Raw genomic sequence first — 136,581 nt, 5'->3', positions numbered from 1 at the left:
ATTGTCATTGTACAGGGGTACAACGAGATTGGGAATGCGCCTCCCATACGATGCAATAATTTAATTAGCTAGTCAGTATTAATTTAAACAACCCCACCCTGACTAGTTCCACTGTTCACAGGCATATATCCCATCATTATCACCTCTTCCACAACCGACAATGGACCATTGTGGGCTCCATCTTTCCTTGGTTATCGGTGCTGGCTCTGATTTGTTCTGAACCTTTTCATACATCTAGTTTTCCCCTCCCCGACTCCCAGTCTCAAGAAAGGTTTCAACCCAAAACGTCACCTATTCCTTTTCTCCAGAGATGCTGCTTGACCCGCTGAGTTACTCCAGCATTTTGTGTCTATCTTCAGTGGAAACCAGCATCTGTAGATCCTTCCTATACCTAACTATGATTGGATGACATTTATTGTAAACATGCTCTGATCATTTATCCCTATAAATTATTTAGTTGAGGTGCTGTTAAGTATTTTAGGTCCATATGGAACAAATTTTATTTAATACTGCACTCAAAAAAAGTAACATAGATTTAAATAGAATGTGTGGTTATATAAATAATACACGTTATTACCAGATATCCTCCAGAATCCCTGTTCGTACAAAGCAGCTGCATTTATTTACCTATTCATGCAATATATTTATCAGAGAAAAACACCTTCATCTTATTACTACTGTGATGCTTCAAAGCATAATATGTTCATTTATGTGAAAACAATTTTACTACATTACACCTATGTTCCATAATAGTTGCACACATCTTGTCTCAGCAGCATTCTGTGAATCAATTATGCTATTATCTACCGGTTTTTCTTGTAACCACCTTAGTTTTGTTCTATCTTGGTGTACACAAGCTGATGCGCTATTGAGCTATTTATAGCTTCTTTTTCTATATTCAGCTACTGCTTTGCAAGATCTGCAGCCAATCTGAAGTCAGTTGCAGGAATGAATAGCAATGAATGTGTGACAAAAAAATAGACAGAATAGTGATCAATTAGTTCAGACTGTACATTTTATTCCCTGTATTTAAATGCACAGTGAGAGAGATTTCTTGTGGATTTTATTTTTTACAAAACAATGAAGTGAAAGGGTGCTCGGTTATAAATCAGATTTGATTTATAGGGCATCCATAACATACTGTGATGTTTAAGATGTTGTGCAAATATTTACAACTATTTTGACAATTTAGTCTAATAAGAAGACATTTTAAGACCAAATTGAAGAGGATGGGATTTCAGTTCACTTTTCATTCACTATCATTGCAACAAGTGAGTATTGGTTTTTACTGTAAGATAATCTGTTATTGAGTTAGAAATAGAACAGAAAAATAATACTGTGAATTGCTAAATGTTTATCATGTTAAAAACCCATACTATGAGTAAATATAACCTGTCATTTTCTTAAATGTTATTCACTTCTATTTAATTTGCCAATTATTCATTATATTTTGCAATGAATATTTTGCTCATTTGAGGACATTTGGCAGCTTTAGGAATAAAAATAAGTTTTCTTCTCTGTAATAGGGTCACTCAACCACAATGGAAGTATTCTATGATGTTTCTATGGTCTAATTTTCATCAGAGCCACTCCTTTCTTTAATTTATTAACTTCCTTGCTAGCATACATCTCAATAGGTAGGAATCCTACTTATTCATCTTTCATGAGTTGTGTAGCCCAAAGGGGAAGTTAATTACAAGCAACATCATTGATTTATCTAACTTCAAGTAACCCTTGCTTTCCCCCTCTCTCTCCGTCCTTCCCCCATCCTAGTTCTCCGACTAGTTTCACTCCTCCTGATTAAATGTTATGATTATATGCCTCCTTGTCACCTTCCCCTCAGCTAACAATGAACCATTCTACATTTCCTGATCAACTTCGGCTTTCATCTGTGTTTTTTCACACACACCCTTCCATATCTCTATATCTCCCTCTCCCCTGACTGTCAGTGTGAAGAAGGGTCTCGGCCCGAAATGTCACCCATTCCTTATCTCCAGATATGCTGCCTGTCCTGCTGAGTTACTCCAGCATTCTGTGTCTAACATTATGGATGAGTCTGACATTGACATTGACACCCATTGAAAACATGCAGGGCAGTAGTCACATGGTAGCGAGAGGCATATTTTCCCATTCCTACAGATCAGGGACGTTGCAATTAATTTTTGACACCACTGCTGCCAGGTTGAGGAAAATTCAATCAGGGATTAGATCCTTTTTTAGGTTTATTTGTCTAATTTCCTACCATTTCGCGAACTGAGGGAAACACTTCGAAAAACACAGTAGTGCGAATATTACAAGCTAATATAACAACCAGCATTCATGTTTCAATCATGTAGAAAATTGTCACAAAAGCCTTCATAAAAAAAGCCAAAGCATTGGCTAGGAGTGAAGACAAAAGTATGCACTTGATTTTAAAAGCAGCAAATGCCACTCCAAAATGGGATATGCAGCAAATTTCCTGTTCTGACCATGTGGCATGAAAATATAAAACTAACTTCTGTACAGAGAAGTAACATTGAAGAAGGAGGCGAATCTTACTGTGTAAGAAGGAACTGCAGATGCTGGTTTATACCGAAGATAGACACAAAATGGTGGGGTAACTCAGTGGGTCAGGCAGCATCTCAGGTCAAAAGAAATTTGGAACTAAAGAAGAAGGGTTCCGAACTCTGAAGAAGGTCTAAGGAAGGGTTATGACCTGAAACGTCACTATTCCTTTTCTCCAGAGATGCTGCCTGACCCACTGAGTTACCCCAGCATTTTGTGTCTATCTCCAGCGTATCTCACTGTTGACTCTGTATGACACTGAAAGAACCAATATAGAGGGCAATATATCACGCTTCATTACATGTTGCTGTAAGTACAGCAAACAGCATAGATCTACCAGATACCTAGACCTCACAGGTTAAATTATGAAATGAAAGAAATCAGGCTTGTAATCTTTGCATGATAGGTTACATGATAAAAAAGACTAACGTTTTCAATAGATTAAGGAAACAGGTTAAAAAGTGAAATTATTACTGCTGTTTTGAAAGTCAAGGACAGGCAATGGTCTAACAAATAGAGGCAGGCCTTTTTACAGTGAGGTTAGGTGACACATCTATATGTAGACACCAGTTTAGTTTAGAGATACAGCATGGACCACAGGCCATTCAGCCCACTGAGTCCTCACAGACCATCGATCAAGCATTCACACTAGTTCTATGTTATCCCACTTTCACATCCACTACCTACACCGAAAGGCAATTTACAGAAGCCAATTAACCTACGAATGCATGTATATGGGATGTGGGAGGAACCTGGAGTTCCCAGAGGAAACCCGTGCGGCCACAGTGCGTATGTTCAAACTCCACACAGACAGCACCCGAGGTCAGGATCGAACCCTGGTCTCTGGCGTTGTGAGGCAGCAGCTCTACCAGCTGTGCCACTGTGCCATAATAGAAGTTGAAAGTAATTTGGAACTCTGTTCCACAAATGGCAAATAATGCTACATTAATTGCAAATTTTTAATTAAAGATTCATAGATTGTTGATAAGTAATGGTCCTAAGGGAAATGGAAAACTCGCAGGTTGATCTTGCAGGTAGAGGCTGGGATGGGCTGATGTGGTGAGTGTACAAAAATGGCCCCCTGTGCATGCAGCATAAATGCTCTATTCGAGCTTTGGGTCTTATATGTACCAATAAAGAAATATCATATGGCTAGGAAGGAACTGCGGATGCTGGTTTACTACGAAGATAGACACAAAATGCTGGAGTAACTCAGCGGGACAGGCAACATCTCTGGAGAGAAAGAATGGGTGACGTTTCAGATTGAGAACCTCGACCCGTAACGTCACCCACTCCTTCTCTTCAGAGATGCTGCCTGTCCTGCTGAGTTACTCCACCACTTTGTGTCTGTTCTCCCATATCTCTAAATGGCTGGCTTCACTGCATCAAGCAAAGACGATACTGGCAAAGATGGGTCTTATTTAGAGGGAGTAAACAACACAGGGAAACAAAAGAGGAGGCAGGAAATAATTTCATTAACATTTGGGAGCAAAACATTGAAAATTTTATTTCCCTTTTTATTTGATGATCAATGAATAGTGATTGCTAAACAAAAAAAAAACCTGGGGGGGGTTGAGTTACAAACTTGGTGAGGTAACATCCAAATAATTGGTGATTCCATTAGATGGAACAAGCAATTAGGACAATTGCTAATTGTCCATTAGGACAAGCAATGTCCAAATTTAAAGCAAAACGCATTTACTCGTTAAAACATTATGAAGTTTTCATTGGATTTAAATCTGTAGAAAAATCTGCACCAAACACATTGTGAAACTCCACTGACCTTAGCATCAACTGAATCCGTGCTTTGGAGTGTACTAATGCTTTGGTGAGAATACAATATGTTCTATATGCAAATACTGTTATGGTTCTGCTTTGCACATTAAAAAAGCTTGTGTCCTTGAATGAATTGGTTAAAGACACAACACATAGGTTGTGTAACTAGTCTAATTTACTTTTTTAATTCCTTCTAAGAAAATCATAACTATGAAGTTTCTCGTCTCATTTAAGGTGAGGACAACTCGCACATGAGATTCCTAAATGGATCTTGTGACTTAGCTACAAAGTTCAGATTCAATGTAAATTGTCTTAAATCATCTCTGGCATCACAGATATACAAGGTTGCAGGAACGTTAGTATCATGTGAGGTATATGGTTATGTTTCAGACATAACAGTTTCATGCATGTGAGAAGCACTGTAAGGAACAAGTTTAACACCTGCCCCTGTACCTCTTCCCTCATCACCATCCAGGGACATAAACAACATTTCCAGTTGAGGCAGAGATTGATTTGCTTCACCTCCAATGTTGTCCATTGCTTTGGGTGCTCTCAAAGTGGCCGCCTCTACATTGGTGAGACCAACCATGGACCAGACGACTACCTTCAGCGTGGCTATCTGAAGTTCTCAGTTGAAAGACATCTATATACTAAAACTCTCGTTTGTTTGTTTGTTTGTTCCTGAACTACAGCCAAAATGGTATACGATAGCGCAACAATTTTAGGCCCACCTTACTCACCGTCATCCCTTTGGTGCTAATGGAAGAAGTTTCATTGAAATCGGTGTTATATTTTTTAAGTTATTCACATTTTAAAGTTTAAAAATATCTCATAGAGAGGGAGGGGGAGGGAGGGAGGGTGGAGGGAGGGAGGGGGGGGAGGTGGGAGGATAAGGGGGGTTGAGAGGGATGGAGTGGGGGGAGGGGAAGGGGGAGGGGAGGGGAGGGGGGGAGGGGGAGGGGAGGAGGAAGGGGGAGGGAAGGGGAGGAGAGAGGGAGGGGGGAGGAGGGGGGGGAGGAAGGGTGTTGCAGCAATGCAGGAGAGGTTTGGGCCCAATGGGTCCACTTAAACTAATTTTCCCATCCCCACGCTGGCCTATCTGTCCTTGGCCTCTTCCACTACCAGAGTGAGACCAAACGTCAACTAGGGGAACAGCAGCTCATATTCTCATGGTTAGTCTACAACCCAACTGTATGGGCACTGAATTCTCCAATTTCAGGTAACCTGCTCCCTCACTGTCCATTTCTCTCATTTCCACACTGTTCTTTTCAGCCCCCTCCCCCAGCCGCCTATCATCCAGTCTCTTTCCCCCACCCACCCACGCCACCTGACAGCATAGTGGTGCAGCTGGTAGAGCTGCTGCCTCAGAGTGTCTGAGACCTGGGTTTCATCCTGACCTTTGGTGCTATCTGTGGAGAGTGGATAAGAAACTAGGATAACATAAAATTAGTGTGAATGAGTGTTCAATGGTCAGTTTGGGCTCGGCAGGCCAAAATATATGTTCATAAGTGATTGGAGCAGAATTAGGCCATTTGGTCCATCAAGCCTACTCCGCCATTCAATCATGGCTGATCTACCTTCCCCTCTCAACCCCATTATCCTGCCTTCACCCCATAACCTCTGACACTCATAATAATCAAGAATCTATCAATATTTCCCTTAAAAATATCCATAAACCTGGCCTCCACAGCTGTCTGTGGCAATGAATTCCACAGATTCATCACCCTCTGACTAAAGAAATGCCTTCTCATCTTTTTAATGGTATGTCCTTTTATTCTGAGGCTATGGCCTCTGGTCCTAGACTCTCCCAAGAGTGGAAACATCCTCTCCACATCTACTCTATCCAGGCCTTTCACTATTCGGTAAGTTTCAATGAGGTCCCCCCTCATCCTTCTAAACTGCAGTAAGTGCAGGCCCAGTACCTTCAAATGCTTATATATTAACCCAATTATTCCGGGGATCATTCTCGTAAACCTCCTCCCCAATGCCAGCACATCTTTCCTCAGATATGGGGCCCAAAACTGCTGATGATAGGCTGGTTAGTGGGCCAGCAGCTGGCATGTGGAGTATAGTGTGGGAATATGTGGGGGTATCCAATTTGGAAGGAAAAGTATAAGAGCAAATAATTATTTAAAAGGAGTGAGAGTACAAAATGTTGCAATACTAAGGGAGCTGAGATTTTAACAAGTGAATTAGGAAGGCTAATAAAAAATGGAGTAAGAAAAAAAGCAGAGATGTTTTCATGTAGTTATATTTAGTACAGGTGAAAGTATTGCATACAGATTAGGTCTCTCAATGAGTTGATATCTGGGATGAAGATACTGACATATAAAGGAAGGTTGGGTGTACCTGGCCGATTCTCATTGGAGTATTGAAGAATGAGAGGTGATCTAATTGAAGCATTTAAGATTCAAGGGGAGTTAAGAGAGTGGATACTGAGAGGATGCTGGGGGCATCTAAAACAGGCGGCACTGTGGCGCAGCGATAGAGTTGCTGCTTTACAGCACCAGAGACCCGTGTTCGATCCTGACTATGGGTGCTGTCTGTATGGAGTTTGTACGTTCTCCCTGTGATCGCATGGGTTTTCTCAGGATGCTCCGGTTGCTTCAAAAGGCCTGCAGCTTTGTAGGTTAATTGGCTTCTGTAAATAGCCCCTGGTGTGTAGGATACAAAACTGAGATAAGATAGAGTTCTGGTTGATTGGTGGTTGGCGTGGTCTCGGTGGGCCAAAGGGACTGTTTCCACGCTGTATCTCTAAACTAAACTGAAACTATGGGGTTGTCATTTCAGAACAAAAAATGTATATTCATGAGAGAAATGAGGAAGAATTTCTCATCTCAGGGGGGTCATAAATATCTGGGATTCTGTATACCAGAGAGCTGTGGATATTGAGTTGATGAATAGATTCAAGGCTGAGACTGACTGACTTTTAAACTACAAGAGAGTTGGTAGTATGGTGAGATCACAGGAAAGTGGTGTTGAATCCAAGACTGCATCAGCCATGATCGTATGGAATGGTTGGGCAGACTCAAGAGGCTGACAGGACGGTCCATGGTTTACGGCCACTGTCACGGAGACTACCTGTGCTTTACTATTCTACTTCCAGATAGTGTAAATAACCTTAACTGAAATTCCCAGCTGCCCATATGGGATTAGATGGGGTATTGTGGGATTGTTTATCCAGGCCTTTGAATTATCATGGAAAAATAATCAATGATTAAGGTTAGGGCAACATTAGCAAATGCTGGGGAGATTTAGGAAAAAAGGTTTCACTGCATTGGAATGAAATGAAGCAGCGGACGATATGAGGGGGAGGGAGGTGATGGGGACTTTGTGTATAGGGGTCATGTGACGATGTCTAAATTAAACCACCCATCACAATACAATCTATATTAAGGCTTGTTGTAAAATTGATTCCGAACATCGTGTGGTAATGATGGCTTCAGGTGACACAAAGAGGGAAAGTAGAGCGTTTTACAATCTTTTTTTCACAATCCACTGGATGACTGTTAAAAAAATACATTGAATTATGTTGTTTTTTTCCAGCGCTATATATATTACGCTTTCCCTCTTTTTATGTGGTTATTTCGGTTCCCCGTTTTGCAGAGGTAGGGAGCACTAAGCCACCTGAGACAAAGATTATGATCAGCTTTATATTACTGCATAAGGTTTGGACGTTGAGAACTTTACGGTATAATGGATCACGTGAGCGCAGCTACAAGGTTATGGGATTATTTTTAGAAGCAGATTGCAAGAAATTCACCATTTTAGAATGATATTAGTTCGGCCCACCAAACCACCCCCCCCCCCCCCCCTCCACCACTCCCCTCCCCTCCCCCTCCACCACTCCCCCCCTACCACTCCCCCCCTCCACTCCCCCTCCACCACTCCCCCCCTACCACTCCCCCTCCACTCCCCCTCCACCACTCCCCTCCCCTCCACCACCCTCCACCACTCCCCCCCCCCCTCCACCACTCCCCCCCTTCCCCACCACTGCCCCCCACCCCCCCCCCCCCCCCCTCCACCTCAAAATAAACACAAAATGGGCATTAAAGCTAACTTCGAGGAGAAAACCTTTTTTATTTTAGTGGGGTAACACACTAATTCCACTGCTCTTTGCAAATTGCCTGCCGCGCTTTCGGATTATTGCTTCGGACTATTTTGATCAGGTCGCACTGATGAGACAGAGAGAGCCGGGCTCTGCAGTGCCGCCATGGAGCGGCTATTTCACCTTCTTTTCACATCCCTTCTTCTCTCTCTCTGTTCGCGGGAAACCGCGGGGTGACTACAGGTCAGCGGCTCCTGGGAGCCCGGGAATGGCTACACCATTCACGCCGCTGGAGTCACTGTGGTTTCTTCTTAGACTGGGGCTATTGATAAAATTCCGGCGGAGGGAGGGTGGGTGGGTGGGTGGGTAGATGGAACTCCATTTCTCCAATGTATGTATGTCTGCGCAAATCATTAATGGGCGGCTGCACGGGGTTTCTGTGAATGAGTCGGATCTGCTGCCAGATACACACGTGAGGCACGTGTCCAGCATTTTCACAAAAAAAAATCCTTATAATTGCCATTGATATTTTTTTCAATATTTATAAAATATAAATATTTATAAGAATACTGCAAAATAGCAGTTGCAAAACAACCCTGAATAATTGACCCCCTTTCCCTATTCCCCCCCCCCCCCCCCCCCCCGTCACGTTTATGGTCTTTTTTCAGCTATTCATTCATATTCTTCGTGCAGCACTGTATCCTAAAGGGCGAGGAATGCCAGTGATGTATAAAGCTGCCGCATGCAATCACTGTGCACGGGGACTATTTTTAGACAGGGAGAGAAAACTTTTTTTTTGGGGGGGTGGTGGGGGGATTGGAGGGAGGTGGGGGGGGGGAATTAAAATAAATAATTGTATGTGTGGCTCGTGTGTGTGTTCAGTTGTGGCAGGCTGATTTTTGACACTGGGTAGGGAGGGCGAGAGATTCCAGTGGTTGCTACCCGGTGCCAGCTGAAGGTCCGTGCAGTCTTTCTTTTCTGTTGAATTAATTTGATTCTATTTTTGAAACTCACAGTGTTTCTAAGGGAGACCTAGTGACGCAATGACGTCAATGCAGGCCAACAAGACACTGGAGGATCGGAGCAGCACCGCCAGGGTCTGGCTTACTGTCAGATACTAAACTCCCCACACATCCAAACCATCACACCCGGCTGCTACCCCCAACATGTTTGCCGCCCCACAAAATAGAAAGTATAAGCTAGCAACGGACGGGAAAGAGAGAGGGGAAAAAAAATGCGCCTAAACAGACACACGGGAAAGAGGTGAAATGCCCGCTTTGCAGTTGCGCGAACATTTGAACAACGAGATAGCAATGCCCGTGTTATTTGCTGGTTGTTTTTCTGTTTCGTCTCGGTCGAATCTGGCACCGGACACGAAATGGGTCTGTCAACCTCTAAGCATGCAGACTGTCCCGTGAATTGCAGGCATTTGCTGCTGTGCACTTAAACTATTGCATTGTCTGCATTTCAAAGGTTGTGGGGAAACTCGCGTCGCCCGGATAGGAGAAATTCTCCGAAAGGTAGGCGTATAAAATATCGTGCATGAGTGTGTGTGTGTGTGTGTGCGCTTATTTTTTTCTCAATAAAAAACGTGCTCCGGAGGGGGGGGGGGGGGGGGGGGCGACGTTTAATGGTGATGTGCTTGATGCGTGCATTTCATTGTTTTGGTATTTACAAAACAGCTTTGTGGGTTTGATAAGATTTAAAACGACATTTGATCGCATCCACAGATACATAGTGTACTCTGTCATTATCGCATCGCTGTGTCGTGTACCTGGCGAAATTGTGCAGGTATGTATTAGTTAGTGTTCTTTGCAAAATATTCATTTAATAACAGGAGGAGACGAGATCCGAACCGACGAAATGAGGGGACTTGATGGAACAGCAAAAGTACCGTCCACTGCTACATTATAAAATGTGTTGTTATTACTCTTCACCTACAGGTACTGTTTGAATCAGTATTTTGGGTTTTTTTCTTGTTCTTTACAGCTTTAACAAAAAAATGTATGCTGACTGAGCTCAATGTGGGTAGTGAACCACACACTCCTAGTGACTCACTGATGGGTGAGATTTCTTGACACCTCCTTGTGTTTTTAAGGATATCCACGCAGGCATCCATACCGACGCCACTGCTATAAATACAGTCCCAATGTTATCAGAATGTTCACGTATTGGCAACTTTTGAAAATCACACGTACAAAGATGTGTGCAGAAGCATTTACTCACGCAATGCAGTAAATGTTATGGGTTAGGAAGTCAGAACTAAATACTTTTTTTCATTACAGTCACAATCACAAAATTGAAATCACAAATGTGTTGCAGAACAGTAGGAGGTCGTTTACATCATCGAGTACATATAGGCTCTTTGAAGGAGTAATAGACAATAGACAATAGGTGCAGGAGGAGGCCATTCGGCCTTTCGAGCCAGCACCGCCATTCAATGTGATCATGGTTGATCATTCTCAATCAGTACCCCGTTCCTGCCTTCTCCCCATACCCCCTCACTCCGTTATCCTTAAGAGCTCTATCCAGCTCTCTCTTGAATGCATTCAGAGAATTGGCCTCCACTGCCTTCTGAGGCAGAGAATTCCACAGATTCACAACTCTCGGACTGAAAAGGTTTTTCCTCATCTCAGTTCTAAATGGCCTACCCCTTATTCTTAAACTGTGGCCCCTTGTTCTGGACTCCCCCAACATTGGGAACATGTTTCCTGCCTCTAACGTGTCCAACCCCTTAATAATCTTATACATTTTGATAAGATCTCCTCTCATCCTTCTAAATTCCAGTGTATACAAGCCTAGTCGCTCCAGTCTTTCAACATATGATAGTCCCGCCATTCCGGGAATTAACCTAGTAAACCTACGCTGCACGCCCTCAATAGCAGGAATATCCTTCCTCAAATTTGGAGTCCAAAACTGCACACAGTACTCCAGGTGCGGTCTCACTAGGGCCCTGTACAACTGCAGAAGGACCTCTTTGCTCCTATACTCAACTCCTCTTATTATGAAGGCCAAAATTCCATTGGCTTTCTTCACTGCCTGCTGTACCTGCATGCTTCCTTTCAGTGACTGATGCACTAGGACACCCAGATCTCGTTGTACGTCCCCTCTTCCTAACTTGACACTATTCAGATAATACTCTGCCTTCCTATTCTTACCACCTCACACTTATCCACATTAAACTGCATCTGCCATGCATCCGCCCACTCACACAACCTGTCCAAGTCACCCTGTAACCTCATAGCATCTTCCTCACAGTTCACACTACCACCCAGCTTTGTATCATCTGCAAATTTGCTAATGGTACTTTTAATCCCTTCATCCAAGTCATTAATGTATATTGTAAATAGCTGCGGTCCCAGCACCGAGCCTTGCGGTACCCCACTAGTTACTGCCTGCCATTCTGAAAGGGACCCATTTATCCCCACTCTTTGCTTTCTGTCTGTCAACCAATTTTCTATCCATGTCAGTACCCTACCTCCAAATACCATGTGCTCTAATTTTGCCCACTAATCTCCTATGTGGAACCTTGTCAAAGGCTTTCCGGAAGTCAAGGTACACCACATCCACCGGCTCTCCCCTATCAATTTTCCTGGTTACATCCTCAAAGAATTCCAGAAGATTAGTCAAGCATGATTTCCCCTTCGTAAATCCATGCTGACTCGGAACAATCCTGTTACTGCTATCCAAATGCTCCGCAATTTCGTCTTTTATAATTGATTCCAGCATCTTCCCCACCACTGATGTCAGACTAACTGGTCTATAATTTCCCGTTTTCTCTCTCCCTCCTTTCTTAAAAAGTGGGACAACATTTGCTACCCTCCAATCCACAGGAACTGATCCTGAATCTATAGAACATTGGAAAATGATCACCAATGCGTCCACAATTTCTAGCGCCACCTCCTTAAGTACTCTGGGATGCAGACCATCAGCCAATCAAAGTCCCTTCCCTCTCCCCACAGCACTGCAAGTGATTTCCTTTCAGATATTTATCCTGGTCTCTCATAGTCAAAGAGTAAACAGGCCCTTCAGCCCAATTTGCTCACATCGGCCAACATATCCCAACTACGCTAGTCCCTGCGTTTGTCCATAGCCCTACAAACCTGTCCTATCCATGTACCTGTCTAACTGTTTCTTAAACGCCAGGATAGTCCTAGCCTCAACTACTTCCTCTGGCAGCTTGTTCCAGCCACTTTGTGTGGAAAAGTTATCCCTCAGATTCCTATTAAATCTTTCCCCCTTCACCTTAAACCAATGTCCTCTGGTTCTCAATTCACTTACTCTGGGCAAGAGACTCAGGGAATCTACCCAAACTATTCCTCTCATGATTTTATACACCTCTATAAGATCATGACTGAATTTCTTTCTAGGTACTCCAGCAGTGCACTCTAGACCTTAATGATACATTGTGTGAAAGGATTTTTTCTCGCATCACCTTTTGTTCCTTAGTGAATCAATCCCAATTATACCCCAATTTTCTGCCGTCTCTACCCTTTGGACAGTTTTTCCCTGTTTGCCCTGTATATACCCCTTATCTACACCTACCAGATACTCTTGCAACTACAGTTTCTGCAGCAGCACACAGCTAATGTGAACTGCAGTTTAACTTTGCCCATGTAATGGATCTATTTATAAAAAGAAACAGCTTGTTCCACCAATTAATATGCATTCAATTGGGTGCATCTTGTACTCCAGTTTTAGAATCAAGATGTTCTGCCCCCTTTCCTCTTGTTCAGAGTTACTGGGGGGAAAAAAGCTGCAGGCTCATTTTTTTATTGGTCTGGTAGAATCACAGGGATTGTTTCTTCTGCATGCCAACATCAGTAGCCAAAGACGAATTGATAGATGTGCATTTGGGTTTTTGTGGTATCATTCAATTTTATTTTGATCAAAAAGCATTGATACCCACAAGGAAAGGAGAGAACCCTTAAAATAGGAGCAGGAATGGGATGCCAGGCCCCTCAAATGTGTTCTGCCATTCAGTTTGATCATGGCTTGTCTCTGCCTGCTTCAACTCCTGCAGCAATTTTGCACATCCCTCAACTCCTCAGTCATGAGAAAATATAAGATCAGTAAATACAAGTTTATCCTGAACAGCATTTAGTATGTAGGCAGTCTACTCTCTCGGAGAGTCTCTCCATGGTGTATGAAATCATGCTCTATACTTATAATATGTATCTCTTCTTCCTTTCAGTCCAGAGATAGCTCTACCCAAGAAGATCTCAACAGATATGCATTACTTGTAAGGTGGATGTGACTAAAGGATTCTGAGAATCCGTACTAACTACAACAGAAAGAGACACAAAAGGATTTAGATTTTAAAGTATGGTGCCATTTATTAAAAGGGCATTCAAACTTATTTGAGACAATAAGAAAAACTTACAAATCGCATAGTCATCTTCTGACAAACGGTAAGATTGTGGCTTATTCTATGATGCACTCAAGCAAAAATGCCAATATCATGCAAATACCAACAACAGGTGCATTTAGCTGGAATAACTCAGTGGGTTAGGCAGCATCTCTAGAGAAAAGGAATAGGTGACATTTCGGGTCGAGACCCTTCAGACAGCAGTCTGAAGAAGGATCTTGACCCGGAACATCACCTATTGCTTTTCTCCAGAGATGCTGCCTGACCTGCTGCATTACTCCAGCTTTTTGTGTCTGTCTTTGGTTTAAACCAGCATCTGCACTTCCTCCCTACACAGCAGGTCCAGTTAGATTGTGCCTTTAACATATTCAACTTTACAATCTTATAACATTGGCATTATCAACAAAAATGACATCAAGTTGCAAAAGAACTTCTCCCAGACAGATTATCAAAAGCTTTGCAAGAGAGACAAGTTTTAAAAAGCACATTAAAGAATAAGAAGGTGGCATGTATTAGATAAGAAATTCCAGAGCCTAGGGCTAAGGCAGTGAAATACACCACTGATAATATACTTAAAATAGAGATAGGGAAGATCTCAGAATTCCCAGAGTAGAATGATTTTGAATTCTTTATGGATTGGAGATTACAGAGTGGTAGAGTTGAGGTTATGGAGGGATTTAAGTACAAAGATGACAATTGTAAAACAGATGCATTGTTGGACCAGGAACATGTGTAGATTAATAAACAGATGGAAGAAGGACTCTTTGTGAATTTCAGACGAAGAGTGGGAAAGAAAAGGCCTTTTAGGAGAGCTTTGAAATTATTAATTCCAGAGACAATAAGACCACGTAATGGGCATCTCAGCTGAGGAAAAGGTGAAGCAAGATGGACAATGCTATCTAGAGGAAGTTGGCAGACTTGGTGTCAGTAGAAGCTCGTCATAATCAGCTGTAGTGATGAAATTGTGATCAATTGGCCTTTCATTGAACACAAATAGCTCTGGATAATAATCTGATTCTCATAAAAACAATCTGCAGAAAATTGCTTTAAAATACCACTTGAATTTTGTAGGAAGAAAAGATAAAGATAAATAAGATGAATAGTACAATTTTAAAGAGTGTACAGGAGAGTAGATACTTGAACAACATGTAGTCATCTTTGACAGTGGCCGGTGACGTTATGATGACTATCTGATTCATAGAAATAGTTGAAGAAATTTTAAAGTACAGTTGGAGGACAATGTGCTTGGGGGTGGAGGGGGGGGGGGCGGGGGGGGGGGGAGTCTACCCAATAGATCACAATTCTAGCCTTAATTTCATAGCCATGCAAGTCTTTTCAAGTACATCTCCAGACACCATGTAAATGAGGATTTCTGCCTCTGCGCTTCCCATACTTTCAGACTAAGTTCCTTCCAAATGCACTAATATCCCTAATTTCCACATTCTGAAAGAGTCAAAATGCACCAAGGGAGATTTTAGCAGAAACGGGAGACTTAATTAAGATGGAGAGAGGAAAGATTATGGGACTGTTTTCCTTTGAGGATAATCCCTTCTTCCTTTGAGAGCAAGTTGCCAGGATATTTTATTGTTCAAAGTGACAAGGGGTCCTAACAGAGTAAATAAGAAGAGGGTACCTTCAACGTGGAGAGGGCCAGAAATAAGAGATGTTAGATATTTGCTGTCCTGGCTTGAATTGAGAAGATTGAGATCAACGATGTGGTTGTAACATTCAGAAGGGGAATGGACACATATTTGGAGAAAACTGTCCAGAATAGGCATAGGGGCAACATCAGAGGATTGGAATAGTTAGTTAGTTGAAACATCCAACACTTGGCAGGATGTGCTATATGGTCTTCGCTGCTTCACGGTTCTGATGGAGGCACTTTGGAACTATATGGAGCGATATTTATTGTATCCTTGGTACGATAAATGTGCTTCCAAAAACAAATAGTGCGACCAACAAATTAAACTAATAGTTCCACATTTAACGATCTCTGGTATGTTTATGATTTGGCGAGTTCATCTCCCAGAGATGCTGGGTTTCAGCACCACGATCAGCTACCACGGTTGTCTGAAGCACCCAGCGTAGACTACGAGATCCCATCTTTCGTGTTTCCAATGTGCGAGTAAACTGTTCAAAATATAGATATTTCACTGTTTTTGGAAACTCTCAGAAATGTAATAGTTCGCAGTGGGTCACATTGTCACATCAATGGTAATAACACTGCTGAGTGCGCGTACTTCTATTCCCGAGTTACAACCGTTTACTGGCGACAAGGTTTGAAACAAATAAGCGCAGCATAATAGTTTTGATGACCATCACATAATAGACAAAAATAATATACTAGTATTTTGACCATTTCCTCTCCAGTAAAATTATGTGTTTTGATGTGCTCCGGGCTTCCTTCGCTGCAACGTCCAATAATCCATCCTTTACATAAGCATTAGAATCGCCTCCACTCCTTCGTACTTGCCTTATCTGTGTACTGCAAAGTTCGTAATTATAATACAGAATCGAAGAACCAAAGACATCGTAAAGCTGCGATAGTCTGTCTCAATAGAGAAAGCACTTTGGATTTTCCACACGTTGAAACAGGAAGATTGCTGTATATGTGTTGTACACCTGTGCACAGTGAGCTTTCTAAACCACACACTCGCAACATAATAAATCTTAATATACATGCTCCTGCTCATCGTTGGTTTTCAGTGTTTCAGGGGGAAAACCACTTTAACTACATTGATTTGCAGGGTACATGTTCGCTGTTCGTACAGTAGTGTTTGGACGACAGCGTCCGTGAGGAACTTTATTTAATGTTGTTAAATGTGATTTTGCAACTGCTGTGGATGCAAGCGAAGGATCATTTACTCATTAAAGGTGTTTTGTGTATTTTCCATTTTCTTTCTGTGTACCACTAAAGCATTTTGAAAAATGAACATCAGAAATACACTGCGTGGATGTTTCTAAATTCATATGTCGGGGCCATTTAGTAAACCTCTGCAGTCGACAGCGTCTCATTTCAGTGCATGGACCTAACATTGGTTTAAAGAGTCTCAGCGTTCAATCAGGTTATTCTGGACTGTTCATTGACGGTTTTATATCATACAAGTGCTCTGAAGGTGGACGCAATAATGTATCTAACATTATAGAGGTGGTAAATACTTTTGTTGGACTGCCTGTTGTCATGTTGAAGGGGAATGTGTTCAGTGTTGAGAAAACACTTCATTGTGTTTTATATTTATGGCTTGCATTTGCTTCTTCGGTGAATATAGAGGTAAAGGGCTTGAAAAATAACATGTTACTTGATGAAACTTGTCTTTTACCTTCATAAAAACATATAAGAATGAACCTGAGCCCATAAACTCCAAAATATAGAAGGTGGCTGACGTGAACAAGAACACTAGTTTTTCACATTAATGTCGCCTGTCTGACAGTGAAGAACAGTACTCTTTCCTTTATTTTTTTGATTTTTTAATTGGCAACTAGGAGGGGGGTTTATTTTATTTCCAATGCAATTTTAATTCAGGGTTTTCTCTCTGCAAAGCTCTGTGAGCTGATTCCGTGGGAGACTAAGCGAAGTGCGTGGGCGCAGAGAATAGGGAGGCAAAGGCAGAGCTTCGGTTATTTGCGTCACTACAGGAGACGGTGCTGTTTGCCTGACAAACAGAGAGAATTAATCCCCACTTTATCAATATCTGTCTCCAGTTCGATGCCCAAATTCAAGAGGAAAGGTGCAGCTGGTGGTGGGGTGTTTATATGGGCAGGTATCTGTTCCGAGAAAAGAAATTGCAAGTTAAACCATTCCCACTGGCGACACACAATCAATCAAAGCGCTCCCCTCTTTCCACCCAGCGAAGTTACTGTGACCATTTTTGTCTTAAGTGTGAGCTTAACGCAAATGTTTTGGCGCTGGGAATCTGTATTCTCCAAAAGAATAGTCGTTTTTCTGATCATTTCCAGCCTCTGAAGAGACTATAAACGTGACGTCAATGGAAGAAGACTGACGCGGCCAAAAGAGAGGAAAAACTCAACTATCTGAGCACAAGCCACATACAGCAGGTTTAATCACTCCCGTTCTTGACATTTCTAGCTTCAAATGGACGCTATAAAGGGCAATTCTATCTCCCTTTTATCCCGATACCTCTATAGCAATAAATAAAGGTATTATAAAAACACGCACAACATTGGCTGGCGTGTTATAAAGCTCTGGTGTGTGTGTGTGTGTGTGTGTTGTTTTTAATGTTGTTTTCCCACTAGTACTTCCAAGGAACATGCATTGCAGTGCGCTTGCAGTGTTGCACGTATAATACAAGGAACTTGCTGCAAGCGGGTTGATAAATATATATATTTTAAACTACTTGCAGGGAGGACCTCGTATGTACGCAGAAACACAGCTCGGGAGAGATGTGTAATAAGAACGGGAGTGTAAAAAAAAAGGCGTTGGGTTTAAAATCTCTGCAATGATGTAACTAAAGCGGTCAGATGCAAGTGGTGCAGAGACGGTAGGGAAAAAAATCTCAATGTTCACTTAATGGTTTGTACGTCACGTTCCAGCAAAATGCCTCTGTGAGTAGTTTTTTTTGAGACCACATGCTAAAAATAGCAGCGGGGTTTGATCGCACTCCAGAAATAGACGGAGGGATTCACTTGTATAAAAAGAGAGCGCGGTGGAGGAGTGCCTGAATGCGGCTGCTATAAATGCAACTCAATGAAGAAATTAATTATTGGAACCCCTTTTTCCCCCCCTCAGCAGAACAACCTTAAGCGACGGTAAGTAAGAGTTGCATGCATCGTTATTTCAAGCTTTTATCCTGCATTTTAAAAAAAATATATGTTTTCTTTACCTGACGAGAAACATTGTACCCAAGCGTGTCCAGAAGTAGGCTGCATGCATACCTTTTAGCGTCTGCACATCCTACATGGTAGGTAGACGGAGAATCTCCCATACGTTATATTTGTGAATCAATCGCGGTCGGGTCGCCTTCTCCGTCGGCGCTGTTGAGTCTCGTTTATTTTCAGCAGCTGAACGGAACAGACCAGATCTGTTTCAAAGACAAGCTACAATGGATGTGACAGTCTGTTATCACTCCTGGTTGCAAGCATTTTCCGAGAAAGGTGGATGTAGGGAGCAATGAGAGCAGCAAAAAGGTCTCCTGTATAATAAATAATGTTATGGAAGGTTAGAAGTGGCAGAATTATAACGCACAGTCTAGAAATGCCTTGTGTGTTCATTACAGTTAATATTTCCTCGCGGCTCGCACGTTTTAAGGTGTCAAATACCAATACCACTATTAACGATGTAGCATTACTCCGACTTGGAATCTCAGATTATACTCGATGGGTGTTCGTGTTGGCAGAGTGTGTCTGTGTGTGCGTGTAGAAGTTTGTGGGGAGGGGCATTATTCCACAGCGCTTACATTCTAACTGTTGTAAAAACTTTTTCCTAACGGTAAACAAGGTGCACCAAGCAACGTTTTCCTGGAGTTTTTGCACTATCTTCGTATTTTAACACCGGTCCATTGCGCGTTTCCAATCCAATTCCATTTTCGACGTGGATTAACACAATTCACATTGGTACATGTGTGCATTTATCTTTTCTTCCCGCCTATACCTTTGAACCCAGTACCGTGTGATGGTTTACAGGAGAGGAGTCTATAGGGTGCTTTATTTAGCTCCCATCTCTCACGTCATCCTTTATTTTTGTCCCACTATGGCTCGTTCCACAGTGCATCGCACTTCCCCTTTCACTTTGGTGTTCTTAATCATATGCCGCGAAACTAAGTGGGTGGAATCACTATTTTGACGATGTTGTTCTTGAGAAGCTGGATGGACTGAACTACATATCCAAGCGCTGCCACGGCTGGCACTGATCTGACCCAGTGCATTCGACGATGCTGCTCGGAAGAAGGCTGGGATGCATTACTACGATATATTAAACCTCATATAGGGTGGGGACTGGAAATATCAACAAACACAAATTGACATCGGTCTTCCAATCAGCCAGATTGCGGTCACTGCTAACAAGTCGAAAATCTCTCTCTCTCTCTCCACCCCTCATCCATCTATCTATCTATCTATCTATCTATCTATCTATCTATCTATCTATCTATCTATCTATCTATCTATCTATCTATCTATCTATCTATCTATCTACCCCCTCTCTCTCTCTCGCTCTACCCCCCCTCTCTCTCTCTCTCTCACTCACTCTCTCCCCTCACTGTCGCCCCCCCCCCCTCTCTCCATCACCTCGACAATATGAAGATATTTGGAGGAGCACGTAGTTCAAACATAAACATAAATTGATTTGGCTCAAAATGCACAATAAGTATTTTGACTACATGAATCTTAAGCCAGATGAGTGAAGATCTGCTTGGCCACGCAAGCATCAAGTAAACACATTGAAACCATTGATATATGCAAGGATGTGTATCTTCCTCAGCAGTAAAACTCAAATCAAAATGAATAATGTCACAGATATATTTATGGAATTTTCGCGACAGGTTTAATGCTCGGCAGCATACACATATAATGGAAGCTATTGTAGATAGGGGGGTAGTGAGACAAATACGCATCAAATTTGCTAGTCGACATCCAGAAACACATAAGGTAAAAAGGACGTGCATTTAATCTACATTTGCAGACACACGCTGACTAATTTGCACCAACACCCACCTTATGTTACAGACCCGCGGCGTTTGCATGGTCACAGTGTGCAACGTATAATAAGCCAGCGCCAATGTTCAACAATCCGTGGCTGTATACGCTCTGTTACTGGGGGTGCTGTATAGACTTGTTTACTAGTTTGCCAGATAGAAATAAATAAACAAGCGCATCGTCTCCTTCTCAGTGTCGCGGTCTGGAGGTGCCTTCGTTGCTTCTTGGTGTAATTCAGAGCCTCAGCTCATGTTATCAGTATATTAAATAATTCAGAGTGGCGATGTGAATTCTCCACTCCGATGGAGGAACAGCATGGTTTCAAAGTCGTGACTGTTAAGTGAGTAATCTGCGTGGATGCGTCATGGCTGCAGTCACAGTTCACTCGGAACTGAGGAAAATCGTGACTTTCTTGATACGTTCCCTAAATGAAAGACTCCCAATCAGAACTTTGCCAAACAAGACGCTGCGCATCGGGGCGATCCGTTCGGGTTTCTTTTATTATCTTCAACAGTTGGAGAAGGCTGGTCCTAGAATACATAATTACTAAGATCGTGACCCTCCCACACAGTATAATAACTTATATACTTCCTGTGGGGGGAAAAAAGAATTTTAGTTTACAATTTCTGCCGACGCTCTAACGTGCTAACTCCAAGGCTGAACGAGGAGCATAAAAAGGTAAGTCGGATCAAGACTATTCCAAATAATTGTTCTTGTCATTTTTCTTTGATGCTTGCATTATGTGTGGACTCATCATAGTTAGCCGTCATCTGAACGGTGACCTCAAGAGTTCTCCTTATTTTTAAAATGAAGTATGATATATAAGCTTTGGGGTACACCAAAGACAACTACTATATTCCTCTGCAAACCTTGATAGAAAGACGTCTTCCTGCTGCAGGTGATGTTTAAAAACAGGGTTTTTTTCTTTGTTTACAAAGAAGTACAGCCTTTTGAAACTACGCCTTCTTTACACGTAACTCAGCCTGGACGTCTTATGATCAGATCAAGACCACCGCGTTGCAGAAAAGAGTTATTACTTATCATTAAAACTTTACCCGCTCTTCTGGCTTTCCCTGGGGCCCACATTACACGTCCCGCAACCCCCCCCCTCCCCTCCCCCCTCTCCCCCTCCTCCCCCCCCCCCCTCCCTTACGTCTGAAGAAGGGCCTCGACCCGAAACGTCACCCATTCCTTCTCTCCAGAGATGCTGCCTGTCCCGCTGAGTTACTCCTGCGTTTTGTGTCTCTCTTCGGTGTAAACCATCATCTGCGGTTCCTCACTACCCTTAACGTAGAGCCAGAGGTGGAGCCAGACGTTGTTTGGGGCTTTCTCCCTGGTGCTTGGCGAATGTGAGCTGATGTATATAAACAGTGACACCACACTGTCTGAGTGAGGTTGCTCACCCCTTGTCCCCAGTTCACGGCCCCGCTTGCCTGGCTGCTGTTTGTTGGTGACCAGGCGTCGTGCGAAAGAAGGCGACCCATGCCTCTTCGCCAATGGCCAGGGGATTGATGCCCGCCGCGCAGACCTGTTTAATTGGGAGTGCGTCTTGTTTTGAAAGGGGGGCCCTTGGAACGAGCTCTTTCCAGATTGGATGATGACGATTCTGTGGATACCAATGAGCTTGCGCGCCAGTCTCTATTTATTTACTGGTCAGGGCGCAAGTACCCTCTTTTACGCAGCGCCACCAGTCTGCAGCACAGACTCCACTTGGGAAAGATCGTGATCCTCGCTCGGATGGAAGTCAATCTCTCCACCATCTCGCTCTCTCCTTCCGTATATACACATAGACACATCTACCTCGGCCCCTCGCTCCATCTCCTGCCCTCTCTTTGTGTGTGTGTGTGTGTGTGTGTGTGTGTGTGTGTGTGTGTGTGTGAGAGAGAGAGAGTGTGTGCTGACACACAGATAGCTTGCTGCACGCCGTGTCTGGGGTGAAGCAATCAGGGGATCGCCAGGATGGCGATGGATGGACTCGATCCAACAGCCAGCGAGGAGGGAGACTCCTGCCCTAGTGCAACGCCAGCGATCGCCTCTCCACCTGAACACAGCGAGCCGCCAGTCTCAGCAGCATCTTCGCCTCCTGTAACACATCGTGGAGTGTCTCAGACTCTCTCCCCCTCCCCTGTCTCTCTCTCTCTCTCTCTCTCTCTCTCTCTCTCTCTCTCCCTCTCTCTACTGAAACAACTGGACCCCCCGCCGCCGCCAGCGGACCATGTCTCTCTCGAATCTTTTTGCGGTCTGGGCTTGCTGTATGTAACTATGTAGCCAGGAAGCCCTTACCCCAAAAAGCATTTGCGGGAGGCGCTGTCATCGAGGATGTTCTGGGGAGGGGGACGATGTGACTGATAACTCCGGGCTCTGCCGCCGCTCTAGGGGAGAGCTCGCCCCAACCAACCAACCTCGGCTCGCCAGCCGTCTACAGCCCGTCTCAGCAGCTCGCCGGGCACCCGAGCAACTTCTCAGCAGCTCACACACGACCCCCTCCCCCTATCAGCTACCTTGCCCACAACTTTCCCATCCCTCACAGATAAACCAAATGGTCAACAAATCAACCAGCCGCCGCCAGAAAGGGGAACTGACTTTTTTTAAACAAGAGGGGGGGAAAAGTTTCTTTTTTTTTCTTTCGCAGGAACATCAGTTCTTCCCAGTAGCGTCAATAAACAGTTCATTCACAGGCTGCCGGTGCGAGCCGTGTGTGTGTGAAAGAGTCGGACAAAATGGCTGTAAAAAGCCCACATTCAAAACGTTGCGATAAAGCAACCTCCGACAGTGTTTGCAGTTTTAGTTTATTGCTTCATCAAGATAAAGGGGGAAGCCCAAATACATAAGGAAATGATGCAAAAGTCCGAAACTTTTCCAATAAATGACCCAAGGAGTGAGTGCATGCCACTCACTGTTCGCGGCAATGTGCACGGCTGGGCTCGACATTTCCCATCGTAGTTCACCCGTATCTCTTTATAAAAAAACGAATTTGTAATTGTAAAGCTTCGCTTCATTGGGTTAGATCGTCTCCCAAAGCGGTCTTACTGTTCAAATAAAGAGATGGTTCGGCACGGTTCAGGGAAAGCAAAGATCGAGACGATGCCTGTTATTCACTACACGAGCCCTGTAGCTTCAAGGGTAGCTGTAGATTACAGCAATAGGTAGAGGCGGCTTGCACCGTGCAATATATGATACCTTAAGAGGTCCGTGTATGTACATCGTGAGTATATGGTAGAGGGGACGTTTTAGTGAGACGAGTTATATTTTAATTACTTGGGGAATGGAATAAGGGAATTAAATAAAAAGAAATTCTATTAGACTTAAAGAGACCAATTCTGTCCTTTTAGTATAAGACTGGAAAATTGTACAGCACGTGTATAAGGGGTATAGTTCCATCTATTTCTAACTTAAATGATGTCTAAATAGTACATTATTTAATGCTGAAACTCGATATTGCCTATCTGGCTGTTAAGCCTTTGTTGAGGTTCAACAATGTTATTTGAATGAGACATTAAAGGTTGGGTAAATAGACCTTCAGTAAGTACCAAGATAGGAAGTTTTGAAAGTACACAGAGACTAATAAATGGTGAGTTTGAATGGGGGCAATAAAGTAAAATTATGTATGTGGTTATTGTTGTGAGATCTAGTGGAAGTTTATAGTGAGGATGACTACTGACAGATCAGCTGTACGTTTGAGGTAACAACAACCTTCAATGTACAATGATGTTCAATGTGGCACGCCAACCACTATCGGACCAATTAGCACCCATTGAAAACGATTAAACAAGTTTGTCATCCTTCAACTTACCCATAACAAAGCTAACCAATACAGATTCTGACTTCTAACTGAATCAATATAGATGCTGACGTCCATGGCAGTTTTAACTTATAGTAAGCATATGTACAAGAATTGTAATAGATACAAGAAGCTGGAGTATCTCAGCGGGTCAGACAGCATCTCTGGAGAAAAGGAATAGGTAATAGAATTAGTCTGAAGAAGGGTCTCGACCAGAAACGTCACCTATTCCTTTTCTCGGAGTTGCTGTCTGGCCCACTGTTACTCCAGCTTTTTGTGTCTATCTTCGGTTTAAACCAGCATCTGTTTCGATTTAAACCAGTTTCTTCCTATACGAGAATTGTAATATTTTGTTGATTTAATTCTAAAAAGGGAAAATAACTGAAAACCATATCAAGGAAATGATTTTAGTAATACAGAAAAGGCAGAGTAATATGAAAGCAAAGGTTTTATTCCTTGCCTGCTCATCTCATGGTAAATTTATCTAGTTTATAAACTTGCAACTTCCACACCAATTATGAAGATATTACTTAAGAAGTAATGGACTTACGTCTTCTCATAACATTAATGCACAAAAAAAGCCAGTTTATAGCATTACGAGGATGTGTTATAACTGTATGTAGATAAAAAGTAATTGCAAACAAAGCTAATGTAGGTTTGTATCTAATAATAAATATATATTTACTTCGTACCATATATACCTGTAGTAGGAATGTTTATTCTAGAAAAGGCATTTGCCAACTTCACTGAATAATTTTGATGTCCTTTCTATTTAGAATTTCATATCCTCACCTACATCACCCACTATCGTGCTGCCAAGGATAGTACTATACTGTCCTCCATAGCTGCCACATTGCCTTTTGTTTTTCTTGCTTAAAGGTCCTTCTGTTCAATAATGTTATACGTAGTTTGCTCATCATCTCTCCAGTGCTTTTTTTTTCAGCTACGCTCATATATTTTCATGCAACATAGGAAGCCATTGGGCCCATCAAGTCTATGTTGTTTCTCAGAGTAATGCCATCAATTCTATATCACCACTTGTTTTCCCGCAATCTATTCTCTCTCACACATCCATTAACTCTAAGCCTGATTTTCCTATCCATTCAACTACACGAGGATTAACCAATTAACCAGACCGCGTCTTTGTGATGTGGGGGAAAGCCAGAGCTGCCCTTCTGGAAACCCACACTGGGAAAGTGCAAACTACATGAGGTCAAAATTGAACCCGGGTCAATTGAGTTGTGAAGCACTAGCACCAGCAGGATAAGTTAAGAGTTGAGGCTCCTTCAACACTGATTTTTGCACATATAGATTGAACTCGATCTACCACTAATTAGATCTATGGTATTTAACCTGAGAATCAGTGAATTACTTATGGAACAGAGTATCTCGGTAACTTTATTCTTTCCCAATGTATCACAGTATCTGAAGCTCGGAATCCAGCACATCAGTTCTGAGCCAAATATCCCCAGGTTGCAGTTACAGTCTGGGTATGTTGTTGTACACGCCTTACCACTCTCCACAATCTCCCACAGTTAGTGAAACAACAGTTCACTTGCTCTGCCACCTCTATTTTATTTTAATGTTTTATTTATTTAAATCATTTGTATTCTTAAGAATTTGAATACTATCATTACATTTTCTATATGTACTTTAGTTTTTAATCTGGTTAGTAATCTTGTATGCATTACTAACTCCAGCTATGTACTTTTAGATCTTTACTGCAATTTAGGCCACAGTTCATGGGTTCTTGTTCAAAAACAATAGCAAAAGCAACATTAAAATTAACCTCCATTTTCTTTCAGATGATTAGGGGCTTATATTTCAGAACTGAAATGTCAACCATGTGATCTGAGGTAAACAAGTGGTTCGGAGAGGTGAGATGAGAGTGGATGATAAGGAGAAGGAATTCTAAATTGAAAGAATGTTAATATTCCGTGCTATTGTAAATGAGTCTCTCGAAATAAGTGTGCATAAATAGCAAATATATACCATGACCTCCAACTTTAGATAGTTCCTCTGTCCCTCTCTTCCCCTCCCCCTTCCCAGTTCTCCCTCTATCTTCCTGTCTCCGCCTATATCCTTCCTTTGCCCCCCCCCCCCCGACATCAGTCTGAAGAAGGGTCTCGACCCGAAACGTCACCCATTCCTTCTCTCCTGAAATGCTGCCTGACCTGCTGAATTACTCCAGCATTTTGTGAAATAAATACCTTCGATTTGTACCAGCATCTGCAGTTATTTTCTTACACCCCAGAACATTAATGAAGTTGGTGGGACTGTCTTATAAAAATGCTTGGATTTTATGCCTTCTATATTTAAAAATGCACCATTTGGACAATCTAGCAGCCATTATCAGAATTACTTTTTTCTACACAACAAATATGTTCTCATAACATGATTTCATTTTCTTACTGTACATGTACCATATTTACAACATCTAAACATCCCAGATTAAAATTGTGTTTTTTAAATTAATGAATTTATACTGTCTCCGCAACATGGATATTTTCAATATTCAAGCTCATATTATTGTTAGAACTTAAACTTTAGTGATCCACTAGAAAATAACGTGATTTAAAAAAAATATTAATCACAGAAAAACTTGCAATCTATCAGAGTAATTAAATCACCTTTCTTCTCAGAAATAAATATGTAGCCAACATTATACTGGAAGATTTTTAAAGTTCTGAAGAATTTACCATGTTTCATTTGTGCGACGGCCCTGTAAACAATAACTTTATAACCTAGTATTATCTCTGCAGGCACACAGGCTATCTTTGTAATGCTCTATTTTATTATTTAACCTACAGATGGTGTACACATATTTAAAAAGTTAAGATATCTGGAAGCTAATTAGAGTTGAAAACATTTTTTTTTTTAAATTGAAGAAATTTGTACTGAAGAAACTATAATTTCAAAAATGGCAAAATTCAATGTCGTAAGAATCTTAACATGGGTCAAACCTTTGCAGACATTTAAGTTTGTTTAATTAGTTTGACGTATAGTATGTTTACTAAAATATTCCTTTTTACTCCGTGTAATCAATAAACCACCACGGGGAAATTATTATATTCTCTGTTGGTTGAACAAATAAGAAAAATAGCAGAATTTAGAGACATTTCATATATGCCATACTTTTGTATGGCATAACTGTCCAGTTTTGGCTACCTTGGTGAAGTAGCTCCACAATTAAGGCTAATGTTTTATAATACCTTATGCTATTTTAGGACATTTGCACACATTGGCCCATAAACTTTACAATAATATTTTGCATGTTTATATCCAATGAATCAGGCCAACAGAAATTGTTGGCAATAGTGGTGCAGTATATTTAATGCTCAATGAACCCAAGATCATTGCAAGAATCTATAATCCAACACGGTTTTTACATAAGATAAACACCAAAAGCTGGAGAAACTCAACGGGTCAGGCGGCATCTCTGGAGAAAAGGTATAGCTGTTGTTTCAGGTCGAGACCCTTCTTCAGACATTCTTCAGGTTTATACAGTATTATTTGCTATGTCACAACCACGACACATTTCTATTTGCAAAGTAATCCAGCAATTGTATTAATTGAGATTAATTCTTCATAAAGTTATGAACAATTGTGAACAATGAACAATTGGAGAAATGCCCTTCTGTAGACAGATTAATGAAACAATCTCAGGAATTCTTGATTAAATCAACCAGGCCTAAAATAAATGCAACTCTCTTGTCAAACATTATAATTTTCCATGTATTTTCGTTGAAAAGAGGTTCAAACTGAAATTTTTGAATTAATCTTCTAAAAACCAAGTAAACGTTTCTGGAAGTAATTTTGTTTAGCTCTGAAGTTTTAAAGTTAATTATATCTTAAAAATTTGTTCCTCTTTGCTATTAGCTAATGTATTTATTTTTATCTCCATGCAGTATATTTTCATATGTATCCTGCTTCTGAAATTTGGTCTGGTAAGGATAAGACTTACTTTAACATAGAGAATAAACGTCTTACATGCACAAAATGTGCAGCACAGTGGAGCAGCTGATAGAGCTGCTGCCTCACAGCACCAGTACCCGGATTCGATCCTGATCTTAGGTGACATCCGTGTGCTGTTTACACATCCTCCCCGTGATTGCGTGTGTTTCCACTAACATCCCAAGGAGGTGTGAGTTTGCAGGTTAATTGCCCTCTTTAAAAATTGCCCTAAATGTTTAGTGAGTGAATGAAAAAACAGGATATCATAGTACTAGTGTGAATGGGTGATCGATGGCTGTTATGGACTCAGTGGGCCGAAAGACAGGTTTCCATAATGTACCTCTGAACTAAACTAAACTAAACACAGAAATTGTGACAACATTAGAATCAAAATGTTCCTTGGAAAGAATCAGGTAAGAACAGATATATTATACAGATTATTTTGTGTAGTTTTTATTCTAAATGTCCTGCAGACACCATCTGGCACAGTGTAGACACAAGAATCTGCAGATGCTGATTTACAAAAAAAGACACAAAGTTCTGCAGTAACTCAGTGAGTCAGGCAACATCTCTCGAGAACATGGATAGGTGACGTTTTTGGTCTGGTCCGAAGGAGGGTCCCGACCCGAAATGTCACCTATCCATTTTCTCCAGAGATATTGCTTGACCCACTGAGTTACTTCAGCACTTTGTGTTACTAACTGACACATTGCTATTCTAGGATAAATTTTAAAAGATTTCATAAGTTTAACTAATGACATGTTTACTTCAAAAACATTTTCTCTGACAGTAACTGGTATTTTACGGAATGAGCCTGTTAAGTTAACTACTTTTGGATGCTTGGATGAACAGAAATAATGATAGAAAGATAGTTTTGCAATCTAACCACTACGCACAGTTGAAAAAGGTAAGTTATGTTTTGAGGAATAGAATCCTACAGCTCCACAACTGAACTTTTCTGTTTCTTGTTATAAAATCCACAATTGAGTGATTAATAATGAAAACAAATATGATAGACTTTAAGAAAGGTTTAGGCTGTACACTATATATGCCAGAACATTGGAATGTGGAATGAATTTGCTTTCTGAGCTGCAAATATAAAAATAAAAAATTGTAGATTCAGTAAAGTAACCGTTTTGCTTTATAGGTTTGCACAACTCTTATTTTGGGTGTAGTAGCTAATCTTTAATGTAACTCCAATTGTTATCAGTACCCAATAATATCTGTGCTGTTTATGTTGAAAAAAAGTATTTAAGCCACTTTTCCCTTAAAATAAAAAAGAATTAACTCTTTACAAGATTAAATGAACTAGTTATTCACCAAGGATATATTACTGTGTTAAATGATAATTGAGTATCACAGACAAGTACCAAAAAGAATGGTAGATTGCCCTAAATCTTAAATGACCCAGGTGAAAAAGAAATAAAAGTGTCTAAAAATATCTAGAACATTACTTAAAAGTTGAATATTAACAAAAATCATGCAGGGTCTAAGAAGTTTTAGAGTGATGGTACCTAAATGGCAAGGTCTTGTAACATCGATTCTGGACGTCAGATGCTGATGTAGGCAAGGGAGTTGGGGGGATGCAGGGTGGGGTTGAGGTAGTGCAAGACTAAAGGAAGAGACCACAATAAAGATTAGTCCAGAATTCTTCCCTTCCCAGATGGTACTTGCCACAATCCATCTTTAACCAAATTGAATACAATAACTGATGTAATTTGAAAGAGAATCCCAGATAAATAATATTTGGGACAATCAGCAATAAAATTGATTGTAATTCATAATTGCTCTTAATGTTTCTAAGAAATTATGAGGTAGTTCAGCTTAACCATTTGGCTGATATTTTGTTCATTTATAAAGACTGAGAAAAAAGAAGTTATTTGGGGGTATTTTTCTACGTTTCAAACAAGTGATTTCGTGACATACACCTATGTGATGAAGGCAGGCGAGAGCACTTGACTGTAATATTTGTTGATTGCTTGGTAGGGCACAAGCATATCCTTTTTTTGTACTGTATGTTCTTCATGGAAATGCCATTCTGAAGTATTTCTTCTGTGATGTGAAATAGCATCGTACCTTCTCTGAAAAGAAACATAGAAAGTAGGAAAGGTTATGATCTAGAATTAATAGAATAAGTTCATTGAGAATTTATTTTATGTTTTAGTCAAATGTATATATTCAGGGATGGAAGATACCATTGAATTGAGCTAGCTTTATCTATTTAAATCCATTTGTCTTCATCTACTGATAGATGTTGTAAATGTACTTTCAATTCTTAAAACAACCAATTTTGCTTAACATAACCTAATTACCTTTGTAAATCCATGAGCAAATTGTAGTTTATGACAAGATTGTTATTCATTTTAATCCCTTAAAGTCACTTAAACTATATTCTTTTGCTAATACCCACCACGTGATTTATTTTTACATCGGTGATTATAAAGGGTTAAACAAAAAGGTCGGAAAGATCTATCATAAAACTCAGATATTCTGGCTGTTCTGTAAATACTTTTCTAATTTTTTTCTTAGCTTGTGTCCAATTGAACTTTTTTTCTAGGTCAGAAAAGATCATCTATTTAGGAAAGCTATGGAGAGATAAGGCATTCAAATAGTTTCTTTTTTAGGTGAAACAATGTCTGTTACCTGATAAAGATGATATTTTGAAGTTAAGTAAATGGTACAAAGCAAATTAATGCCACAAAACTGTTATTGTGATCCTCACCTGAATATAATATGAAGCCTACAATAAACTGTGTGTTTTGAAGATTCTGCTCCTTGATTTTTACAATGATTTGCTTAAAAAGGATGAGATTAAATGTTTTGTAGGCATCATTTCAAATTTTAAAATTGAATAATTTATATTAACATGCTGTGAAAGAAAATGTGTATACATAACATCTTCAGATAAAGTTTGTTTACCTTAAAGTCGTGCCTAAAGTGTCAGCAACAATACATTTAAGGATATTTCCTCACTTATTATTAAAAATATTAGCACAAAAATGAGAGAGAATATTGCATGTGTATTGCAGTAATATTGTAATGTGAGTTTTGCATGATTTGTATAGATTTAGTTTTAAAGTAATTTTATCTTAAAACTTACAGAAGAAATTGCTTTACATGATTTGTTTACAAAACTATACTGAGCAGGAAAATAACAGATTTATATTTTTTCACCTAATTTTGAATTAAGTCATTTAGAAAGCATAAATACTGCATTACGGTTTTCCCGTATGAGGGAAATATACAATTAATTAGAGTCTGGAGAGAAGGAATGGGTGACGTTTCGGGGTTGAGACCCTTCTTCAGACTGAAGGGTCTCGACCTGAAACGTCACCCATTCCTTCTCCCCAGATATGCTGCCTGACCCACTGAGTTACTTTTGTTTCTACCTTCGATTTAAACCAACATCTGCAGTTTTCTTTCCTACATTAATTAGAGTCGTGTTCCTTATTGTGGATCTTTGTTAATTTTAGCCACTGAGAAAGTTTGAGAGGACAAATTTATAATTTCACCTTCTCTACTGCCAAACGACCTTCTGCTGCTCACCATAGAAACATAGAAACATGGAAAATAGGTGCAGGAGTAGGCCATTCGGCCCTTCGAGCCAGCACCGCCATTCAATATGATCATAGCTGATCATCCAAAATCAGTACCCCATCTAGGGTAAATTATAGAACGAACACTTGGACTGGGCAGCAGCCAATTGCTGCAGCCTATTGAACTAGTTTTTCAACCAATTTTCATCATTTAAAGGAACAAAGATAAAAAGTAGGAAGAAAATTGAAAGAGGGAATATTGGTATCTGTGTCATAAGTTTGTTCTTTTTCTTAGGCAATCGCTCAGGATCAAGAATGACTTGCTTCCTCTTCGGTTCTGTTGTTTTCAGGATGACTGATAAGGTAAACCATGAGCTTTGTGACAGTTGTGATGTCTTGACCTTCAAACACTCTTTTCCCCTCATAGACAATGGCAATGATGGTGCACTGAGAATAACGGTAAATCCCATCATAAATGGATGTCTTTATACATAAATGTCTTCAAGTTATGGGAAGCAATTGTGTTTTCTGGGGTCTCAGTGTGGATCTTTGTTTTGGAGATTGGTGTTGTGGCAATGGGAATAGATTGGGATATTGGCTCATGGTCTACTGGGCAGCTGTGATCCTTGTCCTCCTGCAAATGTCTGAGACAGAATGTGCTTACAATAAGCAGTGCAGAGCACTGGAGAGGTATGGTCAATGTTCTCTGCACAAGATCTTCTAAATCTACTCACAGGACAACCAAACCAACATCAGCCAAGCCAACAAGCCCAGCACTGAAACTCTAATTATACTGCAGATCACATCATTTGTTTTGCAGCCATGAAGCATAAGGTCTACTTCCATGAATGAGTCAACAATCACTTGGAACTCAGTCTCCAAATGTGCACACATGCAAGTATCCTCTGAATATTGCAGCTTGAAGTTGGGTTTGCAATGGTTCTGGAGTGGAGATGACATAGGGATTGAGCTGTATCCAATTTAACATATAGATCAACTCCTCTTCATCACGAATTTTATTTGGAAGTTAAGTGTAACCTTTCTGCAAGAAAGATTGGGACACGTGCTGGACAAATGTCACACTGAGCACTGAGCTTGGGTTTGTTGTAGACAGTTACAACTTGCATCCTATCATGAAGCAAATGCAAAATTACACGTTTCTGTAGCCTATTAGATTTGTAAAGGATGTGCCACATGCCCCTTAACTGATGGGATTAAAGGCTTTTGTAAGGTCAGATGGGCCATTATGGTATTTATCTTGGATTTGGTGCAAGGTAATTATATCCACTGTAGCATTAGCTAGATGAATCTACACTATGATTTGAGGAGCAATTCTTCTGCCGCAGATAGGATGCACTTAGGAAGATCCAATGGTGACTTTCCCTGTGTTAGAGAGTAGAGGGATCTCTCTTTGGGTTCTATGGGTAGATTTGTCTCGTTGCTTGACGATGGTCATGTTACAGTACATCCAAGGTCTTCTGGTATGTCCTGCTCTTCCCAGTGATGAATTTATGATTGATCGTCATCTGTACCACTTTTTCAAACTTCAGCAGGGATACAGTCAGCTCGTGAAGTCTGTTCCCAATGTCTTGTTGATCAAGGCTGTACCAGGTAGTTTGCAATAAAAATTGAGTCAAAGATGCTTATGTCAAGAACTGAGTCATGTCCAAGAATTGCCACTGATAGTCTCTCTGCCCTTAATAAATTCACCTCCATTCTTGGTTCTCAGTGAAGTACACCCTTGTGTGTTTGCACAGTAAATGGCCATAACAGCACTGAAGAATCCAGGTTTTTCCTGGTTATCAGTGAATTGCTAGATGTCCTGCCCTTCTTTTTCACCCATCACTGTGTTCATGGGTTTTATGTTGGATCTTGACCTTCAGGATACCCGCAAAGCAATTTATTTTCCTTTGGGCCATGGAGGGCCTTGAATGAAAATGATCATGAACTCCCAACAAAATGGATGCCCGGTGCGCCCAATGCTATCAAATATTGTAAACATGTTTGTTCAATGCATGTTTCCCATGCCAGCCATGTATTTAATCTATTTTTATCATCTTGGTTCATTTCTGCTCAAAATATATACTTAAAAAGTAGAAGTTAGTAAAATATATATTTTAAATTAAGAATAAAAGAGAGACCTCAAATCCTGCTATGTCATGATACGTCAGTGGCTGGCAATTTTTATTTTGCAAAACAGCTTTGAATTATTTGTTAAAAAGTGATATTTTATAATTATTGCATTTAGTTATCAGTTTTATAATTTAACTTAATTAAATACAAAGCTAAAAATAGCCAGTACTAATCAGTAGGTCCCATTTAATAAATAATAGAACCAAGCTTTAAACATTATATGTCAACTGTTAGCTTGCACTTTGTTTTGTTAACAAAATAAATAATCGATAATCAATACTTTGGTTTAAGTAAAAAAGGTATTTTATTGTATATTTTCATACTTCATATGGTTTGTGTTTATTACAATGCACAAATGAATGACTGTGCTTCTCGAAATTAATGTTATTGTTAAATTGTTAAAATATTATTTTCTGACCAGATAGAGCAAGCACAATTTTTTTCATGTATATGTGCAGTTTATAAATGAGTATTATACCACTGTGTCTGCTTTTTTAAAGCTTACAATGGCCAGTTGGTTTCTAGGACAGAAACATGCACATATTAAAAAGCCAAAGCCATTTTGTACTAGAAAGCCAATATATTTATTTTGCTAAATTCTCATTGCAATATTTGTACGAGAATGTGTATAAAATTTCTGATGCAGGTTAATTGTGCTAAAGGAAATTAGGTTGAAAGTAACTGAATATTTGACTAAAGTAACTCAATATTGTAGTTGTATCATAAAAAAATAATTTATAATCATAAGAATTAAGTTAAAATTTGATGCAAGTATTACACAGTAACACATGGGTAAAATATATTTAATTGCAATGTTTTATTGGGTTAGTAATCTAAAAATGGGAGAATCAAGCATTTGATTGATTCATTTGAAGCCAAGGCCATTTTTATATTGAAAATATAAATACGTGTATAAATGATAGTGAAAACACCTTAAAAATACATTGTTTAAAATACCAATTACCAATAATTGGATAGGTGGTATCTTGTAATGTAAAGTATTTACATTGAAAGAATGAAACCTGACTTTGGTACTTTCTGTGATTACAAATCAAATATTTTATTTCATGACAAATTTGAAGAAATAACAATTTTTACATTTATTGTATCATATTTTTGACTGTGTGCACCAATGTGGGATGTGCTATTATTTGAAATAGAGATTTTGTTTACGTTGGATTGTAATTTGGAATAAATACAAAAAGACGTACAGATTTGTTTTGTTACTTTAATCAAAAACACGGGATGTATTTTTCCACACATGTCTGAGGCAACAATGGCACATATTTACATGAACATGGAATGAATGTTTAGAGAATGATGTAGCAAAACTTAGGATGAAAATGAAGATATTTACTTTTCAAAACAATTGACCATCAGTGATTGGATCTGTTAAGACATAATTATTTTGACATTATAATAAAAAAATGTAGATATGTTCCAGCCTATTTGAACATGTGGAATACGTATAGATTTTATAAAATTAGTTATCGTCAAACATATGGCATTCCATGTTCTTTAAATGATTATAACAGCTATAGGCAGAACGTACTGTACATTAGTAGGCTATTTAAAAGAAGAATATGGACATAATATTTAGTGATAAATCAAACCCATTAATTTGACAGAAAATAATCAAAATTCCAGAAAGAAAACATTCAATGCATTTTATTAATCAATTTTAATAAAACAGAATATTATCTTTTTAGTTTCTGGTATGTTTGAATAAAAGATTTGTTATGTTTGTAACTAGTGAAGAATTATAGATGTAGATAGTTTGTTAAATAAAGTCAAATATTGTTGTAAACGATTTGTGATAGATTTGGTTTTCAAAGCAAATTTTAGTTGCTCTCTATGTATTCTAAATTGTTCTTTTTGGAAATATATGGTACAAAAGGAGACAGTTGAAAATTAAAATTGCATTTTGTTAATGTGCACATCATTAAATACAATGTAAAGATGTCAGGGCATTTCAAAATTAAGACAAGCAGAGAAACATGATATGCATGACCGGTACTGTTATAATTTCATGGTGTTACTTGAAGTAAATATCAGATTACGTTGTTTGTTTGAAAAATCAAAATTTATTTTAGAAGACGGGGACAGAATTGTAAAATTTGAGTTGCTGTTGAATCAAAAGAATAATGAACTCAAAATGGAGGAATGCTTTTTTGCCTGTAAAGGAATATTCTAAAATTACTCACAACGTAGGATACAATAAGTATCACAAGAACAAAGGCAACAAAAGTATATTTTAAATTATGATATTATAATTTTCAAAACATTGTGTATTTCCTTTAACGCGTGTCTTTGTATTAAGAGCCAGATTGTTACATTAAAATAATTTAAATGGCCAATTCCTCACCAATTTTCCCTTGTTTAGTTAGTAAAAAATAATGTGTAAAACACAGAATGCATTTTAAAAACTAATGACGAATGTAAGATATATATTGCAAGGTCAGTTGACATTTACAGTATTATAGGAATCAGTGGCTGTTAACACCTGTGCATACACCAGGCATTTAAGTTTCCAAGTAGATCCAACTATGATTTTCAAATGAAATAATATTGTTCATTGTGACTGAAATCACTTTTTTATGAGACAATGCTGTCAGATTAATATGTATTGTTTTCAAATAGGAGTCCAAGAGTGTTTGATAACATGTCATTTATTGTAAAAGGAATAGCGATTGAAATAAATGATCACACGAACATGTTAAGATTAAATATTTTCAATTTATTTTGTTATTTTGCCATAAATGTGAGAGAAATTCTGATCACATTCATCACTTCCGTGTTTATGTGGCAGCAGAATCTCACGAGACGGTGACTGGGACTTGGTGTGACGCTGGGATTGTGGGGGATGTAGTTCAATTGACCCTTAAACCGATGGCAGGAGACTATCGTTAAACGACATGTCCCGTAATGCAATGCGCGCCAGGCATCGTCCCGGAAGCGGCCGTGGGCTGGTAGACTGATTGACGTGCATGGCAACCAATGGCCAGCGGGCAAGCGCAGTGGTTGTCCAATGAATGGTCTGAGGAGGCGGGTGCGTCCGGTCACGTGCCCCCGTTGCTGATCTTGCGCGGCCGACAGGAGTTTGTCGCTGCTGCCGGTGCTGTGGTGATGGTTGCCGCCGCGATGTTGGGCTCCCTGCCGGCGCCCCAGCTCTTTTACTGGGTCGGGGTCGCCGCCATGACCTGGCTTTTGTTGAAAATGGCATGCCGGCTGTTGCACGGGGCGCGGGTGTTCCTGGTCGGGACCGGCCTCAAGGTGGAAAGCTTCGGTCGCTGGGCAGGTGAGTGGCGGACCTGAGTCCCCGGCGTGGAGAGGAATGGGCAGCCGGCCGGCCGGCCGGGCAGTAACGGGGCCCGGGCGTGGAATGGAGCGGGCGGCCGGGCGGAGAGTGCTGGGGGCCGTGCGTCCTGGGGGATGGGAGGCCGGTGGGCGAGTGGCAGGGTAGGGATCGGGGGTGCGGAGTAATGTGCCGGCTCCCAGCGGCCACTAAACGTCCACAAAGGCTAGCAATTATGGAGCCGGGGGTCCTGACAGTTCTGTTGTCTCTAATCTTGAGTAACTTCCACCCTCCAGATTATGGCCTTTGTCCCGAACCATCACCCCCTCCTCTGCCCCACTCTGAGCCGGGTGGAAGTTGGGTTTGTAATCGCCCGCGTTTAGAAGAGTGGACACATGAGGGGTTATTGACAGGATGTATATGGGGAACCCAACATTGGGATGGGTTGGAGGGTAATGTGAGGGGTCCCCATTTGAAAGACGTTTTTTTTTAACCGAGAGTCATGGGTGTTTAGAATTGTCCCTCAAAGGGCGGTGGAAACCGATTTTTAAAATATCTTTAATAGACAATAGGTGCAGGAGGAGGCCATTCGGCCCTTCGAGCCAGCACCGCCATTCAATGTGATCATGGCTGATCATTCACAATCAGTACCCCGTTCCTGCCTTCTCCCCATATCCCAATACTCCGCTATCTTTAAGAGTTCTATCTAGCTCTCTCTTAAAAGCATCCAGAGAATTGGCCTCCACTGCCTTCTGAGGCAAAGAATTCCACAGATTTACAACTCTGGCTGAATTTTTTTTTCCTCATCCTCGTTCTAAATGGCCTACCCCTTATTCTTAAACTGTGGCCCCTGGTTCTGGACTCTCCCAACATTGGGAACACGTTCCCTGCCTAACGTGTCCAATCCCTTCATAATCTTATATGTTTCAATAAGATCCCCCGCATCCTTCTAAATTCCAGTGCATACAAGCCTTGCCGCTCCAGTCTTTCAACATAGACAGTCCTACCATTCCAGGAATTAACCTAGTGAACCTATGCTGCACGCCCTCAATAGTAAGAATGTCCTTCCTCAAATTTGGAGACCAAAACTGCACACAATACTCCAGGTGCGGTCTCACTAGGGCCCTGTACAACTGCAGAAGGACCTCTTTGCTCCGATATTCAACTCCTCTTGTCATAAAGGCCAACATGTCATTAGCTTTTGTCTGCCTGCTGTACCTGCATGCTGACTTTAAGTGACTGATGAACAAGGACACCCAGATCTCTTTGTACTTCCCCATTTCAAAGGCTTTCTGAAAGTCCAGGTACACTACATCCACTGGCTCTCCCTTGTCCATTTTCCTAGTTACATCCTCAAAAGATTCCAGAAGATTAGTCAAGCATGATTTCCCTTTCATAAATCCATGCTGACTCGGAACGATCCTGTTATTGCTATCCAAATGTTCTGCAATTTCTTCTTTTATAATTGACTCCAGCTCTTTCCCCACCACTGATGTCAGGCTAACTGGTCTATAATTTCCCATTTTCTCTCTCCCTCTTTTCTGAAAAACTGAGATAACATTAGCTACGCTCCAATCCACAGGAACTGATCCTGAATTTATAGAACATTGGAAAATGATCAGCAATGCGTCCACAATTTCTAGAACCACTTCCTTAAGTGCCCTGGGATGCAGACCATCAGGCCCTGGGGATTTATCAGCCTTCAGTTCCATCAGTCTACCCAACACCATTTCCTGCATAATGTGAATTTCCTTCAGTTCCTCAGTCATATTTAAGGCACATGGAGATAGATAATTGAAAAGTGAATCGATAAATGGTCATGAATGTGTTTAGATTAAAATCGTTTGAACTGCGATCTTAATAATGCAGATTTGAGATGCTCCAATATCTAATGTGCAAGTTCCTACATTGCTTTAATGTGTTTCCTGCACTCACCCATTACTTGTCTTTTTTTTGCTCTCTTTCTATTTTGTGAATCCAGGTATTATATCACTCCAGCAATTCTACCAGTTTTTTTTTCCATCACTGAATGTTTAAATGGTGACCAGTTATTTTATAGCTTTGGTAATTATACTTAAAATATTAGAATTTTTCATCAGTTTATCTGCAAATTAACCGTGGCTTATTTCATCATATTGATATTCAAAAATGATTTATATCATATAACAAACATGGAACTTAGCGATACTTAGTTTTGAAGACATGGTGGTAACTTGAATATCTAATTAAGGGATGAAGTGTGAATATTAATGTTGAATAGATGTTTTTTATCTCACTAGAAAAAAATATGTTACGATTACATTTTGCTAGTAATAGTTTGTGTAAAAAGTAAATTTTAAGTTTTCAGATCTTGGTAGACGTGACAATGTTGGTCATAGGTTTTTGGAGCCATAGCTAAACTTGCAAATTAGGCAGTCTCTGCTTTAAAAGAACACTTAACCAGAATATTCTGTGAACATGTCCTTTCTTGTGACTGATACTGTATTATTTATCTTGAGGGGGGGGGTGGTGTCCTTTTATTTATTCCATGTAGTGAAGATAATGTAATGAGGTTTTATCTTCAACATACAGTATTTTGTAGATGTGATGACTATTAATGTGATAAAACATCAGTGTTGGGAACTGAAGAGAATAATTAGTGCAGTAGGGAACATTTGTGGAATGACAGATGAATTAAAGTGGTGAAATGTAAGTTAATGCATTTTGGTGGGAAGAGAAGAGGTGATATAGAATAAGAAAATAACTGCAGATGCTGGTACAAATCGATTTATTCACAAAATGCTGGAGTAACTCAGCAGGTCAGGCAGCATCTCGGGAGAGAAGGAATGGGTGACGTTTCGGGTCGAGACCCTTCTTCAGAAAGGGTCTCGACCCGAAACGTCACCCATTCCTTCTCTCCCGAGATGCTGCCTGACCTGCTGAGTTACTCCAGCATTTTGTGAATAAGGTGATATAGAATGAAGCATACTGTTCTAAAAGAGGTTTAGGAGCAGAGGGACAGGATATGTGTACAAATTATTGAAAGTGCTAAGGCACGTTGAGGAAATGGGCTGTCAAGAGACAGAGATTACAAAAGCAGGGAATTTATGTTAAACCTTTTTTAAAAACTACTGTTCTCTCAACAAAAATATTTTATTGTGGTTGCCACAAAGGAGGAATGCGACGGTATTATGGGGGCGGGGTACAAAAAAGAAGAATTGTTTGGAATTATGGAATGGGTTGGAATATGGCCTGCAGTTATGGTGTTGACGGGTTCCACTGGCCCTGAAGAGGGAATTGGTGGAGAAATGTTTGCAAGACCATAGAGGAAAGGTGGTGTGAGAAGCTGGATTTGCTCTAGTGGAGAGAATGGGCATGATGGGTTGAATGTCTGCCTGTACTGTAATTATTTGTTATTCCAGCTTTGTTTTTTTTGTGCATTTTCATTCTTCGGCTTCTATTTATATCTACGTCATTTGGCAGATCCACTGTAAATAACATGGCTTCACCACCCTCCACCAGCAACATTAGCTTTGGTATCATTCAGTCTTTCTTGGTCTCCACCCTGTCACATATATTTTTGGACTCAAAACTTACTTTCCAAATTTTTGTAGTATTAGTATGAGGTAATTTATCTAAAAAGTTAACTTTATTTCTCTCTCCACTGACGGAATATTTCCATCATTTAACTTTTATTTCATTTCTCAGATATGTTCTTCAACTTTTAATCTTTATTGGATACAGGCATGGCTTGCCTGTATTGTTCATCTCTAATTCCCTTGAAAGTGGTGGTGAGCTGCCACTCTGAACTGTGACTGCCTGTATGAAGAGGCATTCACATGCTGCTGTTCACATGTTATTTTGGCCCAGCAACAATTATAGCTTCTATGAATTTTTGCTTTATAGTGAATTGCCAAATGGTAGTTCCATTTTGCTTTTACCTTCAAGGTGATGAAGTTCATGAGTTTGGGAGATGTTACCAAAGAGACCCTGATATGTTGGAGCAGTGAATTTGCGCTTGGTGCACTCCATTGTCACCATGTGCTGATCATGGAGGGAATGAAAGGATGGAGGTTGTATTACCAACCAATGGACAGAATTGTGCTGGGTATTGTTAACTTGCTTGTATTGTTGGAAGTGTGATGCCAAAAGGTGCACAGGTGCCATGCGTGGGGAGCCTTGGCTGTGGTGCCCACCGGAAGACCCGAAAGCTCCGCTAACCTCAGAACTGGGAAGCCGCCCAAAGGACCCGAAGACTCGGAGGACTGCGGTGCCGGGAGGGAGCTGCTGGAGATGTTGAACACGAGGAGCAAGGGCCATTAGGAGGGTGATACCTCCAGCGCCTTCAAGGTCGGCTGCAGGAAGTGCCCCCGAGATGCAAAAATGGCTGGGCAAAGAGAGGGACGTCAGTCGCAGGCCGATTCAGTTGGAGGTGATGGAGGAAGGCCCTGCAGAAGCCTCGAATTGGGAACTGTTAGTGTGGAAATGGTGCCAAAACATGGTGGCGCCTGCATGTGTAAATATGCAAAAAGAATTTCACTGTGCAGTTGTACATGTGACATGTTGAGGTAGGGTGGAGAGAAAAAGGATGGCTGTGATAGGCTGGAGACCAAGATTAAGCTGCCAGTGTTGGTGCAAGCGGGGAGAGGTTTGTGCAAGTTATTTTTAATTGCAGCCGATCTGTCTGGAGTGCATTTCAGTAGAGGGGAACGAATGATAACATAGGCGGGAACGGGTGCAAAACTATGCTGGAACTGAGACATTCTGTGATCGTTGGAAATCTGAAACGTGGCTTCACCACTGGGGATGAGCTGCCGTTCTTGTTGTTCACGTTGGGTTTTGTAGTCGTAATGTAATAGAACAAAGACAGGGTACATAGTGGAACTGGATGAGGAGATAGTGATGTGCAACTATTAGCCTATTAGTGAATGGAGGCTTGCACAGCAGTCACCATGGGTTTTTTCACCATTGAGTGGAAGCCATATCATGACTAATAAATGTACATACTGAAATTAGAAGGAATTTAAGTACTGCTATCACTTTCCCATTATCCAACTGATTTAATCTTTTTTCCTTGCAGAAGTCTACCAATGGGTTGTGTAATTCAGAGACCAACACTGAGCAGTATAGTGAGTTGTGCTGTAGGTATAGTTATAATAAATTTAACATTCCCTCAGCTTTAGATTTTGTTCCCGTCTATAAAATGAAAGTCTAGATGATATCCACATTATATTAACCCTAGTTATAACCTTCAATATCAGATGAAAACCAGCAGTTGTTATTGCAAAAGGTGGACCAGTGTTGTTTCATCTATTTCTAATGTTTTCTGTTTCAGTATTCTGCAACATTTTAGTTATCAAGATTAGGGCCTAAACCCCCAGGGAATTGAGCGAGATTCCGTGTGCATTTTAAAGAAATAGTCATGATCTCCACTCTGTGCGGCAGAGGACTTCTTGTTATTAGAGGACCACCTGGGTGAACTACTTGGTTGATGTAGATTACATGAAAAAGATTTGCAAACTGTTTATTTTTTTAAAAAATCATTACTTTGTTAATCATCCAACTTTTGTGCTGGTAACACCCTGTAGCCTCAATTTTCTATATTGGATCAAATTTATATTTCTCACTTTTCAAGGGATGGCGATTTCACTTAACCATGCACTCGTAAATTGTAAGGGCACACAACATTTCAGAATTGTTCAAATATACTTTGTAAACACTTATCAATGACTTTTATGAAGTCACTTCAGCTACACTGAATATCAATGATTAAAGGAATATGGATGAGAAACCAATTGGTACCATCCAATCACTAACCCTGAAAACGCTATGGATAGTCCAGATAGTGGTGAACGATGGCAGTATACAATGTTGCATAGGAAGAGACTGGGAATGGAAATAATTTATTTTAAAGTTCATTGATCCATTGTACAATTCATTTGACATGCTAGACACTGAATTCTGATGTGTATTTATGGATCACAAGCAGAGCCATTCATACCATAAACCTTTGGCCTGGATAATTTTAAGTTGTTCTGAGTGGATTTGAACAAAATATTTTTGCCATGTGACCAGAAAAGTTGCTCTGACATAGACTGTCATCAGTTGAATAACTTTCTTTTGCAATCATTGGTCATACCTTTTAATTATTAGGATGTAGACTGTCCTCACGGCCAACACTTTTCATTTATCTTTGGTTCCCATTGAGAATGTGTTAAGTTGAGAATGAGTCAAAACTATAGTTTTGTGATGAATGGCATGTCATTGGACAATGGCTCAGTGATGAAGGTACCATGTTGATGGCAGAAAGGCTGCAGGGAGTCAGAAGGGTGGTTTTGCCACAGAATACCCAGTTTAGGACCTTGTTGCTTATTGTCTTGTCATCAGAAACACTTCTTGCCTCATACCATCACCACCATCCCTCATCCAGGATCTGGTATGTGAATCTGTGCAATTTGTCAATCTATGCCTGATTTCTGTCCAGATTTTGCAGCATGTGGGCTATGTTCTATTATCATTTTGATCTTATGATTGAAGGAATGTTGCGGAGGCACTTAAAAATACTAAGATCAAAGATAGTTCCCTGTAGAACTCTTTACATTATCAGCTTTGCATTTTGCACATGTTCTGTGCACAATCCATTCAGAGGAGTATTTTTTTAAATTTTCAATTAAAAAATGCCCTTAATGTCTCTTTCTATTTTATCCGTTACCATAACAGGGCTCTCAATCCTTTATTCACTATATCCTACATGATTGTTCTTACTCCTCTCTGGGCCAGAACAGGTATAGAATTCACCAAAAGACACAAGCAGGGGAGGGGGGATGGGGGGCTAGTATGGATTTAGAACTAGTTTACTGTAGGTAGGGTGGTCATGGCAGGACAATATTCAGGCTAGAGGTTTGTGATCAGTGGAGATTCACAGGGATCTGTGCTGGGGCTTCTTTTTGTGATCTATCTGTATATTATAGTACTAAAACTGATCTTGTGTATAAACATAGCACAAAAAGTAAGGAAATTTGTGTTTGGTAGATTATTTCTTTGTTGTAACAATGCTTCTTGGCAATAAATCTTATACTGTTGGAAAGCCTGTTTATTTCCCTTTTAAATGGTGCCACATTTGTAAGGAACATGCATTTGTGGGATGAGCAGCAGAGCTGAGTATGTGGGTTGCGCCCATGAAAAATCTGCCAAATCTTCTCTGCCAATGCCAAACAGCTTATTCTGCCATTGACTCTTGTTCGGTGTTGTTTGGTGGATTGGATGATTGAAGTCTGAAGAAACAAGACATATTGGCAATTTAACAATTTATTCATTTAATAAACAGGAGCCTCAGTAGCGTGTGGAAGAACCATACACAGCCACAACAGCCTGGCACCTCCTCCTCCTCATGCTGGTCACCAGCCTGGTCACACACTGTTGTGGGATGGCATCCCATTCTTCAACCAGCATTTGTCGCAAGTCAGCCAACGTGGTTGTGTTGGTCACTCTGGCACGAACAGCACGCCCAAGCTGATCCCACAAGTGTTCAATGGGGTTGAGGTCAGGACTGCTGGCAGGCCATTCCATCCTCTCCACTCCCAAATTCTGGAGGTAGTCTCTGAGAAACCCTGCTCTGTGGGGGCGAGCATTGTCATCTTGGACGATAGAGTTCGGTCCCAGACTGTGGAGATATGGGATTGCCACTGGTTGCAGAATCTCATCTCGATATCTCTCTGCATTGAGATTGCCTCCAATGATGACAAGCCTCGTTTTTCCAGTGAGGGAGATGCCGCCCCACACCATCACACTGCCTCCACCAAAAGATGTTACTCTATCGGTGCAGCAATCAGCATAGCGTTCGCCGCGTCTTCTCCACACTTTGACCCTATGATCCAACTGCCGTAGGCAGAATCTGGACTCATCGCTGAACATAACGTTCCTCCACATGTTCAGGTTCCAGTGCACGTGTTGCCGACACCAGCGCAAACGGGCCTGACGGTGAAGGGCAGTCATGGCAGGCCTGGCAGCCCTATGAGACCGGAGATCGGCTGCGTGCAGTCTGTTCCGAATTGTCTGGGCAGAGAGCTGTCGGCCATATCGTCCTGCAAACCTTGACTGCAAATCTGTAGAAGATAGCCTACGGTTCCTAAGTGCTGACAGGGTGAGGAAACGGTCTTCTTCGGGTGTGGTCTTCTTGGGACGCCCACTTCGCGGCCTGTCTCTGACATCCCCCGTTATATGGAACTTGGCCTTCACTTTGGAGATGGTACTAGGGCTCACTCCAAATAATGCCGCAACTTGGTTTTGCGGAACACCAGCTTGAAGTTGCCCTATCGCACGGGCCCTATCCAGATCAGTCAAACATGGCATGCCGATTCTTGGAGCAGACACCTACTGACCACTGTAGCAGGGCCCATGCTCACAGATGCTGCCACAGATTGTCAGCACCTGGGGGTACCAGAAGCTCAAAACAAGAGTCAATAGCAACAGCAGAATAAGCTGTTTGGCATTGGCAGAGAAGATTTGGCAAATTTTTCATGGGCGCAACCATATACTTAGCTCTGCTGCTCATCCCACAAATGCATGTTCCTTACAAATGTGGCACCATTTAAAAGGGAAATAAACAGGCTTTCCAACGGTATAAGATTTATTGCCAAGAAGCATTGTTACAACAAAGAAATAATCTACCAAACACAAATTTCCTTACTTTTTGTGCTATGTTTATATAGACAAGATCAGAGGTGGCGGCAGAAGGTCTGACAAGATGGCCGTCACCGCTGTTCTCTACCACTGAACAGCGCTGCCTCTCCGTCAATCCCCGCAGCTAGCCGCCGAACAGCGCTCAACGCACGGGCCAGGGCCCGGGGGACTCTCCCCGCCCGCAAACGGGTGCATGCACCGGTAGGAATGATGGACCCGAGTTCATGAGCCGGTGAATTGCCAACGGGTCCGCACTTCCGCAGTTGTTGAGAGGGGATGGGGTGGGTGTGTGGGGAAAAAAAATTCCATTAAAAAAAAGTTTTAAAAAACTGTTTGCTTCACAGATTAGACTTTAAAAAAAGCCGTTAAAAAAGTTAACAAACCCGAAGAAAATACATTTCCATTTAAAAAAAAGGCCCATGCGCAGCTGGGGGGGGGGGGGGAGAGACGACCCACCCGAGTGACAGGAGTGGCGGCCAATGAGGAGGTGACGAGAGCGTCAGGGTACGATGGGGAGGAGGAAGGAAGAGGGGGGATGGGGAGGGAGAGGGTTGTGGAGTAGGAGGGAGATGGTGGGTGAGGGAGGGGGATGGAGTGGGTGAGTGGGGGGGCATGGAGTGGGTGAGGGAGGGGGGGATGGAGTAGGGGAGGTAGGGGGAGTGGGTGGGTGAGGGAGGGAGGTAGGGGGAGGGGAGTGGGGGAGGGGGATGGAGTGGGTGAGTGCAGGAGAGTAGAGGGTGGAGTGGGTGAGGCGGGGAAGGGGGATAGAGTGAGGGGGAGGGGGGATGAAGTGGGTTGGAGAGTGGGGGGGAGGGGATGACGAGAGCGTCGGGGGAGGATGGAGTGAGGGAGGGAGGGGGGTGTGAATGGGGTGGAAATGGAGTGGGTGAACTTTGGCGGGTACTCAGTTGGGAGAGCGCTGCCATGGTGTCTTCAGCTCCGGCGCGTGCGCAGTAGGGTTGCCATTTTGTGTTCTGCTCCGACCACATGCTCGACACCCGTTTGGTACGAGTCCCACGTGGGGGGAGCGCCGGCACTCCCCGCTCTGATTGGTCGCTGGCGTGTCCTGATTTGCTCCTGCTGCTCACCCCCAGGTGGAGTCCATTGATTGGCTACGAACTCCTGCCCGACGCCTGCATTAGTTTATATTGGCTGTGGGGAGAGGTTGGACAGGTTTGGATTGTTTTCACTGGAACTTGCGGGGAGACCAGATTGGGATTATGCACAGACCATTGTGAGCTCAAGGGCCTTTTCCTGTGCTGTACTGTTCTATGTTTTATTTTATCATGTATACTGTTTTGAAATGTATATTGTTGATAATATTTTCCTCTGCTTCGTGTTCTTTATCTGAAAAGTTACAACATTAGTAACAATTGTAAGAGCAAAGAGCCAAAGGACAATGGTTTAAAAGAAACATTGTTCAATATAAAATAAATGAGTATTGTTTAATTACACAGAAAATTGCAAAATCGGTTAGTTTGGATATGAGCAATTCTAGGAATTTTTGAGCTGAACAGCACTATTGTTTCCTATCATTTACTCAGTCATTGAGAAGATTGGAAAACATTTGCCTGTTTTTAAAAAAAGTTGGCATATAAACAATGTGAACTGCAGTCAAGGCAATTCTAGTGTAGCTTGCAATACCATCTGTGTCGGAAAGAACTGCAGATGCTGGTTTAAATCGAAGGTAGACACAAAATGCTGGAGTAACTCATCGGGACAGGCAGCATCTCTGGAGAGAAGGAATGGGTGATGTTTCGGGTTGAGACCCTTCAGACTGATGTCAGGGGAGTGGGCAGGTGACCCATCCGATGGGTCTGCAGTGGAAACTATTTTTAGATGCTTTTGTGCCATTTTTAGCTTGTAAAATACTCATTCTGGTTGAGATGGCAAGGCATCAACTCCTATGAATGTGTGGGGGCAGGTTTTTTTTCATCAATGAAGTAGAACATTTTGAGTTCCTGGTTTAACTTGGGGAATGAAACAAGTAGCTTGCAGATCTTGACGATCAATGCACTCTGTCCATTGCACAACTACATAGTCAGTGAGAGGTTGGCAGGAATCCTTGAGACTGTTGTTTAACCTCAAAATGCAAGTGTAAATAATATTTCATATTAGGAGGATTCTAATCTATTATTTTGTACTTGTGTATGCAGAGGCCTCTCTTCACTTAATTAACATATCCATACGGGCCTTGGTTGCGTTGATATATATGCAGGATCTTCAGTGGTTTCTAAATACAGCACAAAATGACGTGCCTGGTTTGAAGGGATCAATCACAGTCCTCTATTTATAGAAGAAAGGAGATTGAAATAGCAACTCTCTTCCCATGTAATAGATCCCCAGGAGAGATGCTGCTGCAGCCCTCAACAGTCAGTCCTTTGCACTTGCTTGAAGTGCAGCTGTCACGATTGCAGTGATATCAGCCGTAAATCAATGAAGTATTCTTGCACGCAGCCTTTCAGAAAAACGTCACTGGGTGGTGTCAAAAATATTAAGAAATATATCCTTAATATACACAAGCTTTTAGGTTGTGTATTTATACCGAAGTGATTCAAAGCTAAACATTTGCCTAAGAGGTTGCAGAGGCATTTTTTTTAATTCATAGGCACAGAATATTATTGATACGTTACAAAATATATAGTTAAACTACAAGTTAAAGCAGTTGATCATTGGCAATATTTTCAGTTAAGTGAAATTTATTTTCTATAAAGTGTCACTAATTTTATTGCTGAATTCTTGAAAGACAGACACGCTGCAATATTTTAGTGTTCAAGACTGTTTGCCATATGCACCGGAACTGAAAAATTATAATTCTTATAAGCGTCACCTATCCATGTTCTCCAAAGATGCTGCCTGACCTGCAGATTACTCCAGCACAGTGTCCTTTTGTGTAAATCAGCACCTGCAGTTCCTTGTTTCTATGGTAAGTCGTAAATGTCCAATAGTTGGTAGTTGACAATTACTACTTTCTATCCAATCCAATGTGGTTTTGGATGAAGGAGCATTTATAGTGTTTCGACAAGACTAGATAAAGCCAAGCACATATTGTCTGGCTATGATGGAGTCAGTTGGATGTTTTAAAATTTGGCAGCTTTTCCATTTGTTCACCCAAACCAAATTATTTCTCGTCCTCCATTCTCCAAATCCTGTTGGCTCCTTTGGATTAAATCTATAAATTATAAGATCTACAGGTTATTTTCGCAGTTTGATATTGTTTGTACTGGCATCCTCGATCAGCTACGGAGGTGTTGATGCGCCACAATTCCCTTTGAGTTTTCCTAGCACCACAATCTATTCATTCTTGTCCATATGTTATTCTCTTTAGTCACGACCTGAGGATTCCAATATTTGCAAATACTTCAAATTTGGCATATATGGATGATGTTCAATTGTTCTTGGCATCTAAATATGTGCGATTTAGAAATGTATTGAAATAGGACAATCTGCATTTTAATTTTGTCACCTGTTAATGCTATAATGTTTAATTGTGGGCTGTTTGTATTTGAATTAAAATCTAATTTATAGAGTGGGTTTGCAGAACTTCTAATGGCACAGGAGGCAGTTCATCCTGTCATGCCTGTAGTGGCTCTTTTAAAAGTCCATCACCTGAACCTTTTCAGGCTGTTTTTGAATTTTATAGAAAAAAACAACTTGGGGCTTAATGTTGTCAAATGTTCTGTAAAAAATCAGTTTACTATATAGCTGTTGCAGGTATTTACTGTAGCTTGTGAGATTTTGTTGTTTGGTTTATGGTCAATTATATTTTAATACATTGCAAGGTATGAAATGAACCAATTTTTTTGATGATCTAAAGAGGAAAACAATTTTCTAAACAATGGTCAAAATAGCCATGGTTTATTTTATAGGTAAACTCCAAATCAATTGTGCTAAAAATTAACTTTTTTTAATTTTTCAGTTGTTACAGGAGCAACTGATGGAATTGGAAAGGCTTATGCAGAAGAGGTATGTTAAAAATAAATTGTTCTTTTCTGTTGAATTTCATTTCAGTCATGATGTACAATATCTTCCCTTTAATCAGCTATGTTATGGCTTTGTTCAAAGTATTTGGTTGGAAAATATGCCTGTGTACCTTTTGAAGCAATAAAAAATGTTTCAAAATTAAATTGGCTGAAAAGTGAGCAGAGAACAATGGAAAAATGTAATTCAAATATACTATTTTGACTCCTTAAATTTTACTCCCTACAAACCAGCTTGCCAAGTGTGGCATGAGCATTGTCCTGATCAGCAGAACCGAAGAGAAACTGAATGAAGTGGCTAAGAAAATAAGTAAGTCAATAGCTTGATTTTCATTCCACTGAGTTTTTTCTGTCATGGCTTTTCTTTCTTATTGTGATAGCAATTCTGTTATGTCAAATGACTTTTATGTTGATGTAAGAAAATAACTACAGATGCTGGTACAAATCGAAGGTATTTGTTCACAAAGTGCTGGAGTAACTCAGCAGGCCAGGCAGCATCTCAGGAGAGAAGGAATGGGTGACGTTTCGGGTCGAGACCCTTCTTCTGTCACCCATTCCTTCTCTCCTGAGATGCTGCCTGACCTGCTGAGTTACTCCAGCACTTTGTGAATAAATACCTTCTTTATGTTGAAGTAACTCAGTTGACTTGGTGTCAGATGTCTGAGTTGGATTCTCCTTAATTGCACCCCTCCCAACCCTTCCAAATTTGGCGGGAAAGTTTCCACTTTCTTAGTTCATTTCCACCTTTCCGATTTCGCCTCACATTTTTCTGCAAAACAGTCAGTAATTGCAATTTGTTAATTTGGCCGCTAGAGGTTCTGCCAGAAATCCCCCACGCCCTGGAAGTCTCCCTGAAAATGTGGCACCTAGGCTGGGCAAGACAGCCAATCTTGACCTCATTGGGACTTCCATGGCCGATCGATGGGTTGAATTTGCAACCTGCGGCCGGGGCTCTGGAACTTCAGCCCAGCTGGAGCTAGCACCTTTATTCCCTTAGCTGACTTCCTTAGCCAGCCAAGATTGTATAACTGTATTAATTAAGACTGGGTTAAAATATAAAACACAGCAGAAAAGCTAATTACCACCTTTTTGGGCTGATTATCAATTAATGTGCGAATTTACTTTAAGTACTTCCGAATGCTTAGTCGAGTCGCATATATCAACTCTTTCTTCATAACTTAAGTCATACATTTTATGACCATTGTTCTTTTATTCAATACCAAGAGAATTGGGATGTGTAAAGAAAAAGCAAAAAAGAAAAAAGAAAACAAAACATTTTTTTCTTTGTGTTGCAAAAAGCATCTTTGTTCAATAACCTTTCTATAAATATCAGAATACACTCATGATAAGCCTGACATTGTACATCTAGTCCAAGAACTATGGACTGTTGGAAATAATAGTTGTTTTCACACATGAATATAGCTCAACGCGTATGCGCATTTGACGTGCATACATTTTTTGTTGAAAAGTTATATTACAAAATTCTGAATTTTGGACATCAAAATTATGAATTTGTAAAATCAAATGTTGGGAGGTCTATTAATTGCCACTTAACATCAACACTTTCACTGGCAATAAAGGTGCTATGGGTTAAATATCTGGTTTTGAGCACCATTAATGTATGTAATGTAGATGTGATTTATTGGGTGGTTATGCTTGGGATGGGAAGGAAGGAATGAACTTGAGTTTGTTGAGGGTGTTGTGACTAAAAATCAATGAAGCATTCAATGACTGTCTTGGTTCCATACTATTTACAAGCATTTTTAAACCCAGCTTTGAGTTGGCAACATGTTTCTTTCAATGTCATCTAAAGACATGACAGAAACAGGAGGTTATCTGAATATCTCATTTTAAAATGTCAGGAAGAAGCTTCCTTCAGCGAGCAAATGACAAATTTGTAGCTAGAAATTACAAGCGGGTGGCTTTGAGGAATTTGCACAGCATTCAGATTGAATTATACAGCACAGACACTGGGCCTTTGGCTCAACTAGAGAACACTGATCAAGGTGTCTCCCTGTTAGTTCCATTTTCGTGCATTGGGCTTTATCGCTCGAAACCTTTCTTTTCCATGAGCCTATCCCAATCTATATATATTAGTAAAACTCTGTTTTTTTGTGCATTATATAGTTTGGGGAAATGGTACACGATAGCATGACAATTTTAGGCCCACCTTACTCATCATTCCCCGTGGATGTAATAAACCCACTTTTGTTACTTTCTAAAAACAATTTATCTTAATAAATGTAATAAATGCGCCTTCCCCCACCCCCCCCCCACCCCGGAGGACCAACGCCTCTCCCGGCGTGCCCCGCGCCTGACCTTCCTCCCATGGTGCAGCGCGCAGCAGAGGCAGGAGACGCTTCGGCTCCACGCCAGGCCCGCCCGGCAACGGGTCCACGGTTGGGCCGAGGGGGGAGGGATGATGGAGATGGAGGGGAGGGTGAAGGGGATTGGGGTAGGGAGGGGGGGGATGAGGGAGGGGTGAAGGGGATGAGGGAGGGGTGAAGGGGATGAGGGAGGGGTGAAGGGGATGAGGGAGGGGTGAAGGGGATGAGGGAGGGGTGAAGGGGATGAGGGAGGGGTGAAGGGGATGAGGGAGGGGTGAAGGGGATGAGGGAGGGGTGAAGGGGTGAAGTGGGGTGGGGGGGGACTGGGTGGAGGGGGGGACCTGAGGGTGCTAGACCAATACAGGGGAGGCTTTGGGTCCATGACTCACTCTGGCTGCTGCGCTGGCGCTACGAGATCCAGGTCAGTGACACCCTCTCCCCTTCCCTGTCCCCCCTCTACGAGGAATGGCCTGAATGGGTCCATTTGGTCTAGTATCTATATACTACTAAAACTCTATTTGTTTGTGCATTATATGGTTTGGGGCTTGACATGGCCAAAACGGTACGCGATAGCGCGACAATTTTGCGCCCAACTTGCTCACCATTCCCCCGTGGACTGAATAAAGCCACTTTTGTTACTTTTTAAATACAATTTACCTTAATAGTTAATATTTTTAGAACTTGTCTCTATAACTAGAACTGCATACAATATTCTAGGTGCAGTCTCACCATCGTCTTGGAACAGCTGTAAAATGACATCTCAACTCTTGCATTTAGTGTCATGCTTGAAGATAAGTGTGCAATACAGCTGCTTCTCCACCATGTGAGTCTGTTTCTCCACCATGTCTATCTGTTTCTCCAAAGCAAATTAGTGCGGGAGCCAAATAGAGCCCAGTTTCTTATGTCAACAACAAGGATAATCTAAGTATTGCAAAAGAAGAGACAACGATTTTGGAAATACTGGTATATAAAAATGACCCTCAAAGTGACCTGATTATAGAGCCCAATGTGCTCTATTTCTACATGCTACATCCCCAGTAGCAAACATGAAGCTCAAACCTTAGCTGGCTATTGTGACGTGAATTACTGAAACTTTAGTGAAGCTTGGAATCGGAGAGCAACAGTGAACAGATATCTCAAAGCCTCGAGAGGGAGATCGGAGACTGAGCTCACTTTGTGCGGCACTCTAGATGTTCCCTTGTAACTTAACAGGCTCACTGGAAAATGTGTTATTCACCTTCGTAACACTTTAAAATAAGATAATTAAAAATCAAATCAAATTTCTTTATTGTCATTGTAATGGTGCATACAACGAAATTCAGGCGCACTGCCTGAGCAGAGCTCAAATGTACAAGATAAAAAAGTAATACAATAACAGTAAAAGAGTGAGGAAAATAAAAACTGTTCATACACTTCGTGCGCACACTGACAGATTCACACATGCATACACATTATGCCTACGTATGCACCCTTATAAGAATATAAGATTGCACCTTGTCAGAATATAAAATATTGCACAGAATAGTATTATAAAAATAAATAAATATAAATGAATATATCAGTATTGCACAGAGATAGGTATTGTACAGTTTAAAGATTGTCTATGAGGGGTGTGCTTTCAGTGCAGAGTTCAGTGTGATGATGGCCTTGGGGTAGAAACTGTTTGTTACTCTTGTGTTGTGTGCTTTGGTGGACCTGTGGCGCTTTCCTGGGGGCAGAAGGACAAACAAGTGATGGGTGGGGTGAGATGGGTCCTTTAGGATGCAGGATGCCTTCTGCAGGCAACGGGAGCTATAGATGTCTTCCAGGACAGGCAGACGTGTGTTGGTGATCTTCTGGGCTGTGTTGATGACTCTCTGCAGAGCCTTCTTGGCAGCCGCAAAGCTGTTGCCATACCACACCAGGATCCCATGTGTCAGGACACTCTCAATAGAGCAGCGGTAGAAGGACACTAGCAGCTGTTGTGGCAGGGTGACTTTCCTGAGTGTTCTTAGGAAGTGAAGCCGCTGTTGTGCATTTTAATGCTAGTGTCTTGATGTCTGGAGTTGCAGATAAGAATTCTTTCATGACAGCTGAGGGAATTCAGTTGTGAAATTTTGAATAAAAATAACTGGTGTTGGGAATAGTGATCACGAAACTATCAATTATCAAAAGCTAACTGGTTTCTGGTGTCTTACTGGGAAGAAAGCTCTGCTATTCTGATTAGGACTGGGCTATTTGAATAAACACCAGTAGTTGACTTTTAGCTGCCATTTATACTACTTCAACTGAGGCAATTATGAATGACATTAATGCCCAGCAGCGATATTCACATCTTGTAAGCAAATACTTATAAAAGCAATAACATATTGGATCAAACGGTTGCTTTTGTAGTAGACTTGCAACCCTAGATGGGATATCTTAGAAGACTAGTCTTGCTATATCTAAAATAATGAATTGACTGAAGACTGGATTCTGTGATGATGAAGATTTGGGAGCTGAGGTACATCACCCACCTACATTCCACCAAAAGACATTTGCAGGCATTCTGCATTTCATGCTTTCTGAGCTCTACCATCATTAAATATGGGAATGGGAATGGTAAGGCCCGGCTTGCCTGCTGCGGCCTACAGCGGTGGAGCAACAGCAGAGGACACCACGGCTGCACTTGGCTAGGTCAACCCTACACCGCGACCAGGGCAACTGACCTTCATAGTCAGATCAAGAACCCTGCACTTACACCAACTGGGTCTTGAAAATGGCGCCAAGCTGGCGAATCTGTATTCTGCTATACACTTGTTCTGTATCTGTGATGCTTATCTAATACGTATCTAAGTGCTTATGTATCGGGATACTTGTACTAAACTGTATACAGAAATGAATTTCACTGTACCTCAGTAGATGTGTCAAATAAAGGACCATACCAATTCTAGCCTATCACTGGAAAACAAAATCTCTCTCTCTTTGCATGGCACTAAATTAAACGGGATAGATTCTACCCTGATCTAACAGGTAAAGTTTTATTGAGGCACTCTAGAGCATTAACTACAGTACTGTACTCTGCAATTTGCATCTTAAGTATGAAGCAAATTACGAAACCAAAAGATCAGCCCAGGCCGTTACTGTGAGAAGCAGTACACACGCAAAATAACAACTTTTCAAAATACATTTTTTCGGGTAATGGATAGGAAAGGTTTAGTGATATGGGATAAATGCAGACAAATGGGATTTGTTAGGCCGAAGGGCCTGTTTGTGTAGGAAGGAACTGCAGATGCTGGTTTAAACAAAAGATGGACACAAAATGCTGGATGAAGAAGGGTCTCGACCCAAAAGATCACCCATTCCTTCTCCAGAAATGCTGCCTGTCCTGCTGAGTTACTCCAGCATTTTGTCTACCTTCAGGCCTGTTTCTTTGCTCTCATCTCAACTGCCAATTCAATTTTTCTAATCCTTTCAAGTTTTGTCCTGGTATATTAATCTTTGGAATATCTTCTAATAATACAATGCTGCAGCAATTCATTTATGTGTAAATTAACTTAATACAATATTCAGAGGAGATGATTTTAATCTAAGCCACTAGTCAGAGAATTTACAGGTAGGTTGTCTTACTTTGGTTTGAACTTCCATGTGCATCGACGTTGCATTCAAAGAAATGTGTAAATATTTGCATCAAACGATTAGAATAACCTTTTCCCTGCTAAAAGATTAATGCACAATATTTATCAAGATAAGACTTGTACTCTATTTGCAAGGCATGTACTTCCCAGTGCGAGGTTCTTTCAGATCTGCATCATAATAAATTTGATACACCTATCAGTATGGCACGTTTGCCTATAACAGAACTGAAATCAATTTGGTCATTTTCGGCCCACCTGAGGTTTATTTGCTGTTTAGGGTTTTTGAGAGGTTTATTTGCAGTTGAAATAGGTAAGAACCGGAATGCTTTGCATTTTTAAAATATTTGGTGTAGAAAGCATTGGCAGGTCAAAAACCATCAGTCTTTTGCTGTAGTTCCGTAAGTTTTTTATTCAAAATACTTGAGGGTCTTGGCAAACGTGAAAATATGAGCTGATATGTTTTCTATATTTTTAACTGGTTTACTATTATAATTATAATCGTAATTTATTAGCCAAGTATGTTTTGCAACATATGAGAAATTTGATTTGCCATACAGTCATACCAAAAAGGCAACAAGACCCACAACTACATGAAATCTGACATAAACATCCACCTCAACAGCTCCTCCACATTTCCCACTGTGATGGAAGGCAATAGAGTCTTATCTTTTTTCCTCCCGCGGTTGGAGCGATTAAAGCTCCTGTGGCTTGGAGCTCCCAAAGTCAGTCCCTAACCAGGGGCCGGGAGCTGCACAATGCAAAGTTCGCAGGCTTCCGCGGTTGAAGCTCCCAAAGTCGGTCCCCAGCTCCACAATGTTAGGCCGCAGTGTAGACGGCGATACGACACAAAAAAAGTTGCATCTACATCGAGGAAAGTGATTTAAAAGGTTTCCCCCACCCCCCCACATAATACAAAACTATAAGTACACTAAAACATACATTTCACAACAAAGAAGGAAAAAGACGAGACAGACCGTTAGCGAGGCAGCCATTGTTTGCGCAAACTTATGAACTATTTTGTTATACTTCCCGTGAAAATTGATGGAATTGCAGCATGGCTAGTTTCATTATACTAAGTTCAAGAGAAGTATCTAGTCCATAAAACACTTTGGTTTATTTGTCTGCAAGTGTCCCTTGGAACTGCTCACCTTCAGTTCATCTGATTCTTTTTCCCCTCTTCCTCCATCTTCAGATCATGTCGAAGAATCTCCAAGGGCCACAGATGTGGCCTCTTCTCTATTGTAGTGTTGAGCCTTCAACTGCATCTATATACTAAAACTCTTGTTTGTTTGTTCCTGAACTACAGCCAAAACGGTACACGATACCGCAACAATTTTAGGCGAACCTTACTCACCGTCGTCCATTTGGTGCTATTGGAAGAAGTTTCATTGAAATCGGTGTTATATTTTAAAGTTATTCACATTTAAATTTTTTAATCTGTCTCCTAGGGAGGGGGAGGAGGAGAGGGTGCTGCACCAATGCAGGAGAGGGTTGGGCCCAATGGGTCCACTTGGTCTAGTTTCCTCTATTTCCTGCACCTCTACTCAATGCTTCTCTTGGCAAGATCAAGAATAGACTTCTGATCTCTGTTTTCCACACCATAAAAGCACATTCTTTATACCGTGCCACTTTCAATGGGTGTCTACCCCTTTCTCTCTCTCTCTCCTCCACCCCTCACCTTTCCAAAGAGTCCTTTCTGTTTGATTCATTGGCCCACATTTCCATCTCAATTAGCTACTCTCCTTCATCTAGCACTTTTCTTTAACAGCAGTTTAAAAAAATGCAAATCTTCCCTTCCCAACATCGGGATCTAAAACGTTTGGATGAAGTGATGAACATCCGTGGATATGTAGAGAATGGAGGGACATGGATCATATACAGGCAGATGAGATGAGTTTATTGTGGCATGATGTGTGCAGTCATAGGGAGAACGTACAAACTCCGTACAGACAACACCTGTAGTCAGGATTGAATCCGGGTCCCAGATGCCATAAGGTAGCAACTCTACTGCTGTGCCATCCTAAACACAATATGGTTATTCAGCCAGTTGCAAATTTGAGTGTAATTTTTGTTTTGGAGTAAGGAATGTGTTTTTAATAAAAACGTTTACGCTGCTGGCTTCCACTCGGGCTTGGTTTTATCTCAAGACCATTTCTAAATTGATTCCATAAAGATGGGAGGCAAGAAAGTTGATTTTTATCCAGTGGTTTTTAAATCTCTGGATATGAAGGTTGATTTGAAATTCCTACTGTTTTGATAGTCTGCTTGTGAAAGATACGGTTTGTGCTTTTCTGGATGGAGGAGAGAAGATGTAGAGCACCAGCACTTCCAATGTGTTGCATTGCCTTTTTTTTGTCACTGGAGGGAGTGCTCGCCTGCAAATGAATCATTGGTGAGAGAACAATATACAAACTTGCATTTAATTGTTTAATGTAGCAAAGCATCCCAAATTGCTGCACAGAAATTCTTCCAAACAAAATTTAATACAATTACAGATACTAGGCCACGTGAACAAAAACATAGAGAGTTCCAGGTATTTGGGGTTGATACTCAAGACAAGTTTGCAAATGGTGAAGAAATTAAAACTGCAAGTCGGAGAAGGATAGGAATAGGAATACTTTATTGTCACGTGACTAGGCACAGTGGGATTCTTTGCTTGCATACACAATGTGCACAAATAGCAGCCACCTACGGCGCTGACAAAGTTGCAAAGCACGCCTGCTCCCCCTTTTGTCCCCATTGTCCTTTGTCATCCCCCCACCATTGTCCATTGTTCTCCCTCACGGCGGTCCCGTGGGCCGGGTCGTCCATTGTTCTTCCCCTTCCCCCTCATGGCAGTCCCCCCACGCCGGGTCCTCCATTGTTCCTCCCCCTCCCTCACGGCAGTCCCCCCACGCCTGATCCTCCATTGTTCTTCCCCCTCCCTCACGGCAGTCCTCCACACTCTCGTCGACCATGGGTCGACCCGCAAACCATCGCCGTGGTCACGAGGCTTCACCACCCAATCGTCGCGAGGCCTCCCCGCTGTCGAAGCCCTACTTCACGCCTCCGTGGTGCCGACCCGGGATAGCTGAGTGTTCTAAGGCTAGTGGGTAGAGGGATAACGTTGAGTGCTGAGATTCCAGAGGGATTTGAAAACAAGGTTAGAAACTTTACAAGTCAGAGTATGGCTTAATTGGGTTGGGTTTAGGTTGGCAAGCACAGTCTGCCAAAGTTTTAATCCATTTATGAAGGATAACGGTCAGACAAGAGTGTATTCAAATCATCCATCTAGACGTTAAAAAGGCATGGATAACGGTTTGGAAGCGGGTTAACTGAGGTAGGGAAAAGATTTTAATTTAATTTAAATAATTTATTTGAAAAAGGGACAATGTACATTAATTGGCATTCAAACAAATGTAAATGTACTCGAGTTAGCCGAGAGGCTAGTTTTCATCGACAGTCCCTTTGCCTGATGTTGTTAGGCACCCTAAAAAAGAAATACAATACAATATGTACAATAGTTAAAAACATAATACATTACCATACAAAGCAATACACTTAATTGAAATGAGCAGACAAACCCAAATAGCAGATGTAAAAATACAGTTTGAGTACAGTCTTAATTTAAAGTTTCCATTTTTTAAGTTTACGTTTTAAAAGTCACGCTCAAGTTGGATAAAACTAGCATCAGAGTTGACATTGTTGGTTCTCAATAAGCTATTTCTTGACGTTACACTTAAATGAATAATATGATGGGGAATCTCTAACTGATTGTGGCACTGAATTCCATTGATGTGATGCTCTGATGGAAAAGACAGCCTGGCTAAATGCAGTTTTCCTGAATGGGATAGTGCAGTCCCCCCGAGCTGCACCTCCAGTAGCTCTGTTTGCAGTAGATTTGAAGTTGATGAAACCAGACAGAGGAGGAGGAGCTAAATCATGCAGAATCTTATAAACTAAGCAGACATTTTAGTATTTGATGAGGTTTTCCCAGCTAGGCAGATTATATTTATTTAGAATGTCGCAATGATGAAAACTGAATGGCTTCTTGTCCAAAGTTTTGTGCTTGTTTATATAATGATTCTAGTGGTTTTAAGGCTGTAGGGTGTGTATTAGATCAACTTATCAGACAATAGGTGATGTGGGAGAGAATCATTGAGTGAAAGTATATCTGATACTTCCATCAATTGATATTAGAGATCAAAATAAACATTGTTAATTATACTATAGATACTTAGGTGAAAACATGATTAAGGAGAAAAATCAGCCTGATTTGGTTAAAGACAGTTTACATTCAGTAGTTGAGAACAGGTTTTTGGCAAGGACCAAAAGGAATGGTTTCTGACTTGCCTGGGCTTGAGCAAGCTTCTGCCATTCTGTAAAATGGAAGGATTGAGTGAAGTAGTGGTGTATTCTCACAGTACTGAAAGTGTCATTTTAATCATAAGCATGTACCATGGAAACAGGCCTTTTGGCTCAATTCATTCTTGCTGACCTGGATGCCCCATCTAAGCTAAATCCCATTTGCCTGTTTGGCCCATATACCTCTAAACCTTCCTATTCATGTACTTGTTCAAAGTTCTTAAGTGCTGTTAGTCGGGAAGTGGTGTTAGGTAAATTAAATGGATTAAAGGCAGATAAATCCCCAGGGCCAGATAGGCTGCATCCCAGAGTGCTTAAGGAAGTAGCCTCAGAAATAGTGGATGCATTAGTGATAAATTTTCAAAACTCTTTAGATTCTGGAGTAGTTCCTGAGGACTGGAGGGTAGCTAATGTAACCCCACTTTTTAAAAAGGGAGGGAGAGAGAAAACGGGGAATTATAGACCAGTTAGCCTAACATCGGTAGTGGGGAAAATGCTAGAGTCAGTTATTAAAGATGTGATAGCATCACATTTGGAAAGTGGTGAAATCATCGGACAAAGTCAGCATGGATTTACCAAAGGCAAATCATGTCTGATGAATCTTATAGAATTTTTCGAGGATGTAACTAGTAGAGTGGATAAGGGAGAATCAGTCGGTGTGTTATATCTGGACTTTCAGAAGGCCTTCGACAAGGTCCCACATAGGAGATTGGTGTACAAACTTAAAGCACACGGTATTGAGGGTTCATTGTTGAGGTGGATAGAAAATTGGTTGGCGGACAGGAAGCAAAGAGTAGGAATAAACGGGTCCTTTTCGGAATGGCAGGCAGTGACTAGTGGGGTACCGCAAGGCTCAGTGCTGGGACCCCAGTTATTTACAGTGTATATTAATGATTTGGACGAGGGAATTGAATGCAACATCTCTAAGTTTGCGGATGACACGAAGCTGGGTGGCAGTGTTAGCTGCGAGGAGGATGCTAGGAGGCTGCAGAGTGACTTGGATAGATTAGGCGAGTGGGCAAATGCATGGCAGATGCAATATAATGTGGATAGATGTGAGGTTATCCACTTTGGCGGCAAGAACAGGAAAGCAGAGTATTACCTGAATGGTGACCGATTGGGAGAAGGGGAGATGCAACGTGACCTGGGTGTCATGGTGCACCAGTCATTGAAAGCAAACATGCAGGTGCAGCAGGCAGTGAAGAAAGCGAATGGTATGTTGGCATTCATAGCAAGAGGATTTGAGTTTAAGAGCAGGGAGGTTCTGCTGCAGTTGTACAGAGCCTTGGTGAGACCGCACCTGGAGTATTGTGTGCAGTTTTGGTCTCCTAACCTGAGGAAACGCGTTCTTGCCTTAGAGGGAGTACAGAGAAGGTTCACCAAATTGATCCCTGGGATGGCGGGACTTACATATGAGGAAAGACTGGATAGACTGGGCTTGTACTCGCTGGAATTTAGAAGACTGAGGGGGGATCTTATAGAAACATATAAAATTCTTAAGGGGTTGGAGAGGCTAGATGCGGGAAGATTGTTCCCGATGTTGGGGGAGTCCAGAACCAGGGGTCACAGCTTAAGGATAAGGGGGAAGTCTTTTAGGACCGAGATGAGAAAACATTTCTTCACACAGAGAGTGGTGAGTCTGTGGAATTCTCTGCCACAGAAGGTAGTTGAGGCCAGTTCATTGGCTATATTTAAGAGGGAGTTAGATGTGGCCCTTTTTGCTAAAGGGATCAGGGGGTATGGAGAGAAGGCAGGTACAGGCTACTGGGCTGGATGATCAGCCATGATCATATTGAATGGCGGTGCAGGCTCGAAGGGCCGAATGGCCTACTCCTGCACCTATTTTCTATGTTTCTAAGCCTGAGAGATAATCTATATGGTACTTCTGACCAAATAAGGTTATGAGTGATTCCACCTTTATTTTTATGCACAAACTTTTCAAAATAAGCATCCCATGGGGAGATTTTGCAGTGGGGCAGTAAAACGAGTAAACAAGGTACTGAAGATGCTGGTTTAGAAGAAATGACACAGTGCTGGAGTAACTCAGTGGGTCAGGCAGCATCTCTGGAGAACATGGATAGCTGATGTTTTGGGTTGGGACCCTTCAGGCTGATTGTGGTGTGGGAAGGTGGTGAGGAAAGAAGGCTGGAAGAGAGGAGGAGCAGCACAAAGCCTGACATGTATGTGATAGGTGGATACATGTGGTCGGGGGGAGGAAATTGATAGGAATGTCCCCTACACACTCCGACTTTATTGTTCCCCAGCCCCACGCTGTCTGCTTCTTTCTATCGACTTCCCAAAATGCCCAAACGGGACCACCCTGACAGACCCATTGTTCCTGTCTGCTCCTGTCCTACACAACCCATCTCCAAATACCTTGATTCCATCCTATCCCCTGTGTCCTGCCTCTTCCGACCTACATCCAAGACACCTCGTATACTCGTCAACTTCAATTAAAATTTTAAAGTTAACCTTTCCCCGAGAGAGGAATACATCAAGTCACTAGAATGCAGATTGTAATGGTGTACATGGCTGCTGATGTCCAAGTGGCTGCCCAGTTTTGAGCTGCGAGATCAGTTTTTGGTTTTTGAGGGAACTATAATACAGGGGTCAAGGCAGTAGAATATAGAATTCTAAACTGTTATATTAAACATAATGACCTGAATAAATACTGGTGTGATCTACTGCAAGGGGTTTTGTTGGTCGTGTAATTCTCAATTAATGAAAAAAATGGGCTAATTATGAAATGTAGCTTGCTTTTGTAGTGCTGACAGTCATAATAAAAACATTTTAAAAAACTTTCCTATATCTTGTTCCCTCTTGTGGTCAGTTGAAATATTGCTTTCAATTTTTTTTATTTTGCAAAGGGATTGCGTCTTTTAATTTTGAACAATATATTCTTTGATTTTGAGGATATTTTTGCTGAAAAATGTTTAATTTCATTATTACCTGTAATCTATTTTCTTTAAGATTGTGAATCTTTGGTATTAATCACCACAAAGGGCTGTGGATACTTAGTTGATTAAATATTGAGATTTTGAGGCAGATGGGAATTGCTTTATTAGGAAGATGTGAAAGTGAAGATGAAAATCATTCATGTTGAGTGGCAGGGTGGATTAGAAGGGCAGTGTGATTTAAAATTTACACTTTAACCTGATTTATATGAGTCTTTGTAAGTTTAAAACATCTGCAGAATTATGGCAGATTTGAAAGGACATTTGGTTTCAGTACCACTTTCTACTGAACTCCATTTACATTCATATGAAAAAATATTGTAGCCATATTTGAAGCATGTGGACAAGACTAGATAATGCAACTTTTAATGGTTTTTGGTGCTTTCAAATCATGGTGCGTACTTTACCTAAAAAAACAATTTTTGGCATCTTTTACCTTTCAAGCTATTAAGACCTACATTATAGGTGACACAGCGATAGGGTTGCTGCCTCACAGCACCAGAGACTTGGGTTCAATCTTGACTACGGGTGCTGTCTACGGAGTTTGCAAGTTCTCCCTTTGACCACATGAATTTTCTCCAGGTGCTCAGGTTTCCTCCCACATCCCAAATCCCTCCCACATTTATACTTGTAGGTTAATTGGCGTCTGCAAATTGTCACGAGAGTGTCAACTAAAACTGGTGTACGGGTGATCGTTGGTCAGTGTGGACTCGGTGGGCTGAAGGGCCTGTTTACCCGCTATATCTCCAAACTAAACTAATTTAGCTTTGTGGCAATTAGGCTCTTTGAGAGTTTTAGTATTAAAGATACAGCACGGAAATGGGCCTTTTGGCCCACCGAGACCACACCAACCAGCTATCCATGTACATTATCCTACACACACTAGGGCCAATTTTGCGTTTATACCAAGCCAATTGACCTACCAATCTGTCTGTCTTTGGCGTGTGGGAAGAAACCGAAGATCTCTGAGAAAACCCACGCGGTCATGTGGAGAACGTACAGACAGCACTCGGGTCTCTGATGCCATAAGGTAGCAACTCTGCGTCACCATGCCGCCCTAACTAAACTAAACTTTTTAAATTGAAATGTATGACTGAAAGCAAGTAATGGTAGATGGGTAATTTAATGAAGTTAAAACTGAGTAATTTCAACTTGCACTTAAGTGCAAATATCTTGGAAGTCTCAGCACAGTGAAAATAAAAAGCAAGTGAAAATAGTTCACTGGGCCTATAAATAGCTTTTCAGCAGTGGCTATGTTACTGCTGGAGGAATGCCGTTTAAATATTTATGAACTTCTATCCCTACCTACATGTATTCTGTGATGGAGCTTTCTGAACCTCATTCTGCCAAGTCCTCTTTGTTTAACTGAAATCGCATGAAATTTGGGGTTTGTTTTGGGGGTTTGAGTGCAACCTTCCAGTGTATGGGGTTTTGAATGAATGCTGTACATTTACTGGATTGATGGCATGAGGGGAAGAGTTTAATTTAGAGACACAGCGTGGAAACAGGCTCTTCGGCCCACCAGGTCCGCGCCGACCAGCGATCCCCGCACATTAACACGATCCTGCGCCCACTAGGGACAATTTTTACACTTACCAAGCCAATTAACCTACAAACCTTAACGTCTTTGGAGTGTGGGAGGAAACTGAAGACCTCAGAGAAAACCCACGCAGGTCATGAGGAGAACGTATAAACTCCATACAGACAGCACCCATAGTCAGGATCAAACCTGGGTCTCCGGGCTGCGCCACTGTGGTGCAGTACATGACCTTGAGTAGATCAACCAATTGAGTGCAGTAAATCTTGTAAGTCATAATTAAATGGGAGAGTCGTTATGGTTGGGTACTGTTGAGGATATGGAACACAATATATTAAAAAATTAAGTTGCAACTTTTTTCCTCTGTGCTGAGTACTAATCGATAGATTTTAATTGTAAACTGCTTATACTTTGAGAAAATAGTCTATTCATTTGACATTTAATGTAATATTTTTGATCATTGGTAAAGATAGAACATAAAATTACCTTTTTGACAACCGATGAAATTAGTTTCCAGTTACAGATACGAATTGTGTCTGCTTTGTATTACTACTCAGTTCTTAAGAAATTTCCTAAACATTTGAACTGTATATCATTAAAACAATAACAGTGTAGAGCTTTTCAAAAGTGTAACTTGCACTAAACATTCTAATGTTAAAAGGTATAAACAAGCAGCTGTTTAAGTTGTATTTATTTTGTTTTCCAGGGGAGCAGTTCAGCGTTGAAACAAAAACAATTGCTGTGGATTTTGGAGATGGAGCTGAGATCTACAAGGTTATTGAGCCTGTTCTAGCTGGACTGGAGATAGGTATCCTTGGTACGTATTTAAGGATGACATGGTTGCAGTTTGTAATTGTGCTATATTCTCAACTTGACCTATTGCCGGTATATGAAAATAGGCTTCATGGCTTAAATAATGTAAAGTAATTTTAGGCAATTCTGCTTTTACTTCAAGTTCCTTTTTGCCTTTGGTGTGATGCCTCAACTGTTTTCTATTGTCTTACAGAAAGCCTAAATACAGTAGTTATATCTTTCACTGAAATGTACAATTTCTTAAAGCTCTTGATTACTTTGCTTTAAGTTAGCCAACGTCTTAATTTCTAGCCCATTCCCACTTTATATATTGTATATTTGATCTGTTTGGATAACATGCAAAACAAAGCGTGTCTCTGTACCTCTGTGCATGTGACAAACCTGTATATAGTGTAGTGGTTAGTGTTGTGCAGTGTTCAAGAGCTTGATGGTCGAGGGATGTAGTTGTCCTTTAATCTGGTAGTCACGGTTTTCAATATCCTGTACTTTCTGATTATCTTTGCTTAATTGGCTGCCTTTTTGAGGCAGTCTCTCCTATAATTCTCTTTGCTAGCGAGGTTAGTACTGTGACGGACCAGGCAATGCCTACCACTCTCTGCAGCCTCCTTAGCTCCTGAGCGTTCAAGTTACTGAACCAGGCTGTAATACAGCCAGTCAGTATGCTCTCTACTGTACACTTGATGTTCAATAGAGTATTCGGCAAGGTACGGAATTTCCTCAACCTTGGGAAATGGAAGCGTTGAGCTTTCTTTGTGATTTCATCCATCCTGAATTTAGGACAGATCTTTAGAGATGTTTGCCCAAGAATTTGAATCTGATGAATACTTCCAATGCTGTCCCATCGATGGGGACAGGTTCATGGTTTTCCCTTCCTAAAGTCAACAGTCAGCTCATTGAACTTGCTAACGTGGAGAGCAAGATTGTTCTTTTGGCACCATTTCAATCAGATTATCAATCTCCCTCTTGTATATTGACCCATCGTCACCCATTATTTGCCCACCAATGGCAAGTAATCTGGTAACTACTCTTTTCCCGATATATGTATTAAAATCAGATTCTAAAAGCAGTTTGCCTTTTTTTGAACAATTATAAATATATCTACACATCCTTCCTGGCTTCACCATTTCAAAAAGTTCTAATGGCACAAGCTGAAAAAAAAATTGAAGGCCAATTGTAAGCTACATATAGATTTATAAAAACAAATTTAACAACACTCCTTTTGACTTCTAGTGAACAATGTGGGAATTTCTTACAACTACCCGGAATATTTCTTGGATGTGCCTGATCTGGACAATGTAAGTATTCAAACATTTCTAACTATAGTTTTTAGAACCATGGTCGTATCGCACAAAAATGGGCCCTTCAGCTGACCACATCAATGCTGGCCTTTTTTGCCCAAGTGCAGTAATTTCATTTGCCCACATCAGATAAGTATCTTTCTCCTCCCTTAAACATGGCGATTGTGTCGAGCAGCGAGTTCCAGATAATGACCACTTTGTTTATAATAAAAACTGCCGCCTCTAATCCCCCTTTTAAAACACCTTCCTTCACTATAAACCTGTGCCCTGTTTTTGATACCCTGACCCTGGGAAAAAGATTTTGACTATTTACTCCTCTTAACTCCTCTTAATAATTTTGTATTTTCTCCCATTCATTCCCCTCCCAGAAAATTGCGGTACTGGGTTTTGACAGATTCTTGATGGTTTTAAGTTAAATTCAGATTTGATTAAGTTCAAATATGCTCTCCATTACACTAGCAAGATTAGTATCCCTACAGCCATGTATTTTGTTATTATGTCGCATCACATACTTGTAGAAAGTTTGGGGCTACAAGGGAAGGCCATTCGATCCAGCAACATAATTATACCTTTAACTTAGTGGACAGGTCATATTAAATGGTAACATTTTTTTGTTGTATTGACTCTCATTACACAATCTACATGTGCATTAATGGATGTTCTGGACAAAATACTTACGACATTGATGTGGGGCAAGTGTGGTTAGAATATATTTGTTATGGGTGAATCCATATAGGTTAATGGGTACAGTTACTAGCACAGTAAGCTTGCTTTGTGGAATGTACTATAAATAGCAAGGCTGTGGGACATGCCCTGAAAGCCAGACTGTAGAAACAGAACAAGTCTGCTCTATCTTTATTTTTTTTCTTTGTTCAGAAAAAATTGCATACCTAGAGCTTAATTATCAATGTTTTTTCTAATTCTCATTCTGTATCTTTCCCCTGTGGTTGTAGGGGAAAGTACCTGGGGAAGGGGTGGTTTGAATGGGAAGAGATGAATGGACTAAGAAGTTTCAGAGGGAGTGATCTGATGGTGGGAATGGGAACAGGTAGCTGGTGGTGTGATCATGTTGAAGGTGGCAGAAATATCTGGGAATGTGTTGGATGCAGAGGCTGGTGGGGTGAAAGATGGTGGGAAACTATTGTTCTATCTGGAGCGAGGTGGAGTAAGAGCAGAACTTTGGGACACATAGAAGGCATGGGTGAGGACTCCATCCACAACAGCGGAGGGGAAACCATGTTTATTGGGGGGAAAAAAGGAGATCTTGGATGTCCAACAAAGGAAAGCCTCATCTGGGGAGCAGATGAGGTGGAGACAGAAAGATCGGGAGAAAAGGATGACATCATTGCACGAGACACACTAGGAGGAGAGCTAGTCAAGATAACTGAGTCAATGGTTTTGTCGATGATGTTGTTTTTTAGTCTATTCTCTGTGATGGAGATGGATTGTGAAGTGGGAGAATATCAAGTAGTTCTTGATGTCTGCAGGAACATTTGAAGAGTCATGGACTATCTGGATCACATTCTAATGGCAAAGCCTTTTAATGAACAAGTATTTAAGTTGTATATTATGGGCCTCAAATTATACTGTTCCTTTTTTCTCAACCTTTACTTAAGAAAATTTTAAATGTTTTTAATGTAGATTGTGTAAACGATTGCTACACTGTATGGATTTGGAAGAGGGTTGCAAAGGTTAATAGGAACTTGAGGGGTAACCTTTTCACACAAAGGCTGGTGGGTGTATGGAACGAGCTGCCGGAGGACATGGGTTTAGGTGAGGGGGGAAAGATTTAATAGGAACCCGAGGGGTAGCTTTTTCCTGCAAGGGTGGTGGGAGTATGGAACAAGCTGCTGGGGGAGGTAGTTGAGGCAGGTACTATTGCAATGTTTAAGAAATATTGAGGCAGGTACATCGATAGGACGGGTTTAGAGGGATATGGGCCAAATGCAGGCAGGTGGGACTAGTGTAGAGGGGACATGTTAGCCAGTGTGGGCAAGTTGGGCCGAAAGGGCCTGTTTCCACGCTCTAAGACTATATGAATTTCATTACATTTTCATCTTAAATATTCATTAAGTTGTACATTATGTAAAGGTGCTTTAAGTATAGCAGAGGAAAATCTCCTATGCCTGATTAATAGTTTACAAAATTAAAGACAAGACGACTAACTGAAAGCAAACTGTGCACTTGTAAACTGGTTAATAGTCTGTTATTGCTATCCATTGAGTATTCACCCAGGTCATAAAGCATTTAACGATTGACTTTTGGTACTGAAAAAGCAATCAATCAGTTAGCTGCATTCTATTTATCATCACAACCACATTATTCAGTGGTGAATAGAGATGGTTCCTTTAATCCAAGACATCAAGTTAATTCTATATTAATGCAATAACAAATTAATTTTCTTTCCTCAGATCATCATTAAGATGATCAACATCAACATTTTGTCTGTCTGTAAGGTAATGTAACTTTTTTCTGCTACTATCATGTTCATGGAAACGTTGCATTTATTTTTTCAATACCATGCCATATTAGTTAGTATCTGTAGAGTTCTGACAAGGATCTAGAATCAGAAATGTTAATGGTTTCTTGTTCCTCGGGTACTGGCTGACCTGCAAATGTTCAACATTTTCTAATTTTATGTCAGACTTCTGGCATCTGCAGTTTTTTTGAATTTACAATGGATTAAGTTACAGAAGAGTATGAAAACTATTTGTCCTTGAGTTTACAACTCTTTGCCAGATGCTGACTCAAGTTGAATATGATCTGGGTGCTGGCATTGTCCAGCTACATTATAGCCAGCTATACAGTGAACATTAGCAGAGGGGGAAGAGAGGTGTGTTCACATCAATTCTGCTACTGGAGCAGATTATGATTACTTTGCCTGTTCCATACGCTGCAGTTTGTAGCCTCCTTCTCTACACTAAGGGAAATTACTAGAATGAATGAGAATTTGGTCTCCATAAGCCTGTCTCACTGAAAACTGGCCTGAAAATCATACTTTGAAATTAGTGTTTTTACTGTACCTAATCAAATTACCGCTGAATAAACCTCTGACTTGTAAAAGACGTTGATTGTAATTCCCTCGCGTTTCAAAATATAACGGATTTTGAACTTGTTTGTTATTCAAGCTTCTAACTTGTGTTTAGTATCTAAAGTTGTTTTTTTACCATTAGTGGACACAATAAGGGTCACAGATGCAGGATAATTCCCATCTGGGAAGTCGTGACAAGTGGTCACAATCTCAATAATTGAGTGGTTTGTTATTAGAAGACCCGTTTCAGTCTGAAGAAGGGTCTCGACCCGAAACGTCGCCCATTCCTTCTCTCCTGAGATACTGCCTGACCTGCTGAGTTACTCCAGCACTTTGTGAATAAGAAGCTCAACAGTGATCATTGGCCTTTGAGCTTCAGGAAATTTTTGTCCCTGTGCAGCCAAACATGGAGAGGGAGAGCAGCAGGTTCCATCATATCCAATGAGCCATGCAGATCCATTGGTCTCTGTTGTTACTACCTATCAACAGATTGCACAAGTTCTGCCGAACTCCAACAGTGGCTGCACTTATTATGCCTGCCAGGGGGCACCCTTGCCCTGGCTTCCCCAGCATCAGCTTTCCAGGCAGGCTTTCCACACTGAACTGTGGGATGACTCATTGCTGGTTCAAGCTAGGTTTCCAGCACAGCAGCATATAAGAGAAGGAAGGCAGGGATTTGTGCCAGTTCCAGATTAGCAGCATTGTGTGTGTGGGGGGGGGGGGGTTTAAATGTGGTGGGGGGGTGGGGCTGTGTAAGCAGGAGTTCTGGAATGGCAGGTTGTATGTTGCTCTGTATTTAATATAATAATGATCCCTTCTAAGCTGATTCCTGTTTTTTTTTTCTAGATCATGTATTAAATGGTAAAGCTTTTTAATGCATTTGAGCTTTTAAGTTGTATATTGTGGGTATCAAATTATGCTGTCTTTTTGTTACTCCATTCTTTTCACTTGAACTTCCATCGCTGGAAATACAATTCTGTGTACTGAATGATGTACTAGTGCATATATGCCCCCTCTTTTTTAAAACTTGAGTGCACTACCTTCTCTATGGTGTGTTATACTAGATGGTCTTAAGCAATGTAGCTTCAAATATTTTAAACATTTCTCAATAACTTGGGCATTCAGCATTTTTTTTTCAGTCATGGGATTCAATCACATCCATTTGAAAAAAGATGGTGTGCATGTTTGAGGCATGGAAGTTTACAATGTTAAACTGAAGGAATATTTTTAGACATCTCATGAAATGAAGTCTTCGAATTGGCAAGAAACTCTCCTTCCTCAGTAACCATCAGTACGGGAGCACCTCAAGGCTGTGTGCTCAGCCCCCTGCTATACTCACTCTATACTCATGGCTATGTAGCCGGACTCGGTGGGAACTCCATCTTCAAGTTCACCGACGACACCACCGTTATTGGATGAATTACAGTTGATGATGAGTCAGAGTATAGAAGTGAGATTGATCGACTGGGCAAATGGTGCCAGCACAACAACCTGACTCTCAATGTCAGTAAGACCAAGGAAATGATTGTGGACTTTGGAAGAGGAAGGACGAGGACCCACAAACCTGTCTCTTGAACTTCTACAGGTATACAGTAGCGAGCGTATTGATTGGTTGCATCATGGCCTGGTTCGGCAACTTGAATGCCCAGGAGCGAAGAAGGCTGCAAAAAGATGTGAACACTGCCCAGTCCATGACGAGTTCTGACACCTCTTCATCGAAGTGATTTACAGGGGTCACTGCCTCAGAAAGGCAGCTAGCATCATCAGAGGCCCACACCACCTTGGCCACACACTCATTTCAACCCTGCCATCAGGAAGAAGGTACAGGAGCCTGAAAACTGAACAGCTTCTTCCCTACAGCCATCAGGTTATTAAACAGTACAACCTCCATAGATAGACACAAAAAGCTGGAGTAACTCAGTGGGACAGGCAGCATCTCTGGAGAAAAGGAATGGGTGACGTTTCAGGTCGAGAAGAGGGGTCTCGACCTGAAACGTCACCCATTCCATCTCTCCAGAGATGCTGCCTATCCTGCTGAGTTACTCCAGCTTTTTGAGTCTATCTTCGGTTTAAACCAGAATCTGCAGTTCCTTCCTACACATTACAACCTCGATTAAGCTCTGAACTACATAGACTATTATTGTTATTCGGGTCGTCTAGTAGACTATTATTGTTATTATTGCACTATTATTTTCCCGTTTATTATTTACAGTGTACTATGTTTACATATTCTGTTGTGCTGCTGCAAGTAAGAATTTAATTGTTCTATCTGGGACATATGACAATAAAATACTCTTGATTTTTGACCCTTGAAACAGGAACCATATGGTAGAACATTCGGAACAGTAGAATACAATAGTTTAAATTTTGGCCCAAAACAAACTCTGGTTGTCATTAAGATAAGTTTAAAAACAAATGACTGATCTGTATGGTTGAAAGGTGTTCTTTCCTCTACAATGCTGCATCAGCTTTTCTCTCAATGAAAATTGTGACGTGCATAAAAAAACTAGGTCTGCTACTATTCATGTTGTATATTAATGATTTGGATGTTGGAATTGATGGCTTTGAGGCCAAGTTTGCGGAGGCTACAAAGATAGCCGGAGGACAGGTAGTGTAGAGGAAGTAGGGAGTCAGCAGAAGGATAGTTTGAGAGAATGGGCAAAGTGGCATGTGTAATACAACGTAGCAAAGTGTGCAGCCATGCACTTTCGTAGGTGTAGACCTTTTTCTAAATGGGGAGAGGATACAGAAACTGGAGGTACAAAGCTTACTTGGGAGTACTGCTGCAGGATTCCTAAAAGGTTAATCTGCAGGTTGAATCGGTAGCAAGGAAGGCCAATTCAATGTTAGCATTCATTTCGAGAGGACTAGAATATAAAAACAAGGATGTAATGCTGAGGCTTTATAAGGCACTGGTCAGACTGCATTTGAAATCTCGTGAGCAGATTTGGGCCTCGTATTTGAGGAGGGATGCGCTGGTGTTCGTGAGGGTCCAGAGGACATTTACAAGAATGATCCCGGGGATGATTGGGTTAATGTATGATGACCGTTTGATGGCTCTGGGCCTGTACTCTCTGGAGTTTAGAAGGATTAGGGGGCATCTGATTGAAAGCTACAACATATTGAAAGGCCTGTATTGAGTGGATTTGGAGAGGATGTTTCAACCAGTGGGAATCTACGTCTCATCTTTTTGGAGTTTGGAGTGCTGAATGGCAAACATGCTTTGAAGTCATACGATTTGCTTTTTCCCCTCATGTCACTGGGAGTGACATTAGCTGATGTGGATGGTAGCTGATAAACAGTGGGCACCCATTTGTAGTGATGCCATCACCCAAAACTTGGTCCAGAGCCACCTTGCCTAAGACATTCAAGTGTCTATCTGGACCCTTAAATGCTGTTAACAACTAATCTTCAATTAGTGTTTCAACAGGTATTGGCCACTCTCTGGGTGAAGGTACCCCTAGTTTGCCTTCTAAATCTCCTCCTCCTCCTTACTCCAAATTTATGTCCTCTACTTCTGAAGTGGAGGAAAAGGTTCCGCAATTTACTCCATTTAAAACAGTTCCATTTATCTGTCTCGGTTCCTCTGTTTCTAGTCTGTTTCTTTCAATTCTGAACGAAAACTAATTTTGTCAAATTTAGTAAGAAATATTTTTAATTCCAGTGAAAAAGATGGCATTCATTACTGTCACATAGTGTTAAAAGGTGCAGTGTCATGCTGAAATTTTAATAATTGGAGCACAGATTAATCCAGTTTCAATTTTGTCACCATATTATCCATTCTGAAAACTGCATTCTGCAAGCAAAATAATTTTTTACTAAAGCACTGCAGTGTAATGGAGATTTCCTAACAAAATAAGGCATACCTTGAAGAAAAATATAAACCTGCAGTGCATAGTGCTTTCTTTAATCAGATGCTGAAATAATTAAACCAAGTCTTGTTGCAGCCTCACGACTTTAACGTATTAACAACAGGGGTACTATTCCCAACTGTTTTTTTGCTGGTAAATATACTCGATAGGTTGTGCAGAGAGGAAGAGTGCATGCTTGTGTGTGTGTCTGAGAGACTGCGTGGGCGTTTGAGTGTGCGGATGAACAGACTCTGTGGGCGTTGGCAAGCTTGCTTCAGGGGAAAAAAAACCATGAATTTAAGATTTTATGTAACAAATGAAATTCGTTTTTGGTAGGAAAAATGAAATATGAGGAAGTGTTAATTTTACTACTATTAGGTAAATCTGAACCAGTCACACTTTTAACAGTTCCCATTAAGGTCTATTAATCTCAGACAATCTGATATATCAAATAGTCGTCATGCACCAATATTTAATTTTAATAATTTGGTATGAGTAACTTGGCTATTACTTCTCGTGTTCCCTGTACTTTCTTTTATTTTGCAGCTATGTTGAACACATTTGTTGTGTGAGGATCTTTGCCACTGATTTCCAGGAATTGTGCAATCTGAAAAAATTGGTTAAATCATTGAACAAGAAAACGCACAAACCACAGGAGCAATTAATTTTTCGATTCATGTTTCATATCTGTTAGAATGCTATGTCTGTGCATCGGAGAAGGAATGCTTGATGCAAAGTACTGTTTCATCAGATGCAGCACAGGCCACATTTGGAGGCTCAGGACGCACAACGGTGCTGTACTGTTGTATCTCTCATCCTTCATTGAAGATGACTTTGGAACGTTGAGCACCTGAGCCGTGCACATAACCATTTGCAATCCCATTGCAAATTCAACAAAATCAGTAGAGAATATGTCATTTCAGCTTCAGAATTCCCAATGGTTTTGCCTTTCTTTAATCTTTCACCAGAATGTTTTGTACAGTGTTTAGCAAGGAGCAGTGTCAGGATTAGTGTCACTTACTCAAAAATAGAAGTTTACTACATTTATCTATGAAAATAAAACGTTCAGGTTCTGGAAATCTGAAACAGACAAAATCCTGGAAATGATTAGTAGGTCAAGCAGTACCTGTGGAATGAGAAACAAGTAATAAATAGGTGGGGTTGAAGACCGTTGGTTAGAATCCAGTTCTGAGATGAGAAAACATTTGTTGGGTCTTTGAGAAACACTAGCATTTTCTTTCCACAGATGCTGCCTAGTCTGCTGAGAGTTTTTAGTTTTTGTTTTTGTCCCAATACGGCAATCTAATATCTAAATACCAATGTATAGTTTTGTAATCAAAGATGGTAAATTAAGTGAGGACATAATTAATTTGATACCCTCCAAATAAGCATTATTATGTTTCCAAATAACCATTTAACTCATCTGAGGACAACAGGTATTCTTGTAACCCAAATATGAAACATAACATATGCTGGAAAATAAAACTGATTGCTTCAAGTACTCTGCAATTTAGGTATTGTCTACAGAGGGGAACTGACTCATTGATCTGACATGAAACATTAATTCTGTCAGTGTCTCTGGGGAAGTTGCCTAACGTACAGATTTTTTAAAAGATATTTGCCAAGTGCATTTTAACCTGTGCCATCAGTCTTCTGGCTATATGCTGGCATATTTCCACAATTGAAGTCTGGAAAATTGTAATTTTGCTAACATTTTTTAGAAGCCAATGTATTAAACGTGTAACGGGAAACAGTTTGCAAAAAAGACCAATGAAGTTTGAAGAGTACACCTGTGTGTACTGTAATTCCAAAGTATGGTGACTTGTGCATGCATGATCCATGCAAAAAGAATTTCCCTGTGCAGGGCACATGTGACAATATGGCATAATTGAACCATTGAATATCCTGGAGTTTTTTAAGCCAATTTTGGAAGGCATTACCGATTTAACATCACTGGAGATGGCAGTGGCTGTATTTCCTGGCTATCATTAATATTTTGTTGCAAACTATCTGGAATGAAAAAGCATTTTCATTTGGCATGACGTAAAATAGTGAGTGAGAGTGGTGAAGCCCTGCAGTCAGTTTGTAGCTGGAAGCACCCACTAAAGGGAGTTCCAGGAATCTAAAATAATTTTCTTCAGCTGCTGCTTGTTCCTAATAGAACTGGCAGTTCACTCGTAAAAAAATTACTTGGCTAATGAAAATGCCACAGAACTTGGCAAACATGAACTTGCATTATTGCGTGCAAGCACAGAGGGATACATTTCTTTACAATTGGCTTTCAGGAATCTTAAATTCTGTGATTGGTCATATGATCTTAAATTCATGTCTGTTCTTTTTGAATTATGTCTGCTTTGTTATAATGGCAAAGCATCTTTGAAATCTTGTCGCAGAACAGAAATCTTAAAAATCAGCAACTGTACAATTTAGAAAATATTGCTATTAGTCTTAAATGAAGGTCATTCCTTTTGAAAAGTTGTAAATATTATTTTAACAAGCATTATATATGCAGATAGACTTAGTGGATGTTTCTATTTTTGGGAAGGGGCAAACATTATATTTGATATTTCATTTATTTTCCCACAGATGACTAGGATGGTATTGCCTGCCATGGTACAGCGGTGAGTCATTGAAGTCATTATTATTTATGGGAGATTCCTTCAAAAATCCTTTTAATAACTAATGCGGCTTGTTTCTCTGCTTATAATAACAATATTATAGCAGAGAATGATTCATGGGCATTATGAAATGTCTCCTTTTCAGGTTTGCAGCTATCGCTTTACGTGAACAATCTGAGTCATCATTCTAACATAACAATGTAGTTTTCTTCAGGAGATTCTGACAATTTAAAATCTGTCAATTTGGTATTTCCTTTGGATAACCTCACCAGCAAAAAGCACAAGTGAAAAGTGAGTCATCATTCATTGATCGTTTAACCAAGAATTGGCCATCCTCATAAGCAGATGAAAACTGGAAAAGCAGGTTAAGAGTGATTCTCCAGAGAATCCACAGCCAAGAACTGTGTACAGGTGCTTCTCAATTTACGATGGGGTTATGTTCCGAGAAACCCCTCGGAAACCGAAAACATCGTAAGATGAAATGCATTGAATACACGTGATCACGTGGCCAGAAGCGAGCTGCGGCTTGCTACAGGTCGCTGCCGTTTGCACCATCGCATAGTCAAAATATCGTAAGTTGAAGCATCATACTTAATGAATGGCTGTACTTAATCTATAACCCAGAAACTTCATTGTTCATTAGAACAATGTGCAATACCGGAACAGACGCTGTTAACTGTATGTTTGTGTTGTCATTTGTGAGCGGAGCACCAAGGCACATTCCTTGTATATGCATACTTGGCCAATAAACTTATTCATTCATTCATTCATTAGACCCACAATGTGCTTATACATGATGCTGAGCTAAACTAATCTTAACAGACTGTATGTGATTCATACCCCACCATTTCTTGCAAATTTGTGTGCCTATCTAAAAGCATCTTGTATGCCACTATCATGTTGGCCTCCACCAGCACATTCCAAGCACCCATGGTCCTCGAATAAAAATCTGCACATCTCCTTTGAACTTTGCTCCTTTCACTGTAAAGCTCTGCCCTCTAGTCTGACACTTCCACCCTGGGGAAAAGGTTTTCATTGGCTGCCCCATCAATGCTACTCATACTTTTATATACTTCTTTCTATCAGATCTTCTCCCAGCCAGGGCCGGATTAACATAGTAGCAAAAGTAGCATTTGCTACGGGCCCCGCCCTTTCTAGGGCCCCACGCTAAATGCTTGAAATTGGCAGGGCCGCTGTGTTGCGGGCGCCGCTCCCCAACTGCCGCGGTTTGAATGTATTGGCGGGGCTGCGCGGACCAATGGGCAGCCGGCGTGTCACCGCCCCGTTCCGCTGGTGGCGGCCGCCCGGGCCGGGAGGTGGGTTGCTGCGCGGCCTCCGTTGGGGGCTCCCGGAGGTCGCAACAAGGTGTGATGGCGGTCAGCGAGGTCTTGAAATCCCGGATTTGGATGTGCGGGTTTGGGTTGACTCGTGAGGAGTTTGGCAGAAATGCCGTGGGGAAAAGCTCAGCGGGTCAGAAAGAGAAACAGAGTTAATGTTTTGAGTTGGCGACCGGTCGTCATTCCCAAATCGCTTTAAGTCGGATGGTGGAGCATTGTGACTCCTTGTGTAAAGGTTGGAAGGTGGTTTCTAAAGTACAAGAGGGGATCTCTGCAGAGAAAGGGAAGGAAATACATCATGCCCTTGCATTGGGTGGCGATTGCAGTGTGAGCAAGTGCGGCCAGTGCTTGCTGCATGTGTATGGTGGTGCTGGAGACATCAAGGGGAGCTCTCTAATGTTTGTGGCGCTGGCTGTACACCATGTTCCCATTTGGGCGACTCGGCTCCCTGTTGGCCGGCGCCTCCCTCTCTTGCGAGCCGGGCTCACCCGCTTCGACCCCGGGCTCCACCGGCATCGTGTGCAGGTTTGCCAGGGACGTTGCCTTAGTCTGTGGGTTCTGGGGAGGGGAAAGGAATCGGGGGGTCCCGGCGGCTAAACATCCACCCAACCAACCAAGCATGTCCTCCAGGATAGCAGAGTCTGGCTCGGTTTGTCGGCTGCCGCGGGGAATTGAGCCAGACTGTTAATGGGGAGCCTGCGATTGGTGTCGGGGAATGGCTCAGTTTCTGACTGTTTTTTGTGGATTGAGTGGATTGTGGCCCGCTGCGTGACTTGGAGGCACTGATTAATGTTGCTCCCTCAGAGGGAGCGGCATTGAATCGGTGCTTCCAGGTCACGCAGCGTGTAGCAGTCCACTTGGATTGCTTGAACCTGCAGGAATTCGTCCAATCCACGGGGAGTGGTCAGGGTCTGGGTCAATCTTTGACCCTAGTCATGGGTTCCCCATTAACAGTCCGGTTTGGTTCCTTGCGGCAGCCGGAGGACCGAGCCGGACTCTGCTGTCTTGGAGGGCATGTTTGGTTGGGTGGGCGAGATGTCGCCGGGTTTTCTGATTCCTTTTTCCTTCCCAGAGCTTGCAGGCTGGGGCAGCGCCCTAGGTAAACCTGCACACAATGTCAGTGGAGTTTGTGGTTGAAGCGGGTGAGCCCGGCTCGCAGGAGAGGGTGGCGCCGGCCATTAGGGGGGGGTGGGGGCGCCTGCCCCGATGGGAACATGGTGTGCAGCTGGCGTGTTGACACTGGGAGAACTGCCCTTGGTGTCTCCAGTGCCATTGTTTGTATGAAGCGGGCGCTGGCCGCACTTGCTCGCATTGCGGTCGCCGCCCCATGCAGGGGCGTGATGTGTTTCCTGCCCATACTCTACAGAAATCCCAGCGGCATTTCTGTTGAATTTTGCACCGAGTTGGCTCAAGCCTGTGCATTTGACCCTGGATTTTGAGACCTCGCTGATTGTTGCTGCATTTTGTTGCGATTTCTGGGAGCTCCTAACATAGGTTGCGTGGCAACCTGCCTCCCAGCCCGGGCGGCCGCTATTGGTGGAGCGGGGGCACGTGGCCGGTGGCTGGGTGAGGTCACCTTGTCCCGTATTTAAGGCCCCTTTATAACATACTAGACCAGTGGACACGTTGTGCCCAAACCTATCCTGCATTGGTGCAGCACCCTCTGCTCCCCACTCCCCTCCTCTCCCTCCTCCCCCCCTCTCCTCCCTCCCCCCTCCCACCCCTCCCCTCCTCTCCTTCCTCCACCCCCTCCCTCCACTCCCCCTCCCCCCACTCCACCTGCCTCAACCCCTCTTATCCTCCCTCCTCCCCCCCCTCCCTTCCTAGGAGATAGATTTAAACTGTGAATAACTTAAAAAATATAACACCTATTTCAATGAAACTACCATTAGCACCAAAAGGACGACGGTGAGTAAGGTGGGCCTAAAATTGTCGCGCTATCGTGTACCGCTTTGGCTGTAGTTCAGGAACAAACAAACAAACAAACGAGAGGTTTAGTATATAGATGCTATGGGCCCTGCACTAGTTTAATCCGGCCCTGCTCTCAGCCTCTGCTCCAGAGAAAGCAATCTTGTTTTGTCCAACCTTTCCTTATAGCTAACGCCCAATCTAGCCAGCATTCTGATAAACCTCTTCTGCGCCCTTTTCCCTAACCAAAGTCCTGTGGAGCTGCTTCATGACTTCTCGACTCTTGTACTCAGTGTCCTGACTAATGAAAGCAAGCATACCATATGCTGACTTTGCCCTTCCATCTACTTGTGTTGCTAATTTCAGGAAGCTACGGACTTGGACCTCTCGGACCCACTGTACATCAATGCTGTGTAGGGTGCAGACTACACCAATATTGCTGGATATATCATAAAAAGAGGTTCCAACAAAGATCCCTGCAGAACTCCACTAGTCACAGACATCCAGCCTGAATAATCCCCTTCCACCACAACCCTTTTTCAACTAGTAGTAAGCCAGTTCTGGATCCATATGACTAAATCACTGTGAATCCTGTGCATCTTAATCTTCAGGATCAGTCCACCATGAAACACTTTATCGAATGCCTTATTAACATCTATATAGGCAACATCCACCACCTTATCCTCATTGGACAACACAAGAAGTAAGGCTATAATTAAAAATCAACATGGCTTTAGTCCTGTTTTTTTTACCACATTTAAACCTCACTTTTGTCATTCCTAATCTAAAAAATGCTATTCTATGATTGCAACCACATCTGAAAACAAATGTCTTGTACATGGTGAATTTTTTTGGAAGTTATTTTGCTTCAGGTATTTCACAACTGTGGATGAGCAATTATTCATCTGTCCAGTATTCAGGCCCGCAACATAATGAGTGTGCAGATTGCATTCTGTTTTGGCCGTATTTGGTGACCGAGAGGTTAAATTACGGTTCAAAAATCCAGAGGCCTACTCAAATCCAAGCAATGGAGTAGGGAAATTTATATTCAATTAAATTAAAACTAGCAGTGATTAATTGTGGTATTATATTTTTAAAGGTCAAAGGGCATCATCCTGAATGTGTCATCTGGTTCCGCATTGAATCCAGTACCCTTACTGACACTCTACTCTGCAACCAAAGTAAGACTTATTTATGCCTTCGTTTTGAACTAATGCCTCTTAGAAAAGAGTGAATTGAAGATTAACTTGTACTTGTAATCTGCTTAACATTGAACACATGCAGAATTGTAAAAATTATGAATATGATGTTAACTCATTTTGATGCACTTATTTTACCTGATTGTGGGTTCTATTGCCATTGAATAGAATCAAAATGTGAGAATTATTTTTGCCAATGAATTTCGGAAGCCAGGAGAGGAAAACATTAATGGTTGAAGAGCTCAAAACATTTGCTTCCGAATGTCATTTGCTTCATTAGATGGATATCTATAGTTTTGGAAGGGAATACTTTCTTGGGTTGAGGTAATAGTTAATGCAAAGTATTTGGAGAACAGAAGCCATGCTGTGCATAATTGGGGGTGTCAAATATTGACATCAATTTTCAGGGAGATTGGCAGTTAATTGTTGTGGAAGAAAGTTGAATTTTTCATGAGCCTCATTTTGGACAGGTAAATGGATGGGAAAAGTTTAGAGGGATATGGGTCACATTGGGCAAATCGGACAGCTAGATGGACCTCCTCACCTGCAATGATGATTTCGGTTGAAGGGCCCTGTTTCCATGATATATGACCGTGACTGACCTGTGGTCTGCTTTCTAAACTATTAACATAATAACTTGTTTTGAATACAAGGATGGCAAGAACCAAAAAGCAAACGGCACTATGAAAATGTGAAAAGTAGTTTTCATGGCCTCCAATCATATCACAGTAGTTTTATAACCATGGAAGAATTCTTAGTGTGTTTGCTATGAAAATCATGGCATCCAATATACAATGTTCCCACAAGCAGCAATTTGAAAATCGGGCTGTCTATTTTCAGTGATCTTGATCAAACAGTAATGCCTTTTGCCTGTTCAGAAGTGTACATTTCTGCTGATAAATCAGCCTTTATATTATAATTTTGGTTGACAGTAACTGTATCAGTACACTAAGGAGTCTCAAATCCATAATTTTTAACAGTATATGTCAGATTCCCATTTTGCTGTGCAAAGTTGTTACCTTTGTACAAAACTATAACCACCTGAATATACCTATTTCAGACAAAACACATTTTAACTTGTTTTAGTTCATGTTCTTGAAAGCTTACTAGAGTCATAATTGTAAAGTATGTAAAACTGAATATTGTAAAAAGAAATGCACTTCCATTAATAGTTGAGAAACCATGCAGCAAAGCATGGGAATATATTGTGCTGTATTATAAACAAGACCTTCCTATAGAGATTCTGACTTTCAGATTTTTAATCTCCATTCTGCTGTAGATGTTTGCTGTTTTCTGTATTATTCTTCAATATAATTATCCAAATTTCTGTTTTTAAAGAATCATTCTAATGCAGAAGAGTCTTGCATTGAATTCAACTGTTTGAATTCTTGATATTTTGTTTGAGTCGTCTTTTATTCAGTTGTCTTTTCACTAATCCGGATTAGAAGAAAGAAGCCATAGATGGTCTCGAATAGAATAGGAGATGGAACATTGAATACATGAAAATGATAGTTAAGCATGGAGATGAATGAAGGCTTTGGTTGCTAATGGACTGCATTGTGGGACATGATGAAGGCACAGCACAAATTCTGGATTTGGGTCGTCTTTTCAAAGAAGAATATGAAGTCAAAAACTCCAAAAGGGTGTTTAGGTCATCAAGCCTACAAATGGTTAGGTTCCATCTTAGCTATTAGAATGGAGTTGGCATTGTTGTCACATCAGACATGTATTTTCCACTAATTATTTGGAGGAAGTTTCTGCATGTGCATAATTGAATAACTGAGCTGTGGTCCAAACTCTTGAAGGGCAATCGAAGGGTTGCAAGATGGTGATAGCTGCATCTTGGTATTTTCAATGTGCATTTGGAATCTATTGGTTTTCAAGGTCATTGGAATTCTCGGGTTTCAATGCAGGGCTTGACAAGCCTGTGCGAAATCCTAAATCTAACTCTTGCAGGTGAAGCAACACACCAGGATTAAAATTCCTAAATGAAACCAATTGATTGTTTAATGCCCAAACTTGAACAATATCTTTATGTTTCTCTCTCAATACTTTATTTCCAACAGGCATTTGTGGATTTTTTTTCACAAGCACTCCATGCTGAGTACAAGAGCAAGGGGATCGTTGTCCAGGTAAACGGAGCATATTTTGGAAAGTACCCTTGTGGTTACTATAGGAACAAATGCTGTCGTAGCAACTAATAAATCTGGTTCAGATTGGCAGTATGACACTGATGATAGAAGGGAAGTAATAAGTGTTGTTGAGAAAACAAAAAGGTATACGATCTTAAAAGCAGATCACAAAATAGAATTCAGTCCATAATAGCATTAAATGATCTGAAGGCTATATACAAAATTTAACTTGGTAAAACTTTACTATTGGCAAAAACATTGAAACCATGTATGTATGTCTTTTGAAAATGTTCCCATTTTGATGTATGTAGAACTTGACTTTTCAATTAATGTTTTAGTTGATGAGATTAATCCACTGTGGCTTTGTTTTTTAAATGTTTAAAATCTAGTCACATTTAATCTTCTTACAGTTACACAGATTTGTTTTAAATTATCCCACTTGGACAATAAACAGTACTGTAATGAATGGATTTAAATCTTATTGAAACTTGCATTTTCTAAAATTATGGGCGGGGGATATCCAAAATTTTATTAACTAATTTCTATCCTTGATGTTTAGATAACCAAAGGAAGAGATTGTTTCACGGTATTCCTGTATTTATGGAGATTTCTTCCTTAAAATCTGGCATTTGGTCATAGATTATTGTTGTCAAACATTATTTTACCGTATCAGCATTCTGAATTAATACTCATGCTTATTCTTCAGACTGTATATGTGTTAGAAGAATAAACACTCCAATAGTGCATTCTATACTAGAAAGAATGGGGTTTTAAACTCAAAATAAACTATAAACAAAATAAAATATGAATCAAAATAAAAGAGAGAGAGGGGGAAACTAGTTCTGCTGTTCATATGAATTAACACATGTTAGACTTTTGAAATTAATGGTATTATGGGAGCTTGTTCGTATGTATTGCTGTTCGTATTTCAGGCTTTAGTAATACAGGAGTGGCCTACACTTCGGTAATTCTTGATGTGATTTAAAGGAGAGTTGTGTCCATAGTTAAGTTACAACACATCTACAAAATCATAACTTATTAGGTGCTTCAAAATAATTTGTAATATTTCCTCCTAGTCTGGATCCTAGACCATCACAAGTCATGGAATTCATTTTCAGATTATCTAATGATTTGTATAACAACTATAAAAATAATCAAGACAGTAGCTAAATAACCATGAGCATAATTGGTTTTATTACTCTTTCAGGGAAAGGAATCTAGCAGCATTTTTTTTTTGTTTGACCTATGTGTGCCTCCTTGCATTCCATAATAAATATAATTGCTAGCATCATCTACTAAAGAATTTTGGAAAACAATAGCCATTTTGTCCATGGTGCACATTCTGCCATTTGTTATGACTGTGGTTGATTTTGTACCTCAGCCCAACTTTCCAGTATTAATCCCATATTGTTGATAGATTATTGAATATTAAGGAAATCGATATTTTTAAGTGTGCCTTCAGTGATCATTTCCATAACCCTCCTGTGTAGACAATTCCAAAGACATGCTACCCTTATTATCTTCTCTCATTCCAGAATGACTGTTTATTGAGGCTAATCCTCTAATTGTGGATGCACAATATTCCAGATGCCGTCTCGTCGAGGCTCTATTTAGCTGCAGTGAGGCCCAGTGTACACCTGTGCTGAAATTGTCTTGCAATGACGGTCAATATTTTTGTCAAATGGGAAATGAGAAAAGCAGATACAAGGAACTGCAGATGCTGGTTTACAAAAAAAAAGAGACAGTGCTCGAGTAACTCAGTGGATCAGGCAGCATCCCTGGAGAACATGGATATGTGATTTTTTGAGCCGGGACCCTCCTGCAGACTGATTGTGGTGGGTGAGGAGGGGCATGACAAAGCTTGGCGAGTGATAGGTAGATACAGGTGGGAGGGGAGGGGGGGGGGGTAGGGTTGATAGGCAGATGGTTGGGCAAAGGCCAGAGATGAAAAGACAAAAATTGTGAAATGATAGAGGAAGTGTAAATTGTGAAGCCAGAGGAAGGGAAATAGTCAGGGGGAGGGAGAAGGGGAAAAATAGGTTCAAGTCCAGGTAAGGCACAGGGAAGAGAGGGAAGAGAAAAATAAATAAAAAGGGTTTTTGTGTAGATTTGTTACCCAAAATAGGTGAATTCCATGTTCATGCCATGAGGTTATAACCCACCCATGCAATATATGTGATGTGGATATGAATATCCATGTTCTCCAGAAATGCTGCCTTCCCCCCCTGAGTTTCTTTTTTTTGGGGGGTGGAGGGGGGGAACAAAATGTTTGGTTAAAGGATGACGGCACCTGGATGTTTGGGGCTAAAATCAGTTCATGTTTATAAACTAATTTTCCTTAATTCACTCCCTTAATAATCAAGTAAGCAGTATCTCCCTTCAGGAAGGCTTGGCACTAATATACAGTTAAACTAATCTACTCACAACATCACTGACCTGAAACTCATAGCTGTTGGGTGTGTAGGAGCTGGTGAGGGGTAATTAACTTTGTCCTGTCCTTGCCTATCTACCTATCAATAAGAGTCACACTAATAAAAAGGTGATTTTGTGCAAAAGTGTTCCGTGTTTTGTTCTAAGAACGTCTGTGGCATTGACATGTTCTAAATGTTCCGAATATTTATAGCAATTCAGAAGTGGCATCCATGAGGCACTGGGAGTTATTGTCAGCAAACTGAATTCCATCATAGAACAGTACAGCACAGGAACAAGCTGTACAGATCATAATGTTTGTGCCAAACACAATACCATGTTAAACTAATCCTCAGCCTGCACATCATCTATATCCCTCTATCCCCTACATTTCCATGTGCCTATCTATAAGCCTCTTAAATGCTTCTATCATATCTGCTACCACCAGCACCCCGGCAGTGTTTTCCAGCCACCCATCACTCTGTTTAAAAGAAAAATGAGCCCTGCATATCTCCTTTAACTTTCCTCCTCCTGAAGCTATGCCCACTAGTCTTTGACATCATCAGCCTTGGTAAAGCAGTCTGACTACCCTATCAATGCCCCTCATAATTCTGGATGGTTCTATCAGGTTGCCTATCAAGCTCTGCTCCACAGAAAACAATCCGGGTTTGTCCAAACTTCTCCTAATACCTAATACCCTCTAATCCAGGCAGTATTCTGGTAAAGATCTTCCGCACCCTCTCTGAAACCTCCAATACTTCCTGTTATGGGGTGACCAGAAATGCACGATACTCCAAATATAGCCGCACCAAAGATTTATAACACAAATCTACGACACAATTTTCCGATTCGTATTTAATACCTTGACCGATGTAGGCAAGCATTCCATACAGCTTTTTTATAACTTTATCTACTTGTATTGCCACTTTCAGGGAGCTATGGACTTCGAGCCCATGTTCGTCTAGAATCAAACCTGTTTCAATAAGCCCATGCCAGGAGCAGCACCATGCTTGCCTAAAAGTTGTCCCACAGCAGCAGGAGCACAGAATTAATGAATAGCAAAAGCAGCGACATGCAGTGGAGCTTTCAGTCATTGGATCAGCTCAAAGCTCTGGAGTTTTGTCTATCTAGTTGTAAATGTTGAACAATTAAACAGTTTTTAGAAGGGTCTAAGACCCTATCTAGCTCTTGGGAAGTTAGACAGGTACATGGATAGGACAAATTTGGAGGGATATTGGCCAAACGCAGGCAGGTGGGACTAGTGTAGCTGGGACATGTAGCTAGGCAACTTTAGCTGAAGAGCCTGTTTCCACGCTGTGTGACTCTGATTATGATTCAAGGTCTTCATAGTGGCTTAGCGTCACCATTTTAATGCAATTCAGGATGGGAGGATAAATAATAGATTTAATAGCAACGTGCATCCTAAGAATGAAATTTTTAATAAATGCTATTAGTTGTTTAGCTAGTTTGGACTAGTTTATTCAAAATACTAATGAAGAGTGCAAACCAATCATTGATCTGGAGGACCACGTCTTATTTTTAAGTTCAAATAAATTAAACTAACAACTTGTGGTGTTCCCTATTTGCACCATCCGGTGGCTAATATTTAAGATTTCTTTCCTCAGCAGGTAGTTTTTAATCTACTATATTGCTGAATGGTTACTGCGTATAAAGGGGAATATGAGATTGAGGTTGGAATCTAACCAGCCATTACCTTATTAAATAGCGGAGCAGATTTGAGGGGGCAAGTAGCCTATTCCTAATGTATTTGTCGTCTACAATTCTTGAACTGGCTTTTCACTCTGAACTTATTTTTGTTATAGAGCGTCCTTCCATTCTATGTGGCAACAAAATTAAGTAAAATCCGAACGCCAACTGTGAACAAACCTAGTCCAACCACCTATGTAAAGGCTGCCTTAAGTACAGTTGGCCTTCAGGCACAGACAAATGGCTATTTACCACATGCCATTATGGTAAGAATGCAAATTTTTTCCACATTGGTTTTGCAAATTGTTAGCTCTACAAAATGCATCTTTAAAACATTTAATACATTAAAAAATAACTCTTGTGATATCTTGAGCTCAAACACAGAATAACAAGTTAACTCACTGCTGACCAGAACATGACTGCACAGCTGTACTGTGGTTTATTGAATAATTTACAATCCTCCAACCAAAGGTGGCGCTATTACAACTCCTTCCACACTAATAAAAAACATTTCCTTGTGGACATTTTGTTTTGAATAAAACCAACGGCATGAAATTATTACAATTTTGTCTGATAGTTTACTTTTATATAACCTGAATAAAATGAGGGCATCATGCATATATGTTGCATATACAATGATATGTGCATTTCAGGAAATAACTTCACAAATTTAACCAAACCACTGTCAACCCCACTTGAACCTCCATTTTCAGGCTGATTCAAACTCTCACTAACTTGTGTACCTTCTTTTACCATTTCTGTTTCATCTGGTACCTGTACTTGAGTGGTAACCCAATTATCTGACTCGTCTAATTGATCTGATTTCAACCCTGTCTGTGCTTGCATAGGCATGACATGGTCAATGTGTACTTTTCCACTTCCAAACATCTTGACCAAGTATGTCCGTGGTCCGCACTTTCCCACTACTCTTCCAGGTAACCACTTCACCCACTTGTGATGATGGTTTTTCACCTTTACCTTCTGATTCAACTCAACACTCATTTCCTTTACACTACTTCCGTCATGATATGCTTTTTATTCACAAAATGCTGGAGTAACTCAGCAGGTCAGGCAGCATCTCGGGAGAGAAGGAATGGGTGACGTTTCGGGTCGAGACCCTTCTTCAGACTGATGTCGGGGGTGGGACAAAGGAAGGATATAGGTGGAGACAGGAAGATAGAGGGAGATCTGGGAAGGAGGAGGGGAAGGGAGGGACAGAGGAGCTATCTGAAGTTGGAGAAGTCAACGTTCATACCACCGGGCCGCAAACTGCCCAGGCGAAATATGAGGTGCTGCTCCTCCAATTTCCGGCGGGCCTCACTATGGCACTGGAGGAGGCCCATGACAGAGAGGTCAGACTGGGAATGGGAGGGGGAGTTGAAGTGCTGGGCCACCGGGAGATCAGTGGCGTTAATGCGGACCGAGCGCAGGTGTTCAGCGAAGCGATCGCCGAGCCTGCGCTTGGTTTCGCCGATATAGATGAGTTGACATCTAGAGCAGCGGATGCAATAGATGAGGTTGGAGGAGGTGCAGGTGAACCTCTGTCTCACCTGGAAAGAATGTTTGGGTCCTTTGATGGAGTTGAGGGGGGAGGTAAAGGGACAGGTGTTGCATCTCGTGCGGTTGCAAGGGAAAGTGCCCGGGGTTAGGGTGGTTTGGGTAGGAAGGGACGAGTGGACCAGGGAGTTGCGGAGGGAACGGTCTCTGCGGAATGCAGAGAGGGGAGGGGATGGGAAGATATGGCCAGTGGTGGGGTCCTGTTGTAGGTGACGGAAATGTTGGTGGATGATATGTTGGATCCGCTGGCTGGTGGGGTGGAAGGTGAGAACGAGGGGGATCCTGTCCTTGTTGCGAGTGGGGGGATGGGGAGCAAGAGCGGAGCTGCGGGATGTAGAAGAGACCCTAGTGAGAGCCTCATCTATAATGGAGGAGGGGAAGCCCCGTTTTCTGAAAAACGAGGACATCTCGGAAGCCCTAGTCTGAAACACCTCATCCCGGGCACAGATGCGGCGTAGACGGAGGAATTGGGAGTAGGGGATAGACTTTTTGCAGGGGACCGGGTGGGAAGAAGTGTAATGATATGCTTTTTGTTTCTCCTGTTTCTCTTCTACTATTTGAGGCAAGTTTGGTTTCAACAGTGAAAACCTTGTTCTGGGTTTTCTTTTCAAGAACAGTTCAGCTGGTGTTTGACCAGTAGTGGTGTGAGGTGTGTTTCGATATGTAATCAGAAAGTTAGCCAGTTTGTGAAACAAAGACAACTGTCTTTTTTAAAAATTTGAATCCAGCAGTTCTTTGACTAATGTATGCTTCACAATTTGCACTGTGCGTTCTGCTGCTCCATTGGAAGCGGGATGGTATGGAGCTACTCTAGTGTGTTTTACAGCATTCCCTTTCATGAATTGTGCAAACTCTTGTGAACAGAATTGTGGTCCGTTATCAGACACAATTTCCTCTGGAAATCCATAGGATGCAAACAATCCTCGCAAAATGTCTATCATTTTGCTGGATGTTGTTTTTTTCATCGAAAACACCTCAATCCACTTGGAGTGACTATCAATCACAATGAACAATTGTTGTCCATCTAACTCTGCAAAGTCAATGTGTAATCTTTGCCACACTCTAACCGGCCATTTCCATGGCTGTAGCAGTACTGTGGGTGGATTCTTTCCAACTGCTTGACATGCGCTACACTTTCACCGTTTGTTCTATGTCCTTATCTAGACCAGGCCTCCATAGATAGCTTCTAGCTAGACTCTTTGTTAGATATTCCCAAATGCTGATCATGAAGATCTTCTAGCAATTTTACTCCATATTTTTCAGGTATTACAACTCTCGCTCCCCACATGACACAACCTTGCTCTACTGAGAGTTTGTTCCTACGTACAAAGAATGGTTTCAGTTCTGCCTCTGAATTCGGCAATTTGTTTGGCCATCCATTTGTAATATATTCCTGCACTCTTGACAAAAATCTGTCACTGCAAGTAACCTTCCGAATGTCCCCTGATGTGATAGGTAATTCATCTACATGAGAGAAGTAAAACAAGTCCTCTCTGTTTGGGGTAACCTCCGATTCCAAAGGTAATCTAGACATGTCATCAGCATTGCTGTGCTCTGCTGCCTTACGATACTGAATATCATACTGGTATGCAGACAATATCAATGCCCATCTTTGCATTCTGGCTGCTGCGAGAGTTGGTACGTGTGCTTTTGGATTTAGGATCACTGTCAACGGCTGGTGATCTGTCTCGATTACAAACCTTCTACCATACAAGTATTTGTGAAAGCTCCTAACGGAAAAAATCAATGCAAGAGCCTCTCGCTCTATTTGCACATAATTTCTCTCACTGGCATTGAGTGTTCTAGACGCAAATGCTATTGGCCTTTCCTCTCCATTTTCTAACACGAGAGATCACAGCACCAACACCGTATGGTGAAGCATCACATGCTAACTTCATCGGCTTATTGACATCGTCATGAACAAGCATTGAACTCTGCCAACTGAGCTTTACATGACTTAAAAGCTTGATCACATTTACGTGTCCACTTCCATGGTACATCTTTTCTCATTAGCTCATTCAAGGGATGTAAACAGGTGGACAGATTTGGCACAAACTTCCCATAATAATGCACTAATTCTAAAAAGGATCGGATCTCAGTTATGTTTCTGGGAGTGGGCGCATTCTTGATCGCATCAACTTTATCCATGATCGCATCAACTTTACGCACACCATATGACCATCCATTAGTTTCATGCTCGCTATTACAGATAGTATTGTATTTGATGTTTATTTGATTACTTGAACTTAAATATCTTGGCTTGGATTCAAATATGTCTCCATCTAAATAGTTCAGCACCAACATCAAAGAGATGGAACTCTTTGCCTCTTCTTTCCCCCTATCCATCTCTTGGAACTTAATATTACAGACCAAATTTGTTTGTAGTTTTCATTTGAAAGACAAATGTTGGTTTAAAAATGGTGTGCGTGGTAAGTGTACATCTAAAAATAGCACATAACAACTTTTAAATCCCAGTTTACTTAATTTTTAAATTCATGGAAAAGTTTGTAAATAAAAATGTGACAGTAATAAAAATATTTTAAACATTCTTTAGGGTTGGATTATTACATCTTTACTTCCGGTTTCTCTGGTAATAAACCAGTCCATGAAGATGAACCAGGGTATCCGTGCTCGCTCACTTAAGAAGCTTAAAGCGAAAGGGGATTGACCAAATTTGCAACATGATCAACAAGAAGCAACATGAAAATGTGATTCCTTGTGAATGAATTATTATTGAGGCACTGTTTATTGGAATAAAGTACATTTTGGCGAAATTGCTCTCAGGACCAAGGCAGAAGATACTTTTGTTTTCATTTGTTGCGATTTAAAAAAAAACCTTATTGTGCACCAGATTATCTTTATATTTAGTTTGGTAAAGTCCCAGCAGGAAGAGTTTGCAATTCAGTTTAAAATATTCTGTTATGCAGAGTTCTGTCCAGGCATTTAAATAACAGCGCAGATTGACTCTGTTCTGATGCGCCAGTAATTGTGTTTTGATCAGATACAATCCTGATCTCAGATTCAATGAAAGTTGGTTAAAGCAATGCTTAATCTCACATGCAATTGTCGTGACTTCCAACTCAAGACGTATTGAGTCATTTGGCTGTCCCACAAATATTTCACAATCTATTGTAACTTGTATTTCTAAAGGTGATTGGTTGCTTTGTATACATGTAAACTATATGCTAATTGGTGCCCAGTTTTTAAGCTGCCGCCAATGTTGGCCAGCTTACACAGAGCTCTTACTGTTGGAATTAAATTTGAAATCAAACAAACAGGTATTTGTATTGCTAGCTAAACATAGCACAAAAAGTAAGGAAATTTGTGTTTGGTAGATTATTTCTTTGTTGTAACAATGCTTCTTGGCAATAAATCTTATACCGTTGGAAAGCCTGTTTATTTCCCTTTTAAATGGTGCCACATTTGTAAGGAACATGCATTTGTGGGATGAGCAGCAGAGCTGAGTATATGGGTTGCGCCCATGAAAAATTTGCCAAATCTTCTCTGCCAATGCCAAACAGCTTATTCTGCCATTGACTCTTGTTCGGTGTTGTTTGGTGGATTGGATGATTGAAGTCTGAAGAAACAAGACACATTGGCAATTTAACAATTTATTCATTTAATAAACAGGAGCCACAATAGCGTGTGGAAGAACCATACACAGCCATAACAGCCTGGTGGCACCTCCTCCTCATGCTGGTCACCAGCCTGGTCACACACTGTTGCGGGATGGCATCCCATTCTTGTCAGCACCTGGGGGTACCAGAAGCTCAAAACAAGAGTCAATAGCAACAGCAGAATAAGCTGTTTGGCATTGGCAGAGAAGATTTGGCAAATTTTTCATGGGCGCAACCCATATACTCAGCTCTGCTGCTCATCCCACAAATGCATGTTCCTTACAAATGTGGCACTATTTAAAAGGGAAATAAACAGGCTTTCCAACGGTATAAGATTTATTGCCAAGAAGCATTGTTACAACAAAGAAATAATCTACCAAACACAAATTTCCTTACTTTTTGTGCTATGTTTAGTATTTAAACAATTGTTGAAGCTTTTAAAATCCATTATTTTTTATGCAAAAATCAAATATTAGTAACTCTTGGAAAATGTGACTAGTGTGAATTGGAACAGAAAAATCAATATATAGAAAAATGTGACTAATGTGAATTGTGCAAAACAACTGGTGGAATTCTTGCATTTTGGTATAAATATTTGATTACTTGTGTTTAGTTCCTTATGATTAAAACATTATATCAGATTTTCTGCGAAGGTATTTGATCCTAAAACACAAGCTTCATAAATTAGAAAGTACAATCGGAAGAGAGAGAAAGAGGTGATTTGTTTACAAATGTTTCCATGTTTTTACACTAGCTTGCCTATATATTTATGCTGGTTCCAAATTCTGGAAACACTTCTCATAATGGAATTATCACAATGAAGTTACTGATTACTCCCATCCTTCCCAAAGTGTCATTAAAAGCATTTCTGTTATCCCTGTGTCAGCGAAGATGTGAAATGGTGAACAAAGCATTGTATGGAGCTCTTCATCCAGTCTATAAACTTCTGCAAACACTAAGCTAAGTTCTAGGTAACAGTAATCTAAGTTATAAAAATACTCTGCAATTTTGGGTTCTCCCTGTGACTGCGTAGTTTTCCTCGGGGTGCTCCGGTTTCCTCCTATATCCCAAAAGCTTGTGAGTTTATAGGTTCATTGGCCTCTGTTATTTGCTCCCAATACGTAGGGGGTGGATGTGAAAGTGGGATAACATTGAACGTGTGAATGAGCAATTGTTGGTCGGCATAGACTTGGTGAGCCAAACACCCTTTTTCCAAGCTGTATCACTAAACTAAACTGGTGAATTTGTGGGTTCTGAATTAAGCTATTAACTGCAAACATGAATAGTAGAATTGTCTGTTGCATTACATATAACTGACTAACAACATTTAGATTCACTCAAAAGTAAACCTGAAATGAGATATTGGTTTATGTTCATGTGTGGCTCACCATGGTATTCTTTAGTGTGTGTAAAATAAATTTTGGTGGCATTTAAAATTCTGGATATTTCTAAACATGCAATACATACAATGGTGCTGAACTGGTTAAATCGAAGTTTGGTTCATATGCAGATTTGGTAAGCTGAATAAATGAAGGGTTGGCTTTCTGTTCAATGTGTGCAAGAAAGTGTGAAATGAATTTTGTCAATTCAGTTGTAACTGTATTGCAGAACTTGACTGTTTTCACCATTTGGAGCTATAATTAATGCGCGCACCTAACACAAAGCAGCTTATTTATGACACCATGATTTTTTTTACATTTCTGTATCGGATCTTTGAATCTTAATATGAAATAAAAGTTGAATTTATAAATCTTATGACACCATCAATGTTTTAGCACTGTCCTTTTTTTAAACACATCTGCTTCTGTTATAACGAATAGCATGAGGTTTACATGCACCTCCTCCAACCTCATCTATTACATTTGGTGCTCTCAATGTGGCCGCTTCATCGGCGAGATCAAATATAGACCAGGTGACTACTTTGCAAAACATTTGTTCTGTCTAGAGCTTCCAGTTGCAAGCCATTTCAATTCCCGTTCCCATACCAAAGTGTCTGCCTGCACACTCCTCCATTACCAAAGTAAGACCAGACACAAACTGGAAGAATAGCACCTCACATTTCACTTGGGTAGCTGACAACCAAATAGCATAAACATTGAATTTTCCACTTTCAAGTAAAACTCCCACTTCTCATCTGCACAGGTCCTCCTATTCACACCTTTCTTTCCACTCGCCCAGCTCTTCCCAGTTCCTATCCCATTGCCCTGTACCTATCTACACACTTCCTTCCTCTGGTTCCACATTTCTCTCTCTTGTTTCATACCAGGTTCCATCCACCATCTATAACTTTTTTCTTCTCCACTTATCATCTCCAGTCGTTGACTATTTCCACCCTTCTCCCACATCTGATTCATTGGCCAATCAACTGCTCCTTACCTAGATCCACCTACCAGTGGCTATCTCTTGCCTCTCCCCATCAGATATCACTGTTGACTCCAGTTTTGAGGAGGAGTCCTGACCCAAAATGTTCTCTATTTCATTTCTCTCCATAGATGCAGTTTTATTATATAACAAAAAACAGGTTATTATGGAACCAATGTGCTCCAGGAGCCATAATTTGAATTGGTGTCAGGGGTTATGGCGGAGTAGACATGATGGGCCGGATGGCCTAATTCTTCTATCACTTATGAAGGCTGCTGCTAAACTTTAATCCAATGTATTTCTAATGTAATTTCAATTGCAACAGTAGAGTTCATTGTACAGCAAAGTCATAAAAGGCCGTGTTTAGCTGTTTTGCATCGAACAGTTGTTCCCCTGACTCTAATGGTTGCATTGAATTTAGAAGGATGAGAGGGTATCTTATCGAAACGTATAAGATTATTAAGGGGTTGGACACGTTAGAGGCAGGAAACATGTTCCCAATGTTGGGGGAGTCCAGAACAAGGGGCCACAGTTTAAGAATAAAGGGTAGGCCATTTAGAACTGAGATGAGGAAAAACCTTTTCAGTCAGAGTTGTGAATCTGGAATTTTCTGCCTCAGAAGGCAGTGGAGGCCAATTCTCTGAATGCATTCAAGAGAGAGCTAGATAGAGCTCTTAAGGATAGCGGAGTCAGGGGGTATGGGGAGAAGGCAGGAACGGGGTACTGATTGAGAATGATCAGCCATGATCACATTGAATGCTGGTGCTGGCTCGAATGGCCTCCTCCTGCACCAATTGTCTATTATGGTCGTACAGAAGTTACATTGATTCATAAATAGTAAAATACAATAGAGATGGATGCCTTGTTATTTATTACATGCCAAATGGAACACACTCCTGAAGTTGGCTGCCCATGCCCAGATGCTGGTAATACGATTGCGCCATTGAAGAAGCTTGGGAAATGGGTCTGAGATACTTCCTGACATGTGAGTTCCTGCAGGAGTTTGTTGATAACGAAAGATGTTGTGGATAGATTTTTAACCCCCACTCCAAAAAAAGAAACAATCGGTCTGGTAGACCTTTGCGAGTGTGTATGGCAAGTGTATCCTTCCTTCAGAAGGGTTAACTGCATCTATTAACTAGTAGTATAAGAAAATAACTGCAGATGCTGGTACAAATCGAAGGTATTTATTCACAAAATGCTGGAGTAACTCAGCAGGTCAGGCAGCATCTCAAGAGAGAAGGAATGGATGACGTTTCGGGTCGAGACCCTTCTTCAGACTATTAACTACACATCCATTAACTACAGTTTGGAAACACTTGTATTTTCTCATTGCAGCAAGAACACACTGACTGTTTTAAGAACTCTGCGTGTCGAGCAGCATCTTTTCCCACTTATGTTCTACATTTCGCTCCTGTCTTGCCCTCCCTCTGCCCCTCTTCTCCTGTTTTATTTTCTCCCTCGCGTTTTATTTATATTTCACACTGTGGTCTCCCTGGCGTTGCCGGAGCTGGTTCCCCGGCCGCCTGCGCCGCCGGCTGCAGGTTCAGCTAGCCCGGAGCGGGCGCAGGGTGGGAACGATTCGCCGCGGTCCCTCGGTGCGGGAGCCGGCCGGACTCGGCGCTGTGACACAGCGGGGGAAGGACGGACAGTGGGTGAGGGACGGAAGGTGGGTGAGCTCGGACCGGTGCGGGAGGAGGGAACGACGCGACACGACACGATATAAGACATACGATATAAATGTGAAGAAGGGCCTCGAACCGAAACGTCACCCATTCCCAGAGATGCTGCCTGTCTCGCTAGGTTACTCCAACATGTTGTGTCTATCTGCGATTTAAACCAGCATCTGCTGTTCTTTCCTACACGATACGATATAACTTTATCCCAGGGGGGAAATTGGTCGGATGGCGGGGATGTGGATTCAGTGTAGGGCACTGTCGCTGCACGATCTGATTGAACGGGGGAGTGGAGGGGGGTGGGGGGTGGCATCTTCCTGATCTATTCCTTGTGTGATGTTCTGTTCAGATAAATCGGTGAGACCCTTCCCCACAACAGCCAGGGAGTCCCCTGTCCCTCCAACCACACAGGGCAGAGATAGATATCTATGTCACCAATTCCTTCTCTCCAGAGGTGCTGCCTGTCCCGTTAAGTTACTCCAGCATTTTTGTGTCTATCTTTGGTACAATAAATATTGTGGGCTTAGGAGCCTGTTTCTGTGCTTCGGCCCAACTCATTGATGCTAACCAAAATGCTCATCCATCTCCCTGTTTTTGACTCGTATCCCTTTAAACGTTCTACTCCATGTACCTTTCCAAATCTGTCCTGTGTTTACTCCAAATGTACACTAACACCATCCCCTAACTCTTCCTCCATTACATCGACAACAACATGTTGATTTCATTAACTTTATCACTAACTTTCACCCTGCCCTCAAATTTACTTGGACCTCTGACACCTTTCATGTTTTAGTAAACGTGGTTAACCCCGCCCCCCACCCCCATAGCTTCTCCCTCACCTACATCCAGGGACCACAGCAGTCCTTTCAGGTGAGACAGGTTCACGTGCACCTTTTCTAACCTTATCTATTGCATCCGGTGTTCCCGATGTGACGTACTGTACATCAATGCAACAAAGCATATACTCTGCTAACTTTTTGCCGAAAAATCTGCACTTGGTGAAGTAAAAGTGTGGTCATAATCGTACTGGCTCTGAACCCTTGCAGCCTATTCTTACCCCGTTTCGTATTTTTTGAACTTATGGCAAAAATCAAATGCGGAGTGACCCAGCAATGAGATATGAAGATCTTTCCAAGTTGTTGGTGATGCTCCTGTTGATTATTTAAGTCGTGTTTGATGTTAAAGCAGGACTGGCTATTCTAATTGATGGATGTAGTGACATAATATTTGAAAATGTGATTTCTTATCATCTAATTACCACCATTCGTGATAATCTAGCTATTCATCTTTTTATGTGCTGTTTGCGTGTAGATGATCACATTTACTTAGATAACCTTACAGAATATTTCAAAAGCATTTAGTTCTGTTGTTGAGTGCATTGCCACAACCTGAGCACTTGTATCCTTAAAACTACAAGCCAGTCCAATTTCAATATATCAAGGAATAAGGGGGAATTAATTCAGTCTGAAGAAGGTTCTTGACCCGAAACGTCACCCATTCCTTCTCTCCGGAGATGCTGCCTGCCCCACTGAGTTACTCCAGCATTTTTTGTCTACGTTCGATTTAAACCAGCATCTGCAGTTCTTTCCTACACAGGAGGAATTAAATATGTTGTACCTATCTCCATGCATAAAGACTCAGGAAACCTTCTGGAAATAGTAGAGAATTACAGATTCACAATAAATGCGAAATTTAAAGCAATCGGCACCAATCAAAAAACTAGTATGGGAGAAATTAACAGGACTAAAAGTTTCCAGAATTTGATGACCTGCATCTGAGAGTTTTGAAGCAGATGATTATGACAGTGATGCTTGCACTGTTATCTTTCAGAACAAATTCCAGAACAGTTGCCACAGATTGGGATGCAACAAATGTTACCTCACTATTTCAAACAGGCCGACATCAACTGAAAGGGAAGTGCCAGAATCTCTTGTTAAGGAAGTGTAATAAGGCACATGGAAAATAATAATAGGATTCAATAGAGTTAACTGAAACATAGAAAGTAAGTCCAGGAGTAGGCCATTCGGCCCTTTAAGCCAGCACCACCATTCAATATGATCATGGCTGATCATCTAAAATCAGGACCCCGCTCCTGCATTGTCCACATATTCCTTGACTCCGTTAGCCCTAAGAGCTATATCTCACTCTCTTGAACACATCCAGTGAATTGGCCTCCACTGCCTTCTGTGGCAAAGAATTCCACAGATTCACAACTCTCTGGATGAAAAGGTTTTTCCTCAATCTTTTTAAAAATATTATCTGTTAGATTTTTAAAAATGTTTTTATTAGATTAAATAACGGCAAACCAATTAGTGAGGTGCATTTGAATTATTAAAACTAAATTGGAGTTTATGAACCTGGAATTTCTATACCGTTAAGGACTGATAAATGGGCAGAAGGCTTGGGAAGCTGTGACTAAAGGATTGCCACAGAGATCATTACTGCGGTTGTGGCCATTTATATCATTTTTTAAAAAAATTTAGATTTATATCAGTGATTTGGATAAAAGGATCAAGTATAGTATATCCAAGCTTGATGGGAGTGTGCACTGTGAGGAAGATGCAGAGAGACTTCAATGGGGACTATGATGGACATGGCAAATAGAATATAATGTGCAAAATGTAAGGTCATCCAGAAAAAAAGGTAGAATAAAATCTGAAATGTGAAATGATTTATTTTTTAGATAGTGAGAGATTGATCAGTGTTCTATTCAGAGAGACCTGGATGTTAATGTATCACTGAAAGTCAATATGTTGGTTCCACAAGCAATTTGGAAGTATACAAGATGCTTATTGAGAGGATTTGAAAACAAGAGTAGAACCTGTTGAATGCTATTATTATTTCCCAAGAAGCTTTTTCCAATTATGTATTGCCCTGTGCGATCACAAGGAAATATAGTGCACAGTTCTGGTCTCCCTATCTAAACATGGAAGTAAATGCAAAACAGTGCCGCAAAGGGCCGCCAGATTGATTCCTGTGATAGCAGATTTGTTGAATGAAGATAAATGATTAGACGAGTGCTCTCTTAAGTTCAGAAGAATGAGAATGGATCACATTGAATAGTACAAATATCATATTGAGCAAGGTAGAGTTGAAGTTTTCTCTGGGGATTCATAATGAAGGTTCGATCATTCAAGATAACGCTGAGAAAAATCATCATCCTGAAGATGGTGAATATTTGGAATTCTCTGTTCAAAAGTGCTGCAAAGGCTTGGCCATTGACTACATTCAGGAAAGAGATTAATGGATTTATTGGATGTTAAGGAAATCGAGCGAAATTGGGTTAGTGGAGCAAAATAGTACCGAGTAAAAAAAATCAGCTTTGATCATGTTGAATGGTGGCACAGCCACAGGGCGAGGAATGGCCTCTCCTCCCTTGATCTTATGTTCAATAGAAGTGCAGATTTATTGAAGGTACATTTGTGCTACTGGTATACAAATCATAGTAGGTAGGTCCAGTGTCTCTGATCCCATCCATTGTCTCAGGGTAATGCATCAGGTAATGGAGGCAGAAAGTCATTCTGTACAATGTGCAGCAGAAAAAGCTTATATGGTAATTGTTTATTGCAGTGTTAGTGCTGCCAGACACTAGCATACGTAGAGCTGACAGTGGTGGGTAAACTTGCTGTGCCGCCCACGGGAAAGATTATTTTTTACCAGGCTTTCATGGCAACAGCCTTGGCAAACTTAGCAATTTACTGGCTGTGTAAGGCCGCCACTTCAATAACATCAGAACACATTTCCTAGCAATACAATTAGCCCTGCCGTTTTCCATGCAATATGTCTGAAATTTTCTAAAAGGTGAACCAGACCTCAATAATTCATTTTTTGAGTCCTCTGATTTTCTATCACTATATACAAACTATACTCTAATTTTTTAACCTTCTTCCACATTGTACCCTTCCTCTGCTTTAGCACCCAGTAATATATACCATCCGCACTGGTCCTCAATGATAAGTAATATCAGTGATGATTGAATAAAAAAGTAGCTAGTAGCTTAGATTGTAGCATTGAGTCATGATAGACATTGTTTTTATTTTTCTCCACAGACTCCATTCTCAAGACAGCATATCCATTCCCATTTCATCAATTTTTAAGACTGAATAAGATTGTTCTTTTGACCAAATAATCGCTCTTCGTTTACCTATGTAACATCGCCTCTTCCCACACCTGCCTCAGTTCATCTGTTGCTGAAACCTTCACGTGCTTATACAATGCATTCAGAAAGTATTCACTTTTTCCACATTTTGATACGTTACAGCCTTATTTTTAAATGGATTAAATTCTTTTTTTAATCATCAATCCACACACAATACTCCAGAATGAAGAAGCGAAAACAGGTGCTTAGAAATTTTTGCAAAGTAATAGTTTTACACTCCAATGTTGGTCTTTTGCCTGATGCCACTTTTAATCATTGCAGTATTAATTGCCATGGCTTCTGTTGCTTGGGACCAAAATTATAAACTTTTCTTCCTGTAAATACATGCAGATACACATCCCTAACTTAAGATACAAATATTGCTTTTTAATGCACTTGCTGAGTTGTTTTGCTATATTTATTAATTTCAAATTTATTACAATATATTTATTACGAATTTTTGCCATTGTTCTGATGTTGTGTTCTTGTACTTCAGAATGCTATGACAATGAAGAAATGAGATAAACAATACTCATGGCAGACAAAAGGCAGCGGGCAAGAGTGCAGGGTTCATGGGCAGGCCACAGTAAGACAGCAACAACCGTGTTTCAAGGTATGAGAACATAGATCATCGCAAAATACAGCACATGAACAGGCCCTTCAGCCCACAATGTCTGTAGTCAATGTCAACATTCACGGCACATTCTAGACACTCACCAAACTTGCCCTGCACATCTCCTTTAAACTATGCTCCTTTCACCTTAAAATAATGTCCTCTAGTCTTTGATATTTCCACCATAGGAAAAATGTTCTGACCTACCTATGCCTACCCTACTTATACTGATCAGGTCTTCTATCATCTCAATCTCTGGCACTCCGGACAAGAATAATCCAGGTTTTTCCAATTTCCTACAGAAAATACCCTCTCATCCAGGCTGCATTCTGGTAATCCTCTTCTGTACCCTCTCCAAAGCTTCCACCTTCTTGTCATGGGGGCGACCAGAACTTTATACAATACTCCAAAAATTATATTTTTCCAGCATAACATTTACTTTGGTATATATGTCAATGTTTACACACCAGAATAAATGAGGGAATTGTAGTTCAATCAAAGCAGATTGATTGCGTAGTCTGACTTTCACTTTGGCCCTGCTTTCTTATCTTGTTCCCACACTACCTTAAGTTAGTGCATTTTAATACTTTAAAGATATCAAGAGGTATGGAATCTTAATTATAAATGAACCCGGAGCTGTACTCGGCAAGTTAGGATTTGCTGCACAGCAGCTGCGCTGAGTTTTACGCAGCTTGGAGCTCGGTGCTCTGGGATTCTGAGTTGAGTTGCTCAAATTTACATTTGGTCTCAACTGGTAGATTTCATGGTTTGCTCATTGAATTAACCCTTCCCATTTGGATTACCAGGAGAAGATTAATTCAATTGACCATCTTCTTTCCAAATGGACCCAGTGGCTTAAGGACAAAGCTTGCAAGGTGAATGTGTTATGTGATAAAGATGGAACATTTCCTCTTCTGATCAACAATAATACACATGAACTGCAGATTGATTAAAGAAATAAAACAGATTTAAGAGTAAACAATTCTAACATTTAATGATAAATTTATAGGATATTGATCCTGCACAAGCAACTCAAACAATGTTTCCGTTTTGATGTGTTAAAGTACCCAAACGGTTAACTACTTCTTTTACAATGTAAAATGATAGTGACATCAATTCTTTCTGGTGCTCTTTGCGCTGTTGCAGTGTGTTTTCTTTTAGTACCTTGGCTTAAGGACAAATGCTATTATGGATTATGTTTTCAAACAAATTAGATGAATATAAATCCAGGAATCCAAATGGCACAAGTGGATCTTCCATCAACTTAGTAGCAATTCAGCAACATAATGAAAAATAGAACTTATTTGACCAAGTCAGTAATCCCTCGCTCAATCATGATTCATTCTATTCAATAGGTCTTGCTTGACTACAGAGTATATCCAGATGAGGGCAGCACATGCTTGGCAATAGTAATAACAAAATGTGCAAATCATGTTTGTTTTATCATTCAGTGGTGCCCATGCACTGCATAAGAACCCAGCTGTGCCTTAACAAGTCATTTTTTTGGTTTGGTTAGTATTTTTAGTGTTCCGTTATGTCAAGAGTTGAGAGATATATGTTCTCACCATGATTTACTTTTTTGTTGTTGTGAAAGTACCTATCTTATTTTAAAACTCTCCTCAGTTGAGTCTCCTCCTGATCTACAGTGTCCATTGCTAAAAGATGTTTATTCCTACATGGATTCCATTTACTTCTCTTGATTAGTTTATTATTATTCAAAACATCAAGGCCAAGATTCTCCTTTCTACTTTTTTCTTTTTTCTCTTCTTGTACTTATCCACAACTCTACATGGCAGAGAATGTGCACAACAAAGAGAATGAAGTGTAGTGTAAGTGAAGCCATATCCCAACTTTGTGTTCACTGTGCAGGATTACCATAGACATGCATTATTTTTAATTATCTTACTAAATTTTAAGGACAGTAATAGCAGAATTTGGAGTGAAATATCTGACAAGTAAAAAAACTTGAACTATGATATAGAGGGGGTGGGAACAAATAGAATTGGGACCAGAGAGGTTAATTATGCAGAATGTAGACATTTTTTTCCACTGTGTCATTTTCCGTATATAATCAGCCTCAAATGACATCTTCCACAAAAGCAGTTGTTAAGTGACTCCAATGAAATGATAGTCTTGTTATCAAAATAAGAAAAATGAACTTGTTTATTGATAACTCTACTGTCTGCCTGCCTACATTGAAAAATGGTCTTACTAGAATATATATCAGAAAGGAAACTTTGAAAACTTCTCATTTCTGACTTAGAGCATTGCTGGGACATCTTTGTTTTATGTAAATGTTATAATAATTTAATCTATAATAGAGAGAAACATTTTATGTTTGTGATAAATTAATTTGAAAATGTCATGCAATCCATCTATTTTTAGCTGGCAGACACTCTACAGAAAATGTTGCCAGAACACAATGGTCATCAAAAGAACAGGCTGAAGCTGATGGGCGATTTGTCTTCCAAGATCCAACTGAGGTAATACAAAGAATGGAATGTTTGTAAGTGTGTGATTCTATCTAGCTGAGTACATCGGGTCCAATTTTACAGACAGCGTGATGCAATCCATTGACGTAGATACCACTAATGGCCAAAGAGCAAAAAAATCACATATGCCTTTCACTAGAAAAGGTCACCTTTTTATATTTGTTTGATATAGACCAATAAGGCATTCATTCCACAAGTAACGCGTGTAATGAAGAAGGCAGGAGAAATACACATCTCCCTAAAACAGCACGATTGTTGCAAGTACCGTAAAATGTTGTTAAAAGGAAGTGCGTTCTTTTATTGCACTGTAAATTGCTCATTACAACTAAGCAGTTCTCATTCTCGAAGCACAATATAATATCTTATTTTGTTAGCTCCAGATCAATTCAATTCAATACTTTTTGTGATGAACACATTGTTGGGAAACATTGATTTAAATATTTAAATTATTGTTTTACAAAGCGTCGCACATTTTAACTTGAATTGTGTTAATTGTTTACCAGTTTTTGTTATTTCAACAAATGAAAACAATAAATCAAAGGTCTTAACGTTTCCACTGTGTGCCTAAAAGGCCTCGGATTAGGATCTTGGGTCATTAAATACTTAATACTTCATTTATTCTGAGAGAGGTTGTAATCTATATGGGATTTCATAATATATAAAAGGCTTGGTGGTAGAATTATTTTGACAAAAAGGCAGAAACATACTTTATCTGCCAGAATTGTTAAAAAAGAAAGATTCTTAAACTCATCGGCCTTCTAAAGCAGGAAAAGGATGCAATGGAGTTTTGTCAAGGGTTGTCCCAAGGCTAATTTGCCACGTGTTCTCAGGGACACCTACTGAGACAAACATTAACAGCTGTTGGAAGATCATCAGTTAAGTGAAAAGCAAAATTTAGTATACCAGAAATTTATAGATGGTGCAGTGCAAGGGGATTTCAGCAAGCAAATGCTGCTGACTGGCACATTCCAAGGAGGTGTGCTATGTTAATTCAAATTTTCTTTTTGGATCATAACAATCACTGCACATTTGTGTTTTTTATGGTTTTATGTCTGCCTTCAGAAACTCTTGATGTATGCTTCAGATATTAATTAAATCTCTTCAACGTAGGCACATTGTCAGGTGAAGGGAACAAAATTGTTTTAAATGTAATAGAATCAAATGAAAGGTTTAATTTATTCTTGCCATAAAAATCATTATATGCACACCACGCTGGAGGGTTTATTGGCTAATTAAAAGAAAAAATTAATTGGTATCTGTATTGACAATACATATTAAGAATTATTAAACTAGACATTCTCAACTTGTGTAAATCTTTTAATTTTGCTTCATAAGTGACAGCTACAGTAGAATGCAAGACCCCCATATCTGACTGTTTTTGCAAATTGATGTTTAAGTATATTATTGTGATGGTAGTAGGGTGAATGTGAGCAGAGATAATATGCGGATAGCAATACGTGTGAGTGTATAACAGTGGGCGATTTTGATGCTTTGGAGGAATGACAATGTGGGAAACAGACTGAGGTTGATTTCTTTTTGCAAGCTACTTCCAACCTATACAGTTAAGGCAGTCCGGACAAGTAATTACCTACATTCAATATATTCCCTTACATTTGGTCAGCACAACTGATTCTGATGTTCAAAAACAAAGTGAGTTATTTGAGAGTTAGTTACAGAGAGCCCTGCCCTTCAGTGCCAAGTGGAGGCAGGATTCTAGACTGTGGTCCTTCCCCACAGAACCTTTGCAGTGACTGCATGAAGCTCCCATGCATCTATTAGCAAGTACACCTGTATCTTGGAATGTGCCACTTGACATCATTTGTTTGAATAATCATAGTTTATTCACCAGAACTATTTTTGAGCTCGTCGGCTTTCTACTGCATGGAATTACTTCAGAGAAGGGATAGAGCTTTGACTAGCATTATCCCAAGACTCTGTAATTTACCACATCTCCTAGGGACGCATACTAAGCCAAACATTGACTGTTGCTGGAAGATTGTCAATTCAGTGATAATTTTTAAAACACCTCGGTATGCTTGAGGCTGATGGGTCTTCAGTGCAAGAAGAATTCTGCAATTAAATGCTGCTGAATGGGACATTCCAAGGTGCAAGGGTATATGCTATTGTTAATTAGGATCTTCTTTTTGTTCTTTGGATCATGGCAATCACTTGTTATTGTTTATATATATGATGTCTCTGCCTGTTTGAAGACAATTTATGCTGGGAGACCCATAAGTATCTGGCATATCGAAGTGCACCTTTCATTGATTTGATGATCTCCCAGCTGCAGTCGATGTTTGTCTCAGCATGCACCCCTGGTAACACCTGGTTCATCACAGATTCCTGGGACAAACCTAAAAAAATGTTCCACTCCATCCTTTATCAGATGTTCCTGGCAGATCTGCAGTCCTAAAGAGCTGGATTACTGTCTTGACTGCACCACAGCCACCTTGAGGGCAGACTGCAGTGGGATTGAGATTGGCTGGGCATGGAGGGTCTGACCAGGGAGGATCCTTGCATCACCAGGCAAACAAGGTTGTGGTGCTTAATTGTGATTTCCATTCTGACATTTTGCATGGAGAATCATTCTACAGAGCCCACTGTCTCCTCCCATGAGAGTAGACCTGTACGTCTTTGGAGTGTGGGAGGAAACCGAAGATCTCGGAGAAAACCCACGCAGGTCACGGGGAGAACGTACAAACTCCTTACAGTGCAGCACCCGTAGTCAGGATCGAACCTGAGTCTCCGGCGCTGCATTCGCTGTAAAGCAGCAACTCTACCGCTGCGCTCCTCACCCGACTTGAAACCTCCCTTAACATCACTGGCACAGCCCTATCCTGGTTCAAATCTTACCTCTCTGACAGACACCAGTTCATCTCCATTAACAACTGTAAATCCCCCACCGCTCCCCTCCCCCAAGGTGTCCCCCAAGGCTCAGTCCTTGGCCCCCTCCTCTTCATCCTCTACCTGTTCCCCCTTGGTCAATTAATCCGCCGTCATGGTCTCAACTTCCACTGCTTCGCCGATGATATCCAGCTCCTCATCTCCACCAAGTCAATCTCCCCCACCACACACTCTACACTGACAAACTGCATCACTGAAATAAAATCTTGGCTTCAATCAAATTTCCTCAAACTCAATTGCAACAAATCTGAAATCATCATCATTGGTCCAAAAACGCTCACCAAATCCACCCAAAACTTCATCCTCAACATTGATGGTCTCCCAGTATCCACCTCACCTCACATCCGGAATCTTGGAATCATCTTTGATCAAGCCCTCTCCTTCGACAAACACATCAAACACATCACAAAGACAGCCTTCTTCCACCTCAAAAACATTGCCCGTCTCCGTCCATCCCTCTCCTCCACAGCTGCAGAAACCCTCATCCACGCCTTCATCACCTCCCGTCTGGACTACTGCAACAGCCTCCTCTATGGCGCACCCTCAAAAATCATCAGTAAACTTCAATACATTCAAAACTCCGCTGCCCGTCTACTCACCCACACCCCGATCCGTGACCATATCACCCCCGTCCTTTACAAACTCCACTGGCTCCCCATCCCCCAGAGAATCCAGTACAAAATCCTCCTCATGACCTACAAAGCCCTCCATAACCTGGCCCCATCCTACCTGACTGACCTCCTCCACAGGCACACTCCCACCTGCACCCTCCGCTCTGCTGCTGCCAATCTCCTATCCCCCCCATCCGGACCAAACTCAGATCCTGGGGGGACAGGGCTTTCTCCATCGCTGCTCCCACCCTATGGAACTCACTACCCCAAACCGTCAGAGACTCCTCCACACTCACCACATTCAAAACATCGCTGAAGTCTCACCTGTTCAGTACTGCCTTCAACCACTGAAGGTCACCTCACCTTCTGTCTCCTTTCTCTGTTCGTTTATTTATTTACTTATTTATCTATTTATTCATTTCCCTATGTTCTCTAAATCTCTGTAAAGCGTCTTGAGTATATGAAAAGCACTATATAAATAAAATACATTATTATTATTATTATAAGTATCAGACTGGATGATGAGCTGGCTGCAAAACAAAAAAGCAGAGTCAGGATAAATGATCATTGATTGGGATGGTGGAAGTGAGGTGCCAGGAGGTTAGCACTACATTGCTCTGTTTATTTGCATGGTTCAAATTTTAGACCCCAAGTAATTTAAGAAATTGTTCATTGAGGGGGATAATTAGTGCTGAGGTTTCAACAAATTACAAGACGACAAAATATAAAATTATAATACGTTTATTCGATAATGTAAAAGTGGCTCACCTGCAGTCCGTTTGTCTTTTGTGTTTTCTGTTGTTTTTTTGTCTTAATTGTAGTGTTTAGATGTGATGTAGTGTTTTTTGTAGTTGTGTACTATGTGTGGGGGGAAACTGTAAAATTGTCTCTTCCAAAAGGAGACGCGACTTTTTTTTCTGGGTCGTGTCTCCGTTCCTGCTGCGGCCTACCATCGGCCAAACACCTGGAGCTGGCGGCCTCCAGCTGGGACCACCTGTGGCTCTGGTTGGCAGAGCCCGTGGACCGGACTAACCATCTGAAGAGCTGGTTGCCTTCGGAGGCTGTGGTGGCGCTGCAAGTGCGGCTGCGACTCGCCTTCGGAGGCTTCGGCCGTGAGCCGCGTGGATATCGGAAGCTCGCAGCCCCCTGGGTGGGGGCTGACATTGGGATCTCCGGCAGCGGCAGGGTCTTCGCCCGCCCCCAATCGCGGGGCTTGGGTCGGCCCGCTGCGGACCTTTCACCGTCCGGCGCGGCCTGAAATAGGCCGCAGGATTTTCTCTGCCCGGCGGGGGCTTCAATGTCGGGGGCCCCGACCGCCCCAACGTAGCAACATCAACAGCCTGACCGCGGGAGAAGGAGACAGCAGGGAAGAGAAAAGACATTCTGGCTTTCCATCACAGTGAGGAGGTGACTGGAGGAGACTCACTGTGATGGATGTTTCTTTTTTTGTTGTTTTGTGTTGGTTTGTGATAGTGTGTGTTATTGCTTATTTTTATTGCTCTTATTGTTGTACTATGGGTAACGGAATTGCGTCCAAAAGACTTGTTTTTTTTGGATGACAGTAAAGGTTATTCTGATTCTGATTCTGATTTATAGCAGTAATAAACTTGCTAGGTGTTAGTTTGATTATAACATACAGGCATTTTGTTGCAGCAATTTCTATTTCATAAACTGCGAAGCCAAACATTTCAGAAAATAACTGCTAATCTTTGATTGTTGAGTTCTCTATCTTTTCAAACAAAAATTCATCTCTCGTTACTGCAAAGAAAGAGATAGCAAATTTTTCACTAGCAGCACAGAAATAGGATTGTGACTAATCACCTTTTAATAAGTCCGATTCTTTCTCATTAACCTACAACTACAGCTTACCTTTAAAACAGCAAAATCATTTCACTACATGTGGAATAGAAAGTCAGATGTGACATAAGGTTCATTATGACCATCAAATGTCTCACTAAACAAATATAACTTTGAATCCAAGATACATTAATTGAACTTCAATCAGATTTAAAAATAAGTTCAATGATCCTTATCTCTCATATCGTCTAATCTACTCTACAACACCCTGCCAGTAAAAAGATTTAACCAATTGTAATTTCCAGATTTACGGTCATACGATTTGTTATATATTCTAACAAGAAGATTTGCAATATATTCTGCTTTTGACAAAGGCCTGAATTACCTTATTAGTCAATATTATTTAAATGCATTGATCTTTTAAAAAAATTAGATGTATAGTACTCTAATTCTTCTTGTGGAACTTGTTTACATCATAGGTTCAGCGTAAGATTCCGGAAGTAAGAATCTTTGAGTAAGTACAGAGATGTTACTTAATATCATTCTTAGTAAGACAACATGAACCTTGCGCTATAGCCTTTCTCACACTGATGAAAAATACTATAGTAAACATAAGAAATGGAAGAGTCTCCTACCATTCAATAAGATTGAGGCCAGGCAGATCTTTGGCTTCAACTCAATCTCTGCCTGATTCTTATAACTCTTTAGGTAGACACAAAATGCTGGAGTGAGGTAGAGGACATTTGTCAATGGCCTATGCTCCCTAGAGGAGCAGGGCTTAAGAAGAAAGAAAAAAATGCTGGAGTAACTCCGCGGGACAGGCAGCATCTCTGGAGAGAAGGAATGGGTGCCATTTCGGGTCGAGACCCTTCTTCAGACTGATGTTAGGGGAGTGGACGGGACAGAGATAGAATGTAGTCAGAGACAGTAAGACTGGTGGGAGAACTGGGAAGGGGGAGGGGATGGAGAGAGAGGGAAAGCAAGGACTATTTGAATGTTCATACTGCTGGGGTGTAAGCTGCCCAAGCGAAATATGAGGTGCTGTTCCTCCAATTGGCTCTGGGCCTCACTCTGACAATGGAGGAGGCCCAGGACAGAAAGGTCAGATTGGGAATGGGAGGGGGAGTTAAAGTGCTGAGCAACCGGGAGATCAGGTAGGTTAAGGCGGACTGGTAGAGATGTTCAGCGAAACGATCGCCGAGCCTGCGCTTGGTCTCGTCCATGTACAGGAGTTGACACCTGGAACAGTGGATACAGTAGATAAGGTTGAAGATGGTGCAAATGAACCTCTGCCTCACCTGAAGAGAGTGTCAGGGTCCTTGGATGGAGTCGAGGGGGGAGGTAAAGGGACAGGTGTTGCATCTCCTGCGGTTGCAGGGGAAAGTACCTGGGGATGAGGAGTTTGGGTTGGAAGGGATGAGTTGACCAGGGAGGTGCAGAGGGAACGTTCTCTGCGGAAAGCTGAAAGGGGTGGAACTGGGAAGATGTGGCCAGTAGTGGAATCCCGTTGGAGATGACAAAAATGTTGGAGGATTATATGCGACGGCTGAAGGGGTGGAAGGTGAGGACAAGAGGGACTCTGTCCTTGTTACGAATGGTGGGAGGGCGAGCGAGAGCGGAGCTGTGGGATATCGAGGAGACCCCAGTGAGAGCCTCATCTATAATGGAAGTGGGAAACCCCCGTTTCCGAAAGAACGAGGACCTCTCCAATGCCCTTGTATGGAAAACCTCATCCTGGGTGCAGATGCGATGTAGACAGAGCAATTGGGAGCAGGGGATAGAGTCTTTACAGGAAGCAAGGTGGGAATAAGTGTAGTCTGGATAGCAATGGGAGTCAGTGGGTTTTTAGTAAATGTCGGTCAATAGTCTGTCTTGTGTGATGGAGACGGTGAGATCTAGAAACGGTAGGGAGATGTCGGAGATGGTCCAAGTGAATTTGAGTGCAGGATGGAAATTGGTCGTGAAGTTGATGAAGTCAGTGAGTTCTGCATGAGTGCTGGAGGTAGCACCTTGGCAACTACACCTTGGATTTGGAGGAAGTGGGAGGAGTCGTATGAGAAATTGTTGAGGGTAAGGACCAGTTCTGCAAGGCGGAGGAGAGTATTAGTAGACAAAAATTGGCTGATTCTGCAGTCGAGGAAGAAACGGAGGGCTTTAAGGTCTTCCTGGTGGGGGATGGAGGTGTAGAGTGACTGGATATCCATAGTAAAGATGGGGGCCTGGAAAACACTTATAACACTTTATTCCCCTTTATTGCAAAAGCTTCAGAACAGAATATATTTAACTCTGCAACTTTTGAGTCTAGAGAATTCCAACGTTTCACAAGCATTTGAAAAAAAAAATCCTTCTCATCTAAGTCATAGGTGACTGAGCCTTTATCCTGAGACTGCCTCAGGGTTCTTGATTTCTCCATTCAAGGAAACATCCTCACAGTATCTGCACTGTCAAGCGTATTCATTCGTAAATGAAAGCCTTAATGTTTATGACTGAAGAAGGGTCCCGACCCAAAACATTGCCGATACATGTCCTGCAGAGATGCTACCTTACCCGCTGAGTTATTCCAGCATTTTGTGTGTTCTAAGCAAGATTCCAGCATTTGCAGTTCCTTGTAACTTAATGCAGTTGTTGGAAATCTGAAATAACATAAGAAAATACTGGAAATGCTCAATAAATCTTTTAGCATATGTGAAACTGAAAACATCCTTCATAAGGACTGACTGAAAGTATAAATATGGATGCAGTGCAATATACAGTTGCATTAAAGTCTTTTTGTATAGCATTGTCACTATTTAATACATTTTCCAATTTTGTATATAATAATTGATAGCATGGGATGTGATCGCGTTCAGAAATTTCTTTACAGATTTATTCTTGTTAGTAAAATTAAAAGTTTAATTAGTTTCATGCCGTTTTAAAATGTGTCGAATGGCAGTTCTTTTGAAAGCTTCATGTATCTTAGAGGGAGTGCTACAAATGTTTACTGGATTCATTTATAGGGGGTGAGAAGAGAATGAAGTTATCATGTTTAGTTTATAAAATTGTGAGATTATGCCTTAATTGTGAGATTATAACTTAGTTTATTCTTTGTTCATAAGCAAAGAAGGTTTATATGAAATCAGCAGTGGGCCAGCAGGAGTTTCCAGGTAGGAAATGAAGATTTTTCTACTGTTCTATGCATTAAAGGGCCTGTCCCACTTAGGCGATTTTTTAGGCGACTACCGGCGACTGTCAAAGTCTAGCAGATTGCCGAAATTTTCTTTTACCATACGACAATGACCACGACAATGCCGAGTCAGGTCGATACAAGTTACTTTTTTTGTGAAACTAGCACCTGGCTAAGAGATTACACCATCTTCAGAAACATCGTGAAATTCCCACGCTTATCAATGCTTCTCCGGCGTCCTAATTTTCGTTGAAATCACTGACAAGTCTGTGATTACTTGCGAGTTTTGAAATATAACTTCTTGCCTGGGTTACCTGAAAACCAAGCTTCACGGTAACAATGCATAAACTGGATTGACTTCCAGTTTGCTAATAGCAGTATTAAGAAATTTTATTTTAAACGTGGTTAAATGGATTTTTGTGCAGAGTGTGGGCATTCTTTGAAAATGTACGGGAGATGCATATCTGGTTTCTGGGTTGCATATCTGGGTTAGGAGCCTACTTTAAAAGTAATTGCTGATGGCCATAAACATCGCGAAATTCCCATGCTTACCTGACCATCAAACTGTCGTCTCCAATCTACCTGTCACATGTACTGACGGTAAATAAATTGGTTAAACACAAGTATTTTATGGTATCTTCAAATAACTTTATTTAATTTAATATTACGTGCTTCCTAATGCATCTGCGACAACCTAGCAAACCTGGGAACAGCATGCGACAGCGCCCGCAATAAGCAACGATACCTGGCGACAAGCCAGCTGTCGCCGAGAAATTTCTATCCGGGCAATTTCTCAGCGACGTGCCGAGATCCACTACGATTCTTTGATCCAACTTTAGATAGTTCCTCTGTCCCTCCCGTCCCCTCCTCCTTCCCAGATCTCCCTCTATCTTCCTGTCTCCACCTATATCCTTCCTTTGTCCCGCCCCCCTGACATCAGTCTGAAGAAGGGTCTCGACCCGAAATGTCACCCATTCCTTCTCTCCCGAGATGCTGCCTGACCCGCTGAGTTACTCCAGCATTTTGTGAAATAAATACCTTCGATTTGTACCAGCATCTGCAGTTATCTTCTTATACGATTCTTTGAAGACTCCTCACGATCATGCCCGTGACAGCCCGGCGAACTGTCGGCGACAGCCTAGTCACCCGCAGTCGCCTTAAAATCGCCTAAGTGGGACAGGCCCTTAAATATTAAGGGAGAATGAAACATTGTGTTGATTTAATTGCAGTTGCCTATTTTGTGTCAAGGACAATGTAGTATGAGAAACATTTGGAACGTGATTGTAATACTGATTTATAACCTCAATTGTTAAGTTAATACTTCAGTCCAGTGCTTCTGAACACAACCTTTCCAAAAGGAGTCATTGCCCATTGTGAACTTTGGTGAGTTGTAGCTCAGGCACACAAAAGCCACTGATATGCTACCAATTTGGCAACAAGATCTCGTATTGTACGATATTCATGTACTCAAGTATACCAACTTTAATTGTCATGGATCAAGGCAGTGGTTATATTTTCTCCTGTAAAGTTTCCAGTGATCAGTACCTACTTCTCTGTGTCATTACGTTTGCCATTATTTTCTGCAATTGGCAGGCAGATTATTTTACCAAAACTGTTTCTTATTTGGGGCTTCTTAATAAAATTCTCCTCAATGTTTCTAGAATTATTTAATATTTTTCTGACCCTTATATATTAATTGATGAGGGCTCAATTTAGTATTTTCTCAAATTCATTTTTTGGAACAGGACATTGGTGAGGTGCTCAGCATTTGTTGTCCATCTCTAATTGCCTTTGAGGAAGAGGTGGTGAGCCACTTTCTCAAACCTCTAAAGTCCTTTTGGACTGGGTATTCATAGAACATTAGGAAAGGAATTCCAGGATTTAGATCCAGAGATTTTGAAGGAATGTTAATCTCCTGAAATGGCCTAGCACATGATCAGCTTCTCAAGGGGGTAATTATGGATGAGCAATGAACCTTGCCAATGATGCCTTAAATCCGCCAAAATGAATGGATTGGATGGATGGATGGATGGATGGGTGGGTGGATGGATGGATGGATGGATGGATGGATGGATGGATGGATGGATGGATGGATGGATGGATGAAATAAATAGGCAGGTAGGCGGGCGGACGGACGGACAGACGGACGCAAAGAAAATGAAAACACTGCACCATAGGATATCAACATTTGAATAAACATATCTAAAAATGTCTAGGGCTTGCAAGCCAGACAGGGAAAACATCACTGTTGTATTTTCTCATTTTTACTTTCCTATTTTTTGTTTTCAGACTTCATCTGAAACCTGCTTTCATTGACTCAAAAGAAGCTGACTGGATGTTTGAACAATTGCACAGGGAAATACCTTGGCAGCAGAAATCTAACATTGGACCGGGTTGGTTTTATCTTAGAATATAATCTTAGTGTCTCAACTGTAGAAAATATAGAGGTTTAGACACAAGGAACTGCATATGCTGGTTCACAAAAAAATAAAATGTAGAGATTTGTTTAGTTTCATTGGTTTCTTCCCCATGCAAGTGACATGTGTCCACGTTTTCAATAATACAAATTCTAAATCATTCACTTGAAGCTGTGAATGATGTGGGAATTTCACTTTTCACCACTTTGGTTAGCCATTGCAAAATTCACTACTCCCTATCATTAATGTAACATGGCATCTTAAATCTCCAGCCCCCTCACCATGCTATGCTACTGGATGTTCCCTGCTGAGATTAAATTAATTGAATCTTTTTATTGTTTTTAGCAACCACTGTCCCATAAGAGAGCACTGTTACTTTATGTAACAGTAATTGAAGTCTAAATAGACTGTGTGTTCTGATATTCTAAAATAGCTCTTGTGTCTCTGTGAACTCTGTTTCTCTTCCTACATTTGCAGCCTGACTTGCTGAGTATTTCCTGCATTTTGAGTTCTTGTTTTTTTTCTTTACCAAATGCCGTCGGCTTCAGAGAGCCAGAGGTCATTTTAAATTAACTGACGGCTCTATATTTGATGGGACATTGGCTCAATTTCCATCTTCAGGTGTAATCCATTGCTAAATTTGAAATGTTAATTGTCAGTGTCTTCAATTACTTTTTCGCAGGAGCTGTTTTATATCTTTTTGATTCTTTAGGGCAAAGATTATATTTTTAAACCTATTCTTTTGTGACTTGCTTCAACGTTATGTGTCGATTATGGGAATGGTAACATCTAGCTCTCCAGTTGGCTTATTCACTTGCCTTGTGGCAAAAAACTCAAAACATGAAGAACTGTAATCCAACACGTGAAGTAATTTTGCTTGTAAACCCGCATCCCGTTGCTCAGTGGCATTGATGTCTAATAATGCTTTCCTACCAAGCAAACTTGTGCATTCATGGAGAAGAATTCACTTTCATTGGTTGCTCACGTTCTTTTTCACCAGATTTAATCATTTATTTCATTTGCAGGACTTCCTCTGCCTATTATAAAGAGTTGTAGTGGGAACTGTCTATGTTGGATCCCAAGATGAAGGGTTAATGAACTTTGTATGTGAGCACGTCTTAATGCATTTATCCAATGGCTCTGAGAAATTATACCCTTCAAGATTATTCTATATTTACACATCCTAATCAGGTGAAATTCCAGAATTTAGGATTTTCTTCCGTGCACAAACAAATAATCATTCAAACAAACCTGAATAATTTAAGTAATAGTTTGAAGAAGGGTCCTGACTTGAGTTGCCACGTATCTGTGTTCTCTAGAGATGCTGCCTGACCTGCTGAGTTACTCCAGCACTTTGTGTCTTCTTTTGTAAACCAGCATCTGCATTCCAAGTTTCTGAATAATTTGCCATGGATTTAGGAAAATTAGAATGAGGCTGACCCTCATTCTTTTCACTTTGTTTGACATTTCTCTATCCTCCAAAATTTTGACTTAGCAAAATAATGTCCAATTCTGTTAGGTACTTTTAAATGAATATGTTAATACTGTTACTGTATAACATTGACATTAATAAGATTAGCCCAAAGCAGTTTTATGTCTTGAACAGTTAACTGGTGTGAACCTCCCTTTTGTAAACAGTCTATGTTCTGATTTTTGTTTTGAAGCAGGGTTGTATTCTACGATATAACAATGTTCCATGAAACAAGCTTAACATTGTGTGCTGCTGTCAACATTCTGGAAGTGCTTAGTGAATAACTTTAGTTGTCCCACCATTTTAAAGAAAGCATTCCATAATGTTCCTTTCAATGTAAAGCATGGGTGAACTGCCCTAAAGAATGCAAAGTTTTGCGAGAGTTCTGCTGGATTGGTTGTTCGAATTACATGTATTTGAAAAGTGTCCCAATCCTGATGTTTTTAAACAACTGCAATGCTGTTTTATTTAATATTTCAATATTACAAAGGGACCTTAATTGAGTTTATGGCTGATATCAGGAGCCTTGTAATATCACTGTTTTGATATTGCTGCTAAACCATAGCCTTTCCTCAAAAAACATCCATAACTTTTGCAATCTGTAGTAGTTTGCTGTGTAGGAAAGAACTGCAGACGCTGGTTTAAATCGAAGGTAGACACAAAATGCTGGAGTATCTCCAGCAACAGAGTCACAATCTCCAATAACAGTAGTTTGCTGTGGATTTGATTGAGAATTGTTGCTGTTTTCCCCAATTAAGTTTTGCTTGGTGTTGTATACATCCTTTTTTTTAAAGAGGTCAGAACAAATATATGGATTATTCATCCATATTATCCATGGATTATTCATTCAGAAGGACATGATTCTCATTTTCAACATTAAATCTTTGTAGATGGATCATACAAGGAACCAAGACTCACATCTTGGTATGGAGATCTCCCCTACACCTACTCCAACTCAACAATGAAATCAAACCCTCATGTACGTTATTTCACCGTCTTCTGTCGTTTAAAAAACCCCAATTTGTAATACAGTACCGTCTTTGAACACGTCAGAGCATTTTTCATGTATGATTTTATAATAAGTTATTATGTTCCATTTAGTGGCATCCTCTATTGTCTATGCTAAAGGATCTAATTGCGGAAGTAACTGGATACACCTTTAATTCTCTTCTTTGCAATCTGTACCGACATTGTAAGGACAGCATTGATTGGCACAGTGATGATGAGCCATCGTTGGGAAGAGACCCAGTTATTGCATCCCTCAGCTTTGGAGAAACCAGGAACTTTGAAATGAGAAAAAAACCACCTCCAGTAAGTACACATTTAAACAAAAATTATTTGCCTTACAGACACAATATGACATTAGAAATGTATGTTATTTGTTTCAGCAAAATGTTTTCTTAATATGGCTGTAGTAAAATCATAGAAATACCTTATAATATAGAGTATAGTTATATATAGAGAATATAGAGTATCTATATATATATATATATTAATAAAATTCTCAGTTTGTTTGATTATTTGTTTGTTTGATCATGCCTGTGATGGTGCCTTATTTCTGTGCCCCAGTCATATGATAGCGCAACAATTTTAGGACCACCTTACTCACCTTTTCCTGGGGACACCTTAATCCAAGTCTCGTTCAAATTGGTCATATATTTTTAAAGTTAGAGATATTTTAAAGTTTAAAAATTACCTTATTAAACTGACGCTGGCCATGTTCAGCGTATGACGTCACAATTGGACCCGTACGAGTGACGGGAGTGGTGGCAAATGAAGGGGGGGGGTAAGGCTGTGGGCCGACGAGCTGCCGCAAATTTACCCACTCCATCCCCCCCGAACCCCCCTCCACCCCTCCCCCCCCCCCCCATTCACCCACTCACCCACCCCTCCCGGGAGGACGAGCTTTGTTTTCGACATCAATCTGTGGCAACCTATGATATTTCAACTTTGCAATGGTGCAAACGGCAGCAACCCATAGCGAGCCGCAGCTCGCTTCGGGCCACATGAGGGGGGATGGAGTAGTTGAGTAGGGGAGGGGGGAGATCAGGGGGGGTTGAGGGGGGGTGGTGTGAGTGAGGTGGGGAGGGGAGGAGGGAGGGTTCAGGGGGGATGTGTGAGTGGGGGGAAGGGGAGGAGTGGGGGATAAGGGGTTGAGGGGGGATGGAGTGGGTGTGGGGGAGGAGAGGGTGCTGGATCAATGCAGGAGAGGTTTGGGGGGTTGAGGGGGGATGGAGTAGGTGAGGGAGTGGGGATAAGGGGGGGTTGAGGGATGGAGTGGGTGAGGGGAGGAGGGGGGGATAAGGGTGTTGAGGGGGGATGGAGTGGGTGAGTGGGGGGGAGGGGGAGTAGAGAGTGCTGGACCAATGCAGGAGAATTTTGGGGCCAATAAGGGGGGGGCACTCCTCGCCCGGCAACGGGCTTCACCAGTTGGAGAGGGTTGTCGGGCCCACAGGATCATCAGTTGGGGGAGGGTTGCCCCAGGAGAGGCCCGCAGGAGAGATTTGGACCCAACGGGTCCACCTCAGTTTGGTAGTAATATATAGTTGATCCAACTGTTTTAAAGAAAAGTTGCTCCTGCTCACATAATGCAAAAGCAAAGATCGTTTAAAAAAATACAAATAAAAAATACGTCATTAAAAGTAGGTAAACTATACATGAGTGAAGAATAATAGTTAATAAAATAGAAAATATTTGGTGTGTGATTTGTTTGCTTGGCAAATTTCTCAGAAAATTAGGATTAATAATTGAACAGTGGACTATCACTATATTACAGAACCATACGTGTTGCAGTTTAGTACTAACTAGACCAAGTGGGGGCCATTCCTCATAGGGTTTCCATTGTGACTTGGGAAAACCCCATTTCATCTTTAAAATAAATTGAACGGCAGGGGCAAATCAGGACTTGCCGGCGAGCAATCAGAGCGGGGAACGTCGGCACTCCCCCCACGTGGGACCCGGACCAACCGGGCGTCGAGCGGGAGGTCAGAGCCAATCAATGGACCCCACGTGGGGGTGAGTGGCAGGAACAAATCAGGACACGCCGGCGACTAATCAGAGCGGGGAGCGTCTGCGCGCCCCCCCATGGCCACTCAGGCCAATCGGGCGTTGAGCGTGAGGTCGGAGCTGAACACAAAATGGCAACCCTCCCGCAACCGCGGACGCGCCGGAGCTGAACACAAAATGGCAACCCTCCTGCAACCGCGCATGCGCAGATCCGGCGGCCATCCGTTGGGCCCAAAGCTCTCCTGCATTGATGTAGCACTCTCCCCTCCCTGACTCGCCCCTTCCCCTCCCCCCTCCGCACCCACTCCATCCCCCCTCCTCCCCCCACTCACCCACTCTATCCCCACTCCCTCCTCCCCCCCACTCACACACTCCATTCCCTCCCCCCCACTCATACACTCCATCGCCCCTCATCCACTCCATCCCCCCTCCCCCCACTCTCACCCACTCCACCCCACTCACCATTCCTCCCTCCCTCCCCACCCCACTCCACCCCCACTCACCCATTCAATCCTCCTCCCTCCCCCCCCACTCACCCACTCCTTCCCCCCTCACCCCTCCATCCCCCCACACCCACTCCATCCCCCTCCCCTCCCTCCCCCCCACTCACCTACTCCATCCCCCTTTCCCCCTCCCCCCACTCCCATTCCATCCCCCCCTCTTCCACTCCATCCCCCCTCCCACCATCCCCCTTCCTCACCCACTCCACCCCCCTCCCCCTCCCTCCCCCCACTCACCAACTCCATCCTCCCCCTTCCCCACCCCCTCATTCACCCAATCCATCCCCCCCTCCCTCCACCCATGCCCCTCCCCCCACTCCCCCTCCCCCTTTCAGGGGTGTTGGGGGGAGTGGTGTCGGCTCTCAGAGAAGAGCTCTGGCAGCAGGCAGGTCTTTGGCACAACAACTAGCTCTGTGCCTCGCTGGTGCAGGCGTGTACATATATGTGTAGGAAGGCACTGCAGATGCTGGTTTAAACCGAAGATAGACACAAAATGCTGCGAGTAACTGAACGGGACAGGCAACATCTCTGGAGAGATGGTATGGGGACATTTCGGGTCGAGACCCTTCATATATGTGTGTGTGTGTATGTGTGTGTATACGTGTACGTATGTGTGTGTGTGTACACGTGTATGTATGTATGTCTACCAATGGCATAGGTAGAGAAAGGAATGAGGTCCTGCAATATGAATATAGGGAGTTAAGCAGGTTATAAAACAGTACCTCAAAGTTTGTACTCTCTGAATTACTCCCGGTCTCATATGGTAGTCAGGCTAGGAACAGGAGGACAGGGTAGACCAATGTATGAGAGTGATGAAGGTTATCCATGGATCAACTGGGAACCTGGGCAAACGAATGGCAGATTAAATTTAACTCGAACAAGTGCAAAGTGATTCATTTTGAGACGTCAAACCCAAGTAGGACTTTCTGCAGTAAATGACAAGGCCCGGCGGACTGTTGTAGGACAGAGAGGCCTCGGAGTTGAAGTGCATAGTTCCCTAAAAGTGGCAACACAGGTAGACAAGATGGTAAAGAAGACGGATGGCATGCTTGCCTTTATCAGATGAGGCAATGAGTACAAGAGTTGGGATGTCATGTTACAGCTGCATAGGACTTTGGTGAGAGTGGGCTTGGAATATTGTGTGTACTTCTGGTTGTCATACTATTGAGAGGATGCAGAAATGATTCACAACAACACCACCAGGACTGAAGAGCTTGAGTTATAAGATGAGATTGATTAGTTTGGAATTGTTTGCCCTGGAGTGAAGAATGCAGAGTGGTGATCATATAGAGGTTTATAAAGGGCAGTGGTAAATCGGATGTTCAGTCTTTTTCCCCAAGGTAGGAGAGTCAAAAAATAGAAGGCATGGGTTTAAGGTGAGAGGGGAAAGATTTAAAGGAGACCCGAGTGGCAAGTTTTTCCACTCACAGGGTGGCAGGTACGCGAAATGGGCTGACAGAGGAAGTAGAAGAGATGGGTATATTTACAATGTTCAAAAAGCATTTGACAGGTTCATGGATAGAAAAAGATAAGGGATGAGTTGGACTGAAGGACCTGTTTCCATGCTTACAACTGTGTACCTCTATGACTCTAGGATTGAACAGCAGAACCTAGTATTAGATATTTGAATTGGATATCATAGAAATCCAATAAAAGTCACTGCTTCAGCTTTAAAATGGACCCAACGGGAGGGGGTGCTTTAGAGAGGTAAATGATACAAAGTAGAATAAAGGACATTTGTGTTCACTAATTTAAATTGCATCATGAATTAGATGAAGAAAACTTGTTCAGATTTTGCGGTCAGTAGAGAAATAATGGTATTCACCACTGATTTCCGAAAGGAAAGCTGCCCACAGGAAAACTGGTTTTGACTTCCTTTCTCTGAGTTTAAATGCATGCCTGACAGCAAATGAAATCTCTCTGGTCATCATGCTAGCTGAACAGTCAGCAAAGTGATCCTTTTGCAGCAAAGTGATCCTTTCAGTTCACCTGATTTCCTTCATTCTATTGAAGGAAACGAGAGCATTGACACTTATGCAGAAGGCTGATGTACTGAGGCTGATTTCTGGATATCCTCATTGCTATTCCTTGAATCGCAGTGTCGCGAAGCAACCAGAGCGAACACTGAAAATGTCACCATCATTACACTGATTATGTTTAATTACAAGGGAAATTCAGGATTTAACTCACAAAAAGTGATTAGTAACTGCTATGGACTTTCAAAAGGTCATTGTAATCGGTAGTTAGAATTCTTAAAGCGATACCTGGGTCATATGGGAAAGGCTACAATTGTTTCAGATAATAACTGGTTGACTTACTACTTTGAGGTTGATTGCAGGACACCAAACATTGAGATCAGACTATCTGAGGCTTTGTTTGCTGACAATCCCTCATTTCCAAGATTTTATTATTTAATGCAATTAGAAAGGGCCAATAAATTTCTGATGACACTGGCTCTATTTTCGGGAACCATTAAAATAAAATATCACATTTGGCTTTTTCCATGCTTTTCCTTAATTTTCTCTTTCTCCTGTTATTGTTGTTCTCTCATATATCAATTCTGTAACCCTTTATTACAATTCCAAAGTTAGGGAATGCTTTGCAATCTATCTCATTTTGATATACCACATCATAACTCCCAAAGCTTTAGGCTAGAATCTCTAAAGTATGCTGTCACTGGACGGCCTGTTTATCAGAAACACATCCTCGTGTCACGTGTGGCTGCGCCTAACGGCTGCGGCTCTCTGGCAGTCTGTTTGTCTTTTTTTTCCTTTTTTTTTCTTTTCTTCTTTTTTTTGTTTGTGTCGGTGTTGGAATGGTTTTTGTTTCTGTTTTTGGCTGTGTATGTGTGGTGGGGGGTGGGGTGGGGCGGGGGAAACCTTTCTTTTATTAGGTCTCTTCCCCGGGGCGCAGCTCGGCCGCGGGGCCTTCCATCGCCTGCGGGGCCTTTCATCGCCCGGCGGGGCCTTTCATCGCCCGGCGCGGCTCGGCCGCTGGACTTAACATCGCCGGCGCGGCTCGGCCGCGGGACCTAACAGTGCCCGGCGCGGCTCGGCCGCGGGGCCTTCCATCGTCCGGTGCGGCTCGGCCGCGGAACGGTTCAGCTCCCGGCGCGGCCGCGGGGCCTTCCATCGCGCGGCTCGGCTGCGGGACTTAACATCGCCGGCGCGGCTCGGCCGCGGGACGTTTCAGTGCCCGGTGCGGCTCGGCCGCGGGACTTAGCAGCGGCCGCGGGGCCTTCCATCGCCCGGCGCGGCTTGGCCGCTGGACTTAACATCGCCGGCTCGGCCGCGGGACGTTTCGGTGCCCGGTGCGGCTCGGCCGCGGGGCCTTCCATCCCCTTGCGGGGGCTGTGCGTGTCGGTCGCCTCGGTAGGGGTCGAGCTGCCTGTCCGTGGGCGCGGGGGGAAGAGAGTGGAAGTTTTGTTGCCTTCCATCACAGTGAGGGGGTGTTTGGAGTCACTGTGATGGATGTTTGTGTTGCGGTCGTGTGTCCTGTGTTCTTTTCTTTTTTGCTGTGTCTTGTGACTGCTGAAATTTCGTTCGGTATTTATACCGAATGACAATAAAGTTCTGTTCTGTTCTGTTCTCCCCACAGAGCCATCTTTTTGGCACTTCTTTTTAAATAGATTTTTCTTAATTAACAATTTAAAATGCACTAAAAGCAGGTTTGCTGCCTGAGCTGTTGTCCTTGCATTTATTAGTTATCTTTGTATTGATCTTAAGATGCTATCGCATTTATCAAATTATTGAATTGATTCACATGATCTATATTTGCAGTCCATTTTGAAAATCTTAGTAGATCAAAGCTTCAAACTTCTACATTCATAACAAAGGTGCTTTACAAACAATAAATAAACATGTCGTTTGGTTTAAATCATTGTGGCAGTATTGGCTCTACTAGAAATTGTGTGGGTGGCTCTGACAATACAAGGAAAATCTAACATGGTTCTGAAGGTTCCCATGGCAACTGCTTAAATGCCGGTTTAAAGTGTATTTACAGATATCTCTGAAATGGCTCCAGGAATAAAAAATACAAGAATTTGTTGCATCCTGCGGTTAAATCAATTACATCTAATAATGTCTAAGACTTTAAGAATTGCAGTGTTGTGTCTGTTTAGTTTTGCAATACATAGTTATAGACATAAGGAATGATCAGAAGTTATGGGTCCTTAAAATTTGTATTCATAACATTGTGGTTTTGCAAGGAACATGATATCCATCATTGTTAATTGAAATTGTCTTATAAATCACATAATTTAAGTAACTACGAGCTGGGTTCAAATAACAGGTCCGTACAGAATTCCTCCATTGGAAAGGAGATGGGAGGTTTGCAGCACTGGCTATTGTCTAGGATTTCCTGAATTGAAGGGGAGGTCAAGGGAACTGCAAACATTTTTCAGACAAATTGCTGACGAAGCTCACCCTTGTAATGAATTGACTCCTCTCTCCCGTGTAATCCAAAGTTAGTTATGGTCGCGAGCCATATGTGCATGACATTTGAAGCTTGCTGAAAGTTTGACCTCTGTTGACTTTTGGGTGCACATCGTGGCAGCGTTTTTCTAGGGGGGAAAGGAGAGGCAATAGTCACATTGCAGATCACAATACAAAATGTCAGGCTGGCTGTAATCAAGCTAATTATTTTTGTTGCAAGGCTAAATTACTTGTCTCTCAGTTATTTGTTCAGGACTAAGTGTGTTTGTAACTGCAAAATCTTAATATTGTTGAATGACTGAATGTAATGTATGTAGCTGTATCTTTTCTTACTCTCATATGACAGGGGGTTGGTGTTTTGCATTAGAAATATTCCAGATTTGACATAATATTTTGCCTCCACCATTCTTTTTAAGTTCTCCATTTTTTTCCTTTGTTATTCACATTGCCTTCCATCGCATACTCATTTTTTTCTGTGGGTGTGAAAGCAATTTGGCCCTAGTTTTGTATTTACTGCCGGAAGGATCTTACATTATGTAATATTACAAGTTTTGGCAGTGGTTTACCTTTTTTGGAAAGAGGGTCTAATTTACAGTCTTGTAGGGGAAAAAATGGAGATACTGGTTTAAATTGAACGTAGACACAAAAGCATTTTGTGTCTACCTTACCTTATAGACTTAATCATTTTCAGGGACCAGTCATAAGAAAAATATTAAATTTAACTAGGTAGCATATTTCTAGTCATGTTTTAAGAAACAAATGCTATAGTTCTCGGTGCTCCACTACTGTATCCAATGTAATTTCCCACGTCACAGGATCTCTGTTCACTAGCTTCACCCTCAGGTGCTACGCAGTGATGTATGAATCCACTGGTATTGTACCCAATGTAATACAGTGAGAGACGTACCCAGCAGGATTCTACCTCAATGTCATGTAGTGACAGACCTTTGCTCAGCAATACAGAATTCCAGTATTGTACAGACCAGTATTGTACAGACCAGTAGTACTCTGCCCAACTTTCATACCATAATAGGCTTATACTAACAAAATATATAAGGGAGAAACCAATGGATGTGATGCATTTGGATTTTTGGAAGGCTTCCAATATGATCCCAGGTTGGAGGATAGTCAGCAAGGTTAGAACATGCAGAACTGAGGCTGATACATGAACATGGTTTGAGAATTTGTTGTCAGCAGAAAGCAAAAAGTGAGAATGCATGGCTTTCTTAGGTTTACAGGCATTGATCTAGTGTCATTAATCAATACTTGGGCCTCCTTCTTCACAATATCAATAATTTATCTGGACAAACTGAACAGCATATTACCCAGTTTGGTGCTGATATGCAACTAGATGGGATTAGAGAGAACAAAGGGAAAATGCAAAGAGATTTCAAAGGAAATAGACATTGTGCGTGAGTGGGTAAGAATAAGAAATATAATGTGGAGAAACCTAAAGTCATTCATTTTAGTTTTCTTTAGAAAGACAGTATTTTTTAAATGGAATTGGGAGTGTTGATCGAAGGCACCTGTGTGTATTAATGACAAATCACTGAGCACCAACATGCATGCGGATTGAACAATTAAGAAGGCAAATAATGTTTGCATTTATTGTGCAAGGATTTGTGCAGGACTAATGAAGTCTTGCTGCATTTGTGTAAGGACTTACTGAGATCGCATGTGGAGTATTCTGGAGTTTTGGTCTCCTTGCCATGGAATGGATGCTCTTGCCTGTGAGGGAGTCAGTTAAGGTTCACTGTATTGATTGTGACTTTGCTGTAAGAGCACGTTTTGTCGACCAGGGTTGTATTCTGTATAATTGTATTCTCTATACAATTGAATATAATTGCATTCTCTCTAGTTTAAACAACTTCACAGATTTGATGCAGACAGATTGTTTTCCCTGGCTGAGGGGGTCACAGTTACAGAATGTTTAAGGCTCAGAAGAGGAGAAACTTGAAGCTGAAGCTTGCTTAATTAATTAATTAAGATTAATTCTCCAATATTGATTTTACTATGTAGGAGTGTTTTGTGATAAGAGGCAACAATAAACTGGACATTATGAGAAGTATTAAAATGCTTTTTTTTTTAGGATGTCAAAATGCAAGTTATATCAAAATTAAGTCAAGTCAAGTCAAGTCAATTTTATTTGTATAGCACATTTAAAAACAACCCACGTTGACCAAAGTGCTGCACATCTGATTAGGAAAAAAAAAAAAAAAGGAAACATACAGTGGCAGGCAGCCAAACACAACGGCGCGGCCACCTTGAACAAAATGTTTAACTAAAGCAGAATGGTGTCCCGCGGCCGCGCCGCACCGGGCGATGGAAGGCCCCGCGGCCGAGCCGCACCGGGCGCTGTTCAGTCCCGCGGCCGAGCCACGCTTAAAGTTCAGAAAATCATTATCTACAGTTCATACAGCTGTTGTTATTTTTTAAGGGAATCTTTTCCATCATTAACAACATGTGTTTGGAGTTGATGAACTTATTTTAAATACATGGATGTCTGTTAAGATTGCACATTTAATGTTATTTCTTACAAAAGTGACTTACCAAAGCTTTAATCGACAATTAAACATCTTATGATCTGCACTCTTCATATTTCCTTGGCAGGTCGATGAAATTATGGTAGGCAAGGACAAAAAAAAAAAGTTTAGTAATGGTACATTTCATTGCAATGTTTCCAGAATATCTCACATTGAACAGATGACCCAAAATATTAAACAATAAGACCTTTTCATGAGGGAAATAAGGATAAACAAGTAACAAATTTCACAGGTATTTAACTATGGGCTGGGGGTCGATTCATGGACAGATCGTACCATCGCTATTTCTTGGTTCTGAATTCTCCAAAGCTTTTCAAAGGTTACCATTGTTACCCTCCCTGCCTCGAGAATTTCATATATAAAACATAGAACATAGAATAGTACAGCACAGGAACAGGTCATCGGCACACAATGTCTGTGCCAAACATAATGTTGCCAAGTTAATCTCCTCTGACTGCATGTGATCTATGTCCCCCCCATATCCATGTTCCTATTTATAGGCCTCTTAAATGCCACTATCCATTATCATATCTGCTTCCACCACTATTCCTGCAGCACATGCCAGGCATCAAATGCTCTCTGTGCAAAAAAATAAACTTGCCCCCCACACATCTACTTTAAAATTTCTCCATCTAATAAAGCTATGCCCTCAAGTCTTTGACAATTCCAACCTGGGAAAAAAGATTTGACTATCTACCTTATCTATGCCTCTCATAATTTTATATGCTAGTATCAAGTTAACCTCTGACACTTCAGAGAAAACAATCCAGGTTTGTCCAACCTCTCCTTGTGGCTAATACCCTCCAATCCAGGCAGCAGTTGTACAGGGCCCTAGTGAGACCGCACCTGGAGTACTGTGTGCAGTTTTGGTCTCCAAATTTGAGGAAGGATATTCTTGCTATTGAGGGCGTGTAGCGTAGGTTTACTAGGTTAATTCCCGGAATGGCGGGACTATCATATGTTGAAAGACTGGAGCGACTAGGCTTGTATACACTGGAATTTAGAAGGATGAGAGGAGATCTTATCGAAACGTATAAGATTATTAAGGGGTTGGACACGTTAGAGGCAGGAAACATGTTCCCAATGTTGGGGGAGTCCAGAACAAGGGGCCACAGTTTAAGAATAAGGGGTAGGCCATTTAGAACTGAGATGAGGAAAAACTTTTTCAGTCAGAGTTGTGAATCTGTGGAATTCTCTGCCTCAGAAGGCAGTGGAGGCCAATTCTCTGAATGCATTCAAGAGAGAGCTGGATAGAGCTCTTAAGGATAGCGGAGTCAGGGGGTATGGGGAGAAGGCAGGAACGGGGTATTGATTGAGAATGATCAGCCATGATCACATTGAATGGCGGTGCTGGCTCGAAGGGCCGAACGGCCTCCTCCTGCACCTATTGTCTATTGTCTAAACATTTGCGCACTTTCCATAACCTCCACGTCCTATAATGGGACAACCAGAACTGCAATCAATACGCCACATGGGATCTAACCAAAGTTTTATAAAGCTGCCGCATGACCTCCTGACTCAAAATTAAAATGTTTACCATTGCTGTGGTTAATCCAGGGGAAAAATTATGGTGACTCAGGAAAATAAATATTTTCTCTATGTAATTTCTTTGTGCACTTTTGAGTATTTCATGTATTTAAACATGATATTTGAAAAAAACCCTGTTTGACTAAGGGTGTGATGGAGTCTCCAGGTGACCAGAACTGATGGCTTATCACAACCAAAAGTAACATGAAAATATCAGGAATAATTACAATATTCTTAAATTGTTTCATCATCTTTATATTGTTTCATCCAGGAAGAGAAAGGTGATTATACCTATGCCGAAATAATTCGTATCCCATTAAACCATGGGTGTCTGTTGGTAATGGAAGGGAAGACCCAGAATGATTGGCAGGTGAGGTCCTCTTAAGCCCAACAGCAGATATTGCAGTGCAGGATATTTCTTAAATACATATTCTTTCTTAATCTTGACTCAATCATTTTCTTCCACGCAAAGACAGGCAGCATCTCTGGTGAGATGGAATGGGTGATGTTTCAGGTCGAGATCCTTCTTCAGGCCGAAGTAAAGGAGGTTCATCTGCTGTTGCAGCCATTCTGACATGTACTCATCGAGAAAGAATTTTGTCAATTGATCATTGTTAAAGATCAGAGGGCATCCAGCAGTCAGTCAATTGCCTCCTGAGTGTAAATAGTGGTGACACTGCTTGCTGTAGATAAGATAACATATCATTCGTAGTGTTGTCTTTGACTGTGTAAATGGCTGCCTTTAGATGTTTTGGTTTTGAGGAAATCGAGGAAAAAGAGGTTAGTGCAGGTCGTGGCATTTTGGTAAAAGATCAGCTGTGAACCTAATGACTAGCGGAGCAGGTAACAGGAACTGAAAGACTTATTCCTGGTTCAGTTTCCTAAGTAAATAAGTTAGCTTTCCTTACCATAGAACCCCCATAACTCTTGCAGTCTTGGTCTTTTTCCTCCCCTCCCATAAGGGAGAACCACTCTTCTGGGATCTCCTCATCTTCAGGCACATGTCTTTCCCCTTGGCATGCACACTTTGAAGTGTTGGGCAACCATCTCCTGTAATCTGCCTTCCAACAAAATGAATTCATTGTAACCTTACCCACACCTGGTAACGGATTCTGTTTTCCAACGACAAAAGAATTATTTTTGGTTTGACAGTGGAATTTAATTATCTTGTATGTGTTATAAAGCCTTTCTAAAACATATTTTTGATTATTAGAGTTAACAGAAAAGTACTCCCAATTAATTTAATCCTTAGATTAAATACTTAGATAGAAGATGCGTTGAAATGATGTTAAAATGTTTGATTAATATTATTGTGTTGAAGAACGACACAAAATGCTGGAGTAACTCAGTGGGTCAGGCGGCTTTTCTGGTGAAAAGAAATAGGTGACTTTTCGGGTTAAGACCCTTTAGACCCGAAACGTTACTCCAGCAGTTTGTGTCTATCTTCGGTGTAAACTAGCATCTGCAGTTCCTTCCTTCACATTGTTTTGAAGGATATTTAAAGTCTAAGAAAATGCCTCTCACAGCAGTTAGTTCTTATTCAAAGTAGTGTAGAAAAATAACTGCAGATGCTGGTACAAATCGAAGGTATCACAAAATGCTGGAGTAACTCAGCAGGTCAGGCAGCATCTCAGGAGAGAAGGAATGGGTGACGTTTCGGGTCGAGACCCTTCTTCAGACTGATGTCAGGGGCGCGGGACAAAGGAAGGATATAGGTGGAGACAGGAAGATAGAGGGAGAATTGTGGCTGTATTCAATGGCTGGCAAAAATGCAAAATTTTCAAGGGATGTGATTAAGTAAATAATTTAAACTACCCTGTGTATTCTAGGCACAAATAATGTAATATGAAATCTCCAATTCAATTATTCATCTTCACAGTAAAAAAAACAATAACCTTTCTTTATATCCAGACTGCCAATTAATTGCAGTTAACCATTGTGATTAATGCATTGATTTTCTTCAGATTAGTATTTTAGCGTCAATCAAATGCATAAATTACACTGAGAATACCTTTAAAGTCCTTCAATAAAATTTGCGATTCAGCTTTTTGCACATGCATGGTATAGCCAGGGATGGCAATGTGTAGTGAAGCTGTATCTATCGATGGTGTGCTTCACAGTTCCTGAGGGCAAATGCAAAACGTCTCTCATTTGTCCTTGGGCCCCACCAGATAAGCAGCTCTAAACATCTGCATTCACAGTCTGCAGGCTAATGTACTGCTCTGATTAAAACTAAGATTAAACATACTAAATTGTCATATTAATCACAATTAACTTTTAATTGCATACCCGCCAAAATGGAAACAACAATATTAACACAGAAAAGTAATTCAGCATGCTTCAGAGAGCACAATTAGACAAAATTTGATTCAAGCCATTTAAGATATGAGGACTATTGACTAAAAACTTGTTTGAAAAAGTAGATTGTTTTGTGGGTTGTAAAGGAAGGGTGAGAGTTAGGTTTGGGGGAAATTCCGGATGTTGGGAGTGCAGTTCTGAGGAGAGAGTGAGAAAGAAACAAGACCAGAATTAGAGAGAGAAAAATAAGAATGTAAGAAATAGAAGCAGGAATAGGCTGAAGATACACAAAAAGCTGGAGTAACTCAGCGGGTTGGACAGCATCTCTGGAGAAAAGTAATAGGTGATGTTTGGGGTCGAGATCCGAAACATCACCTATTCCTTTTCTCTAGAGATGCTGTTTGACCCGCTGAGTTACTCCAGCTTTTTGTGACTATCTTCGGTGTAAACTAGCATCTGCAGTTCCTTCCTACACAGCAGGAATAGGCTGTTTGATTCCTCGTTCCTGCTACGCCATTCAGTAAGATCGATTTTGACCCCAGGTGCTGTCTGCATGGAGTTTGCGCGTTTTCCCTGTGACCATGTGGGTTCCTTCCAGGTGTTCTGGTTTCCTACCACACCCCAAAGACGTGTAGGTTTGTAGGTTAATTGGCCTTTGTAAATTGCCCCGAGTGTGTAGGGAGTGAATGGGAAAGTGGGATAACGTAGAACTAGTGTGAACGGGTGATCGATGGTTGGTGTGGACTTGGTTGTCTGTGACTTTTAATCAATTTGGTGTCACTTTCCTGCCTGATCCAAATACTTTGATTCTTTAATATCCAAACGTTTTTCAGTCAAGAGCCAAAGACTAGGCATTTGAGAGTGCAATGGGCAATTTATAAATAACTTGAGAGGGGAAGAGAGTATAAGGAAGAATATATTTTCCAAGTGCTAAATGTAGAAAAAATTGAGATGGAGGGGGATATGAGGAATGAAGTACATGCAGCTCACGTAAGTAGTAGGGAAGCAATAGAAATGTTGTTATGACAGGGTGGGTAAGCGCAAGTGGATATTTGAAAGGAGAAGTTAATGGCAGAGGATGAGGGCAGTAAAACGGGATGACTTGAATTAAGATGGAAAGTGAAATCAGAAAGGAGAAGAAAATTCCTTGGGAAGACTGAATAGTCATTCCAAAGAGTAAATAGAGGTGTTATTAGACAATAATATAGAAAATAAATGATCTTAACAACAACAGTATTAATATTTGAATATATTTTACCATTATTTTCAGCATCGGGTGCCAAAAGAATACCATGATAGAAATCCACGAATAAACCTGACATTTAGAACAGTTTATCCCGAGGCAAGATTAAACTGAAGATAACGTTACATGTGAAAATCTGCCGCAAAACTGTGTGAAAATAAATGAAAGAACAAGAGACATTGTCTGTTGATGTTTACAATTCTACGGTATTGAACTTATTTATGAAAGAAGAATTCTGGAAAGTTTCATTATTGCAAGTTTTGGAAAAATGTAGTTTGAATCCTAAATTGGTGGCTAATTGGATGTTATTTCTAAACGATGTAAACACATTTTTTAATTCTTTGAAAAAAACACATTTCAAAATGTGATTGCATATTAACCTGGAAAGAGTTACTTGGAGAGAATTGTGCCAATGAGTGCTTGGATCCAATCAATATTCACTGAAGGCTTAGATGTTTGCTTGAAAGTCAAAGTTGCATTTTACAATTATTCGTGTACTTTACTACTCATATCCCCCTCCATCTTAGCTTTAAAAAAAAAATTTTTTTAAAAGAACAAAAGTAAGAAAGGAAGAATTTTGGTGTGAGAAAACAAACTGGTGATTGATTATTATTTGTAAAAATAATTTTTAAAACATTATGCAGTATAAGTTTGAAAACGTGTTTAACTCTCGAGTGATGTGAAATGTCCAGGAAAGGTTATTATAATGAAAATATAGTGGGCTTCAAATGGGATAGAATTAATGATACTAAGCAGCACAATATGTACATGCTAAATAAATGGATTACACTAATCCAAACTGATCTGACTTTTTACTACAGCTTGATGCAGTGAACATTTATTCATCATTTATCCTTCAATTACTTCCATTTTCCAGGCTCCCACTCCCTCATCTTTACCTTGGATGTTCAGTCACTCAACACCATCCCCCATCAGGACGGTCTTAAAGCCCTCCGTTTCTTCCTCGACTGCAGAACCAGCCAATTTCCCTCAACCAACACTCTCTTCCGCCTAGCAGAGCTGGTCCTTACTCTTAACGACATCTCCTTCGACTCCTCCTACCTCCTCCAAATCCAAGGCGTAGCCATGGTCACTCGGATGGGCCCTAGCTATGCCTGCCTCTTTGGAGGGTACGCCAAACAATCCCTGTTTCAGCCATACATGGGGCCCTAGCCCGAACTCTATCTCTGCTATAGTGACGACAGCATCAGGACTACATCCTGCACCCATACGGAACTCGCAGACTTCATTACCTTCACTACTAATTTCCATCCTGCACTCAAATTCACTTGGACCATCTCTGACATCTCCCTACCATTTCTAGATCTCACCATCTCCGTCACAAGAGATAGACTATCGACTAACATCTATTATAAAACCACTGACTCCCAAAGCTATCTAGACTACACTTCCTCCCTCCCTGCGTCCTGTAAAGACTCTATCCCCTACTCCCAATCCCTCCATCTGCGCCCAAGACGAGGTATTCTGTACCAGGACGTCTGAGATGTCCTCATTCTATAGGGCATGGGAGTTCCCCTCTTCCATCATCAATGAGGACCTCACAACGGTTTCCTCGATATCCAGCAGCTCTGCTCTTGCTTCCCCCTCCCCCCAGTCGCAACATGGACAGTCTCCCCAGTCCTGACCTTTCACCCCATCAGCTGTCGCATGCAGCACATAATTCTCCAACATTTTTGCTACCTCAAACGGGATCCTGCCACAGCCACATCTTCCCATCTGCACCTCTTTCCGCTTTCTGCAGAGACCGTTCCCTCCACAACTCCCTGGTTAACTCGTCCCTTCCCACCCAAACCACCTCCTCCCAAGATACTTTCTTTTCAACCGCAGGAGGTGCAGCACCTGTCCCTATACCTCCCCCGCCTCGACTCCGTCCAAGGACCCCGACAGTCTGTGCAGGTGAGGCAAAGGTTCACTTGCACCTCCTCCACCTCATCTACTGTATCCGCTGTTCCAGGTGTGGACTTCTGTATATCGGCGTGACCAAATGCAGGCTCAGTGACACCTCCGCTCAGTCCACCTAAACCTACCTCATCTCCCAGTTGCTAAACACTTTAATTCCCCCTCCCATTCCCATACTGACCTTCTGTCCTGGGCCTGCTCCACTGTCAGATTGAGGCCCAGCAAATTGGAGGAAAAGCACCTCATATTTCGCTTGGGCAGTTGGCCCCACAGCGGCATGAATATTGACTTGTCTAACTTCAAGTAACCGTTGCTTTTATATTTCATCTCTGTATGATTCGTTGTCACCTTCTCCTAACAATGATCTATTCTACATTTTCCTTAATCCCCATCTCCTTTGATATCTCGTTTTCACAACTTACCCTTCCTTATCTCTGTGTCTCTCTCTCCCCTGACTCTCAGTCTGAAGAAGGGTCACGACCCGAAACATAACCCATTCCTTGTATCCAGTTATGCTGCCTGTCCCACTGAGTTACTCCAGCATTTTGTATCTTCGGTGTAAACCAGCATCTGCAGTTCCTTCCTACACATTTATTCATCAGTATTCGAGAGAAATGCTCATCATTGCAAGACAATTATTTTAAGCAATGTTATTTGTTTCTGTACTATTTGCCAATCTAAACAAAGCATAGCTACATAGCTGAAGATAGACACAAAATGCTGGAGTAACTCAGCGGGACAGGCAGCATCTCTGGATCGAAGGAATGGGTGAAGTTTTGGGTCGACCTTCTTCAGACCTTCGGTTTAAACCAGCATCAGCAGTTCCTATAGCTACATTGCTCCCATATTTGGCAATAGGTGTTTTTGTTTAGTATTGAGGCTTAATAGACATTGTTGATAAAATTGAGTGTTCATGTTTAACTTTGATGCTTTGGATTTCGAAAAGGTTTAGCATTGGAAGATGATTCACTTGCTGTGTACCCATATCAATGACACTAACCACCACGTTTCATTGCTGGAATATTGAGTATACAGCCCTGTTTTTCATGTACTGTTGAAGTTTGGGAATCAGAGTTATTGAATGCAGAATGGTCATCACAAGGAACGAGGTCATCCAGCACTTTGACCTTTGTAGTATTCAACAAAATTAGTCCAACCACTCCCAAACTTGATTTTTTTTTTCCCTTTTTCCAGAATGTGGATGTCACAGACAAGGCCATTGGTAATTGCTCCTCTTCAATTGCCCTTGAGAAAGTGGCGGTGAATTGCTTTATTGAACTGCAGCAGTCAATGTATTTCCTCTATCACTTTGTGACCGTGCAACTTTTAAAAATATCCCTCTTGAATCTATTCTATTCCCTTTTGAATATGTTCCACTTTCCATTATTTTTTCCAAAAAAAATCATATTGCTGGGAGTTGAGTTTCAAAATCTACAGCAGATTTTTTGAGTACTCAGTTTTAAATATAATTGGGATTTGAGTTCAATAGCATGATGCTGTTTCAGTTTCACACAGTTGAAAATTGACTTCACATTGAATGAAATGTGACAATGACCTTTCCACATGTTCAACATCATTCAAAAATTGAACTGGGAACTTCCCAGAGTAAAGCACCCTTGAGTGCTTGAGGTGACTTTTTTTGTGTTGTTTTTGCTCCTTTTGTAATATTTTGAGGGAAGTAATTATCATTGAACACGAGAAGGACAAATGGATTTGGAGCACTGTCCTTTTAGCTTTCAAACCTTTGGACCTCTTCCATCACATGCTGCACTGATCACCACCTCCTTCCTGGAGTTTAAAAGGATGATAGGGAATCTCATAGAAACATATAAAATTATTAAAGGACTGGACAAGCTAGATGCAGGAAAAATGTTCCCAATGTTGGGTGAGTCCAGAACCAGGGGCCACAGTCTTAGAATAAAGGGGAGGCCATTTAAAACTGAGTTGAGAAGGAACTTTTTCACCCAGAGAGTTGTGAATTTGTGGAATTCTCTGCCACAGAGGGCAGTGGAGGCCAAATCACTGGATGGATTTAAGCGAGAGTTAGATAGAGCTCTAGGGACTGGTGGAATCAAGGGATATGGGGAGAAGGCAGGCACGGGTTACTGATTGTGGATGTTCAGCCATGATCACAATGAATGGCGGTGCTGGCTCGAAGGGCCAAATGGCCTCCTCCGGCACCTATTCTCTATGTTTCTTCCCTCTTGCTTCTGCTCCCTATCCTTGGTCATTTGCCTCCATCCTGCCCTGGGGCCATGATTCTGTCAGGTATTACCTTCCTTTCCCACCACCCACCTTCCCTCCAACAAAATCCCTAATTGTGTGGCCATCAGCCTTTCTTTCCCAAAGCTGCACTCCTACTAACCAGAACCATCAATCTCCCAGATGGCACATCGTCCACAATGGGGAAAATGCAATCCTCACTCGGTCATTGCTGAAATCTGTAGCAGTGCCCCACAACCAAAATGGTCAAAGCATTCCATTGCAACACTATCTGGCATAGCCTTTTGAATCAACCAAAATTTCTAATCAAGACACAAAGTGCTGGAGTAACTCAGCGTATCATGCAACATCTGTGGAGGACATGAATAGCAAAGATTTGAATTGGGATCCATCCTGACCAGAAATGTTGCCTACCCATGTCCTCCAGAGATGCTGCTTGACCCACAGAGTTACTCCAGCGTTTTGTCTTTATTTGTAAACTAGCATCTGCAGTTCCTTGTACGTACAGAATTTCTAAGCAATTCTCTTTATCCCGTGCATAAAGCCATCATTCAATGAATCGCTGATGGGCTGATAGAACATCCGATCATTGGAGGTGAGGAACGTCATTCAATCTCTTCTGTTCCCAGAATATCTACAGAGCCACCCATTAAAATTTCCAATTGGTTCTTAGTATTTCCTGGACCAAGGGTCTAGTTGTGGTAGCGGCTACAATTTCTTCCTATCGAATAATCTCACCTTGAAATCCAGTTTCCTATGCTGGTGTTATCACTTACATCTGTCACGTGTTATTTTTGATCTGATCCATCTATTATTCTCAAGGTTATCTTCCTGAACAATCTAGTGTTCAGATTGGGTTAAGATTTGTAATTGGTTATGAACTGAATTAACAGCCGCATCCATGGCACTGTGGAAAGGTGCTGAGCTCTCGAAGAATAAAGACAAATAGAAATTAGGACAGTCACAGCTAGTCATTTTCAAACCCTATCATTTCAGACAGTTTCAAAGTGAGAGTGTTGTTATGTTGTGAGCGTCTTTTAAGATGCTATAGATGTTGGTAAATGTTCCCATTTGAAGACTGTTGAAGTAATTTGGAAACAGACTAAAATCATTTTCTTACTCTGCAAATGTATGCATAAAACAAGGCTTTAACTACACCCATCAAATTAAGATGCATTTTTATGATACAATGTGGTAATTTCACCCCTTTTATAGAAATGTTGTATTTGATGGATTAGTGAAATTATAGTAATGTGATGCATTTGCAAGAGGAAAAGCAAAGC

The 136,581-nt window shown here is 41.2% G+C and overlaps 2 protein-coding genes and 1 long non-coding RNA gene across 8 annotated transcripts; 2 read left to right on the top strand and 1 right to left on the bottom strand.

The window, feature by feature from the left end:
• Window positions 1–13,718: 13,718 nt before the first annotated feature.
• On the bottom strand, window positions 13,719–21,918 carry LOC144602322 (uncharacterized). Its single transcript, XR_013548435.1, has 4 exons — window positions 21,791–21,918; window positions 20,406–20,917; window positions 18,578–18,886; window positions 13,719–16,221 (listed from the first exon to the last, which is right to left on the bottom strand). It is a non-coding gene; the product is annotated as an uncharacterized LOC144602322 (long non-coding RNA).
• Window positions 21,919–36,865: 14,947 nt separating this feature from the next.
• Window positions 36,866–91,713, top strand: hsd17b12a (hydroxysteroid (17-beta) dehydrogenase 12a). The gene is made up of 11 exons (XM_078415285.1): window positions 36,866–37,089; window positions 49,667–49,713; window positions 49,962–50,037; window positions 65,192–65,302; window positions 66,529–66,593; window positions 69,008–69,052; window positions 76,065–76,099; window positions 80,441–80,522; window positions 82,607–82,672; window positions 86,905–87,054; window positions 90,900–91,713. The coding sequence occupies exons 1-11, from the start codon at window positions 36,918–36,920 to the stop codon at window positions 91,011–91,013; spliced, it is 963 nt and encodes a 320-aa protein (XP_078271411.1). The 5' UTR covers window positions 36,866–36,917; the 3' UTR covers window positions 91,014–91,713.
• Window positions 91,714–95,823: 4,110 nt separating this feature from the next.
• Window positions 95,824–131,934, top strand: alkbh3 (alkB homolog 3, alpha-ketoglutarate dependent dioxygenase). 6 transcript variants are annotated; one of them, XM_078414799.1, is made up of 10 exons: window positions 95,824–95,992; window positions 100,634–100,750; window positions 103,136–103,233; window positions 109,034–109,068; window positions 111,650–111,697; window positions 114,007–114,110; window positions 116,496–116,584; window positions 116,707–116,916; window positions 127,886–127,984; window positions 131,183–131,934. In XM_078414799.1, exons 2-10 carry the CDS (start codon window positions 100,672–100,674, stop codon window positions 131,267–131,269), a joined length of 849 nt encoding a protein of 282 aa, XP_078270925.1. In that variant the 5' UTR covers window positions 95,824–95,992; window positions 100,634–100,671; the 3' UTR covers window positions 131,270–131,934. The 6 variants fall into 6 exon arrangements, with proteins under 6 accessions (XP_078270925.1, XP_078270928.1, XP_078270924.1 ...); XM_078414802.1 differs by having other exon boundaries at window positions 95,992–96,126; window positions 116,803–116,916; XM_078414798.1 differs by having other exon boundaries at window positions 95,992–96,126.
• The last annotated feature ends 4,647 nt before the right edge of the window (window positions 131,935–136,581 follow it).

This window comes from Rhinoraja longicauda, chromosome 18, assembly GCF_053455715.1.
Source record: "Rhinoraja longicauda isolate Sanriku21f chromosome 18, sRhiLon1.1, whole genome shotgun sequence".
Lineage (NCBI taxonomy): Eukaryota > Metazoa > Chordata > Chondrichthyes > Rajiformes > Arhynchobatidae > Rhinoraja > Rhinoraja longicauda.
This window is presented reverse-complemented; position numbering and strand designations above follow the sequence as displayed.

Bases quoted from the DNA above. Each gene is read 5' to 3' on its own strand.
- hsd17b12a (XM_078415285.1), top strand. From the start codon at position 36,918: ATGGTTGCCGCCGCGATGTTGGGCTCCCTGCCGGCGCCCCAGCTCTTT. The intron at 69,053-76,064 runs GTAATGTAACTT...ATTTTCCCACAG, and splicing joins ACATTTTGTCTGTCTGTAAG to ATGACTAGGATGGTATTGCC. The intron at 82,673-86,904 runs GTAAACGGAGCA...TTTTTGTTATAG, and splicing joins GCAAGGGGATCGTTGTCCAG to AGCGTCCTTCCATTCTATGT.
- alkbh3 (XM_078414799.1), top strand. From the start codon at position 100,672: ATGGCAGACAAAAGGCAGCGGGCAAGAGTGCAGGGTTCATGGGCAGGC. The intron at 114,111-116,495 runs GTTGGTTTTATC...AAATCTTTGTAG, and splicing joins GAAATCTAACATTGGACCGG to ATGGATCATACAAGGAACCA. The intron at 116,585-116,706 runs GTACGTTATTTC...TGTTCCATTTAG, and splicing joins CAATGAAATCAAACCCTCAT to TGGCATCCTCTATTGTCTAT.